At 38.0% G+C, this 115,516-nt stretch overlaps 7 protein-coding genes, 3 long non-coding RNA genes and 1 pseudogene across 24 annotated transcripts; 5 read left to right on the top strand and 6 right to left on the bottom strand.

Moving 5' to 3' along the window:
• Positions 1-2,472: 2,472 nt before the first annotated feature.
• Positions 2,473-14,080, top strand: LOC124301258 (calcium/calmodulin-dependent protein kinase type IV-like). 4 transcript variants are annotated; one of them, XM_046756096.1, is made up of 10 exons: positions 2,473-2,869; positions 8,598-8,764; positions 8,851-8,923; positions 9,700-9,768; positions 10,898-11,053; positions 11,991-12,135; positions 12,297-12,372; positions 12,900-12,999; positions 13,534-13,677; positions 13,754-14,080. In XM_046756096.1, exons 2-10 carry the CDS (start codon positions 8,676-8,678, stop codon positions 13,823-13,825), a joined length of 924 nt encoding a protein of 307 aa, XP_046612052.1. In that variant the 5' UTR covers positions 2,473-2,869; positions 8,598-8,675; the 3' UTR covers positions 13,826-14,080. The 4 variants fall into 4 exon arrangements, with proteins under 4 accessions (XP_046612052.1, XP_046612054.1, XP_046612055.1 ...); XM_046756098.1 differs by lacking the exon at positions 2,473-2,869 and adding an exon at positions 2,998-3,362; XM_046756099.1 differs by lacking the exon at positions 2,473-2,869 and adding an exon at positions 7,670-7,829.
• An 18,285-nt stretch (positions 14,081-32,365) lies between these two features.
• On the bottom strand, positions 32,366-50,021 carry LOC124301257 (lysosomal acid glucosylceramidase-like). 2 transcript variants are annotated; one of them, XM_046756095.1, is made up of 10 exons: positions 49,964-50,021; positions 46,536-46,857; positions 45,476-45,741; positions 44,942-45,373; positions 44,768-44,871; positions 44,391-44,668; positions 44,134-44,233; positions 38,825-38,832; positions 32,435-32,442; positions 32,366-32,375 (listed from the first exon to the last, which is right to left on the bottom strand). In XM_046756095.1, the coding sequence occupies exons 1-7, from the start codon at positions 50,004-50,006 to the stop codon at positions 44,134-44,136; spliced, it is 1,545 nt and encodes a 514-aa protein (XP_046612051.1). In that variant the 5' UTR covers positions 50,007-50,021; the 3' UTR covers positions 32,366-32,375; positions 32,435-32,442; positions 38,825-38,832. The 2 variants fall into 2 exon arrangements, with proteins under 2 accessions (XP_046612051.1, XP_046612049.1); XM_046756093.1 differs by lacking the exons at positions 32,366-32,375; positions 32,435-32,442; positions 38,825-38,832 and having other exon boundaries at positions 44,133-44,233.
• LOC124301077 (trypsin-1-like) lies at positions 32,873-33,947 on the top strand (annotated as a pseudogene).
• LOC124301254 (uncharacterized) lies at positions 35,398-66,707 on the bottom strand. 7 transcript variants are annotated; one of them, XM_046756086.1, is made up of 14 exons: positions 66,576-66,707; positions 65,465-66,452; positions 65,279-65,377; positions 65,087-65,206; positions 64,895-65,014; positions 64,703-64,822; positions 64,511-64,630; positions 64,319-64,438; positions 64,127-64,246; positions 63,935-64,054; positions 63,764-63,862; positions 63,145-63,234; positions 62,896-63,027; positions 62,617-62,807 (listed from the first exon to the last, which is right to left on the bottom strand). In XM_046756086.1, the coding sequence occupies exons 2-14, from the start codon at positions 66,399-66,401 to the stop codon at positions 62,779-62,781; spliced, it is 2,226 nt and encodes a 741-aa protein (XP_046612042.1). In that variant the 5' UTR covers positions 66,402-66,452; positions 66,576-66,707; the 3' UTR covers positions 62,617-62,778. The 7 variants fall into 7 exon arrangements, 5 of the variants coding, with proteins under 5 accessions (XP_046612045.1, XP_046612042.1, XP_046612044.1 ...); XR_006907437.1 differs by lacking the exons at positions 62,617-62,807; positions 62,896-63,027; positions 63,145-63,234; positions 63,764-63,862 and adding exons at positions 35,398-35,443; positions 35,561-35,650; positions 36,188-36,298; positions 36,447-36,512 and having other exon boundaries at positions 64,011-64,054; positions 65,465-66,675; XR_006907438.1 differs by lacking the exons at positions 62,617-62,807; positions 62,896-63,027; positions 63,145-63,234; positions 63,764-63,862; positions 64,127-64,246 and adding exons at positions 35,398-35,443; positions 35,561-35,650; positions 36,188-36,298; positions 36,447-36,512 and having other exon boundaries at positions 64,011-64,054; positions 65,465-66,675.
• On the top strand, positions 48,553-63,012 carry LOC124301259 (uncharacterized). Its single transcript, XR_006907439.1, has 3 exons — positions 48,553-49,385; positions 50,062-50,748; positions 62,878-63,012. It is a non-coding gene; the product is annotated as an uncharacterized LOC124301259 (long non-coding RNA).
• A 175-nt stretch (positions 66,708-66,882) lies between the features above and the next one.
• LOC124301260 (uncharacterized) lies at positions 66,883-68,396 on the top strand. Its single transcript, XR_006907440.1, has 2 exons — positions 66,883-67,293; positions 68,022-68,396. It is a non-coding gene; the product is annotated as an uncharacterized LOC124301260 (long non-coding RNA).
• Positions 68,397-75,306: 6,910 nt separating this feature from the next.
• LOC124301256 (lysosomal acid glucosylceramidase-like) lies at positions 75,307-82,094 on the bottom strand. Of its 2 annotated transcripts, none has more exons than XM_046756091.1 (8): positions 81,960-82,094; positions 81,296-81,432; positions 77,807-78,128; positions 76,747-77,012; positions 76,213-76,644; positions 76,039-76,142; positions 75,662-75,939; positions 75,307-75,545 (listed from the first exon to the last, which is right to left on the bottom strand). In XM_046756091.1, the coding sequence occupies exons 2-8, from the start codon at positions 81,336-81,338 to the stop codon at positions 75,446-75,448; spliced, it is 1,545 nt and encodes a 514-aa protein (XP_046612047.1). In that variant the 5' UTR covers positions 81,339-81,432; positions 81,960-82,094; the 3' UTR covers positions 75,307-75,445. The 2 variants fall into 2 exon arrangements, with proteins under 2 accessions (XP_046612047.1, XP_046612048.1); XM_046756092.1 differs by having other exon boundaries at positions 76,039-76,118.
• A 3,184-nt stretch (positions 82,095-85,278) lies between these two features.
• LOC124300635 (lysosomal acid glucosylceramidase-like) lies at positions 85,279-91,597 on the bottom strand. The gene is made up of 8 exons (XM_046754935.1): positions 91,351-91,597; positions 89,806-89,914; positions 88,081-88,402; positions 87,551-87,813; positions 86,689-87,120; positions 86,504-86,583; positions 85,910-86,187; positions 85,279-85,536 (listed from the first exon to the last, which is right to left on the bottom strand). Exons 2-8 carry the CDS (start codon positions 89,846-89,848, stop codon positions 85,437-85,439), a joined length of 1,518 nt encoding a protein of 505 aa, XP_046610891.1. The 5' UTR covers positions 89,849-89,914; positions 91,351-91,597; the 3' UTR covers positions 85,279-85,436.
• A 3,097-nt stretch (positions 91,598-94,694) lies between these two features.
• Positions 94,695-95,508, top strand: LOC124300636 (uncharacterized). The gene is made up of 2 exons (XR_006907263.1): positions 94,695-94,952; positions 95,306-95,508. It is a non-coding gene; the product is annotated as an uncharacterized LOC124300636 (long non-coding RNA).
• Positions 95,509-98,507: 2,999 nt separating this feature from the next.
• On the bottom strand, positions 98,508-105,172 carry LOC124300610 (lysosomal acid glucosylceramidase-like). Of its 4 annotated transcripts, XM_046754890.1 has the most exons (9): positions 105,108-105,172; positions 104,740-104,787; positions 103,535-103,695; positions 102,930-103,251; positions 102,169-102,431; positions 100,666-101,097; positions 100,477-100,556; positions 99,859-100,136; positions 98,508-99,408 (listed from the first exon to the last, which is right to left on the bottom strand). In XM_046754890.1, exons 3-9 carry the CDS (start codon positions 103,575-103,577, stop codon positions 99,309-99,311), a joined length of 1,518 nt encoding a protein of 505 aa, XP_046610846.1. In that variant the 5' UTR covers positions 103,578-103,695; positions 104,740-104,787; positions 105,108-105,172; the 3' UTR covers positions 98,508-99,308. The 4 variants fall into 4 exon arrangements, with proteins under 4 accessions (XP_046610846.1, XP_046610847.1, XP_046610845.1 ...); XM_046754891.1 differs by lacking the exon at positions 104,740-104,787 and having other exon boundaries at positions 103,535-103,644; positions 105,108-105,170; XM_046754889.1 differs by lacking the exon at positions 104,740-104,787 and having other exon boundaries at positions 105,022-105,166.
• A 5,610-nt stretch (positions 105,173-110,782) lies between these two features.
• Positions 110,783-115,061, bottom strand: LOC124300608 (lysosomal acid glucosylceramidase-like). Its single transcript, XM_046754888.1, has 7 exons — positions 114,822-115,061; positions 114,304-114,628; positions 113,638-113,900; positions 112,974-113,405; positions 112,786-112,865; positions 111,324-111,601; positions 110,783-110,899 (listed from the first exon to the last, which is right to left on the bottom strand). Exons 1-7 carry the CDS (start codon positions 114,862-114,864, stop codon positions 110,800-110,802), a joined length of 1,521 nt encoding a protein of 506 aa, XP_046610844.1. The 5' UTR covers positions 114,865-115,061; the 3' UTR covers positions 110,783-110,799.
• Positions 115,062-115,516: the final 455 nt, after the last annotated feature.

Here is a 115,516-nt window from a genome sequence, read left to right as displayed (position 1 = left end):
CCGAAGTTCGGTTAGTCAAAATCTTAAATTATTGTTAAAATCGACGAAAGGTGTGAATTCCTAACGATGCTAATCGGTTACAACAAACTAGCAAAAGCCATTTGTTGGTTTACAACAAAAATTGGCACACTGAGAGAAATTTCATTTGTTATAGTAACTAGAAAAATTCAATAAGACAGGTATCGATAAAAAAAAAACTGTTTGAATATTGTTGGAATTACGAAAAACGAGGTACGCGTTACCATTTTGCGCTATCGTCGATCCTTTTTTGGTAATTGCAACGCAAAATCGGTTTCTGAGGTTTAATCTACTTTTTTAGTTAAATAAGGCTTTAACGCCAATTTATTGTTGCACAAGCATTGAATTTTCGCAACAGTTACAAGAAAATATAATAACAGTGATCGTAATGAGAAAGAATAGTAACGGATACTAGACTTTCCGGTAACAGCTAGAAAACTAATTTTCATTTTCTACCCAGAAATTTTTTGATTGTGGTAAAAAATAAAAATAGTCAAGAACCGAGCGGTAACCGGAACTAAAAATTTCTGACAGTGAATTCATATTGAAATCACTTCGAGTTTTGACTCTTAGGAAGAATCAAGATTCGTAATTCCACATAACGATAAATCTCAATTTCAATGATTTGGTCATTTTTAAAAGGAACTTTTGGGTCAAAACTAGAATTTTGAATCTAAAACTGCGAGTGGTCAAAATTTTGAACGCTGCAACTCGACTAATCGTAAGGGTCAAAATTCAAAAAATTTGCAGAAGGGATTTGTTGATTTACCCCAACTACTGGGTTTCAAATTAAGATCACCCTTCAAGTTTTGACTCTTTGTCACGATGAAATTCCGTCATCATCTTATAAATCTGGAGTACGGTAGTTTCAAATCTGTACGCGAGAGAAATTGCGACGGATTTGAAACTAGTTTAAAACTGGAATAATCAACGCCAAAAATTACAAATAACGCGAATTGCTATGAGGTTGGTTGGACCAAAGCATGTATTATGTTGGCGCCAGCTTATTAATAGGATCTGTATTTGCATCGGTTGTCATTTGCGAGTTAGTTGATTTGGGCAGGGAGTAAATGAAGTTCGCAAAGACCGAGACGAATGCCGTTACAGTCACTCTAGGCGCTTGCCAAAATTTCGCGAACCTTCAGCGTCAAATGTTTTCCGCACAAATCGCTGCCAAACCGACTCAAACGAAATTGAACTACGAGCATGTGGATGTCTCCCTCAATTTATCGCCTCGCGAACATTTCCTTCGCTAAATTATTTTGGCAACGATCGTCAGAAGTTGTATTACTTGTTGGGAGACCCTGCTAATCGTTATACGTTGTCTTGAAATCGACTTGCGATTGCTTCTCTAATTATTTTACTTCTTAATTCTACAAGCAAGAACTCGGGGGTTCGATTTTTTCATTTTAATATCGTGCGTCGCAAAAAAGATTGTAGGCGAAATTTTTCTTACGATTTCTCAGTTTATAAAAATCGAATCATCGTAAAGCGAAATTTAAATCTTCGATAAACAGTACCGTAAACAAAATGTATACGTATATGTTGAACAATATTTTGGACTCCAAGATACGATATTTTAGAATATAAAAAAGCATGATTATTTCAACACAAATAAACAGTCATTTTTTCGTTTTCAGTGATAAATTTTCACGTTGTTGAGAACAACTTTGATAATTTTCTTGCACAGTGTTCAAAATCAGTCGCAGCGATACTGGTTACAGAAATTCACGTTTTGTTTGTGACAAAAATCTGCAGCAAGACAACTTGCCGATTTACATGAATAATTCATGCTAAAACCCAGTTTAAGTATATCGCGAAGTATGATCACGATCCAAAAATACAGTTCTAGGTACAAAATGAAAATTAGTTTTGTAGCTGTTACCAGAAAGTCTAGTATCCGTGACTATTCTTTTTCATTGTGATCACTGTTACTATATTTTCTTGTAACTGTTGCGAAAATTTAATGCTTGTGCAACAATAAATCGATGTTAAAACCTTATTTAACTAAAAAAGTACGGTAAACCGAACAAAGTGATTTTGCGTTGCCGTTACCAAAAAAGGATCGACAATAGCGCAAAATGGTTAGGCGTACCTCGTTGTTCGTAATTCCAACAATATTCAAACAGTTATTTTTAACGATACCTGTTTTACTGAATTTTTCTAGTTACTAAAACAAATGATATTTTTCTCAGTGTAATCGTCCCACATCACGCGAGGCAAAATCTAAACCATGGCAGACGTCGGATCCGAGTAAAGAAAGATCAAACCTAATGAATGTATACACAAAGTCTGCGTTATACGCATTTAACGCCGTTTCAAAGTCGCGTCGATGAAACGGACAGTTTATTGCAACGATCGTCGTTCAAAGGTTGATCAACGGCGAGTTTAAAGATTTTGCAACCTGCGGCACATGATGTACGAGTGTTTCCCACGGACGTCAGAATCTGTGCGGCTAGTCACGCGTGCACGGTGTTAGAAGTAAGAAGTGCAGGAAAGTTCGAGCTTCGATCGAAGTTCCCGTTCGCCCGAGTATGAAACAATTTCAAAATAGAAAATCCGTTGCTCGATCGCATTACACAGAGAGGGAGAAAAAACTCTCGGACTTAATTACGTATTCGGGTGAAATTTTCCGCGTGGAAGTGATTAATTTCAGTTCATTACACCTCCGGCCTTCGCCGAAGCGATCGAGATAATCAGCCTTCTTCAATGCGGTTTCAACGTCCGCAGTGAGCGAGCGACCTTTCAGCATAAAACATCGCAACGAGCAACGTGGTGACGACGTTACGTTCTCAGTGTTTTGACGGACTGTCCTGCCGATCGCCGGAATTCCGATACTCGTTATTTCTCGGTGAGTTGTGAAGTTAAGTGCAGCCGAATCGAGTACTTTCAAGATTTTGACAAAACGGTCGCCTCTTCGAGTTTTCCAAAATTTTCCCGAATTTTTGGAAACCGGTCAACGATTTCGAGGCATTTCGATCGGCTTCGTACCGCGGATTTTGTCGTCGTTCCTCCTTTTATTCGATCGAAACTCGTCTATTTTCGTTAGGTTTGTTCTATTGCCAAGTCAAGTTGCAGCCAGTCGAGTTTGGCAAATGTCAACGATACCACGTAGCTATTGAAACATTGAAACGCAATAAACGGCGGGCATCGAATTATTATACTTTCTTGATATCTTCGATCCCATAGAGTCAAGTTACGAAATCGGATATGGAAAAGAAACGGAACGAAAACATAAAACCACTATGTCAAACTGGCGATAAGGAGTGATTAGTCAGATTTCATTCACTTCTCAAAGTTCGTTAGTACCGATTGAAGAATATTATCGGAAATTCGACTGGCAGGTGAGATAGATGAATATTGTAATATGTACAAAAAGGAGAAAAAAAAAAAAAAAAAAACAACAACAACAATTGTGCCTAATAGCTAATTATATTTTTGGATACCGCGTGCATTTTGACAAGATAACTAATCGCTTTTAGTTTTGTGCTGGGTAATCATGAGAAGCACGGTTCAAGTGTCTATTTACTTATCTCAAGATCTTGTCAATGAAAATTAACAAAAAGTGTCCAAATTTTTTGACGAGTCAGTCACTGCAATCATACGGCAATTACCTTGTTTGAGGAAAACTTAACTTATGACCTCAAAAACTACAATCTGAAATTGGGGTGAATGTTGAAAGAACTTTTTGAAATCCCGTCGTCAACGGTCAAGTTATTAATCATCGCTGATTAACGTTATTGATCACGTGATAATGAACAAACATCAATTATACAGCACAATAATTCGGTGGTTGTGAGATTTCAAGTTGCAATTATTGATCTGATTTTACTTGTTGAAGTCAGCGATTTTTCCAGAAATAACCTTGTACTAAACCAAAGACAAATTTTGCCACTTTTTGTTTTCGAAACGTTGAAAACCTTACATCCGAATCATTTTTAATGAAATTTGTAGCCAGTTTACTTCCGTAAAATTTGTTTCCATTGGCGAATAACAACACGTGAGTGAACGTTAACGCGACACACGTGAATGACACTTAATAAAAGCAAGCTTCTAGTCAAAAAAAACAATTATTACTTTTACCAGTTGTAATTCAAATTTAAAAAGTAAATATTTATGTGCGACTGGTTACGCTCGCATTCGTTAAATTTGATCAAATCTTGACCGCGGTAACTAAAATAAATTAGACATTTCAAACCAAACACTCGACAATGTCACTGATTTCGACTGATTAATTATCTGAAACATAAAATAAAATCCTTTTTAAAATAAATAGTTACAGCATTACCGGATAATTAGTTTTGGCAAATAGGCAGAGAACCAAAATCCGAGTTTCTTATTTGTCTCATGACCATTACACACGAGTTCTGATTTCTTAATGTCCCTGCAAGACCCGTTACCTCAGCATCAACTCAATTCGATGATCTTGGCCTAATATCGTGTATGTATGTTACGCTATTGTGTGGAACTTACTGACAAATTATTACAACGTTCTAACTTTCACGTAGGTAGTATATCACTTTGCGACTCGATTAACTGCGCATAATCCTCGTCGATCATGATCTATGCGAACCGCAAACTTAACGCTGTAAGTTACGATCGTTTGATATTTGTCTCACACATTTTGGAATCTCTGGGAAGCTTTCGGTTTTTTGTTTCTTGTTTTTTTTTCATTTCACCTCGGAAACAAATTTCTGTCAGAGAATTAATTGGCTGAAGAATTTCGGGTCCAACTAACTTTAAAGACTTTGTTGAAAAAAATTTCCGTTTCCGAAACGTCGAGATTTTTACTACATATTAATCTATTTCTGAAATGCCTTGAAAAATTTGCTCACAATTTTATCCGTCGCTGATTTCTCTTGTGCGGTTCTAAAAATTTCGAACTCACCGAATTTCGTCGGAATAACGTCCAATCTTCAAGAAGCAAAGAAATGCTACAGCCATAATAATTGTTGTAAACTAAAAAAAAAAAAAGAAATGTTACTGTTAAACCAACTATATTACGTATATTAGACCAGTCCAAATAAACGACTATTTTTTTTCTTCAATATCACACTTTCAATAGTTGTAAAAATTATTCAAGGTTACAGTTGACGTCATGTAAGAATACACTTTTTTCGAGATTAATAGCGAAAATTCTAGATTCATCGAAAAATATCGCGGGCTTCCTTCGTCAAGCACTTCGACCATTACAAAATCATGTTATTCAATGAATTTTCAACTTTAGGAAATTCAGTTTCCAATTATTACTATTAATATGTAATTTATGTAATTCTGCTTTAAAAGCACCTTAGAAAAAAAAAAATGAATTTTCTCAAATTGAGAATTAACTGAATGACATAATTTTATAACGATTGAAATGCTTTACAGAAGAAACCCGAAATGTTTTTTGAAAAATCTATAATTTCCGCCATTAATCTCGAAAAAAGTATATTTTTACATGATTTCAACTTCAACCTCGAATAACTTTTGAAAGGGTTGAGTTGTCAAAAAATTATAACAGACCTTTTTTACGGCGCGTTGTATTCCCTGCTAAAGCATGTATCGGAAGTTTATGTAGATTGCCTCGTTACTGAGCTACAGAATTCAGAATGAAACTAAAACTATTTGCGCATGTTAATCAAATGGATAATGAATAATGGCGTCCAGGAATTACTAAGTGTCAAAATAAGGGGCTCAAATTTTTACAGGCGTCTCATTTTCTCTTTCTAGGACTATTAAGAGTGTGACTTTGAAGAAAAATATTCGATTTTTTTGGACTGTTCTAATGAATATGCTATCCTGTCATTATGAATATCATCGCCTGTGTAATTGTATGATAATCTTCGCAATCGTTGTTTTTTTTCCGACTCTCCAAACTTGGTATAGTTAGAAAAAAAAAATTAAAATAGCGTTTTTTTGGCTGAATCGATAATCTACTGGTCGTCTTACTCGTCGCGATCGTATTGTAATTCATACAGCTGCATGCAGGTGGTGCAATTAATTGCAACGGACCTGTTAAACACGAAAAAAAAACAGATGTGTTTATGAGAATTCGATCAAGCCGCCACCTGCATACAAGCTGATGTAACATGCAGGTTGTGCATGGCCTTCGTGAAGTGAGTTTTCCATCATCGCCTCAATTTTACAGGTTAAATTTTAAGTACTTTTTATTGCCCAGTGAAAACCTGCACCGATAACTTTACGACTTTCTCCCAATATTTCTCATTCTTAAATCGTCGTAAGGATTGGAAGAAAAATTATACGTATTCTATCGCACAAGTTGAATCATCAGCTGCATTCAACGTCTGTTATCTTGATGCAAAAACGCGACTGTAGCGAATCGTGGTGCAGGTAATTCTCTAAGCTGAGTCACCAGCTCTTATCGCCGCATATAAACGCACGTAAAGCTTGTTGATACAGACGTTGATCAAAAACTGCGCACTTTGTAAAAACAAGTATGAAGTATGAACTATAAATAATTTATGGAAACTGATACGAGCGAGGTTGAGTGTGCCTGGAACATGGCTGAAGAAGATGCTGCAGTCAGTTTTTACCGACCGAGCAAAATGTCAGTTATTCTCGCTATTATCAGCGACGAAGGATTCCAGGATTCTACGATTCCAATCCCGAAGGATAATATCCTCGAAACTTTTTGTTTCGTGCGAGAGTGACAAGAAAAAATAAATTCGTACGATACGTGGTAATCTAATTACAGAAACGCGTTTCTTAGCATTATTGTTGCGTAGAACGATATTTTTTCCATGGATATTTGTGTTTAGGATCGAACGCATGTAATGGAAGGTGTTTTCTCCCGAATTTTTATCTATCACTTTGTTTTATTACGGTTATTTATTTATTTGGTTCGTTACGAGAAGTCTTATAAATTCATCTTAAGATAAATCGGTGATTTGGTTAAGATGTTTAAGTTTTGTAAATTTCTGAAATTTCCACCTGGTTAAATCCTGGTCTTTAGTTCTCTGGGAGACTTTTCCGTTTCGATAGTCTAAAGTTGCCAAAATCTCCCCGATGAACTTTTACAACAGAGATGGAGCGATTTAAATTGAACAATAAATTCAAATAAACTTTTCCAGTGAACTTGATGATACCAGCGCTACGATAATCGTAAATAACTTTATTTATTATCCCCAAAACGTCTCAATTTCTACGACATATTTTACCGAATGCCTTCTCCTCCCTTTTCACAACAATCCCGTGAAAAAAGAGCGTTGTTGATCAAACTTGAACTTATTTTCCATCAATCAAACGTTTACAAATAACTCTAAATTAATCTAGAACTAATTCACAAGCTTTAAACCAACGAATAAGCTTTTTCTACACACGGAGAACTGCGGTATTTGCGATGTTTTTTGGCCAACAATGCATGCGTACTTTGTATACCTATAATATAGGCTCTGAAGAATAGCCAAAACAAGTGACATTCGACGCGGTCGGTAAGGACTGTTTGTAGCATTCTCTTCAATCGACTTGATAATATATTTCCGTCTCTACCCTCGGCGCGAGGATTCTAAACACGGTGCAAATGCTTACTTGTTTTCAAAGCTGGCCAATTGAAAAACGATCTTTTATAATCCCGTCTACAACCGCGCATTGTCTTTATCCCACACACTCCAGACACTTTGGCTCGAAACTCTGTCCAAACAAGGCTTCCGCCGGTGACATTCACTCACTTGTGGATTATTGTACAACGTATATCGCGTTAGCGTTTCTCAACGCGAGAACATCGATTCACGAGTAATTGAAAATGCATGTATAACATATTATCGAATAAAAATATAGTTAAATTTTTTCTACATTTCGGAGTACGTAAGGTAAGATCGAAGTGAATAGTGCCGAATTTGATTGAATCCATCGTTCTCTCGATGCACAAGGTATTTAAAAGTTGCAAATTTCAATCGATGAAGCGCAATTGCGACCAACTTCAGAAAGATCACGTTGTTACACGTACCTCTGTTCTATCTCTTCCGGCCCATTGCTTCATCAATTTTTATAAATAATACCTTCGTTTCATTTGTAAACGAGTCATTCATGATTCGTTCAAAACAGATTTTCATTAGGCTAATAATGGTTTGACAATAAATCATAAATTTATCAGTTGTAATCTGCCTCATCATGAGACATCGTGGTTTCTTTTTTGTTCAATGTTACAATTTTAAATTCATACAAAGTAATTATTTATAAATAAAATAACTTGTCTATCTGCTAAAATTCAACAAACTATCCATACATGTACAATTGGCACTTGAACAAATAACGCATGATATTGCGACCAGTATTATAGTTATTGAATTAATTTCAGAAAGCTACCAGCTAAAATTTGCAATTAAACATTTTCGAACCTTAAGAAATGCTGTTCCTATCAAATTCACCTTCGACGTACTTTAATTTCACCTTAATTCGAACCCTTTTTTTTCCTACTCTTTACGACAATATTTGTTTGACTTAACGATAATAGCAGTACTTCTTCAATATTTCAACTCGTTTAATCGCAACAATGAATCTAAAATGATTGCCTAAAATTATAGTTAGACATAAATATTTGAAACTAAGGAAATAAAGTATCGTTTTTTCCTATTTAGGACCCGAGACCGGGAAATATATTGTCGGAAAATCGTTGTAGTGCATAATCAAATTCATTTTTTGCTGCACTCGTGACCATGATGGAGGACGAAGACGATTGGCTAACGAGCGATATTTTCAAGGGATCTTTTCAGAACGATTACATACTGGGCGAGATGATAGGAAGGTACACATCGCATGCGAAGTATCGTTAACTTATTACACCGGTAGATGATACCGTATTATAACAAAAAATGTTATTGTTGATTAAAGGGGATCCGTGTCAACAGTCTACACTTGTCTATACAAGGGAAGGAAAAAGTTTGCCTGCAAAATGGTACCCAAGGTGAGAAGAAGTTGCTCAATCATTTCAATTCAGAGTAAAAATTGTAGGTTTCGTTTTTCTGTGGTAAGTATTAGTAGAAAAGAGTGAGTTTATTTTAAGTAGTTGCGATATAGCGAGGATCGTAAAACTAGCAGTTAACCTGACACATAAAATTTACAATCGCCTTCGAATTCACAGTCTTGCATTTTATTCATCAGGCACATGGGTTCGATCAACGGTTCAATTGCTATTTTGACAATATTAGTGTCAACTTCTTGAATCAACAGTCAGTTTATGATATAATTTTCTTGAAATACAATACTCGAAACCGCTGGTGACGGTTGAAAAGCTCACTCGAGCTCACATGACCAACACATCTTGTTTTTCTTAGGAATCCATCTCTCTCTTTCCACCACCTTCCTTTTATCTTGCCCTGTCTTCTTTCCTCCAGACAAAGCTTCCCGATTGAGTTTTATTCGCATTACTTGATCTTGTTCTCAAATTTTAATGCCCTTTTCCCAACGCTTGTCACCATTTTCCAGCTTTTCATCTCTCGGTGACCATCTGATGTATTTGTCCTGTATTTGATCTAAACTCAGCCTCTCCTCCCATCCCCAGATTTTTGCACCACTTCCTCTTCCTCCTCCGGTCTCCATTTCTCCACACTGCATTTTCGTTGGTTCATTAATCTCCACTATTTTTACCTGCAAAAAAGACACTGAAAGGCGATTTGAGCTAAGAAAAAAACCAAAAAATAATACAATCATATTCCTAACAGTACATTTTATGCGTTGCAGGATCGGTTGAACAAATCAGAAGTTCGAAGTACGGTTGAAACGTTGCTGAAACTTCGCCACAACAATATCGTAAGTTTACCAATGAAATTTACAGACATTTTTCGCTGTCACAAACGCTACGAATTCAACAAGTGAAACGAACATGCCTGTATCAATTTATCGATTTCAACGAAGTGAAGGGCAGGTAATTTATTGTAACAACGCCCAGCATCGACTGACAATCAGGTTTCGAATAGCAGTTCTTCGCGCACTCGACGAATAAAATCTGGCACCACGTGACGATAAATCTACCCGATTCGTACTACATTTTTAAAATATCAGTGAACATGTTTATCTCCAGCTGTATGCCAACGTTAAAATATCCACGCTCTAGTTACGTGAGAATAAAAAACTGATACCGCCGGCACAATTTTCCTCCATGGGGAGTTCCAATGCATAGATTACGTATTTTCAGTCTCGAAATAAATGTGTGTTTCGATGACGAGCAGCTTCGATTGAATGAGCCCAGTTTCAACTGACAATAAAATTCAACTCACCATTACTCATTTTTATTCAACAACCTTTTTGGATTTTTAAATTTTCAATACACTCACTGAGAGATATTTTCAGTTCCGGTTATCGCTCAGTCCTAATCTATTTTCATTTTTTACCACAATCCAAAAATATAGTTCTAGGTAGAAAATGAAAATTAGTTTTCTAGCTATTACCAGAAAGTCTAGTATCCGTTACTATTCTTTCGCATCACGATCACTGTTTTTATATTTTCTTGTAACTGGTGCGAAAATTTAATGCTTGTGCAACAATAAATTGATGTTAAAGCCTTATTTGACTAATAAAGTAGAGTAAACCTCAGAAATTGATTTTGCGTCGCAATTACCAAAAAAAGATCGACATAACGATACCGGCTTTACTGAATATTTCTAGTTACTATGACAAATAAAATTTTTCTCAGTGCTCCTGATAACCTGGGGTATGATTTTATAATGAGGCTGTTTTGGATTAGTTGATCGATTTTCACGAATTTTTTTCACTGGACTGAATTAAGTATTTATGAACTTCTTCTTCGTACTTCAATCCGGTTCACCGAGTACTATAAGCCTTTAATTTTTTTTTTTACTACAAAGAATTCCGCGTAGATTACGGAAATGCATACTTATTATCCTAAAATTTGGTAACATATTTATTTTCTGTGAACCAGATCTCGGTAAAGACGGTTTACAACGAAAGACGACACTTGTTCGTGATAACGGATCTGGCATCCGGAGGAGAACTGCTAGAGAGGCTGGCATCAAGAGGAGGACACTCAGAGAGAGACGCTGCTAAAGCTGTTCGAGATGCACTGGCTGCTTTGAATGTTAGTCGTTACTTTACGTTACTATTGACTCAATATACGAAGATTGGTCCAACGAGCTACGAAGGATAAACGCACGTTTCGCAAAAAATTTATATTCATATCTTACGCTAGAGTGAGTTTTCGATTTTATTAGGAAAATTCACGATCTATTCAAATCTAATATTTTTACCTCTTATTAGTATTTACGAGAAACTGATGTGACCGAATTTGTCAAATAGATTTTTGCGCATCAGCCGAATTCAATTTTTGTACTTAGGATTCTATAAGAGAGTCCAAGTGTTGTTATTCGTGGTTAAAAACAAGTTTTTTGCTCATCCTGTTTAACGTATTACATGAACAAACATTTACTTGGATTCGTCGTCAGGCATGAATATGATACGTAATTGCTTGCAGCTATATTATACCGGAGTACCAGACCGGATGATTTTATTGTTGGTGTAGATATTCGTGTTTTTGGCATTTTGACAATCCAATACCATTCGTCAAATCCCATGTAAGCCGAAGTTTGAGGATGTCAAGTCTAAGAAGTGGTTTACAAAAAAAAATTATACAACATAGACTTGAAAAGTCTTACTTGTGCGAATCGAGTCACATATAACTAATAAAGTTCCCGTGACATGGAAGAAAATGATGATATGCTGAATTTTAATTACAGAAACCTCATCGCGTTCGCAACTTCTGGGAAATAAGATTCTTCTCTCATTTGTCGTTTATCGTCGAAAAATTTACATTTCTTGGTCCGGATCTGATTATCAGTAGCTTATGTTCTTGTTGAGACACATTTTTACGTCGACTTTATATTCCATACATCCTTAAGCATCGTTTTTCACCTAGGATATTCGAACAATTCCAAACCTTTAAAGTAATCGTCAGCTGGCTGAATGACTCTTTTCGATGCGACTTGTCATGATTGAGAATAGGCTTTACCACGTTTCAGTATCTCCACGGAATGGGGCTTTGGCATGGGAGTGTTCGTCCCGAGAAATTGATATACTCAACGGAGGATGAAAATTCGCGACTCTTGCTGGTGGATAGAGGGATCACCACAAATTCGTTGAACGGGTACAACGCTCTTTACTGCGGTTCGTACGTCGATGATCAATTTCACTCCGAGTCCAGTAAAAATCTACGCTACTCTGTCTGCGTAGGAAAAAAATAGCAGACGAAATAAGTGAAGTCAATTCAAGAGTCTCCAAAAGTTCTCCAAACCTGTAAAACTACTTGACAGCCATGTTTGTTTTAGCTCCTGAAGTGTTGGTTGGACATGTCGAGAGTACCGCGGCTGACATCTGGAGTCTGGGAGTCGTCATTTACATCATGTGCGTACAACATGTGAATATATTACGTCATATAACCCATGCAGCCGATACACTGAGAAAAATTTCATTTGTTATAGTAACTAGAAAAATTCAGTAAAATAGAGATCGTTGAAAAAACTGTTTGAATATTGTTGGGATTACGAAAAACGAGGTACGCCTAACCATTTTGCGCTATTTTTGTGTTTGAAAAATGGAATAAATTGTGCGAAAAATTTCTAAAAATAAATGTAGCTTTAATTTTTTTACGATCTTATACACAATCGTTGATCACCGTGTTCTTATTGTAGCATATCATGAATATACTTGATGTTGCGAACAATATTAAATTATTCTGAAATTTACTCGTACAATGGAATCTATTTTGCTGGATAGTCCACCAAACTTCTTCGGCACAAGTTTTGCTAATCGTAAGACCAGAGGATTAACTGCACTACGTGTATCACTCTTTGACCTGCCAATTACTATTATTAGCATTTTTTTTTCTGCGACTGAAATGTGATTAATCATTGAAATGTTTTCCTGTTTAGGCTGTGCGGATTTGAACCTTTTCGAGGAACAATGGTAACCTTTTTCCCATCGCCGTATTGGGATGATAAAACTACGGATGCAAAGCTGCTTATAAGAAGGGTAAGTTACAACAATACGTAAATACCTATAACTATGATCTTCTCAAGACGTACGTTATTTAAAGAAAAATACGTCATCCGTACGTTTAACAAGTATTGACACCTGCAATCAATTTCTAATCCGACTTTTCAACTTCATTTATGACAAATATCAGCCGAACATTCGCGTCAATATTATTTGAATAACCAAGAGTTCACATCTCTCGGCAGAAACTGTGCGACTAACAAGAAAAACATTCGTAAAAAATTTTCACATAATGGTGTGCAAGGCATTGCGTACTGAAATATCTATGTGGATTTTATAGTTTGGATCTAGTAGTCACAAAAATAAAAAATAATTTTCTGCACGAAGTTGCGTCAATAATAGTGTCTGTTAGGTAGCATTAAAGTTGAGTTATTCACAATATCACGTAAAATTACGCATTACAATTTTATCTTCTACTTTCCTATTGAAAATGTGAATCGATGAGCGTATCAAAGCGTAAGGAGAACGATAAAGTGGCAATAAAAATGTTATAATAATATTATTTTGCAGCTGATGCAGCAGCGACCGGAGGACAGACCGACAACACGCGATCTACTTTTGGACCCTTGGGTACTTGGTGAAAAATCTAGCGAACTTCCAATGCCAAACACCGCTAAACACCTGCGCGAATTCAACGCCAGGAGAAAATTTAAAGTAGGTTGAGAGCGAATGAAGTCTGCATGTTTAATTACGACGGGCTTTTAACCATTCGTTATTTTTTTCGTTACAGGCTGCGACTCTCGCTGTGAGAGCCACACGTCGAGCTATGACGTTTTCAAATTATCAGGAAGCAGTGATTTAACCATAAACAGTGCCGCCTGTATTTTGCTAACTATTCCTTGTTATATAATAAGCTTTAATCGCTTACAGTTCCTAGAATTGGATGTAAGTTATACGAATATCGAAAATCGCTGTCGCTTTAATTGAACAATTTTACTTTATTACTTACAAATATACGTATATAGTATTACTAAACTTCATTCAAGGAGATGGATGTAAGAACATGTCGAATCTAGTGAGCCATAACTTGAGGCAATAAAACAGGACTTCTATCGCAGGACGCAGTTGCTAGAAGATTTTCATGAATAGAATAGGTACATAAATTGGGTCATGTTCTCCCGTTTCAAAATTTTCATACAATTTTTGTGATTGAAAATAGTACATTATGTAACAAGGGAATAAAGTCGACTTTTATTCCTGCGTTACATAAAGTACTTTATTGCCGACTCAACTCTGGCGGCAATATTTATTTGAAAACTGGGACTTTCAAATTAGGCTCACATTTCTCGCTGATTTGGATTTGCAGGGAACATGATTTGATATCAATGAAAGTGATGGTTGTTCTAGTAGGAAATTGAGGAAAATTTCGTCGTTCTACACGGAAAAAAAAATTCTGTTCGGCGAGCTGTATTCTACAGCTCCAGTAACTATACGCACTCTACGGTCTATCTTGTAGTTACAGCAACTATATATTAGTCAGCTCTGATAGCTGCAAGTTGTTCAGCTCTCACAGCTGAATGGTTTTGCTCTAAGAGCTGTAAGTTGCGCTGTGCTCTGGTGCGTTGACATATTTCATAACCTTCAAATTTCATGAGTATGATTTAAATACAGTTGATAGATAATTGTTTAAATAGTCCATTCAAATATGTAAATGACACTGAATAAATAATGATAATAATGATGAAAAATAATACTAATAGCAATATAATTGTACTATTTAATAATAAGCGATGTGAGCGGAGCCGAAAAATTCTGGTCTAGCTCTTCGAACGAAGCTGTTTAGCTGAGAGAGCTGAACAACGTACAGCTATGACAGCTGACTAACAGTCAGTTATACGAACCATGCAGTGCTCTTCCAATAACAGAACGTTTAGTTCGACGAACTGTTTACAAGTACTTAACTATCTAATATTTAGTTCCACGAGCTGAATTTTTTTTCCGTGTATGGTTTATCTCTCGACGTATTGATCACAGTGACTTTATATATAATTGCAAAATCGGTTTACGTCGCAAATTACGTTGATATAGTTTATGCATGGACTTGTATGTGAGGAAGTCCGAATGAATTAGAATAAGGTTTGACCTCGATCTTCGACGAATTGGCCGTCAATTTATTTCCTACTTCTACTCCACCAAATATATATTGTCTAATTTTTTCCATATTTTCTTACCTACCGCTTAGGAGTAGATAGTTAAGATTTCATCCTCCATAACTCGAAGATTGTGCATTTGGGACAAAGTTGTGAAGGGCGAAAATTGCGTTCTCTTCTGAATTAGTCAGAAATAATATTTTCAAAATTTTCGTGAACTCGTGTGATTATTCTTCACAAAGTTTGCGACGAACGAGCATAACCGACAGTACTTACAACTTTTTTACTGTTGATTGATCGATTTTTCAATTTTAACTTTTTTGAGCGTATTCTTTTTTATTCTTTATTCTTCAATTCTTCGAGAATTGTCGAAAATTTTGGTCACGGCTGTTTTCACTTGTCCAAAAATACCGGGACTTCTGAAGTGGATGGCGATTTTCAAAAGTTTCGAACTTACGTCATTTCCGAAACGGACGTTCTGAAGCACAATTTCGACTACCGAAAATTTCGAGATTGCCAAAAAACCCAACCCGATGCAAGCCTGTGATTCCGGGTATCCGAACAGCCCTATTTTTTACCTTGACGCGTGTTAAAAGGTCGTATAATGGCGCATGCGTTGCCACACCATTAGACACGCGATATGTTGAAGAGTAAAACGAAAAAATTGTGTTATGCAGCCCTGAGCCCAATTCCAAATGTATCTCAGAGTTCGTAATCGAAACTTGTAAAAATTTTTGGATCGATCGGATTTACAGTTTGTATTTTGTCAGATGAAAGTGCTCGAACAACGTAGTTTTTGATAAATCAGGATTCAAGCGAACAGAGAAAATGAAGAAAATGTCACTGTTGTCTCGTGTCACAAACCTGCATCGTCCTTGTGTGGCTGGTTCAATGATGGGATTGTTCTATTCAAATAAATGTGCTGTACTTGCACCAGAATAAGTTGAAACTTGGTACATTTTAATGACACCTAACACTAGATACAAGATGAATTAAAAATAAGAGAATTATCAGGTTCTCGCGAATACAGCGTGTTTCCGAGCGATGACTGAGGAATAAAAAGACAATGGCCCTGATGGGCTGTGGTGTGACAACCGAAAATCATCGTGCCTTTGCGTCCCCTGAAATGATCCAATGGTAGAGTTGAGAACTTGTTGCAAAACATCAGAGAGTTACCGATTGCGACGTGATGCTGGCATCATTCACCTTCCGAGTGATACAGTCTTCGCAATAGTGAGCCCAAGCCAGTACTTACCTGTGTATACTTACTGACTTGTCAGGGATACATGAAATTAAAGACGAGACTAAAAATCTTCCAATATTCGTAGCAGAACAATGATTTAATTGAAGTATAGGCACCTAAGAGAAAAATGTATACATAGGTCGTAAATAATAAAAGATTTGATGTCATAATGATGCAGAGATCAAAAAGTATACATGTATATGTGGTTCATGTACGACGATATTATTGTATATGATACATTCAGGATTAATACGTGATGCATGCTATGTATTTTATAATTTTCCAGGAGACAAACTGGATTATCTACAATATTACGGCTATAATATGGAAAAAGAAGGATTATTCATTTCGAAATGGGATTCTATTCGACGCGCGCTAGATTTATTCCATAACATTAGTATTCGCAATTATTCCAACAACTTTTCATTTGCTCTCTCGATCTTGAATTTTCGTAGGCGTAGAAACTAAACGCTGGTTTAGCTAGTCGCAAGGAGAGTATCTACGTTAGGTGGAGAAGAAGAATTGTTTTTCGAAAATTGTTCAAGGGAAAAAATATTCAGAGTAACTGTAATACATCACGAATGCGCTAATTTTGATCGAGATGAAATTGATGCTCCGTACATGAGACGGTATTTAACGCAGTGTAGTGATTTAGAGACCTGATGAGGTGATAGTGAGAAAAAAAACGAAGCTTCTTGAAACTTCAAGTGTATTTTAGCACACATTTAGAGGGTACGAGCAACATTTTTATCACCCAACTGTCGCAGAACCGCAGCGTTATTAGCTGACCCGTTACCTGTGGAATATATCTTAAGTCAACGGCTGACTATGAAAGGGCCTGGCCGCTTGAGTCTGGAATCGGCAGGAAGGATGAAGTGGGTATTTCTTGTATAAAATGTGAGAACTGAAATCATTACGCATCATATCATACATCGTACATCATACATCGTACATCATACATCATCATACATAGTATTAACGGTCGAAACCAAAGTTTGGATGTCGGATATTCAGAAAGTGACGTCACCAATTCAAAATCAGCTAGCCGAATTCCTCAGTCTGGAAACAACCGCGCAGTAGAGCGGACGGATGAGAGTCGCGCTCCGCAAATTTCGAGCACCGTGTTCTCAACCTCCCGGATCCCGCGCTTCGGGTCCGCTACGTATTTCGAGTACCGGGTTCTCAACCTCCCGGATCCCGCGCTTCGGGTCCGCTACGCGGTGAAACTCGACTTCCAGGATAAGCGCTCCGTGGCTCCTCGTTCATGTTTACAATAAATTATTTCAATTCGTTTTTCGCGCAAGCCCAAATTCAATAGCTGTCAGTACGCTAATAAAATTTCTATAACTTTACAATCTTCTCATAATCTTTCTGGTAGATTATATCGATAAAAAAATTATGTCAAACCTTACACATTATTTTTGATTTGTTCTCATGCTGAAAATATTTATTAGTATTCGGGGTATAACTCGAGGTGGTTGGCGGTGGTCGTTGGGGGTGGTTAGGGGTAGTTGCGGGTAATCAAGGTGATTCAGGAGGAGGGGGACGAGGATTTGTGCTCGCTGAGTTTAACAATTTTATAATATTCGATGGCAATTGTAATTACATTTCATCTAATCTTCTTCAAACGTGTCATCCTTACAATAAATTATTTCAATTCGTTTTTCGCGCAAGCCCAAATTCAGTAGCTGTCAGTACGCTAATAAATTTTCTATAACTTTATAATCTTCTCATAATCTTTCTGGTAGATTATATCGATAAAAAAATTATATCAAACCTTACACATTATTTTTGATTTGTTCTCATGCTGAAAATATTTATTAGTATTCGGGTATAACTCGAGGTGGTTGGCGGTGGTTAAGGGTGGTTGCGGGTAATCAAGGTGATTCAGGACGAGGGGGACGAGGACTTGTGCTCGCTGAGTTTAACAATTTTATAATATTCGATGGCAATTGTAATTACATTTCATCTAATCTTCTTCAAACTTGTCATCTTTACAATAAATTATTTCAATTCGTTTTTCGCGCAAGCCCAAACTCAGTAGCTGTCAGTACGCTAATAAAATTTCTATAACTTTATAATCTTCTCATAATCTTTCTGGTTGACTATATCGATAAAAAAATTATATCAAACCTTACACATGATTTTTGATTTGTTCTCATGCTGAAAATATTTATTAGTATTCGGGGTAAAACTCGAGGTGGTTGGCGGTTTTAGTTGGAGGTAGTTAGGGGTAGTTACGGGAAATCGCGGCGATTCAAGAGGAGGGGGACGAGGATTTGTGCTCGGTGAGTAAAACACTTTTATAATATTTGATGGCAATTATAATTATATTTTATCTAAAATATTTGAAACTAGTCATGTTTACATTGAATTATTTCAATTCATTTTTCGCCCAAGCACATATTCAGTAGCTAGGAATAAGCTTATACAATTTATTATATTATTAATTAATTAACGAATATTCTTATAATATTTAATGGCAATTGTAATTATGTTGCATTCAAAATTTTTCAAACTTGTCATGCTTACAATAAATTATTTCAATTCGTTTTTCGCGCAAGCACAAATTCAGTAGCTATGAATAAGCTTATACAATTTATTATATTATTAATTAATTATTTAATCAATTACTCAATTACATTAATCCTTACACAATATTTTCGATGTGTTCTTATACTGAAAATATTTATTACTATTCAAGGTATAACCTGAGGTGGTTGAAGGTGGTCGGAGGTGGACGAGGAGGACGAGGATTTGTGCTGGGTGAGTAAAACACTTTTATAATATTTGATGGCAATTGTAATTATATTTCATCTGAAATATTACAAACTTGTCACGCTTACAATAAATTATTTCAATTCGTTTTTCGTGCAAGCACATATTCAGTAGCTATGAATAATCTTATACAATTTATTGTATTATTAATTAATCAATTAATATTCTTATATGGCAATTGTAATTATATTTCATCTGAAATATTACAAACTTGTCACGTTTACAATGAATTATTTCAATTCATTTTTCGTGCAAGCACTCATTCAGTAGCTATGAATAATCTTGTACAATTTATTATATTAATAATTAATTAATTAATATTCTTATAATATTTAATGGCAATTGTAATTATATTTCATCTGAAACATTACAAACTTGTCACCTTGAAAATGAATTATTTCAATTCATTTTTCGTGCAAGTACAAATTCAGTAGCTACGAATAAGCTTATACAATTTATTATATTATTAATTAATTATTTAATCAATTACTCAATTATATTAATCCTCACACAATATTTTCGATGTGTTCTTGTACTGAAAATATTTATTACTATTCAAGGTATAACCTGAGGTGGTTGAAGGTGGTCGGAGGTGGACGAGGAGGACGAGGATTTGTGCTGGGTGAGTGAAACACTTTTATAATATTTGATGGCAATTGTAATTATATTTCATCCGAAATATTACAAACTTGTCACGTTTACAATAAATTATTTCAATTCGTTTTTCGTGCAAGCACATATTCAGTAGCTATGAATAATCTTATACAATTTATTATATTAATAATTAATTAATTAATATTCTTATATGGCAATTGTAATTATATTTCATCTGAAATATTACAAACTTGTCACGTTTACAATAAATTATTTCAATTTATCTTTCGTGCAAGCACTCATTCAGTAGCTATGAATAATCTTGTACAATTCATTACATTATTAATTAATTGATTAATTACATTAATCCTTACGCAATATTTTTGATGTGTTCCAATACTAAAAATATTCATTACTATTTCAGGTATTACCCGAGGTGGTCGGAGGTGGACGAGGAGGAGGACGAGCTGGACGAGGAGGAGGACCAGGTGGACGAGAAGGAGGACGAGGCGGCCGAGGAGGAGGCGGGGTGGGTCGTGGGAGAGGACCTCTCCTCTCCTCAGAGGAGGGGAGGGGGAGGGGCAGGGAAGGGGAAGAGGTGGGCGGGGAGGGGGAAGGGAAGGGAAGGGAAGGGAAGGGGAGCGGGGAGGGGGGGGAGGGGGGGGAGGGAGGGAGGGAGGGAGGGAGGGAGGGAGGGAGGAAGGGCGGGCGGGGGGGAGAGATTGGGGGACGGAAGTCGATGCGAGCCCGTTAGAGTTAATAGAGAAGAACACTCCCTAGCCCACACTCCGACCGTTCCGCCCTCCCTCCCTCCCTCCCACCCTCCCTCCCGCCCTCCACCCCTCCCCGCCCCTTCCCTTCCCTTCCCTTCCCCCTCCCCACCCACTTCCCCCCCTTCCCTGCCCCTCCCCCTCCCCTCCGCTGAGGAGAGGAGAGGTCCTCTCCCACGACCCACCCCGCCTCCTCCTCGTCCACCTCGTCCTCCTCCTCGTCCACCTGGTCCTCCTCCTCGTCCAGCTCGTCCTCCTCCTCATCCACCTCCGACCACCTCGGGTAATACCTGGAATAGTAATGAATATTTTTAGTATAGAAACACATCAAAAATATTGTGTAAGGATTGATGTAATTAATCAATTAATTAATAATGTAATGAATTGTACAAGATTATTCATAGCTACTGAATAAGTCATTGCACGAAAGATAAATTGAAATAATTTATTGTAAACGTGACAAGTTTGTAATATTTCAGATAAAATATAATTACAATTGCCATTAAATATTATAAGAATATTAATCAATTAATTAATAATATAATAAATTGTATAAGATTATTCATAGCTACTGAATATGTGCTTGCACGAAAAATGAATTAAAACAATTTATTGGAAACGTGACAAGTTTGTAATATTTCAGATGAAATATAATTACAATTGCCATATAGGAATATTAATTAATTAATTAATAATATAATAAATTGTATAAGCTTATTCGTAGCTACTGAATTTGTGCTTGCACGAAAAATGAATCGAAATAATTTATTGTAAGGGTGACAAGTTTGTAATGTTTCAGATGAAATATAATTACAATTGCCATTAAATATTATAAGAATATTAATTAATTAATTAATAATATAATAAATTGTATAAGATTATTCATAGCTGCTGAATATGTGCTTGCACGAAAAACGAATTGAAATAATTTATTGTAAGCGTGACAAGTTTGTAATATTTCAGATGAAATATAATTACAATTGCCATCAAATATTATAAAAGTGTTTTACTCACCCAGCACAAATCCTCGTCCTCCTCGTCCACCTCCGACCACCTTCAACCACCTCAGGTTATACCTTGAATAGTAATAAATATTTTCAGTATAAGAACACATCGAAAATATTGTGTAAGGATTAATATAATTGAGTAATTGATTAATTAATTAATTAATAATATAATAAATTGTATAAGCTTATTCATAGCTACTGAATTTGTGCTTGCGCGAAAAACGAATTGAAATAATTTATTGTAAGCATGACAAGTTTGAAAAATTTTGAATGCAACATAATTACAATTGCCATTAAATATTATAAGAATATTCGTTAATTAATTAATAATATAATAAATTGTATAAGCTTATTCCTAGCTACTGAATATGTGCTTGGGCGAAAAATGAATTGAAATAATTCAATGTAAACATGACTAGTTTCAAATATTTTAGATAAAATATAATTATAATTGCCATCAAATATTATAAAAGTGTTTTACTCACCGAGCACAAATCCTCGTCCCCCTCCTCTTGAATCGCCGCGATTTCCCGTAACTACCCCTAACTACCTCCAACTAAAACCGCCAACCACCTCGAGTTTTACCCCGAATCCTAATAAATATTTTCAGCATGAGAACAAATCAAAAATCATGTGTAAGGTTTGATATAATTTTTTTATCGATATAGTCAACCAGAAAGATTATGAGAAGATTATAAAGTTATAGAAATTTTATTAGCGTACTGACAGCTACTGAGTTTGGGCTTGCGCGAAAAACGAATTGAAATAATTTATTGTAAAGATGACAAGTTTGAAGAAGATTAGATGAAATGTAATTACAATTGCCATCGAATATTATAAAATTGTTAAACTCAGCGAGCACAAGTCCTCGTCCCCCTCGTCCTGAATCACCTTGATTACCCGCAACCACCCTTAACCACCGCCAACCACCTCGAGTTATACCCGAATACTAATAAATATTTTCAGCATGAGAACAAATCAAAAGTAATGTGTAAGGTTTGATATAATTTTTTTATCGATATAATCTACCAGAAAGATTATGAGAAGATTATAAAGTTATAGAAATTTTATTAGCGTACTGACAGCTACTGAGTTTGGGCTTGCGCGAAAAACGAATTGAAATAATTTATTGTAAACATGAACGAGGAGCCACGGAGCGCTTATCCTGGAAGTCGAGTTTCACCGCGTAGCGGACCCGAAGCGCGGGATCCGGGAGGTTGAGAACCCGGTACTCGAAATACGTAGCGGACCCGAAGCGCGGGATCCGGGAGGTTGAGAACACGGTGCTCGAAATTTGCGGAGCGCGACTCTCATCCGTCCGCTCTACTGCGCGGTTGTTTCCAGACTGAGGAATTCGGCTAGCTGATTTTGAATTGGTGACGTCACTTTCTGAACATCCGACATCCAAACTTTGGTTTCAACCGTTAATACTACGTATGATGATGTATGATGTACGATGTATGATGTACGATGTATGATGTACGATGTATGATGTACGATGTATGATGTACGGTGATATGATATGATGTATAATGATTTTAGGTTTCACATTCCATACAAGAAATACACACTTTATCTCTCCTGCCGATTCCAGACTGAAGCGGCCAGGCCCTTCGATGGTCAGCCGTTGACTGAAGATGTATTCTTCAGTGAACGGGTCGGCTAATAACGCTGCGGTTCTGCGACAGTTGGATGATGAAAAATTTCGCTCGTTTCTTTCAAATGTGTGTAAAAATACACTCCAAGTGTTAAGAAGCGTCGTTCTTTCTCTCCCCATCACCTTTCTAGGTCTTTAAATCACTACGCTGTTTTCGCTGCGTTTTCTGAGTTCCTGAGGGTCCAATAAGTCAGGTACGGGTCATTTGAATCGAATATGAAACAAAAAATTTTCCGCTCAAAAAATGAAGAAAAAGTAAGGCTAACCCCTTTGCATTTTTGGCGAAAATTTTTGCGATTCTGAAATGTGCTGGAATAAATTCTTCCATGCTTTATTCGGACGTGATTTTGCGAGAGCAATCGATAGGGCGCAGTTCCAATACGCCCCGATCGGCGCGTCCAAAGTTACAACCAAAAAACGAAAACCTGTGTTCTCGAAATTTTTCAGCAGGTGCTTTTTCGTTCGCCATTTCTCTCCTGTTGATCTCACGTTCCTTTCGCTGTGTTTTCCTAGTTCCTGAGGGTCCAATTATTCAGGTAAGGGTCATTTGAATCGAATCCGAGACCAAAAATTTTCGGCTTCAAAAATGAAGAAAAAGTAAGGCTAACCCCTTTGCATGTTTTGCGAAAATTTTCGCGATTCTGAAAAGTGCTGGCATTAACTCTTTCCTGCACTATTCCGACGTAATTTTGCGAGAGAAATCGATTGGGCGCAGTCCCAATACGCTGCGATCGACGCATCAAAAGTTACAGCCAAAAAACGAGAACCTGAAATTTCGACATTTTTCATCAGTTGCTTTTTTGCTCGCCGTTTCTCTCCTGTTGATCTTACGCTTTTTTCGCTGCGCTTTCTGGGTTCCTGAGGGTCCAATCAGTCAGGTAAGGGTCATTCAAATCGAATGTGAGACCAAAAATTTTGGGCTCGAAAAATGAAGAAAAAGTAAGTCCAACCCTTTACCATTTGTTACGTGGGGGTGAGAATGTACTCAGCGGTGGTAGTTAATGATTAATTGAATAATCAAGCTTCCACGTAGCCACAATGAACAAAAATCAAATCTCAGATAGACCTACCTTTCGATAAGCCGGTAATTTGTAGGATCGTGTTGGTATAGTCCTGTACAGGTCTGTGACGTTTGTTGAAATGATTGAGGCGAATTTATAGTAATAAAAATGGGAAAAGGTTGTCGTTCAAAATAAATGGTTCGACGTGATTCAACTGGTAAAAGATAAAGTATATTTGGTACGATATGGTAATTGAAATGTGTGGTAACAATGAGTGTTGATAATGACGTAACAATTTATAAAGTGTTTGAATTTATGTAACAATCCACACCGACGGACGAATTTATATTCAAATGCAGAGAAGCTGCAGAATCGCTAAATTTGACCGTTTGCGTATTTGAGCAAATCGTGTGTTATTCTATACTAATGTTATTATTATTAGATACCAAGAACATCTATCCTGAATGATACTTATAACTAGCTGGTCGTGATTATTGTATTGTATCTCTCTTTGTAGATTATCTTAAATTAATTATATTTCCAGTTGTTATTTCTTGTTGGTTAAATCTTGGAAACAATACGTATGACTTAATTGGGGTAGTGAAGCTAGCCACCAACTCTAATCTTACCTTTGACTAGATATTATGATAGTAAATTTTGATTAGACAGGTGAAGACATTAGAATTCGTTCAATGTTGATGATTAGCACTCGGATTGACTCATCTTTAGATGTAATACGGCGAGATTGAGAGCCGTTGGATCGTGTCGGTCTGCGTCAGTAGAATTTCCGGATCAGGGCCTCACCTCGAGATCGGAAGGGTTGATGAGTCCGAACGTTGTTAACTTTGAGCACTTAGTCTTTGTAAATTTAGAATAATACTCTACTATCGAAAGCTATGGTTGAAAATGTCAATTTGATTCACTCGCGGTTTTGATATATATTGAAGGGTGATTCTAACGATTATTATTTCAAGATGATAATGTAACTGGTTATTATTATAAACACTTAACATTACCAGATCCGGATTGAATCTGGGCAGAACTTGGTTATTTTTGATGAAAACCGAATATCATAAAAATGTCTATTTTCGAAATAAATAGATTTAGTAAAGAACAGGAAAGATGATTCAAATTCTTTCACTTCAAATCACAGGATAATATGATTGCTCGAATTTGTCGGATTAGCAAGAGGCTTTAGGCCGGTCAAAACTAAGATTTTCCGAACGCTACTATTGCTCAAGATGGGCTAATACGGGTTGACGTCCACGCACCTCGCGACTTAACAGAAGAAAGACGCGGCTTCTTGGGCCTGAGGGTCCAAGGAGCTGCAGTTGTAATGAGTTACAACGGTAATTAGCCAATGAGGTGCGAAGGCGACCCCCTGGTGCCCGAATCTATATGGTCAGCGCTACTCCACGCTCTTTGACGGTGTTCCGACGATTCTCAATCTCGTCGGTGACATATTAAAAATATGAACAAGAGATATTTACGTACAATATTCACACATTCATTCATACATCCTGATAAGCAATCTATTTTAATTTAGTTCACAATGGATGAATAGTTTATGCTAAATATCAATGATAATTTTGCCTTAAAAAGAGAGGTATTATTAGGCTGAGCTCCGCTGTTACTAGCTCAGCAGTCTCCTATCTCAGTTCTTGGTACCAGTCATAAGAAACAATTTGGAACCTAATACTAGGGATTATTGTCGGTCTCTACGTGACTTTTGCCACGTGGAACTCGCCGTTATTAGAATATGAGATTTTAATGAAATAATATCTGTGCATTGAAGAAATTAAAGAAATGAAATGAAATGGATTTTGAAAAAGGTACGCCAAGGCGGTACCCTACCCTACCCTATACCCTATCCTATACCCTACCCTATACCCTACCCCTCCCCTCTCCTCGTCCCTCCCATCCGCCGCCCCTTCCCGTCCCGCCCTCTTCTTCAGCCTAGTCCTACTCCTGATTCTGTTCCTACTCCTACTCCTGATCCTACTCCTACTTCTGATCCTACTCCTATTACTACTCCTACTCCTATTCCAGATTCTACTTCTACTTCTACTCCTGATTCGGCTCCTACTCCTACCCCTGATTTCACTCCTGATCCTACTCTTACTCCTGATCCTTCTCCTACTCCTACTCCTACTCTATTCAATACTTTAGAATGATATACTCAGAGTGCACGAATACTCGTCATCCTCGTCCACCTTGTTCTCCTTGTCTTCCTGGTCCTCCTCCTCGTCCACCTCCGACCACCTCCAACCACCGCCAATCACCTCCAACAACCACCGATAACCACTTCGGGTTATACCTGGAATAGTAATGAATATTCTCAGTATAAGAACACATCGAAAAAATATTGTGTAAGGATTATTATAATTAATTAAATCATCAATTATATAATAAATTTTATCAGCGCATTTATAGCTACTGATTTGTGCTTGCGCGAAAAATGAATTGAAATAATTTATTGTTAACATGACAAGTTCGAAAAATTTTAAATACAATATAATTACAATTGCCATTAAATATAATCAAAATGTTAAACTCACCGAGCACAAATCCTTGTCTTTCTCGTCCACCTTGTTCTACTCGTCTTCCTCGTCCTCCTCCTCGTCCACATCCGACCACCTCCAACGACCACCGCTAACCCGAGATGGTTACCGGTGGTAATTAATAAATATTTTCAGCATTAGAACACGCAAAAATATTGTGTAAGGATTAATATTATTTTTTTACTGACACATTTTACCAAGAAGATTATGAGAAAATTATACAAAATTATATAAAATTTATTAGCACAATGATAGCTACTGAATTTGGGCTTGCGCGAAAAATTATTTGAAATAATTCATTGTAAACATGACAAGTTTAAAAGATTTTAGGTACGAAATAATTACAATAGCCTTTAAATATTATAAAAATGTTATTCTCACTGTGCAGAAATCCTTGTCTTCCTCGTCCTCCTCCTTCTCCTCCTCGTCCACCTCTTGTCCCTGAAGTTGAGTTTCACTAGGTAGCGGAGCTTGAGCGCAGGAACCACGAGCGCTTGTCCTGGAAGTCGAGTTTCACCAGGTAGCGGACCCGGAGTGCAGGATCCAGGAGGTTGAGAACCCGGTACTCGAAATCTGCGGAGCGCGATTCTCATCCGTCCGCTCTACTGCGCGGTTGTTTCCAGACTGAGAAATTCGGCTAACTGATTACTACAGATCGATGACGTCAAAATAGAAAAAAATTTGGGTGACGTCACTTTCTGAACATCTGAAGATCTAAGCTTTGGTTTCGAAGTTTAATACTATGTATGATGTATGATGATGTATGATGTATGATGATATGATATGACATATAATGACTTTAGTTTTCACATTTCGGACAAGAAATACACACTTCATCTTTCCTGCCGATTCCAGACTCAAGCGACTATATGTATAGGCCCTTCGATGGTCAGCCGTTGACTAAAGATATATTCTTCAGTTAACAGGTCAGCTAATAACGCTGCCGTTCTACGACAGTTGGATGATAAAAATTTTTGCTCGTACCTTTCAAATGCGTGTTAGAATACACTCGAAGTTTTAAGAAGCTTCGTTCTATCTCTCCCTATAACAAAAAAATCGCCGACAATCACCTTTCTACCTTTTCACCGGGATGTATTACAGTTACTCTGAATTTTTTTCCATACGGACACTTTTCGAAAAACAATTCTGCTCCTCTACCCAACGTAGATATCTCACCTGCGACTAATGAAAACAGCGTTTCGATTCTATGCCTACGAAAATTCAAGATCGAGAGAGCAAATGAAACGTTGTTGGAATAATTATGAATATTAATGTTATGGCATACATCGAGCGCGTGTCGTATGGTATCCCATTTCGAAATGAATAATTCTTCTATTTTCATATCATAGCCGATTATTTTAGATAATCTAGTTCCTCTCCTGGAAAATTATAAAATTTATGGTATGCATCACGTATTAATCGTAAATGGATCATATACTTTTTGTTCTCTGCATCACTATTACATCTGAACTATTATTATTTATGATCTATGTATACATTTTTCTCTTAGGTGCCTATACTTCAATTAAATCACTGTTTTGCTACGAATTTTGAAAGAAATTTATTCTCACTATCAATTTCTTGTATCGCCAACAAATCGGTAAGTACACACAGGCTTAGTACTGGCTTGGGCCTACTATTGCGAAGACGATGTTACTCGGAATGTGAATGCAGCTAGTATCATGTCGAAATCGAGAACTCCCTGATATTCTGTAATAAATTCTTAACTCTACCGTTGGAACATCTTAGGGAGCGCAAGCACACGACGATTTCCGGTTGTCACACCAAAGCCCATTAGGGCAGCTGCCTTTATATTCTTCAGTCAACGTAGGAGGTGTTTGGAGGTGGTTGGCGGTGATGGGATGAGGTCGAGGAGGACGAGAAAGACGAGGATGACGGGGGGGGGGGGGGGGCGAGGGAGAGGGGGACGAGGTGGACGAAGAGGACGAAGGTGGTCGGAGGTGGTCGGTGGTGTTCGGAAATGGTAGGAGGTGGTAGGCGGTGGTAGTATGTGGTCGTAGATGGTAGGAGGTGATAGGAGGAGGTTAGTGGCAGTAGGAGGTGGTAGGAGGTGATCGGAGGTGGTCGAGGAGGACGAAGACTACGAGGATGTCGAGGTGGTGGAGGAGGATGAGGAGGAGAGGGACAAGGTGGATGACGAGCACGAAGGTGGTCGGAGGTGATCGGAGGATGTTGACGGTGGTTGGAGGTGGTCGGATGTAGTTGGGGTGGTTGGCGATAGACGCGGTTACGCTTCATCTCACGGGGATGATCGAGCTGATCGCCATTTCTAAGGCGCAGTCGACAAGTAGTCTTACGTACTCACTTTGTACCGACTCAATCTCAAGCTTTGATACCGACACTACTTTGGTTGCTACGAATGTCGGTGCGAGCTCGGTAGGTAGAGTCGATAGAGCAGAACCCCCCCACGCTCCCAGGCCCACCTGGACCCACTTGCCCGCCAAAAACTGGTCACAACAATTCACCCAGGGGTATTAGTCTTTATGTTCTTCAGTCAACGTCCCGAGTAAACGCCACAGTATGATGGGTTGCCTACCTCCAAGGTACACAAATGCCGATAAGATAGGTCTACCTAGTTATGGGTAGGTATCGCGTCTGTAGTCCTCGCGAGCGTTGACTGATGTATAAAGATTCACAGCATTAAGTTATTTTTCGTTTGGGGATAAAAGCAGTTTCACGTGTATCAAACAAGCAACTGACCACGCCGGTAAAACAAGTTCTTCATAACCAACAACTATCGCGTGCGTGCAAAATGTTGGTAACATACCGTCGTCATTGTGAAAATAAAAAGTTGAGAAAATCTCGCACAAGAAATACGTACGCTGAAATTATACAGTCGAAAAATAAATGTCAATCAAATGGACGAACGTATATCGTTTGGTTTCATATCACTTGAATACTGAATACGTGAAATCTTTTATAGGTGACAGTAGCATCTTTAAGATGCTCAATTTATTTTTTTGAAGTTTCTTATCAAGTCAACTTTGACCTGCAAATATTTTGGAAAAATTTTGAATTGCTTTATTTTCAGTTTACATCATTTCAAGAATGTTTCTATGACATTTTGTTCTTTCTGATTTGATGAGCACTTTTAAGATTTCGAATTGAAAAAATTCAATTCCTCAAGTTTTGGAATATCGGAAAAACTATGAAACATTTTTCTGTTAGCTGTTAGCACGTTGATAATATGTAGAAGGCTGAACCTGTTTTCTGAGCTTGAGATGACAAAAGCTTTTTCGCCACGAAGTAGATACGGTATGGCGCCTGTGAAAAGGCAAAGATTTAGAGATCGGCGGGATGAGGTCGAAACCAATAGCAATAGCAACCAGGTCCTGTAATACAATACAGAAATGATATATGTTTTCGGACAGTATAAAACATAAATAATTATCCTGTTTCATATATGAATCGTCTCTTGTCTCTATTACATTAGGGAATTTTCCTCTTGGCAGTCCGTTTTTTTCGTCCCATCGTTAGATTTTATTTTTTCTGCTGTTTCGACAATTCTGTTTTGGAATACGTTTTTCGCGACTTCGTTGCTTGTGTTTGTAATTTTTGTTCAGCTTCGCAATTGCTGTTGCTCGGAGAAGTATCATATAATTCCATCAAGGATGTGTGAAACGTATTGTCAATGTCCATGACGTGTGACGGTTCAAATGACTCCTTTTGAATTGTAATTCGATTAGTCTGGTCAGGCTTTGGGTTTGAGGTGGACTCTGCAATATCCGTCTTTTTGTGCGTCCGCCAAAGATCGTGCCGTCATCCGTGTTATTCTGTGTGAAGATTACGTAAGTCATCTCTGTTTCAGAAATTTCTGCTACGCTAGTCATTGTTTTCCAAGATAATACAGCCATGGCTTCGAACGCGGAAATGCCAGTCTCTTGATTTTGTCGTTTTCGTACTCTCAAAAATTAAACGAGGAAAAAGATGTGTAGATGGAGAAGTCGTACTTTTAACAACCATATATTCTGTAGATTTTCTGACGCGTATGGCTATCTGAATCGAAGTATGGAGTATAATTTTGAACAATTGGTAAAACGTAGTTCAGCTACGTTAAATCGAAAAATTTAAGTATTAATTTCTCCAGCCCTCTGTACAGCTACAGACAAGTACAGAACGAGAGTGTTTTTCTGAATTTCTTACGTTTCAAATAGGCAAGTCCTGTTTCTTTCAACTTCTGTATTTTCATATTTCAATCTACTCGTTCGCGATATCATGATTTTTCTAGAAAGTGGTGGGGAGAAAAAAAATGCAACCTTTTTCTGCATCTAAAACGCCCTTTTCGCGATTCCGAGCTGCTTCCATCAGACTGGCGATGTATTTCAAGATTTTTGATGTTATACTGTCCTACACGCATTGCGAAAACGTGTTGCAAAATGCTTCCGAAAATGCGATGCGTTAATTTATTCGATTGCCCTTATTGCTTTTCTGTAGTTTCCGTTATTATTTATGTTTGCCTTTTTTGATGTGTAATTGGTGATTATTCAACTTTAATAATTCAGTGAATCTTCAGTAAAATTAGTTTTCCGAAAAGCTCACTCCATTTTGAGATATATATACATATATATTTATGTTTCGACCGTGTTACCGGTTCAGTTGCCGTCGAGGGACTGAAAGCTAGAAACGGTGAGGACTAGATTCATAGGCTACGACCGCGACGGTCAAGCCTTTACATGATCTACATCGAACTCTTTTTGTGTCTTAGGCGGGCTTATTCTATTGTTAGACCACTGACGCAAACATAATTATAAAGACTCGTATCTCCGGTGCAATCAGAATTACCTCCTCCAAAAAGGTCTCGTATTTTGCGTCGTCCGCTACAGAATATTCAATGCTGTCCAATGTGGTAGAAATGCAATTCAGACTTTTCTTTTTTTTTTTGCATAAACGGACGCCGTCGAGGGATGCAAAGATTTCCGTTCCAGTTTGTCGGAATGGTCAATGGATGGCCAACTTTGTTGCGGTAGCATTTATTGTCGAATTTGAATTGCCATCTGTTCACAGATATTTCAATCGGTCGGAACACGTTAAGCATAAAATTTGTTGCTTTTTTGCATACATACGCCACATTGTCGGAGGCTGTACCACTTATGCGTATCTTTTCGAGAAATTAATTTCATAACGGAACGATGTCTCGTTCAAAGTTGAGGTGATCGGAATATGGTCTGAGCAAGTTCAGATCTGTAAGACTCTCAAATTCGCAATGTTGGACAGTTTACGATTATTTCCGAGGTAAGATCATCGACGAACACCTCACACTGCCTTTCTAACTAAACTAACTTTCCAACTCTCGCATTGAGTAACAAATAAATTCGGCACTGTACGTAAAGCAAGCTACCGTGTCACTCGGGGCTCTGCAATAAATCAATGAGAACCAGTTTAACCCAACATTTTCCTCATTGGTGTTTACAAAATATTCATCACCTTCGTTTATCGCAGTGCCCACTGAGGATCTCTTCCTTTTTGCATCTATTGGAATAATAATAGATTGCGCGAGTACGATTACATTGATTTTGAACAACGTTATCCTCATATTTCTAAGAATTCGTGTTATGCTTGTTTTTTTCTGCCAATTTCCACGCTGCCAGCAATATTTGGCACGCCTTATGAACCGAACTTCCTTTCCCTCACTTGATCTTCTCCGCCTTAACCCTTTCGGCTCGAGCGGTGACTATAGTCACCCAACGACCGACGCTCGCTCTGTACGAGCGGTGACCATGGTACGGACGCTTGCCGCGACTGCTCGGTCAGCGGGGACGGCGCGACGTAGAATGCGTCCGTACCAAAAGGGTTACATACGCTGATCAACGTTGGAAATCGATACTTGCTTCGTACATCCCGAGACGATCGCACCACCATCCGGATTTTGAAGTGAGACAGAGAATTTCGTACGTGCAATTTCATTATCGAATTTCCACAACCGTCGCCTACGACCAAGAAGCAGAGGTAATCGATCACACAAAGAGTATTAACGTGTCCCCGTTTGTCAGCCGCCCTTCTGATCTCTAATTGCTCATTGTTTATATTGCGTGTACACAATGCTTTCTGTTGCCTGATCATAATTATCATTTGTATTCGATAGGCGAGACCTGGAAGTCCCTGCTTGAAGTGACTTGTATTCAGCAACATGTTCCGGTACTTGGTACTCCTCCTGTCACTCTCATCCATCGCTTACAGCGGTGAGTAGTTGATGAAGCAGATACTGAAGTGGAATCTTCTCGATTCAGTCGTATTATTCTATCTCTTCCGGCTAGCGCATCTGACGTGCTCGCCCAACGTACCTGTCACTGTGAATACGTGACTAAACACCGCTGGTGAAAACTCGGTACTATCGACAAACGGAAATTTTTTTTCCCGATCAATCAGCGAGCTCGATTTTTGAATGTTCATGAAATATTGCGGGATCTCTCTGATGAATGAGTCGATTGATCCCGAAGACTAGAGTGATCGAAGAACTGTACATTTTCAGAATCAACTGCGGGTAAGCGTATTATCGATGGTGTTCCTGCGGAACTCACCGACTTTCCCTAACAGCTGAGCCTGCGCTTGAGAGGCATCCACATATGCGGCGCTGCCCTGATATCTCCGGAATGGGCCGTCACCTCGGCTAATTGCACCACCGGACGGCATATTCAAGACTTGAGTCTCCAGGCTGGAACCGCAAAACTTTCGTCCGGAGGCCAATTCCATGCCATTTCCCAGGTGATCAACCACCCGAAGCTCGACAGCATGTCCATGGACCATGCCATCAGTCTCCTGAAAGTCAGCGTTAATTTCACCAGGGCGAAACCGTAAACAAGGTTGGGCTTCCCGAGCAAGATCAGGAACTCCCAACTGGCACCTACGCCAAAGTTTCCGGATGGGTTTCCCGTTGGGAATGGTACCCCGAAAACACAGATCATTTGTATCAGACTTCCGTGCCGATTCTTTCCAAGGATGACTGTACCGCCGCCTACCCCGGTTCGATCACCGATAACATGATCTGCGCCGGCTACGACGATGAAATTAAAGGACACTGCTACTGTGATGAGGGTGGCCCACTTGTCCGCGATAAAATCCTCTTCGGCATTGTCTCTTGGAGCGACGGTTGCACCCGTCCTAAATTCTATGGAGTTTTCACTCGCGTCGCCGCCTACCGCAACTGGATCAAAAATACGACGAGTTTCTAATCTTACGACCCCCTATAAGCGTACACTGTCCGTGTCTCTGTTGCCGTCATTGCGAAAATTCTCTAATCTTATGTTCCAATTGTACTTTGTTGAGTTTATTGCTAAAATTGTGCAATTTTATTATCCAAGAATTATGTATGGTTGATTATTACACGCAGCAAACAAATTCCATTTATCCATATCCATTTTTCGTCCCGATACTCGTCCTTGGTTGAAACCAAGGTGTTGACCACTTTATGAGACTTTATGAGATTTCTAGATATCCCATTGTCAAACGATATTAAGTTCGTTGTGAAGATTGCGAAAGACTTCGTATATTCTAAGAGATTTCACAAGAACTTACGCAGTGTACCAGGTTTAAAGGGTAATCAACGCCTCGATTATAACAAAATTTATGATTTTTTAACCGTAAATTTTAACCCTACAACTCATGACTTGATTTTTTTTTTTTCAAACGCATGATTAGGGTCCGAACGCGCCCGACGCTTTTTTTGATCATAAAACCGGTCCTATGCAATTGAACAGACTCTCTTGTAAGTGGTTCTTTTTTTTCGTTTTTGCGTAAGGAAGAGGACGATATTCGAGAAATCTAATTTCATTCGCATTAAATTGATGAAAATCCTATTCAACGACTGAAATCTGTGTAGTGTCAGGAGGGCTGAGTGTTGTTCAAAGTTCGCGTGGGTTGCGTTATATCTAACATTTTCGCGATTCCGTTCCGAATCATTGAATCCTATGTGCGTCGACATGAGTTGGTCTTTTCAATTCGATTACTCGATCATCATCAATGAACTAATCATACCATTCGAATGGTCTACCTCCTTTTAAACCGATCTCTTCCTCTCTCATACATTTTCTGCACTAGGAGCAGTGTCACGGAAGTGCATAATCGGTGTGTACGGAGCGTAAAACAGCGAAATAACACCTTGGTTGGGCGTAGAGTAGGTTTCGGTAACCACGCACCGAAGTCGACGCGTTCTTCCCCGTAAAACTGTTTTGAGTTTACAATTTCATGAAAAATAATGGTTGGAGAAAATAATTTAACGCAAATCAGTAAAGCTATTTACAGTTGGGACAATCCTGTAAAAATTATGAAAGAAATAAAAAAGGATGAAAACAATCGTTCGTCGAGTCGGCATGGAATACTTCGTACGTATGCTTGACCGAAAACAAAAGTATAGTTTTATTTGATGTTTCGGAAAATGTTATACATAAGTAATAATCACGAAAAATATGGAAGGCACAAGTCGACGTTTTCGTTCGCGTTTCATATTTGTAGTAATGTTGAGAAATACGTCGACACCTTGGGATGCAAATTAGTATGGACAAGTTGTCATAGTGTGTCCTGTGAATGTAAAAAAATACTCGAGATTCTATTGAAATGACATCATACGAACTATAACTATTATTTCTAGAGAGTGGGGTACTCTTGCCTGAACCACCGCAATTTTTGCACCTATAAATGCGACGACCCCCAGAGAATGACATCGAAGGAGTGCTGCGACGGCCGCAAGTTCTACTGTTGTGATCTGAGATGAGAAGACAAAATACATATTAATTCTCATCATCTTGACTTCTGATCATAATCTCTACTGTTAACATCATAGCTCCAATCATAGTCACTGAAAATGGTCTCAATAATATACCTTCACCGCCACAGGTACTGCATCTAGGAGTGGCTCTCGTTGAAGCCCCGGATGTCACAGAATCGCGCGAGCGTGTTGATCTGTTGTGTTCTGAGGGTTGAAAAATTTTTAAAACACGAAATTTCATACAAAATCAGTAAAACTAGTTGAATTTGCAAGACTTTTTTGAAATTTGAAAATTATGCGTAATCAATATTGAGTATATTTTATAAGGTACGAATAGCAGAGTACAATTTAATTTATTTTTAAATGTATTAAAACACGAGCCGTCATTTGGTTTAAAATTCATTCATTCATCCATTCCACAACTCATTAGTTTCAGTTGTATATTGTTTGAAAATGGTGTATATTGTTAAAATTATAAATGAGTGTGAATAGTAGTCTTTCGTCGAGGGACTATATTCTTGGATTTCTCAGTGTTTTTTGTTGTTCTTTCGTTTTAAATCGTCTATCTTTAAATTTGACTTGACTTGTGTAGTTTATGATAATTAATGTTAAATGTTCTTCTCCGAGGTTTAAATTTATTTTTTTATTATAAGTTCGTCGATTTTCGGTCTGCTAATATTTCATCCGCGTGTGTCGTGCTTATTGCGCGGTTATGTTTGAATCATTATACATTGTTAGTACCTTCTCCTCCAAATAGTCCCGATCCGTGAGATCTCGCAGGAGTGCTGGATGCAGCAGGTTTGGGTGATGAAGTAACTGATCCCAGCTGTGAGTACGTCCGTCCCTCGTGTCCTAGGTGATTAAAACAATTTTTCAATAGGAACATGGAATTTATTTTACTGGCGAGGACTTGTTTCCATTTACAATACCGGTCAAAGGTTCAAGATCAATTTTCGAATTTTCGGAATGATTCTGAATTGTCGGATAGTGATGGTTATACCTTGTTGACCACGTACGCCGCCTTCATGTGATGTTTCGGTGGCTTTATCAGCAGTAGTTTTAACACTTGCTTTCGTTGAGCCTGGTTGAATTTCTAAATACACAGGGTTATGATCAGAATTCGTAGAAATTTTCATAACTTTGAAATCCTTTATCAACTTCCAGTATTGTATTGGACATGCTACCAAGTCAATAACGCTTTCACTAGTTTTACTCGTATGTGTATAGTTACCACTAGAATCACTTTGGAACCTGCCGTTGACAATTACGTATTCTTTTTCTTTTAAGCATCTTATGAGTGCTTTACCACGAGAATTGCATGTTTCATCCGACGATACTCGCTCGGGCCTCATGTTTGGCACATCGCGCAAGTCTTTAGCCTCCAAACAAGACAACAAGCCAATTCTTGCATTAAAATCACCACCGATAAATATAGGTAAAGGTACCCGGAATTTTAATTCGTGAATATCAGACAAAAATTGAGATAATTTATCCGTACGGACATTATGGTTCATCTCAGAGTTCCAGTATACTATAATTAATATAAATTCAGAATCACCACGCTTTACTTTCAGAGCAAGAGTGTCCGTTTCATATTTAATAACATTATACTTGTATTTATTTTTGTTCAGTGCTATCGCCACACCACCTCTCGCACGCCCACTGTTGTGATACTTGATAGCTGGTAACAGCTGGACATTGTATGATTTGAGGCACACAGGTACTTCTGATTGTAATCTACACCAAGTCTCTGTTAGACAGAGTATATCCGGTGTGCTCAATTTCTCTTTGAACTTCGCAACATTGCTGATGCCTGCCACATTCCAATAGATAATGCGAACAGAACCCGGTTCTCGAACCCCAACTTTATTACCGCCATCGCTTAGTTTCTCGGAACTTTCGATGGTTTTCGAAGGTGAAGTTCCCGACGTCGAAGCAGCTGATTCGTTCGATGAAATGGTCCCGTTGTTACTCCCTAAATATTGACAACAAATTCCACGTTAAATTCTAAATTGTATTTCATTGATTGACGTATGTTTGTCGATAGAGATCTGCCAATGAGTATATATGCTGTTTTAGAAATAATTCGATTCATGAATTTACGAATATTACGCGAACGCAATATATTAATAAAATTATTATAATTTTTCACTTCTTCAATTACCTGACGTCTCACGTTTCGCCCCGCCCTTCTTTTTCTTCGTTTGTTTCGCTTGTAATTCTTTGTTCGGTGATGCACCAGGCTTCCCCTTTTTTCCCGCCATTGCGATAAATTATTTCAATAATTCCACTTGAACGGAGTATAAGTCAAAATTCAATACTTATCAGTAATGTACAGTCAATTCCACGACTTGTGCTTCTCTCGATACGTTTGTCAAACGACACACTCTATTTGCAAAAAAACTCGCGTCTTTGCGCAACCGCGATTTGCGGACACATGACGCACACGGTTATTACATCGGCTTTTTATACATTGTCATCTGTCTCTGTTTTTCTAATTAGGGTTATTTGTTTCTTCTCTCTTTGATTTGATAAGCACTGAGTGAAAAAAACCCGACCATAATTACCCCACGACTTTGATTAGTCTTACGCGTAATTGTGACTAACCAGGCGGCGTCACACCGTCAAAATCACAATTACATTGCGCTACCACAGTTTTTGTTCGAAATTGGACTGTTTTTGATTTCATTTTCTAGTCCCCACCCCCTAAAAATTTCCTCCAAACGATCAATCGACTTTGCTTGATTCAAAGCAGGAATTGCAATCAAACTACTTTCGGAAATGGCAGAAAGTTTTGTAACAATGACGACGCATGCATTTATGTGGTTACGCAGATTGTGTTTTTGTTGAAACGCAACTTTCCTTTAATGGTCAACTTCAGGCATCGATTTTTAAACAAAATTATTGTGATACTCAGCATAATTCTGCGCCTAAGATATCGAGTCTCATGCAATTTAATTGGGTGATTAGAACCACCGTGTATGCTTATCACGATCCCTGATTACAAATACATGCGTAGCAGACTCACTAACAGTGAAGGATGTGTTCTCGGTAGCTGCATGACATCATCGATTCCGGAGGAAAATCTCTCCATTACTGACCATCATACGCGACGCATGAAAAAAAAAATGGCACAGGGAGATCCGAACAATAATATGTGTTTCCGAATCAATTTCTTGTGAAACCATTTTATTTCGAAAGATACACCACTGTTTGCATGATAGAAAGATTTTTTTTGCATTCTTGCAAAATTTATCAACCATTCCACACGAATGGCATCAAACAATATGCCTATAAATTCCGGTAGCCTGCGGAAGTTATTTTGCTGTCGCAATAATCGACTCTGCCGATTTTATAGGAAACTACACGATCCAACGATTCCGATCATCATTTGTACTTGCGTTTAAGCAATTAATGAATTTCATCATTTTTCAGATAAAAACAAACTGGAAACAACCCTTGTCATTTTCTTTCAAGTTTCAAGGCTTCACGTATTGGAATTACGTTCTTCTTATTTCCGCAAGTTACATGAAAAGGTTGAACAATAAAAATGATGTTTCATGCAGTAAGACTGACAATTGAGTTGTTACGAATAAAATGTAAATTTTCACACCAAGAGCTTCTTTTTAGGAGTCAAACAAATACATCATTAAAATTGTAGTACTTTCAACGGTAAGTCCAAAAGCCATATTTGGAGTGAAAAAATCTTTCGCGGTTGCGAGTGTTCCGTCGCGCTTTTTATCTGTCCGCTCGCGTTTCCGGTGCCATGGCAGGAAACTGCATGATTTTTATAATAAGGAAAATATGACACATTGGTTGACGTCACTCTTTATATTCGCGTTCCGACATATCCTGGCAATATTTCCACGGCTTGTACTACTTTTTGAAACTCGAATTTCAACATGCATAGCGTTTCGATACGTAATGAGGTCCCACGAAGCGTTCGGTGACTAACAATTTCATTAATTGTTTCCTTCCAAGTCCGAGTTTGGATTCACTTCAAATTCGATAGGTGGCGAGATTTCGATAAAATTAACCGCTCTCTTGAATTTGAACTCAATGGGTCCCAAGCTGCGTTCCCTCGAAGGGCGGAGAAGAAGAAGAATTTTCATCCCACATCAACTTTGGCAATCGGTATGTCCGAAACTGCAGCGTACATCGAAATACGTCAAGTTTATACAACAAGGTCAGACTGTCAAGGTCTCTCGATCCCTGATATGAGACCCTGATTTCGGGCGTAAGTTGGGCCAGGTGAACGATTCTCAGCTGAAATTTTGATGCAGCCGAAATCCGGAACCGCGCATTCCGGGTAACTGTCAGAATATGTAGCGTTGCAGATACGGACCGTTCAATTATTGCCACAGTCCCGGGATGCGCAAAGAATGACTTTCACTGTGAATGATAAGAATGTGACTTCGACAATGTTGCAACACTTTGAATCTGTCAGTGAAGTAAACGGCCTCTTTGTCAATATCTGCGTAGTGTAATCAAAGCTGTTGGAGTAATAGACACTTGCAAGTTTCTAATGGTTTGAGGCAATGCTCGGTTTATATACTCACAATTGATCGAAAGTTTCGGTTAGCTATAATTCACAAATTTTCAAATTTTTTAGTGAAACGGAGAAACAGGACAGTCGAAAGTTGATTTTCTCATTAGTTAATTGTAATAAAAGTGATTTTAGAAGTGATTCCTTTTCGAGTTAGGTACGATAAACATTCAAATAACTTAGAAAACGTATTTTTTTAAATCTGAAAAAAATTCTGAAGCATGGAAATTTTCTAAAATAATTCATATACAAATAACAATAAACACCTAAACTCTTGAAATAAGTAGGTATCTTCAAAAATTCGTAACTCTGAGGCGAATATATGAAATTGAACGGTTCAAAAAGCAAATTAAAACTCTAGAGTGTTCCTTTCGAGAAAAAATATTGCAAAATCATTTTATGAAATTGGAACCCTTACTTTTTACACGAACATATAATTTTTTTTTAGGTGTAAGCGTAGGAGGTTTTGGTAAGAAATATAAACATTATTCGATTTGAAACTATTTATTGAAATTTTATAACTACAAAATCAACGTCGTCTTCGCTCTCATCCTCAAAATAATTCACAGCTTCACGCGAACGACATTCTCGACTCACATCGTCCCCAGAGCGTTTCGCCATTTTTTAATCTCAATCACAACGCATGGTTGTTTAATTTCAATAATATCAGATGAAATGGAACTCTCATCAGTACAAAATAAAGTACGAAATGATAAACTTACCTGAACTATCGCTCTCACGATTTGTCACCATATTACATTGTGGGAAGAACGTCGCAAGAAATCTTCTCTTCACTGCGTGATTTTCGACTTTAACTTGATTCACAAACCTTGTGGTGTTAAGGTCTCGGTAGCATTTCTCGTGCAGCCTGTTTTGATCTGGAATTATATTGCGGGTCGCGCCAACTATCACTATGCGTGATGAGAATGATTCGTTTTATACAACAATTCAATTCAAAATACACGTTTATCAACAATAAGATGTTGGTTGAATCGATTTTCGAGATTTGGTTCTACAATGTTATTATTCACTAGGTTAGTTATACTGAAGTTCGAAGGTTCCGAAGGTGAGTGTTCTACGATTCAGAATGATCCATAATATTCGTAATTTCAAAGTATTCTGAATCGTCCGGAGTCTAAATTGATTCTGCAATCAATTCAGTTCATTCTCTTTCGATGTCCGAAGTCATTCTCTTTTGCATTAGTCTGGTTCGAAAAGGATCTTCGATAGTGGGAGATCTGGAAGAGACTCCTGATTGGTTCTTAGCTACGTCAGTGCAAGCCGATTGGTCTTGAAGATGCTAATCGATGCGGTGCCGACAAGATAGTTAGTTGCAAGAATGCATGGTTGAATTCTCAGAATGATACTTTGTGAACCGCTCTTTTTTTTTTTTATCACGTTGCTCGCGTTTCGTCAGTCAGGGTTCATGAGCCTAAGTTCCGTGAATTTAGATTGTAGACCCACATGGTCTATGTGTGAGTTGGAATTGAAGATATGAAGTAAATTTTATATATATATACTAGCAGCCCATCCCGGCTTCGCACGGGCATATAATAATATTAAGTAATAATATAAATGTTATTTTTCTAGAAACTCACTGTAAACATTGTGTATTTTCTTTTATTATATTATTATATGCCCGTGCGAAGCCGGGATGGGTTGCTAGTGTAGCTTATATGACACGTTCGTAGATTTACCATAGCAGCGCCATCTATTGATTACTTACTCAACCCAGTCGAAAAGTATCGACATCTGTTAGAATCATTTGGAGTTAACAGATAATTGTGACTGTCGAATAATAACAGACAAATAATTAGCAATAAATTAAAATTGCGACTATAATTTGCGATTTAAACTATCCTATCTCTCAAGTTGGATCGAACTGCACATGGTGTGCGTATTTTATTATAATCGGTTAAGTGGTTTAGGAGTCCATTGAGGACAAACATCGTGACACGAGATTTATATATATTAAGATATATATATATATATATATATATATATATATATATATTGCATGGCATTACATGTACGTTAGCTCGCTTGCGAAATGACAGATGGTATTTTGTATGCAGATTGTCGGTGCGAAATCATTGCACACCAAGATGGTATCTGAATCTAGATCGATATGGATCTTAAAGGCTATGGTACGAGCATGGGCGCTGTCTTATGGTGATTGCACGTCGGTAGGTGACGGTACAAAGAGGGTACAGCCATAATTATCGACTGGGACGTAAGAACCTTAAGGAGAAGTTCAAAGAGCATAAGCGAATCTTCACTTCCGATGAACAGGGCGAACCTCGAACGACCTTGGCAGACTTTTGGGAATAACTCTCCTGCTACCGACTCTTGGATTCTGATTGTAGCTACTTTTGGAAACAAGTCTCGGGCTATATTTGCCTCATGCGGGATATTGATCGACTGAACTGAACACGTCTGACTTATGAGTGACGTGTGACCTTTTACATACCCGATGCATTTATAAGTTTATTCAAAGCGTCTAGCGTGCGTTTATTCAACGTTTTGTGCGATGCTGGAATAGCTTAAGTACAAACAAATGCTGGCGGCAAATACAGAGCATTCCATTTTGCGAATAAAGATACTTGCAAGACTGTCTGTGCACGGACATACTCCAATAAACGACGCACCGTAATCCGTGCCGTTCATCAGACGCTTCAAAAATAAGATTCATGTATATTACATATATCAAGATCAGCGCCAAGTTCATTATAAAAAAAAAAAAAAAAATAAACGCCTGGGAACCAATGCACTACCGGCGAAAATATTATCAGATATTCGTTCGCTCTCACGATGAAATTCGACATTTCACAAATTTTATACGCTTATATATTTTAAGAGCTTTCATTTAAGCCCTAAATCAATACGATCGATGCACGGAGAGTCGATACACACATTTCCAAGATCATCGAAATCGTCGGTTCGATCAAGAATTTTCAATGACCATCAATTAATTTACGAATAATTGTACGACATACTTTTGTAACGTATATATAACGTATTGGACAAAAAATAACTCGATCCGAGAAGTTTACGGAGACAGCACAAGAGTTGATCGCCCGCACTCGGTCGATAAAAACGTAATTACGATTCCATTTCGTAAACAAACCGTCAACTGCGTGACACATGATGCGAATGAACGTATGAAGAAAAATACCAGAACCAGCGTTGCGAAGTTTTCAACCGTAACGAATTGATCTGTAAGCATTATTTATATGGATTCTTTCATCTACAATGATATTGCCGCGTAAAAATTACACCAAGTATGGCTTGGCTTTCTGGAATAATGATGCTTTTATGTCAGAATTCTAAGAGCCAAGTTGTTGAAATAATCGGTATAATGAATGGGAAAGCATTTAAACGTGCTCTAAACAGTGTATGAAGTATATTTTACACGGAACAAGAATTTCCTGTCAGATAATCATCAAAAAATTATTCTACTAACGAGTCCAGCGGTCTATTAATTACACTGACATCAAAAAAAAAAAAAAAAAAAAAAAAGTGGTTTGTACTTTTGACCAGACCTACCTATCTTTATGTATTTTGACGCGCTGAATCCGAATCTGAAGTCGGTTTTTCTCGTACACCCTCAAAATTTTGAGTAAATCGCAAAAAATTAGCAGTTTTGGTCAGAAAAAAATATATGGAACTAAAGACCAAGTGTGACTTTTATGTATTTTGGTCCGCTGAATCCAAATCTGAAGTTTATTCAACCATAAGCCTTTTGAAATTTATGTAAATTGCAAAAAAAAAACCTGAAAATTGCGGAAATTAGCAAAAAATTGCAGTTATTGTGATAAAATAAATTCTATAGAGCTAGATTAGTAGATCAATCATGATTTTTATGGCTTTTGGCTGATGGCTTATTCGGCTTATATATCTTTAAAAATCTAACTGAATAGCAAAAAATCTCTGAAAATTTCAAAAAATTGACGTTGTGACGAAAATTATTTTTGAAATCAAAACAAGACATGTATTACGTTATTTGATTCAACAATGTTTTAATATACCTTAGACCCTCTGCTATTGTACCGAATACTGCTATTGCTCATTTTTGCCCGCATTCAAATCGACAAAATTTACGCAATTGCTTAGAAGTGACCAATCGATTAACAGTGTGTGGTCACTTATACACAATGGTATGAATGGATTTCGGTGGTAGCTGTAAGTCGATGTTTCCTCTTTCTTGGTCACGGATAACTGCATGCTGATTTTCAGTGAGTCTAAAACGAAAAATGAGTTGTATTGCCAAAACAGAACATTTGAAAAATATTACGTAGACAATTTATTGTAAACTGTAACGAAAACTGGTCGTAACTGATAATTCACCTGTCTGATGGATACCGATTGAAATCCGATTATAATATATCTTGAACTCACGTATTGTACAGAACTATAACAATCTTATTGTCCGGAGTCTTGAAGGCGACAGCAATTGTAGACCTTCCCTCCTGACTGAGCTTCAATCTGACAGAACCTCGGGGAATGAATTTACTGAAGTGTGCTAAGGCGTAGAACATTGGTTGTTTGTAAAACTCGTCATTCTCAGCATTCACGATGATTGCAGAATCAACAAAGTTGCTCCTCCAATTGGGACCACCATAATGGTTAAGAGCTAAATTCCAGTCCACCCAGCCGGTAACCCAATGTTGCAGATTCTTTAAGATCAACGAATCCATTACAAGCGAGTTGCCGCCATTTCATTCGCAAAAGAATGCTCCCTTTTCGCCACGCGTGTTGAAGGATATTATACTTACGTCCATGATATCCGTAATGTACATTTCCCCTCGTTCCCAGGATCCTAAGATGACTTTGTCGAATTGCCATGGCTTATCTCCTGTACGAATAGACGATATTTTGGCTAACGGATTGTTATAAAAGACCGTTAATATCTAGCATGCGAAATGTCGATTGAAAATGACATAACTAACCAACCGAGGCCTCGGTCATGATCAGAAACTTCTCAGGAAAATGATAATGGGTTCGATCGATCACCCAAGAAGGTACAATACTATCCCAGTACCAATGGAATGCAATACCAGCCGTATAGTTTTTTGCCACCTTGTTGCTAAATATGTCAGAGACGTACCAGGGCAGGCCGAATTTCTGGTCGTCGAAGGCCAAAATTATGGTATCTTTGTGTTCGGATTTGCTCATGGTAGGGCCGAGGTTTTCCGCCACCCATTTGCCCATGCCACTCGGTGTCCACCCCATGCTGTTAATACCAGCCACTGGTATGATACCGTTGGACGGTTCATTGCCTGTCGTCATCGCCCACATTTTGAGCCCATAGCTTTTGTACTCATCCATAAATTTCACAGTGTACTCAGCGTACACCTGGTAGTACTCTTCAAGGAGAAACCCTGCGGAATACAGTTACCAAGTACATACTTGAGTTATAATGCACGATGTCCATCGATACATCCTTGACCCCGAACTGGCAATACTGCAATATGCGTACTCACCGAAACCCGTGAAATCATTATTCGTCTTCATCCAAGGCGGAGCAGTCCACGCAGATGCGAAAAATCTTAGATCGCGATTCATTCTAAGAGCCTCTTTCATCAGTGGAATTTTGTACTTGATATCTTCCTCTGCCAGGCTAAAGTTGTGAAGTTGCGTATCAGCACTCTGGGTGTCGTCGTAAGTATATGCTCGTGTAGAGAAGTCAGACCCACCAATGGGCACACGACCTAGGTTGTATCTACTACCTTCCTCGCCAAAGTACGACCTGAAAATTGCGGGATTTTTTTAAGCTACTCAACTGGTGCCCGTTTAAACGCAAAACACAATGACAGATCTTATTGACTCGATTGAAGAGTCTCTATGAGGAAGCTTCGAGATTGATTTCGTGGAAAGTAAGGTTATCATGTACTGGGACGAGCACAGAAGAATTTAAATGGAATATTCTTTGCGATGATCTACCGACGAATCCAGCCGACACAGATATCCTTTCGTTAAAAATCTCGTTAGTAGGTCATAAGTTTCGCGAGCTTGTTCTTCTTCCGTAATTCGAGAGAGTTGCTGGGAAACCGGTCCACGAGAGTTTAACTTACAACAAAATGCGTGCTACTCGTTAATTTCCATCTGACATATTGCATTATCCGAATATTGAATAACGAATTCATGTCTTCTAAAGAACCCACAGTTATTGAATATTTGAAGCTGGAAACCTGTCAACCATATAATCACCTAAACAATTTAGATCGCAAACGTTAATTTTTCAATATCCAATAAAATCATCAGCCTTGAGATAGGTTTCATCTAAATTCACATTTGAGCAAAATCAGACTTTCGAGATCGGAATTTTCCTCAAGATTCTCATGTCGTCTGAATATTCCTGAGTATATTAACTTTTGTCAATAATACGATGATTTCATCGACGAAAGTTTTCAATTAAAATATATCGCCTAATGGTTACACGATCTGCCATTGTAGAAATATATCAATGAAAAGGGCAAGAGTCAATGACACATAATTATCACTAACGTCCGGTAACTGTTGTGTTTCAAATACAAGAATTACCTAAGTATGTAGTCCGCTGTAGCATTGCTCAATAATTTTATGTTGATGCCAGCCGCGTCGGTAAAAGCACCTCCAAATCCGTGAATAGTTTGAAAAGTGGTGTTAAGATCCAGCCGAAGAGTGACGTCAGCGGTTGCCGATTCGTTGGTGAAAGCACCCTCCGTTGGATCCAATCTCAAGCCGTCTCGGCTCGAGACGTATCGCACGAACGAACCGATTTCCGGAATTTCGAGCTCTGGTGTACTGTCGCAGTAAGTAGCGTTGCACACGCACACTGTTCCCCCATTTCCGAAATCTCGAGGCACGCAGGGAAGAGATTCGGCTGCGAATACGGAAGATTTGAATGGTTAACGTCAGTTCATTAGTTCGGTAGAATGAGCATCAGCCTCTTCATAAAAATCCTAAGGGGTGCGGGTAACAAATCGGAATGGTCAGAATTCCGAACATGAATATATCGAAAACTCACAATCGCGAAGGAACAAAGTGGTAAATCTTCAGTAAGCCAGAAATAATGAAAATAGAATATGAAGGTATCGAAATTTGAAGTTATAGAATTTAGAATACCAAACTGACAAAAATTCCGAAAGGCCATTAGCAGATTGAGGCAAATGCGATTGCTCGCAAACACAAACAAATCACCTTCGGATGGATAACAAAGTAGAATTTTCATTTATTCGAATTTATAAATGCGGAGGATCAAGAATCAGAACGGTTAGAACTCCGAGTAGTAATCTCATAGAAGGCTCGGAATATAGAATTGCGGTATGTCAGAATCGTTAGAATGAAGAATCGCAATATATCAGAAGAATCAATAACTCACATCATATTAGAAGCCCAGAAATATAAGTTTATGATACCAAAAATCGTAATCAATATTTTAATGAGACAAAAAAAAGATAGAAAATAAAAAGAGGCACATCGTTGGCCAGACTCTAAAGGTTGTCCATTTGCATCGCGTTTTTTCCTCTTCAATCAGAATAACTATTGAATAAAGAATTTGTTCGATTCTGTATATAAGACATTTTACAAGTCAAAATAGATTAGTTGGATAGACACGGAATGTGAAATTCTGGTGGTAAGCCATCTATACGGTTACTTTCGGCGTACCAATCTTTCCGAATTGTACCATTCTGAATAATGAGCGTTTCGCATTCTGGATATCTGTTTTCCGCCGTTTCTAGATGATAAAATTCTGACGATTATTTTTATAATATCTGGACATTCGAGAATATGAAACTCACTACAGATTCAGTCTCTGGAATATTGACTCTATACATTATTAAATTCTGCATCTCTGAATTCTTGGATTAACGTTTTCGGATAATAGAGTCCTCTACTTAATACAGTTTAGGTAAACTGCAGCTTTTTGTGGGCACTATTTTGGACTGAAATTTCTGATAGTATTTTTCACTCATATTTATTATTCGAGTTCATTAAATTCGGAATTCTGGCCATTCCGATTTTCGGTTTCTCTGATTTCTCACCCCCACCCATCCTGAGGTGGAGCTGAAAGTGACGTATCGGTTCAAATTATGGACAACCAGTGTATTTTGACGAACAATGAGTTTCTTTTCTCTTCTGTAGATGAAGTTCAGAGCGCAATGTTAAAGCACTGATCAATGACGGTGAAAATATCACTCAATAACAGAATTCGATTGTCATTGTCGTGTATAAAAAATTACACACTGCATTCTTCTTTTTATTGACGCTTGCCGCAAGATTAGCGGTACAGTATTGACTGCGTAATATGCGAACAACGTCAAAATGTTATGAAATTGTTATCTAGGTTGTTATAAATAATCATATCGTATTGTGTGAGCCTCAATGTGGTGACATATTTGTGTGTATTGTATAACACGATCGATTATATAATACAAAAACATATGATTATGTATGACTACATGCAACGTAATTATACACGATGTTATACAGGAGCATGAATTATCGTGTGATGCAGAAATATGTACTCATTTATTTTACGGTAACTGACGAATCCCTCTGCATAGAAAGTGATTTGTATCCAGTAGCAACAGTGCCTTCAAGCTGCATGGTAATGGCAATAATATAGCGAGGATTATAATAACAATAGTACTATCATTATTAGTAAAGTGCTATGTACGAGCAACCACGTACGTGAAGTTCCCGTTTAGGTGATAAGAAACTCTTCTTCAAAGTAAACAAACATAACCACAAACTTCATTTAAGTGAGATAAGTTTCTGTTTTATGAAAAGGTAGAAATATTGTTCCTTGTTCGACGTAATTTGTCGACTTTGCGTCTAGAAGACAATGAAAGTGAACGGAATTAGAACCGAGACGATCCCTGAAGGAAATTGTGTATTCAGATAATTTCTATTCAGTGCATAAGACAGACACGGAAAAGATACAGAAGATCGGAAATTTTTACAGACGTAATTTATCGAATTTGAGGATTATATAACAGGCGATAAAGCAAGTAACTCATCAATTGAATCCCTTGAATATTTTGGGTGTCACATGAGAAAAAATGGTACGTACGTCAGTGATGTAGTACCAACCAAAGCTGCATTGTGTTTCAAGATGAATATATCATTGTATCGTCAGAGATCAGCAGTGATCAAAGTACATGGATCAGAATATGATTAATAAATAAAACTGTCCCTGAAAAAAAAAGTTGAATATAAGTAAATCGTTATTAAAAGTATATGTACGCGACATATATTTCTATTCAAGTGAAAATACATCGTGAAGCTGAATAAAAAGCCGCACGATGTAGATCCACCTCAAAACTCCTGACGTTCAGGACATCCACTTCGTTCTTGTAGATAACTAAAAAAACCAAGTCATCCGCTTTAAACGTTTTCAACGACAAGGTCTGCTGGTTGAAAAATTTTAATGTCTATATCCATCCATCATGCGGCATATCATGAGTTTCAACACTTGCAACAGAATAAAATGCAAAGCCCCAAGTGACTTCAACAAATTCGTTCTTTTTCGTAGCATTGAAGAGGGATAATAGTATTGAATATATTTCGCACTTATTGTAAGAGAAGAATTAAGAAAATCGGTTTGTTATAGCATGGGCACAACAAAAAAAATCTATCATTTGCAACGCGTACTAAGGAAACATTTATTGTACGAACCTGAAGTTTCAATCGTGCAAAATCGATAAAATACTCAACTCATCACTGATACTGATTTTGAATAATAAACAGACTTTGATCAGTATTCATTTCTGAACTTTTGAAAAGCTTACAAAGTTATATTTAACTACGTAATGCAAAAACGTGTTTTATTATCGCAATTTAGTATGGATACATACTTGGTTCCTCTATTAGACATGTTCGATTGAAACGTCACAAGTATAAAGTAATAATTCGAATGAATACTTTTTCAATGACAGAGCATTGCATTTGTCGAAATGACTTAAACATATCCAAGTTAAAAATACCTGCACATATCCACAATATCAGCAGAAGGTAGAATCGTTGCATAATGCAATCTCCAAGTTTCAATCCTTGCTCCGGCTTGATTCTATTTTATTTTCAGCGATGACCCAAGAGCAGAAGTTCCAAATACGTTCTTCCTCTGCTAACGTAGGAATGAGCATAAATTTTCACGGTTCACATTAAGTTGTCACTATGAATAAATAATACGGATCACACAGGCATCTCAGCGATCGCTTAACGACTCTCTTATCAAAGTCAATTCGCCGTTTGTCAGCGTCAGTGGAGGCGAAAGAAATGTCAACAGAAATTCAGCTTCGGACACATGTTTCACAGCAAACCTTGCAGCCAAACAAACTGGTCCGTCCAAACCGCACGACGGTAGCAAGTCGACTGTTTATCGGCTTGCCCGATAATCACTGCTGTCCAGCTGTGGCGACTCTCTCCCATGGCAATTCTATGGCTGGACGGAACCGTGCTAGTTATTCACGAGCCAACAGTTATCACTCTCCTCAAGTGATAATCCCAGATGCCAGGAGAAGATAAAACGTTTGCACAGAATCTCCCCGGTTCTTCATGCGAGAATACGCAAATTCCCACGTGACTGCACCAGTGGCGCAGTTTCACAAAAATTTCTGCCCAATTATTTTAAGTCACGGACCACCGCGTTTATACTGGCCTTTTTGCTTTCAAAGAGATTAATAATGACGAACACTGGTCTTGAAGTTTGCAACCACACGGCATCAAACAGGTCCAAGTCTTAATGAAGTAAACCTACGTGGGCTTCGTCGTGAGTAGTAAATGTGACAGTACAAGAGGAGGATAAATGTTGATGTTCTCTGCTAGACGTACATGCCATGAATATGAAATGTGAGAGAAAGTATGTTGTGGCTAACTTTTACAATGCAAAAAGTACAATAAAACGTCGAACTCATGACGTACACTCGTTATAAGAAGTGAAATCACTCTCCGGTAGAATTAGTAGCGGGTTCCGAATTTTTGCACGAGACACACAATTTTCGCATACCAAGTGATAAGGCTCTTTATTTTAACTGAAGAAATTTGATTTCAGATTATTTCACAGTAGCAAATTGCAAATACTGACCTTACAATTCAAGAGCGTGTCCGCGTTTACGAAAAATGCGACACTTCATACTATTTATGTAGACAGTTATTGGGCATATTTGCAAAATACACGGTCGAATAACTCATTGTGTTTTATGCAGGTAATACGATTATCACAGTAGCACCGTTACTATCTCAAATTGCAGCAGCTGACATCAATACATATCCGCAATGACTATCCATTGTGGGATATAGGAAATTTTTTTTTTTTTTATGTATATCTTATCGTAGTTTCTGTTCAATTGTATTTTGCGCCTCTTCCATCAGAGATCAAATTGTAGTACCCCTCACTTTCCTCGTTTGTCGCCACAAGTTTCAAAGCAAGCTTTTTTCCTTGGTTGCTATGCAACCCATATCCTGTTCCGTTGTTTATTCTCATTCTTTCGCTTTGTGTCAACGTCGTCACACGCGAAATATTAATAAAAACGCAAAAAGTCAAAAAGAAATGGGAAAGAAGAGGAATCACGATCATTCACCGTCAAGGGAAAAGAAAAAGAAGGTCTTCGCTGAGAGACTAAGAGGAATGGTGACAAATATTAACCGAAAAAATAAAAAACGTAAGTGGAGAAGAACTTAATCTGTGCTTACGGGGCGAAAATGACCACCACGAAAATTGACTCTTTCTGAAAGATCAATTACTGACAAAGATTTGTTGGTCTCGACACCTTGTTGCTATGCCAGCGATTTGATTGCTCGGCCGCGTGCCTTTGGTCTGACCGGGGCGCACGCCTTCGTCTGACGAAGGAATGCAACATGCTTTGTTCAGTTTCCTGGGTCTGACCCTAGGAAATGAAATTTTTCCTTTTAATGAAAAATTGAACAATTTAGAGACGATGTAAGGCAAGTATTGGCAATTTGCCCGTTTACCTTTCAGGTTATAGATCGAGTTCGCTACATCGTCGGGATCGCTCTCGAACCCGTCACAGGAGAAACGGCGAACGCAGACGAAGGTCAGATCGTCGCGTCCGGTCTCCTGAAAATCGCTCACGATACGACATCAGTCGATCACGTCGTTCGAGAAGATCTTCGCGTCACACTCGTCGCTCAGAGCGTAGTCGCTCGGATCATTCTCGGCGCTCGGGTCATTCTTGTCACTCAGAGCGGAGTCACTCACGTGAAATTGGCCAGGGCTCACAACAACTTCCGCAGGAGTCGGAGGAAGAGCGAGAGGAATTTCCGATACGGACTCAGGAAAATGACGAGGTGGAAATCGATACCGAGCAGTTACCAGCGGGCGCACTGGGGGCCGAATCAACAGCACCGGTCGACAGGGAACAACACGCGAGCATGACCGCAACGGACAATGAAAACCAGCCTGATCATGAAGTTGACCTTGGAGAGGACGTATTAAACGTTATTGGACCGCGTTTGGAACCGGACCAGAAAAAGGCCCCTGCATTGCACAAGGATATTGTCATTCGTTGGAAAGAGATCTTTAAAAAAGGGATTTCTAACGAGGAAAACAAGGACCTAGTGGAAAAATATGATATTCCCGAAAATTGCGGATTCATAGCTGCCCCAGTGCTAAATTCGGAGGTTATTGCTGCAATACAGGAGAATGTCAAAACAAGAGACAAGCGTATTACGGAAAAACAAGAGCGCATCGCTGCCTGCGTGGCAGCCAACGGAAAAGCTATCTCGATTACTTTAAAATCGGACAGTCCAGATAAACTCGAACGGCTCGAAATTGAGAGCGACATGGGAAGACTCCTGGCTTTTCTCCAGAGGGAGGAATCAGAAATTTGCAAGAGTTTAATCCTCGCAAATCTCAATTCATCCGTCAGAGAAATCTTGACGGGCTCGACAGTCGACGGTTTCCTGTTCGGGGAGAATCTGGAAGAAAAAATAAAGACTGCAAAGACGATTGAGCGTGCATCAAAGGACCTTATCCAACGGGAAAAACCATCAGAATTCAAGGATTCAAAAAACCAGAGGGGCCCGCCGGCGAAGCTACAGTTAATGCGCAAGAGGAATTGGACGTCGAGCGGGCCAAAGAAACCGACGAACGACAAGTTCGGCCCGAGACCGAAGAAAACATATCCTCGAAAGACGCGGTTCCCGGACAGACGCCGTTAATTCCCAACGTACGTAAATCTGCGGGTCGATTACGGTTTTTTCATCGAGCATGGGCAAAAGTATCGGCTGATCGCGGGATTAATGAATGGATTAGAGGGTTAAAAATACCCTTCACATCGCTTCCTGTGCAGGGCCGAATCGGGGAAAAAACAAATTGGTCAAATAACGAGAAATTGGCAATCGAGAGCGAAATCAAAAAGTTATTAGAAAAGGGCGCGATACGGACGGTTACTCCGTCATCCGACCAGTTTTTATCGAATGTTTTTCTGGTGCCAAAATCCGACGGTACGCAACGATTCATTTTGAACTTGAAAATACTTAGTGAATTCATAAAGGCGGAACATTTTAAGATAGAAGATTGGCGCGTGGCGAAGTCGCTAATTGAGCCTAACTGTTTTATGGCATCAAACGATATAAAGGACGCGTATTACCTCGTATCAATCGCCAAGAGTTCTCGAAAGTTTTTACGTTTTCAATACAGCGGTGTATATTACGAATTTAATTGCTTACCGTTCGGTTTAAATGTCGCACCTTTCGTATTTACGAAAATACTCAAACCAGTGGCAGCATATTTAAGAAAACAAGGCTTTAGATCCGTTTTCTATTTAGATGATATTTTGCTTATCGGGAAATCATACAAAGAGTGTGCGAAAAACTTTCAAGCTACGACGGCTATTTTAAAAGAACTCGGGTTCATAATCAATCAGAAAAAATGTTGTAAGATTCCCAAAAAACGATGCAAATATCTAGGGCTTATTTTCGACTCGGAAAAAATGACAATCGAGTTGCCAGAGGAAAAAACCAAAAGATCTCTTGATCTATTGAAGAAATTTAGGAAAATGAAAAAGTGCTCGATTCGTGAGTTTGCATCTTGGATTGGTACTCTCGGCTCGTGCTGTCCAGCAATGAAATATGGCATGATACATATGAGACGGTTCGAAAAAGTCAGATTACACGGCTCTACAAAAAAATTTTTGTTCTTCGTCCTAAAGTTCATTTTATGATTTTCTGGTTAATTATGAACAAAAACGAAAAGAAAATACCTTTTTTTGGTGTAAAGTTTGCTTTTGTAATAGTTACAGTAAAAATACTCATTTTTAATTATTTTTTTTAAATATTAATTCTTTTAAATACGTTAAAAAATACCGCGCGATCAGAGTTGGGTTTTAACGTTCAGACAGTGCTTCTAGATGGCACTCGAGTGATAAACAACGATCAGGTGTTTTGTAGAAGTCCAGAATAACTGAAAATGTTCTCATTAAAAGTACATATGCTGCATGCTCATTTAGATAAATTTAAAAACAACATGGGAGCGTATTCAGAAGAGCAAGGAGAACGTTTTCATCGGGGCATTTTGAGCTTCGAACAACGTTGTCAAGGTCAATAAAATGAAAACATGATCGGAGACTATATTTGGGGTTTATTGAGAGAAAGTACTTACGAACATAAAGGAAAAATCTATTATATTAACGTCCATGATATATCATACAAACAACAGGAATTAACAGGAACTTGGACTATTGATAAACGCAGATCATTGATTCCGCAACGTTTCGACCATTTTATTTGGCCTTCTTCAGGCGTCTATAAACATACATATAAATACAAAATATTTTAAACACAACGCATAATACATATAACAAGATTATACAATTAATAGCAAATAAATTTACCTCAATTTATAAGCGTAAACAATATAAATCTTCTTATACAACTTCATTAGCTCCTCATAAATAATTAACAAAATTCAAAATTTATTAATTAAAAAGAACGCAGCTAACAGAACCGACTTGTACATGTAAATAAACTGTCGACCGCAGTCAACCTCAAAATAAACATAAATGAGGAAACAGTAAGCGAATGAAGCGCCCTTGTTTCCCACATTCACCGCCGCGGGAATTCAAAACAATACTCTAAAACATTTCTACAATATCTGAGTCAAAACAAAAATTAAATACATTAAAATAGTCTAAAGATTCAAAATAAAGTAAAACTAACGTGCGTCACCAAGATAATCGTTATAAACCGATAAAATCTCGTTGTACATTGCACTCAGATTCTGGGTGTCAGTACGCTTGTTTACCGTGTCATTAAGTTTAATCCAAACCATTTCACTAACCGATCTTTTTAACCAGTTATTCTCTAAATCTAAGATCTTCGCTTTGTCAAAATCAAACCTATGACCCGAGTCGAAGTAATGTGCGGCCAGCGCTGTTTTGTTCTCATCCAAGATTTTAACATTCCTACAACTATTCCTTTGTTGGTAAATCCTATTTTTTAAATACTGTTTGGTTTGACCCACATAACAAAGTCCACAAGAGCACGGGATCTTGTACACTACACCTGCTCTTTGATCCTGCTGCACTGGATCCTTTAACTTAGTGTATAATGATTTTATTTTATACACGTTATAATAAGCCAGCTTTACATTAGTACCTGTAAAACAACTATTAATTTTATGTGACAAGCCCGGAACAAAAGGAAACCGGCAGTACTTGATGAAATTCGTAGGACGAACTCCACCAACCCCACCATTTGCTTTATTCTCTTTAAACTTAATGATAGCTGCACGAACAAACGATCTTGGATAACTGTTATTGGTTAACAATATCTCAATTTTTTGATAATTGTCCTCATGATACTCCTCGCTGCTAAGTCTAAACATTCTATCCAGTAAACCATGAATCATTCCCACTTTCTGTGACATTGGGTGGTTGGAACAGAAATTCAAAATTCTTCCTGAACTAGTTGGTTTGGTGTACCAATTAGTCTTCAAATGGTTGTTGGATCTTTCAACCATGATATCTAGGAATGGAATACAACCATTCTGTTCCACTTCCATGGTGAACTGGATATTCTCTTCAAAGCTATTAAACAACTCCAAGACTCTGTTTAATTCCGTCTCAGGGACTGCAGCGATAGTATCATCTACGTACAATTTAATAAATGCAATGTTAAACGGGAGGACCGTAATTATCTGTTGTAACACATAATTCATAACAATATTGGCCAACACCGGACTAGCTGGATTGCCCATACTACAACCTTCAACCTGTCTGTACAACACCCCATTATACGTAAAATAACTGGTTTCAAAACAAAACTCTATAAGTTTAATAAGCAAATATTTAGGAACTTTAACTAAATGTTTGATGTTGTCCCAGGATTCATTAATGACCTTCAATGCTAAATCCTTACGGATATTTGTAAACAACGAGACTACGTCAAGTGATATCAATCTATAATCACTATGTAATTCAACGTCTCTAATAAAATCAACGAATTGAAAAGAATTTAATAAATTAAAACTAAAAGTATCCACAACCGGTGTCAAAATTTCATGTACAACTCGCGACAACTTATAGCTAGGAGATTGTATGCAACTCACTACCGGACGTAACTTGCAAGTTGGTTTGTGCGTTGAATTTCTGTTCCAACCACCCAATGTCACAGAAAGTGGGAATGATTCATGGTTTACTGGATAGAATGTTTAGACTTAGCAGCGAGGAGTATCATGAGGACAATTATCAAAAAATTGAGATATTGTTAACCAATAACAGTTATCCAAGATCGTTTGTTCGTGCAGCTATCATTAAGTTTAAAGAGAATAAAGCAAATGGTGGGGTTGGTGGAGTTCGTCCTACGAATTTCATCAAGTACTGCCGGTTTCCTTTTGTTCCGGGCTTGTCACATAAAATTAATAGTTGTTTTACAGGTACTAATGTAAAGCTGGCTTATTATAACGTGTATAAAATAAAATCATTATACACTAAGTTAAAGGATCCAGTGCAGCAGGATCAAAGAGCAGGTGTAGTGTACAAGATCCCGTGCTCTTGTGGACTTTGTTATGTGGGTCAAACCAAACAGTATTTAAAAAATAGGATTTACCAACAAAGGAATAGTTGTAGGAATGTTAAAATCTTGGCTGAGAACAAAACAGCGCTGGCCGCACATTACTTCGACTCGGGTCATAGGTTTGATTTTGACAAAGCGAAGATCTTAGATTTAGAGAATAACTGGTTAAAAAGATCGGTTAGTGAAATGGTTTGGATTAAACTTAATGACACGGTAAACAAGCGTACTGACACCCAGAATCTGAGTGCAATGTACAACGAGATTTTATCGGTTTATAACGATTATCTTGGTGACGCACGTTAGTTTTACTTTATTTTGAATCTTTAGACTATTTTAATGTATTTAATTTTTGTTTTGACTCAGATATTGTAGAAATGTTTTAGAGTATTGTTTTGAATTCCCGCGGCGGTGAATGTGGGAAACAAGGGCGCTTCATTCGCTTACTGTTTCCTCATTTATGTTTATTTTGAGGTTGACTGCGGTCGACAGTTTATTTACATGTACAAGTCGGTTCTGTTAGCTGCGTTCTTTTTAATTAATAAATTTTGAATTTTGTTAATTATTTATGAGGAGCTAATGAAGTTGTATAAGAAGATTTATATTGTTTACGCTTATAAATTGAGGTAAATTTATTTGCTATTAATTGTATAATCTTGTTATATGTATTATGCGTTGTGTTTAAAATATTTTGTATTTATATGTATGTTTATAGACGCCTGAAGAAGGCCAAATAAAATGGTCGAAACGTTGCGGAATCAATGATCTGCGTTTATCAATAGTCCAAGTTCCTGTTAATTCCTGTTGTTTATAAAGGAAAAAGTAAAAGCGTGCACTTTTAAATTATTTTCTACTTTTTTGTAACTTATTTTGACAGTAAAACTTAATAAAAATAATAAAAATGTTTATTTAAATGGTTTCATCTTTAATTGATAATTAAAACCACAGATTTTGAAAAATATCGTTCAATCGGTCTCCTAAATACAAAAGCAAACTTTTTCATGCTATATATTTTTTTTTCGTCTAATTACGAACTAAAGAATCGAAATCTAATACTTTAAAGTCTGGGTAAAATTTTTTGTTGATCCGTGTTATTATTAGCGCTCGGAGGAAATAATAATAATTATGACGTGACCATGGTGATTCCGGAGGAATTAGAACAAGATATCGATTGGTGGACGGTAAATATAGCCTCAGCCAGTGCCCCGCTGAATGAGCCAGTATTCGATTGCGAGATTTTTACCGACGCTTCGCGTACAGGACGGTGAGCAGCTTGCGAGGGGCGATGAGCAAACGGACACTGGAGCACGTATGATTTAAAGTTCCACATAAATCATCTCGAGTTGGTGGCCGCATTTTTCGGACTTAAATGTTTTTTAAGCCACAAGAAACAATGCAGCGTGCTTCTTCGTATCGACAACACCACCGCGATAGCTTACATAAATCGTATGCGAGACAGCCAGTTCGATAATCTTAGCGATATAACGAAACAAATTTAGGATTGGTGCGAGGTCAGAGATATTTGGATCGTTGCGGGATACATCGCATCGGAAGAAAACATAGAAGCAGATTACGAGTCACGCAAATTACAGCCCGAAACAGAATCCGAACTTGCGGATTATGCGTTTCAAAAAATAGTAAAGGTGTTGGATGAGCCAAGAATTGACCTGTTTGCCTCGCGAACAAATACGAAATGCAAGCATTATATTTCATGACGTCGGGACCCCGAGTCATTCGCGATTGATGCATTTACCGTAGAATTGAATCAATGGTTTTTTTACGCTTTTCCGCCATTCTCAATTATTTCGAGAGTTTTGCGAAAAATTTGCCAGGACCGCGCAGAAGGAATAGTGGTTGTTCCATATTGGGAAAGTCAACCTTGGTGTTTTGTCGGAAATTGACCACCAGGATTAATTCCCGTACTTCCCTTTCATCTTGAAATTAATACTTATAACAATTATTGATATGGGCAAGGTTAGGTATTTTAAATAAATCCACTCGGTTTGGGGGTCAATCAAAGATGGTTTATTGCCCCAGAGGAGGAAAACCTCAGCAGGAACTGAGTAAAAGCCTCCTCGAAATCGTGTACAATGTATGTGAATGAATGTTAGATTTATGAGTGGATGTGTGCACTGGATGTATCTAGAAAGAGAATTGTGACGCTTCGAGTGAAGACACAATAGGGGTGAGCTCAACCGCCTTACAAGATGCTAGCGTGGAAGCTAGTTACACGATAGTTATCAAGGCGATAATCAATTACTCAGTGGGGATACAAGAGAGAGATGGAACGGCCAAGAGGCGCTATTCGAATGGCCGAGAGGCGCTATGTCATGGAGTGACGACGAGTGTCGACCCTCTTATGCCGCAGTGGCGTTGCTCAGTTATGTATCAACACAACCATCGTCACAAATACTACTTAGCGTCAGTTCAAATCAGAGATTCGAATTATAGGCTCACCAAGTTGAAGAGGAGCCAGAGTGCTGTCTGGCTCACGCGTATCAAGCAACTGCTTGTGCCAGCACGTGTTGACCCGGCGTTTCTCCGACTTACGGTACTGCGCATGTCAGGTAGCCATTGTTTTCGAGTTCTGCACAGATTTGAAGGTGTGTGTCACACGTAATCACATGAGTGTATCCCAATACAAGTAACTCTGCCGTGTAGGCACGATACACTTGGTTCCCCTTTTTCTCTTCGTTATTGATTGGTGATCTTGTTTATTTCATACCAAACGTTAATCTGTTGCGTTCTTCCAACAGGGACCCTCACCCGCTGTCGAAGCAACTTACATTGGTTGCCAGCAGGCTATCAGGGAAGCGTTCATCATGAGACAAGCCCCAACGGAGTCAATCGACATTCTTATTGCGTCTTTAACAGATGCAACGATCCGGCAGTATGATTGTGGGTTAAAAAAATGGTGGCGTTTCTGTGCAACCACCAGTCTCGATCCGTTGAGGGGCTCGCCAGTGGACGTTTTATCGTTCCTTACAAGAGAGTTCAAAAACAACGCGTCATATGGGTCGCTCAATTGTTATCGATCAGCGCTTTCACTTATTCTTGGTTCGAGTTTGGGTGAAGACGACAGGATAACACGATTTTTTAAGGGGGTTTCAAAATTAAGGCCTTCTGCGCCACGGTATGATTCGACGTGGGACCCACAAATTGTGTTACGATTACTTTCAAGCTGGGGTTCAAATGAAGAACTTTCGTTAGAGCGACTCTCTATGAAACTAGTAACGCTACTAGCGTTAATGACAGGCCATCGACTGCAAACTTTTTCGTTAATAGATATTCGTAATATCCGAAAAGTCGACGAAAAATCGTACGAGATAAAAATTCCGGACCGAATAAAAACTTCGGCTCCAAATAAAAAGCAACCGGTATTGCGCTCACCGTTTTTCACAGAGGATAGGTCAGTATGTGTAGCGTCAGCTCTCGAAAGTTGCTTGAAAAAAACAAAAGATCTACGTAACGCGATTTTAAGTCTTTTCATTTCTTTCAAAAAACCGCATGAGGCGGTTACGTCTCAGACGTTATCCCGCTGGGTGAAGAAGATTTTGTCCATAAGCGGCGTCAAGATTAATGTTTTTTCCGCGTATAGCACGCGTCACGCCTCCACCTCAGCAGCAAAATGGGCTGGCGTAAGCGTCGATTTAATTCGAAAAGCGGCGGGTTGGACGCAGGAGTCTGCAACCTTCGGTCGATTCTACGACCGAGAGGTTTTGTCAAATGAAGTCCAATTTGCTGAAGGTATTCTCGGTAATAGAGATTAAGGCTTTCCGTTTGTGACCTTATTTGATTTTTAAAATATGCAGGGCGAAAAATTGCATGCGTATTATTGCATTATTGCGTTTTTGGTTTGAAATGTTATGAAAATTTCAAAATGTTTGAAAAATAAATATAACAATTTTCTCAACAGCCGTAACTCGCTTTAAACAGCTACAATTTGATCTCTGAAGGAAGAGGCGCAAAATACAATTAACGATTAAACGAACTTACCTAAGTGAAGTTCAATCGTGATTGTATGAGCGCCTCTTCCGAAGAGATCAATCCCGCCCACCCATTAATCTCGTATGAGATACCCAAAATATATCAGTTACGGCTTAGAAAAAAAAACTTTAAAAAAATGAGAATAAACAACGGAGCAGGATACGGGTTGCATAGCAACCCAGGAAAAAAGCTTGCTTTAAAACTTGTGGCGACAAATGAGGCAAGTGAGGGGTACTACAATTTGATCTCTGAAGGAAGAGGCGCAAAGTACAATCACGATTGAACTTCACTTAGGTAAGTTCGTTTAATCGTTAATTATATACAGTCCGGACTGAGTACGATTAACGCTTGAGGAGTTGCAACGGAAAAACAAAAATTTTTTTTTGAACTTATGAATCTGTTGTTCCTCCGGCATCCTGGATATTCTTATCGGAATCCTGAGGGTACACGGTATAAGATTATTTGAAAATTAAAAATTATGCGAAATAAATATTAAAAATCTTTTATAAACTACGAATAGTAGAGTGAAAATTTTAAGTCATTATAAATATATCCACACATGAGCCGTCATTGGGTTTAAAATTCATTCATTTGTCCATTCCACAATTCATTCATTCCAGGTGTATATTGTTTAAAATAGTGTAAATGGTTAAAACTGGTGGATATTATTGAGATTATAAATAATTGTCAATAACCGTCTTTCGTCAAGGCACTATATTTTTTTATTGCACTTTTATTGTTTCTTCGTTCTATATCGTCTCTTTTTAAATTTGGGCTTGGCTTTTGGAGTGTTTAATTTTTAATTTGATAGGTATGTCCTCGTAGTTATATTTACTTTATTATTTTTAATTGGTCGATAATGGATCGATTACGATTTCTTTTCAGAGAGCAAAACCTCCGCACCTCCTTCCTCCTGGAGAGACGTAGACCAAGCCACCTAATTTTTTCCTTAAATTTGTGACCAGGTGCCCCACTCCCTGGGTCTAACCTAATCCGATCGTGCCGTGTACAATGAGCGGTGATACTTGAATCATTACAGTATTCGAGAAATCTAATTTTATTCGCATTGAATTAATGAAAATCCTATTCAACGACTGAAATCCGTGTAGCGTCAGGAAGGCTGAGTGTAGTTCAAAGTTCGCGTGGGTTGCGTTATATCTAACATTTTCGCGATTCTGTTCCGAATCATTCGATCGTATATGTGCGTCGACATGAGTTGGTCTTTACAATTCGATTACTCGATCATCAGCAATGAACTAATTATACCATTCGGATGGTCTACCTCCTTTTAAACCGATCTCTTCCTCTCTCATACATTTTCTGCACTAGGAGCAGTGTCACGAAAGTGCATAATCGGTGTGTACGGAGCGTAAAACAGCGAAATAACACCTTGGTTGGGCGTAGAGTAGGTTTCGGTAGCCACGCATCGAAGTCGACGCGTTCTTCCCCGTGAAACTGTTTTGAGTTACGAATTTCATGAAAGATGATGGTTGGAGAAAATAATTTAACGCAGATCAGCAGAGTGATTTACAGTTGGGACAATCATGTGAAAATTATAAAAGAAATAAAAAAGGATGAAAACAATTGTTCGTCGAGTCGGCACGGAATACTTCGTATGTACGCTTGACCGAAAACAAAGGCATAGTTTTATTTGATGTTTCGGAAAATGTTATACATAAGTAATAATCACGAAAAATATGGAAGGCACAAGTCGACGTTTTCGTTCACGTTTCATATTTGTAGTAATGTTGAGAAATACGTCGACACTTTGTGATGCAAATTAGTATGGGCATGTTCTCCGATTGTGTCCTGTGAATGAGAAAAAATACTAAAGATTATATTGAAACGACATCATACTAACTATAACTATTATTTCTAGAGAGTGGGGTACTCTTGCCTGAACCACCGCAATTTCCGCACGTATAACTGCGACCACCCCCAGAGTATGACATCGGAGGAGATGGTGTGAACATGTAGTTATAGGACGATGACGAAGTACTGCGACGGCCGCAAGTTCTACTGTTGTGACCTGAGATGAGAAGACAAAATACATATTAATTCTCATCATCTTGACTTCTGATCATAATCTTTACTGCTAACATCATAGCTCCAATATAAGTCACTGAAAATAGTCTCAATAATGTACCTTCACCGCCACAGGTACTGCATCGAGGAGTGGCTCTCGTTGAAGCCCTGTATGTCACAGAATCGTGCGAGCGTGTTGATCTGTTGTGTTCTGAGGGTTGAAAAATTTTGAAAACACGAAATTTCATACAAAATCAGTGAAACTAGTTGAATTTGCAAGACTTTTTGAAATTTGAAAATTATGCGTAATCAATATTGAGTATATTTTATAAGGTACGAATAGCAGAGTACAATTTAATTTATTTTTAAATGTATTAAAACACGAGCCGTCATTTGGTTTAAAATTCATTCATTCATCCACTCCACAACTCATTCGTTTCAGGTGTATATTGTTTAAAAATGGTGTATATTGTTAAAATTATAGTGAATAGTAGTCTTTCGTCGAGGCACTATATTCTTGGATTTCTCAGTGTTTTTTGTTGTTCCTTCGTTTTCAATCGTCTATCTTTAAATTTGACTTGACTTGTGGAGTTTATAATAATTAATGTTAAATGTTCTTCTCCGAGGTTTGAATTTATTTTTTTATTATAAGTTCGTCGAATTTTGGTCTGCTAATATTTCATCCGCGTGTGTCGAGCTCATTGCGTGGTTATATTTGAATCATTATACATTGTTAGTACCTTCTCCTCCAAATAGTTCCGATCCGTAAGATCTCGCAGAAGTGCTGGATGCAGCAGGTTTGGATGATCCATTCATTGGACAGGTCGTTCTGTTGTGTCCTAGATATTGGAAACAATTTGCACGTTGAATTGTACATTATATCTCATTTATCAATATATCTTCGTTTATACCTTCTTCGCGACATATTCCGCACTTATATGATCTCTTGGGACTTTCGGTGGCTCTGAAAGCTTGAATTACCGACTGGGATGCAGTTGATTTATTCATTGGACAGGTCGTACTGTTGTGTCCTAGATATGAGAAAAAATTTTCACGTCAAATCGTGAATTATATCTCATTTATCAATATATCTTCGTTTATACCTTCGTTGCCACATACTCCGCACTGATATGATCTCTTGGGACTTTCGGTGGCTCTAAAAGCTTGAATTACCGACTGGGACGCAGTTGATTTATTCAGTGGACAGGTCGTTCTGTTGTGCCCTAAACATTCGAAAACATTTTCACGTCAAATCGTGAATTTTATCTCATTTATCAATATATCTTCGTTTATACCTTCTTCGCGACATACTCCGCACTTATATGATCTCTTGGGACTTTCGGTGACTTTGGAAGGTTGAATTATCGATTCGGATGCAGCCGGTTTATTCATTGGACAGGTCGTTCTGTTGTGCCCTAGATATTAGAAAAAATTTTCACGTCAAATCGTGAATTATATCTTATTCATCAATATATCTTCGTTTATACCTTCTTCGCGACACACTCCGCACTTATATGATCTCTTGGGACTTTCGGTGACTTTGGAAGGTTGAATTATCGATTCGGATGCAGCCGGTTTATTCATTGGACAGGTCGTTCTGTTGTGCCCTAGATATTAGAAAAAATTTTCACGTCAAATCGTGAATTATATCTTATTTATCAATATATCTTCGTTTATACCTTCTTCGCGACACACTCCGCACTTATATGATCTCTTGGGACTTTCGGTGACTTTGGAAGGTTGAATTATCGATTCGGATGCAGCCGGTTTATTCATTGGACAGGTCGTTCTGTTGTGCCCTAGATATTAGAAAAAATTTTCACGTCAAATCGTGAATTATATCTTATTTATCAATATATCTTCGTTTATACCTTCTTCGCGACACACTCCGCACTTATATGATCTCTTGGGACTTTCGGTGACTTTGGAAGGTTGAATTATCGATTCGGATGCAGCCGGTTTATTCATTGGACAGGTCGTTCTGTTGTGCCCTAGATATTAGAAAAAATTTTCACGTCAAATCGTGAATTATATCTTATTCATCAATATATCTTCGTTTATACCTTCTTCGCGACACACTCCGCACTTATATGATCTCTTGGGACTTTCGGTGACTTTGGAAGGTTGAATTATCGATTCGGATGCAGCCGGTTTATTCATTGGACAGGTCGTTCTGTTGTGCCCTAGATATTAGAAAAAATTTTCACGTAAGATCGTGAATTATATCGTATTTATCAATTTATCTTCGTTTATACCTTCTTCGCGACACACTTCACATTCGCGCGTTTTTTCAAGACTCGGTGTAGGCGGTGGAGTATGAGAATCCATGACTGAGCGTATCGAATCTCTGTTTTCTGGAAATTTCAGTTTCAAAACTTACGAATCTAAGACGAATAAAATACATTCATTCGATTATAATACTTTGTCACTTCTGCAATTACCCAACTCGCACGGAAATTCCTCATGATCGACCTGCTCTTTGGATTGCAACATTTTCCTCCAGATATCAGCCAATTTTTCCAATACATTTCTTGTCTCAGTCTCCGCCTCAGCCTCTGTTTCATTATCTGTCTTATCGTCTCCGAATAACTCGGTATTCGTATTATCAGAGGCCTGTGACGAAATCTCTTGACCCATCATTCCATCTTTTTTTATCTTCTTGTCACCGTTCATGTTATCATATGGTATTTCCGCTGCGTCAGCATCACTTTTTGCTTCATCGTTATGATTTTTATGTGGCTCAATATCAAATATCACAAGTAAAGTATCAATAAGCTTGGAGACCAATTCATTCTGTTGTTTCTTTATTTCAATATTGGATAATTTACCAATGACAGCGATAAAATCATTGACAGTGTTTACGATCTTTTCTTTATCCCGCGAATTTCCAGCATTATTTTTTTTTAATCGCGAGAATAAACCATTGGTGAAGGTAGAGCTCAGTAATTCCTTATAATCCATCAAATTTTTCCCAGATAAATCGTTGATTTTGTTGAAAAAGTCTTCAGCACTATCTTCAATAGCATTTATAATGACATCTTCATCGTTATCTTCACAATCATCTGTTGAAACTTCGCTGTCTTTATCTCTATTATCATAAACATTTTCAAGTTTCAACCAAACTTCGCGCGCAGTTGCGCAATTTTCGAGCAACAGAAGCAGCTCGCTGCTTATATGTAAAATCAATTTTGATTTAGCTATTCCATCTTTTTTCATCCATGACTCACCCACCGCGGATGATTTTTCGTCCTCGTCGACATGATCCCAAAGATCAGATACTCTCAACAAAGCTTCGGCTTTCATTCGCCAACTTCGATAATTGTCTTTCGTTAATACATCGAAACCGATTGCCCCTGAATCGCTTAGTCTGTTTGTCATCGCACGTGTAGTACCCCACTCCTGGGAATCTCCTATAAATATCACAGATGCCGAGCCGAAAGACGAACAAGTCTGAAACTAAGCCTACTATTGCCGTCTCGAATCGATACCGTGAATTTCTCAGCTTCAACTCGACCAAAAGAATGAACTTAATGAAAGCTTATTCCTGCCAGCAGTTTTGTGTTAATACGTTTATTTGCACTTCTCCGAACAAGACAGTAGAACAAGATAGAGCTTTTGCAACGCAACCCGCCAAATATGCAACAGAATCGCGCAAGGTTTGGACTTGTACTGCCGCGCCAATTTACTTCTCCGTATAAAAGTTCCAACGCCGCGCGCCGTCTGTCGTGCATCTCTGAACACTAGAGGTCCCCCTCCCATTCGTGTTTGTGCGTCACTACGCATGCTACATCTATTCCTGTGATGGCCGAGCCTTTTCTGCTACTGTGATGAAGAGATAGTGTCGTTTCTACCGTCCTTTATTTTCGTCTAGATAAGGTGACCAACAGTCGAAACTATTAATATTTTTTATGGAATAATCGGCCTATTCAGGGTACGGATGATCTATGTGCCAAGTGTCCATCAAGTCCATTTGATTCTATCTAATGACGGATAATTATAAATTTAATACACTCCATATTAGTGAATCTATTCCATTCTGACCATTCCGTTAGATATATACTATTAGTTCTAAACTTGGTTCCTGATAAACGTCTTGTGCGCATCCACTTCAAGTGTCTGTTGCAGTTGAGAAAAAGTGACCAGCGTTATTTGATGTCAACAACTGTAAAACCTATTGATCGCACTTCCGCCGTTATCACAGAAAGCTGCATTGAGATGACAGCCACGTACATGGAACGTGATAGCGGTAACTCGGCTGAATAGCATTTGGGTAATTCCGCCTCTGAGCAGCATATCTTAAGTGTAGTTTAATCTTGTATTTTTCAAATCGATTGAAACTCTTCGTTACGTAAAATGAACAGAAAAAAAAGTGCGCCAGTATTTTTTTGCCAGTTCAGAAAAATTTGTTACATCAGTTATAAATTATCGCATTTTACTGTTAAAATAACGGACGGGAAACTTTGCAAATTAATATTTGGGGTCCCCTTACTGTGGAGAGGTGTGCAAAAACGCGTTTTGAAGATAATGAGAGACACATCTCGAAAGAAATTTGCAATTTCTGAAAAATGTAGTTTTGTTATTCTTATGAGTGTTTCAAATTTTGCAGAATGCGTCTTTCGTCATCTTCGAAACACGTTTTTAAACATATTTCTACGTCAGGGGGGACCCGAGATAATAATTCTTAACGCCACACGCGCGCCACTTTTGCAGCAAAATGCAATAATTCGTGGTTAGCGTACAAATTTTTTTTTGATATACGATGAAACGCGATTCCACCTCTTTACATACATTTCACGTAAGAAAAGTTTTAATTGACTCAAAAAATGGAAGTTCATTTCTCGCCAATTTCAGGTGAAATTGCCCATTTATAGTTTCGTGCAATTCTGTATCTCATTATCTGTCAAATTAAGTTAATGCAAAGTAAGAACAACGCGTATTGTTTCATTTCGAATTTTTAACTTCACTTTTCTAAGACGTCTTCTTTTTCAAATGCTGCAGGTTGAAAAAAATCGTTATTGTTGTACGACCATATTTTTCCTCTGCGCTAACGGTACCCGCGATACAAACAACATTGTTCGTCACAGTTAGTGGACAGTACGTAATCAAGGTCGAAGGATAAAACAATTGGCCCAAAACGAATTCGAACGAACGAAAGAAAAAAAGGTGCGCGGTACAAGGTGGGGGAATTATTTTAGGTTCAGCCCTTGGTGGGATGCAGAGGGCGCAGTTTCGTCCTTGATACAATATCAAACTTTTCGAAAAATCGTCATTCTCCTGTGTTTAGTATCACTTGACTTGTAATAATTACGTACACAAATACCAGGCACAAAATCCATGTAAACTTGTGCTATCAAAATTGTAAAATCCTTATAGTATCTCCCAAGAATACAAAAGCAAACTGTGACGGATTTTATATTGTAACGTTCTTAGACGTTCCGAAAATAAATATGGATCCGTGAGTTTGATTATCAAGCGAAAATCAAAGGCGTAAATAAAATTTCGTGACAAAGCTTTAATTGCAAGATATGTGTTTTTCGTTTTAAGTCTGAAACAAGACAGTTTTTACAATAATGTTGGTTGACGCAGCAACCTTATTCTTTTGAAAGACATAAGAGGTTTATAAACGTCTTTTATCTATGATGACTACTAGATCATTAAAGAGTGGGCAAAACGGGTGATTTCACCCTTTGTAACACTACTCCCCCCCCGAGGAAAAGAGTCGACCCGACTCGGGAAAGAAAAAACAATTATAAAAGTAATCTAGCAGTCAGTGCTCAAAGGTGAGTTGGAGCTGTGGCTCTAAAAATTCAAAGACTCCCTCTTTTACTATCTGGCATTTGCCGACAGTCTCTAGGTAAACCACAGAAAACCTTGAGCAGATATTTGAGAGTTAAATAATTTCAAAAATTTATGTGCCTTGTTTTATAAAGGTAAGTGTTGTTAAGTGTTATGTATCTTCATGAATTTGAAGTCATCAGCAACGCCCCAGATCAATGTCGAAGAGAAATCTAATCCTCTTCATGAAGGATTGTCCGAACTAAACATGTCGGGTGAAAACATCGAGGCGGGAACCGAAAATTCCAGGACCAAACAGAATAAAAGCAGATTCCTTTTTGAGAATTCACACAGGAAACAGGGAAATAGATGGGTGACTGATCCAGGACTTCTTTAGAAACAGCACACCCTAGAGTTTTTGGGAGGACAAATGTGAATGATGGTATAACAATTCAAATTCACTAAGTGAATTGGGAGAATACACGAATAAAATAAATTGAATATTTATTCAAAACAAAAGAAACGATCCTATCTGAATCACATTCCTGTATTTCTTCAAAGTAAGGCCACCAGTCATCCTCAGGAATCGGGAAAGGTCGGAAGGAAAAGGCTGTGTCAAATAACCTGAAAAAGTGCTCACAAAAACTGACAATTGAGGTTAATAAAATGTGAAAATCAAGCAATCGCTCATCGATCTCGAAAAATAATCGTGGCTCTATTCACATTATAAAATAAACCAAAGCCTATCCGACACGAAACTCGATTCCAAAGAAGAAGTTTCTAGAAAGAAACAAAACTCTTAGAAAAACAAAAGAGCATTTCAAAACAAACAACTTCTTATATTGAAAACATCAGTTCGTTGTTGTTCTCCGGATGTCAAGGAAGTAAAAAAATCTTTAAAAACTTGATCTGCCGTAGCTTCTGCATTAATAACCAAGACAGGAGCCGATAAATAAGAAAAGGTTTGTTTTACTAGCCAATCTTCATGAACCTCATGAACAGTTCTGAGTAGTTCTAAAGAAATGTACGATTCCTCCTCACGAGAACGGGAACTAACTCGAGCAAAAGAAGTTTCTGGAGAAACTCGCAAATAAACAATCAAATCTACTCTGAGCTCAGACGAGCGAATGAGAAGATCAAAATTTTTCATCAATAAATGAGATTCGAAGTCGCGAAAATTACCTAACCTTCGACGAGCTTCTACGAAACAATTGCTACTGAATATCGATCTTTCCATCACCTTTACAGGTAATGAAGTCGTCTGAAGATGTCTATCTAACATAACCATCTGAGCGAAATGCTGAAATTAATAGCAATAACGATCTGGGTCCTGATACATCAAATCTAAGAGATTGATTCCATCCACGTCTCGATATTATTCAAGAGGTTCTAAAAGTGTACAGACCTGGTGATCTGCTAAAAACCTTTTGGTGAAAGTTGTTTTTCCGCATCCGATATTCCCTTCAATAATGATCGTAAGCGGTCGAGTTTTACTCAAATGAATTCCAAAAGGCAGATTCTTCTCCCAATCGATGACCGACTATAAAGAAGGTCAAGTCGATCACAGTCGTCAAAGGTGTACGTCTGAAGATCTAACCTCGAAGGATGTTCCTGGTCTTGAAGAGACTGTTCCAGGTTGATCTTCTTCAAATGGAGCAAGACGATCCAAGTGTACCACTTTCTGACGCGAATGAGGAGATCTTCGGATTATGTAAACAACATCATTTATCCGGTTAACCACTAAGTAAGGGCCTTCCCAATTTCTTTGTAGTTTTGGACATCGTCCTTTCTGTCTTCCGAGGTTGAAAGAGCCAGACAGAATCTCCAGGATTGAATTTAAAATCTCTGGCTCGAATATCATAACGAGTTTTTAATTTGTCTGAAGCCATAGAAATTCTACTCCTAGCAAAGTGATGAATTTCTTCTAAACGTTGTTGTGATAAGAAGGCATAATCTGTTTGATGCTGTCTTTGCACAGGAACAGGGCCTTTCTCTAAATCTGACGGAAGTCAAAGATTTCTTCCAGTAAGCATGAGGGCCGGCGTATGCTTCGTCGTCTCATGAATCGCAGATCTGTAAGATAAGAGGAAGAAAGGGATCCAGGCGTCCCAGTCTCTCTGATTCTCCTCTACGAAGGACGACAAATACTGTAGCAAGGTTCGATTCAGACGCTCTATCATGCCGTCAGATTGCGGATGCAAAGGAGTCGTACGAGTTTTTCTAACCCCTAAAATCTGAGTAACCTCTTTCATTAAGGTTGACTCTAAATTTCGGCCTTGACTCATTATGAAGTTCTAGAGGAACTCCGTGTCTATAAATAAACTCTTTAACGAATGCCTGTGCTACAGTGGAGGCTTCTTCATTAGCGAGAGGGACCACTTCAGGCCACTTAGTAAAATAATCAGCAATAACTAGAGCATATTTATTTCCAGAATGGGTTATCGGGAGGGGTCCGAGAATGTCCATCGCTATCCTTTCAAATGGAGCTCCCACGTTGTAAATTTAAAGAGAGCTTTGTCCGTTCGCTCGAGGTCCTTTCTTTGCTGTGCAGATTCGACATTTTCGTCACCATTCTTCAACGTCCGTCTGGCAACGAAGCCAAAAGTAGAAGTTGCGAATTCTGCCCAGAGTTTTATTTGAAGCGAAGTGTCCGCCTGTAGGAAAATCATGATAAAGACCAAGAATCTCCGGAACTCGTGTCCTGGGAACCAAAAGTTGCCACCTGATTTCGTTCAAGTCTGCAGATTCCCATTTTCGGTATAAAATTCCATCAATTAAAAGGATAGAGTCCCATTGAACCCAATAAATTGTCAAATCTGGCTCGGCTAAAAATATATCCTGCCGGTCCGGGCGAGTTTCTGCTTCTTTCCAAGACTTCACTTGATTCAAAGTGTCGTCCTCTTGTTGCGATTTTCTCCATTCCTCCAGGTTATTTTCGAGAGAAATATTCCGTATTAAAAGCGAGGGGTCTCGGTTTTCCTCTAATCGTGCATATTGTTTACACTCTGGCATTTCTTCGCAGGGTCTTCGAGAGAGAGCATCGGCGTTTCCATGATGAATTCCTGCTCGATGACGAATGTCAAAATCGTACTGTCCAAGCCTTTCTAACCATCTAGCTACCTGACCTTCGGGAAATGTGACCGAAAATAACCACTTGAGAGAAGCATGATCTGTTCGTATCAAAAATCTCCTACCGTACAGATAATGATGAAAATGTACTACGGTCTTAACAACAGCTAAAAGTTCTCTACGAGTGACACAATAATTCCTCTCAGTTTTACTCAAAACTCTGCTGAAATAACTCATCACTCTCTCCTGACCTACCTGAATTTGTGACAGAACCCCACCTATTCCTGAAAGAGAGGCATCCGTATCTAAAGTAAAAGGAAGTTCGACTTCTGGATAAGCTAAAATCGGCGAAGAAATAAGATTTTCTTTTAATTTCTTGAAAGCTTCTTCGCATTCCAGGGTTCAGTCAAAAAGAATCTTGATTCCGGTCAAGTGATGGAGAGGTTTAGCTATACTAGCGAAACCTTTTACAAATCTTCTGTAATACGTACAAAGGCCTAAAAAGCTTTGAATTTGTTCCTTATTCTTAGGTGTCGGCCAAGAAGAAACCTTCTCGATTTTGGATGGGTCGGTCTTCACACCTTGTGCTGAGACGATATGTCCGAGGAAGCCTACTTCTTTCTGGAACAAATGGAATTTTTCGGGCTCATTTTTAGGCCTGCTCGCTTCAGCCTGGCAAAAACTTGTTTGAGATTTTGAACTTCTTCTTCAAATTTCTTGCCAAAGATGATTATATCGTCTAAATAAACGAGGCATACGAGTATTTTGCCAGTGAGCCCTTGGAGAACAGCCTCCATCATTCGTTCAAAGGTAGCCGGGACATTACTTAAACCAAACGGCATAACCTTGAACTGCCATAATCCTCCTAAGCCCGTAAAAAAAGTTGTTTTTTCTTTATCTAGAGGATCCATTTTGACCTGCCAGTATCCGCTCTGAAGATCTATGGTGATGAACCAAGTTGCACCGGCTATCGGGACGAGTGTCTCGTCGATTCTAGGTAGAGGGTAAGGATCTTTCTTCGTTATATCGTTCAGCTTCCTGTAATCGATACAAAATCGTTTGAATCCGTCCTTTTTGTTAACAAGGACGATTGGTGAGGCCCAGGGACTAGACGATGGTTCAATCACATCGTTCATTAGCATGTCTTCCACAAGCTTCTTCACCTCTTCTCGGGCGTTGAGAGCGAGTCTTCGAGGAGCTTGTTTTATTTGTGAACTCTCTCCGACGTAGATCTTATGCTTGACGGAAGTACATCCGCCCTTATCACCACCATCTTTGGCAAAAGAATCTACAAATTCTAGCAAAAGAGATTAAAACGATTCTAACTGAGCTGGATTCAACGAAATCGAAGATTTCTCAACAAGGCTCTGTAAATGTGAAGGAAAGTGTTGTTGAAAATCATCCTCTGAAAGTTCTATTTCCCGAATTCTAGGACAAGTCCAATAAATTCCATTCCTATTCGTACAAAGAGTTATTTCGCGATTGTTTGAAGCTAGTGAATTTCTTTTGGTCGAGATAACACAGTTATGTGCTGTAAGAAAGTCTATTCCCAAAATACCTTCATCCTCTATATCTGCTATAAAAACCTTATGTGGAGAGTCGATACGCCCAAAAAGGTTAATTTGGACAGTAACCTGTCTTAAAACCGGGGTCGTCTCTCCACTCGCTGTTCGCAGGGATAAAGAGGGAACAATCTGGTCATCGGATTTAAAGAGATCCGATCGAACTACGGTTACTTCCGCGCTGGTGTCTATTACCCAAAGACAATCGACGCCATTTACAGTACCGCGCGCGTAAAGACCAGACTGTCGTAGACTTGTAATCAAAAACTGTTCTCTAAGAGGGCTTTCACTTTTAACAATCTGCGATGATTTTCGCCTGGACAAATCATCCGAAATTAGTTTTTTGGACGAGTTTCTGTTGAAGAGCTCGACTGAGGATTTGCTTCCCTAATTTCTATATGTTTCTTACCCCGATTATAGGAGTTCAGATTCGAACTTTGCATCGGCTCCCCATTAATTTTCTTAATCAGAAAACAATGGTTGGCGTCATGTCCAATTTTTTTAGAAAATATACAAGTTAAGCCGGTTTGATTTGTCATGACCGCGTTTTTAATTTCACGTTTGTTTTTCTGGTCTTGAAAAGAACCACGATTTCTTTGTTTAAAATTATTATGACTATGTTTATTTCTGTAATTTTGAGGCTTTGTCTTTTCCGAGTGCTCTAATCTTCGTCTTTCTGAGGTATTTTTGGACACCTCAATCTGACGAAGCTTGTTTGTCCCAAAATAATTCTTTCGCATAGCCTCCACCTCAAGGGCTTTGGCCGTTGCCTCTCGCAGAGAAATGAGACCCGATGTCCCAATGGCCATTTTGATTTCCGGATCACTAATTGCGATTAAAAAAGCTTGGGCCGCTAATAAGTTACGAGACGGCTCGTGGTCTGGCAAAGCTACACGAGAAAGCCGTTCAATATCCTGGCTAAGTGACGCGAGGTCTTCGTCTCGTCCTTGTCTTCTGGTCTGTAATTGAGCTGTGTATAATTTTGTCAGAAGGTCATTTCCGTATCTTAACTTAAGCGCGGAGCTAAGTTTTTCATAATGGGAAATTTCTTCCTCGGACGATGCTGTTAAAACATTCAAAGCCGGCGTCCGAAGACAAGAGGCAAGGCTGTGGGCCCTCATGGCAGGGTCCCACTGAGTATGTTTTGCTATTGTGCTAAATTGACGCTCATACTCTGCCCATGGAATTTTTCCATCAAAAATTGGCGGTTTTAAAGGACAAAAGGGTTTCTCGTTAATCTGAGAAGCAACCCCAAGAAATCTCGAATTATTTAATTGACTTAAATGAGAATATCGAGGCTGAACCTGAGATAGAGGCTCGGAAAAACCAACCTCATTATCTACTCTTGCTCTACAAATTGGGGATTCATCTACCCTCCTAATAAAAGGCACAGACCTTGAGTCACGAACATTCTGGGATCGTCCTGGATGTTGGACCTCCAGAACAGCGGGAGATTTACTCAGAATTTTGAGGGTGTAACGGCAACACTGACTTCAGATTCGGATTCAGCGCGTCAAATTACATAGAGATAGGTAGGTCCGGTCAAAAGTACAGACCACTTTTTTTTTGTGGGCCGGTGTTATTTTTAGCTTGACGTCAGGAAATTCGTCTAATGCAGAACGGCATGCTTCGTGAGATACATTTCCATTCATTAGTCACCAACATGCAATGCAACGTCCATGAGACATAAGATTAGAGAGCATCAAAATATATTACGGTATCGTAACGGCAAGATTAGCGTATGATTGCAGTGATTTTTTTGTCCGGCTTGTTTCAGTTATTTTCAGATAACTGTTACTTTGCTCGCTGCTTGAAAATGGAACTTATTTTAATCGAAGGTTTGAGGAAACAGAATGAAATTTAAGAACTCATCTTAAAAAATGTTCAACAATGTTGTAATTTACCTTAAACCCTCTGCTATTGTACCGAATACTGCTATTTCTCATTTTTGCCCCCATTCAAATCGTTAAGATTGACGCAATTGTTTAGAAGTGACCAATCGATTACATTGTGTTGTTACTTATACATAATGGTGTGAATGGATTTCGGTGGTAGCTGTAAGTCGATGATTCCTCTTTCTTGGTCACGGATAACTGCATGCTGATTTTCAGTGAGTCTAAAACGAAAAATGAGTTGTATTGCCAAAACAGGACGTTTAAAGAATATTACGTATACAATTTATTTTAAGCTGAATACCGATTAGAATCTGATCATAATATATCTTGAACTCACGTATTGTACAGAACTATAACAATTTTATTGTCCGGAGTCTTGAAGGCGACAGCAATTGTAGAGCTTCCCTCCTGACTGAGCTTCAATCTGACAGAACCTCGTGGAATGAATTTACTGAAGTGGGCTAAGCCGTAGAACATTGGTTGTTTGTAAAACTCGTCATTCTCAGCATTCACGATGATTGCAGAATCAACAAAGTTGCTCCTCCAATTGGGACCACCATGATGGTTAAGAGCTAAATTCCAGTCCACCCAGCCGGTAACCCAATGTTGCAGATTCTTTAAGTTCAACGAATCCATGACAAGCGAGTTGCCGCCATTTCATTCACAACAAAATGCTCCCTTTTCGCCACGCGTGTTTACGGATATTATACTCACGTCCATGATATCCGTAATGTACATTTCCCCTCGTTCCCAGGATCCTAAGGGGACTTTGTTAAATTGCCATGGCTTATCTCCTGTACGAATAGACGGTGTTTCGACTAACGGATTGTTAGAGAAGACCGTTAATATCTAGCATGCAATATGTAGATTGAAAATGACATGACTCACCAACCGAGGCCTCGGTCATGATTAGAAACTTCTCAGGAAAATGATAATGGGTTCGATCGATCACCCAAGAAGGTACAATACTATCCCAGTACCAATGGAATGCAATACCGGCCGTATAGTTTTTTGCCACCTTGTTGCTAAACATATCAGAGACGTACCAGGGCAGGCCGAATTTTTGGTCGTCAAAAGCCAAAATTATCGTATCTTTGTGCTCGGATTTGCTCATGGTAGGGCCGAGGTTTTCCGCCACCCATTTGCCCATGCCACTCGGTGTCCACCCCATGCAGTTAATACTAGACATTGGTATGATACCGAGAGACGGTTCATTGCCTGTCGTCATCGCCCACATTTTGAGCCCATAGCTTTTGTACTCATCCATAAATTTCACAGTGTACTCAGCGTACACCTGGTAGTACTCTTCAAGGAGAAACCCTGCGGGATACAGTTACCAAGTACATACTTGAGTTATAATGCACGGTATCCATCGATACATCGTTTACCCTGAACTGGCAATACTGCAATATGCGTACTCACCGAAACCTGTGTAATCATTATTTGTCTTCATCCAAGGCGGAGCAGTCCACGCAGATGCGAAAAATCTTAGATCACGATTCATTCTAAGAGCCTCTTGCATCAGTGGAATTTTGTACTTGATATCTTCCTCTGCCAGGCTAAAGTTGTGAAGTTGCGTATCAGCACTCTGGGTGTCGTCGTAAGTATATACTCGTGTGGAGAAGTCGGACCCACCAATGGGCACACGACCTAGGTTGTATCTACTACCTTCCTCGCCGAAGTACGATCTGAAAATTGCGGGATTTTTTTAAGCTACTCAACTGGTGCCCGTTTAGACGCAAAACACAATGGCAGATGTTAATGACTCGTTTGAAGAGTCTTTATACGGAAGCTTCGAGATTGATTTCGTGGAAAGTAAGGTTATCATGAACTGGGATGAGCACAGAAGAATTTAAATGTAATATTCTTTGCGATGATCTACCGACGAATACAGCCGACACAGATATCCTTTCGTTAAAAATCTCGTTAGTAGGTCACACGTTTCGCGAGCTTGTTCTTCTTCCTTAATTTGAGAGAGTTGCTGGGAAACTGGTCGACGAGAGTTTAACTTACAACAAAATGCGTGCTACTCGTTAATTTCCATCTGACATGTTGCATTATCCGAATATTGAATAACGAATACATGTCTTCTGAAGAACCCACAGTTATTGAATATTTGAAGCTGGAAACCTGTCAACCATATAATCACCTAAACAATTTATATCGCAAACGTTAATTGTTCAATATCCAATAAAATCATCAGCCTTGAGATCGGTTTCATCTAAATTCACATTTAAGCAAAATCAGACTTTCGAGATCGGAATTTCCCTCAAGATTCTCATGTCGTCTGAATATTCCTGAGTATATTAACTTTTGTCAATAATACGATGATTTCATCGACATAAGTTTTCAAATAAAATATATCGCCTAATGGTTACACGATCTGCCATTGTAGAAGTATATCAATGAAAAGGGCAAGAGTCAAGGTAACATAATTATCACTAACGTCCGGTAACTGTTGTCTTTCAAGTACAAGAATTACCTGAGTATATAGTCCGCTGTAGCGTTGCTCAATAATTTGATGTTGATGCCAGCCGCGTCGGTAAAAGCACCTCCAAATCCGTGAATAGTTTGAAAAGTGGTGTTAAGATCCAGCCGAAGAGTGACGTCAGCGGTTGCCGATTCGTTGGTGAAAGCACCCTCCGTTGGATCCAATCTCAAGCCGTCTCGGCTCGAGACGTATCGCACGAACGAACCGATTTCCGGAATTTCGAGCTCTGGTGTACTGTCGCAGTAAGTAGCGTTGCACACGCACACTGTTCCCCCATTTCCGAAATCTCGAGGCACGCAGGGAAGAGATTCCGCTGCAAATACGGAAGATTTGAATGGTTAACGTCAGTCCATTAGTTCGGTAGAATGAGCATCAGCCTCTTCATAAAAATCCTAAGGGGTGCGGGTAACAAATCGGAATGGTCAGAATTCTGAACATGAATATATCGAAAACTCACAACCGCGAAGGAACAAAGCGGTGAATCTTCAGTAAGCCAGGAATAATGAAAATAGAATATGAAGGTATCGAAATTTGAAGTTATAGAATTTAGAATACCAAACTGACAAATATTCCGAAAGGCCATTAGCAGATTGAGGCAAATGCGATTGCTCGCAAACACAAACAAATCACCTTCGGATGGATAACAAAGTAGAATTTTCATTTATTCGAATTCATAAATGCGGAGGATCAAGAATCAGAACGGTTAGAACTCCGAGTAGTAATCTCATAGAAGGCTCGGAATATAGAATTGCGGTATGTCAGAATCGTTAGAATGAAGAATCGCAATATATCAGAAGAATCAATAACTCACATCATATTAGAAGCCCAGAAATATAAGTTTATGATACCAAAAATCGTAATCAATATTTTAATGAGACAAAAAAAAGATAGAAAATAAAAAGAGGCACATCGTTGGCCAGACTCTAAAGGTTGTCCATTTGCATCGCGTTTTTTCCTCTTCAATCAGAATAACTATTGAATAAAGAATTTGTTCGATTCTGTATATAAGACATTTTACAAGTCAAAATAGATTAGTTGGATAGACACGGAATGTGAAATTCTGGTGGTAAGCCATCTATACGGTTACTTTCGGCGTACCAATCTTTCCGAATTGTACCATTCTGAATAATGAGCGTTCCGCATTCTGGATATGTTTTCCGCCGTTTCTAGATGATAAAATTCTGACGTTTATTTTTATAATATCTGGACATTCGAGAATATGAAACTCACTACAGATTCAGTCTCTGGAATATTGACTCTATACATTATTAAATTCTGCATCTCTTTATTCTTGGATTAACGTTTTCTGAAGTGAGTTCGGATAATAGAGCCCTCTACCAAGTACAGGTTAGGTAAACTGCAGCTTTTTCTGGGCACTATTCGGGACTGAAATTTCTGATAGTATTTGTTGACTCATATTCATCATTCGAGTTTGTTAAATTCGGAATTCTGGCCATTCCGATTTTCCGTTTTTCTGATTTCTCACCCCCACTCATCCTAAGGTGGAGCTGAAAGTAACGTATCGGTTTAAATTATGGACAACCAGTGTATTTTGACGAACAATGAGTTTCTTTTCTCTTCTGGAGATAAAGTTCAGAGCGCAATGTTAAAGCACTGATCAATGACGGTGAAAATATTACTCGATAACAGAATCCGATTGTCATTGTCGCGTATAAAAAATTATTCACTGCATTTCTTTTTTATTGAGGCTTGCCGCAAGATTAATGGTACAATATTGACTGCGTAATACGCAAACAATGTCAAAATGTTATGAAATTTTTCCCAGGTTGTTATAAATAATCATATCGTATTGTGTGAGGGATCGTTATGTGTGAGACTCAATGTGGTGACATATTAGTGTGTATTGTATGACACAATCGATTATGTAATACGAAAACGTACGATTATGTATGACTACATGCAACGTAATCATACACGTACAATTTTATACAGGAGCATGAATTATCGTGTCATGCTAAAATACGTACTCATTTATTTTACGGTAACTAACGAATCCCTCTGCATAGAAAGTGATCTGTTTCCAATAGCAACAGTGCCTTTAAGCTGCATGGTGATGGCATTAATATAGCGAAGACTATGATAACAATACTACTATTATTATTAGTAAAGTGCTATGTACGAGCAACCACGTACGTGAAGTTCCCGTTTAGGTGATAAGAAACTTTTTTTCAAAGTCAACAAACATAACCACAAACTTCATTTAAGTGAGATAAGTTTCTGTTTTATGAAAAGGTAGAAATATTGTTCCTTGATCGACGTAATTTGTCGAGTTTTGCGTCTAGAAGACAATGAAAATGAACGGAATTAGAGTCAAGACGATCCCTGAAGGAAATTGTGTATTCAGATAATTTCTATTCAGTGCATAAGACAGACACGGAAAAGATACAGAAGATCGGAAATTTTTACAGACGTAATTTATCGAATTTGAAGATTACATAACAGGCGATGAAGCAAGTAACTCATCAATAGAATCCCATGAATATTTTGGGTGTCACATGAGAAAAAATGATACGTACGCCAGTGATGTAGTACCAACCAAAGCTGCATTGTATTTCAAGATGAATATATCATTGTATCGTCAGAGATTAGCAGTGATCAAAGTACATGGATCAGAATATTATAAATAAATAAAACTGTCCCTCAAAAGAAAAATTTAATATAAGTAAATCGTTATTAAAAGTATATGTACGCGACATATATTTCTATTCAAGTGAAAATACATTGTGAAGTTGAATAAAAAGCCGCACGATGTAGATCCACCTCAAAACTCCTGACGTTCAGGACATCCACTTCGTTCTTGTAGATAACCAAAAAAACCAAGTCATCCGCTTTAAACTTTTTCAACGACAAGGTCTGCTGGTTGAAAAATTTTGATGTCCATATCCGTCCATCATGCGGCATATCATGAGTTGCAACACTTGCAACAGAATAAAATGCAAAGCCCCAAGTGATTTCAACAAATTTGTTCTTTTTCGTAGCATTGAAGAGGGATAATAGTAGTGAATATATTTCGCACTTATTATAAGAAAAGAATTAAGAAAATCGGTTTGTTATAGCATGGGCACGGTCAATTTTATTTACTCCTTTCACTACAACAAAAAAAAAATCTATTATTTGCTATGCGTACTAAGAAAACATTCATTGTACGAACTAGAAGTTTTAATCGTGCAAAATCGATAAAAAACTCAACTTTTCACTGATACTGATTTTGAATAATAAACAGACTTTGATCAGTATTCATTTCTGAACTTTTGAAAAGCTTACAAAGTTATATTCAACTACGTAATGCAAAAATGTGTTCTATTATCGCAATTTAGTATGGATACATCCTTGGTTCCTCTATTAGACATGTTCGATTTAAACGTCACAAGTATAAAGTATTAATTCGAATGAATACTTTTTCAATGACAGAGCATTGCATTTGTCGAAATGACTTAAACATATTCAAGTTAAAAATACCTGCACATATCCACAATATCAGCAGGAGGTAGAATCGTTGCATAATGCAATCTCCAAGTTTCAATCCTCGCTCTGGCTTGATTCTATTTCATTTTCAGCGATGACCCAAGAGCAGAAGTTCCAAATACGTTCTTCCTCTGCGAACGTATGAATGAGCATAAATTTGCACGGTTCACGCAGTTTCATAAAAATTTCTGCCTAATTATTTTATATCACGGACCACCGCGTTTATACTGGCCTTTTTGCTTTCAAAGAGAATAATAATGACGAACACTGATCTTGAAGTTTGCAACCACACGGCATCAAACAGGTCCAAGTCTTAATGAAGTAAACCTACGTGGGCTTCGTCGTGAGTATTAAATGTGACAGTACAAGAGGAGGATAAATGTTGATGTTCTCTGCTAGACATACATGCCATGAATATGAAATGTGATAGAAAGTATGTTGTGACTAACTTTTACAATGCAAAAAGTATAATAAAACGTCAAACTCATGACGTACACTCGTTATAAGAAGTGAAATCACTCTCCGGTAGAATTAGTAGCGGGTTCCGAATTTTTGCACGAGACACACAATTTTTGCATATCAAGTGATTAGGCTCTTTATTTTAACTGAATAAATGCGACTTCAGATTATTTCACAGTAGTAAATTGCAAATACTGACCTTACAATTCACGATCGTGTCCGCGTTTACGAAAAATGCGACACTTCATACTATTTATGTAGACAGTAATTGGGCATATTTGCAAAATACAAGGTCGAATAACTCATTGTGTTTTATGCAGGTAATACGATTATTACAGTCAACAAATTGCAGCAGCTTACTTCAATACATATTCGCAATGACTATCCATTGTGGGATATAGGACGTTTTTTTTTTTTTTTTTTATATATATCTTATCGTAGTTTCTGTTCAATTAAACTTTGTGCGGAGTCACGTTGCATTTCTATCCATACTTGTGCATAATTATGCACACGGAGGGAAAGAAATTCTTGAACCAAAAAAATAGATTCTTTTGGAGTCCATACGCTTGAATCTATTATCCCCTATTTGATCCAAACACGATGACTACAATTCATCAATTTCGATTCGGTTAGATTGTCAAAATGATTTAGTCAAGCGAATACCTTGATTCGACAAAAGCCTTGCTCGTCACAATCGAGCGAACCTTTTGATGTGTTTCCAAAATTCAGTCAGTTAAATATCATTTCATTTGAAGTTTGTGTATTGTTCCTCTGAATGACATGTTCGTTGACAGAAACAATTATGTACTTTGATTAAAATAATTGTACATGAATGTGGCAAACAAAAAATTTACATCAATTGAATGCCATACACTGTTGATCTAACCAGAGCTTGTTTGGCGTAACTGGTTGAATCAGTTGCACTCATTTTTCACGAGCTAAAATATACACCACATGCTTTGAGTGAAGTAGAGAAAACATTAGTATGCTAGTATTATAAACGGCCGCTAGGCGGCAAACTTTCTCGTTACGGAAGTAGCTTCAAAGATAGTTATAAAACTGGTTAGTCGGTTGGGTTGTCAGATACGGACAACGTGACATAAAAGTGTCATCAAACCTATTTCGAACGTAAAAAGCGTAATATCAAGTTTCGAGATATCAATATTCATATTGATTACGACTGAACAAAAACTATTGACACATATTAAATTTATACTGCCACAAATATAATAATAAATTTTCAAGCATGACGCATCAAACAACTCGTAAATCCATCACAAATTTAAGGCAACAGTATTATAAATGATGTCATTTAAAAAATACGTTTTTTGCGCTTAAACAACTCTTAATCTCCAGTCATTGCAAAATTTTTTTGTAACAACAAGATTCAGTATCTGTGATCAACATTCATTTTTTGACGCAACAAGACATGATTTTTATTCATTCCAATCACACATTTTCTTGATACAAATTTCACATTATTGCAAGGAACTCGCGCCGTATTACCTTGAATAAATCGACAGTCGGCATTAGCATTTAGAGGCTTGATTCAATTCTACATTAAGTTGCAATAAATATTTCGTATGACAGAAGTATTTTATTGAATTAGATAAGTATTGGGTTTACAACATTTGACTAGAGCATTTAGTTGAATCAAACAAATACCACTTGACTTCAATAACCCTTCCCCTCAGTGTACTTATACCAACGTCATCGATTATAAGTTTTGATATTTTTCTCATAACAGAGATACCGCTACGTTTTTTTCGCAAAATTTCCTCGCTTTCTGGCATCTGGAAGTGACGGAAAAGGAGTTTCCGACAGAAAGCACGGCAAAGAAGGGCCTTATTCCCAGTTTTGAAATAACATTCAAACAAAGCAAAGAAGTAGAGCCGAATTAGAAAACGAGAGTCTTGCATGAGGATCTGAAAACATCGTTCGATCATGTCAGCTTTTCATGCATGTGGTTGTGAATGTAAATCGTTCTTGCAGTGTGAATTGAAACAAAGAATACGAGTCGAAGGTTTTTCTCTGAGTATTTCAGATAGAAGCCTACTCATAGTGACAAAGCTTTGCAATAGAATTTCGAAAATTGTGACTAGAACTGACGACGAGAATTCTGACCTCCGAGTTGATTTCGCACTTTCTTGTTGTACATTACAACAACGATCTCGTTTTTCGGTATCTTAAAGACTACAGCCTTTACCGATTTCCCGCTGCTAGTGAGTCCCACTCTTTCTAAAGCTGGTGTAATGAACTTGCTGAAGAGCGCGATGACGTGATACATTGGCTGCTTGTCAAATTCTTCGGCCTGCGGGTTCACGATAATCGAGGCACTCCGACAGTTTTATCTCCAATTGGAACCACCGTATTTATCTACAGCAAGATTCCGGTCCACCCAGCCAGTCATCAAGTTTTTCAAATTCTATAATGTTAAAGGCTTTCTAATACGAGCTATCCCTTTCTTCACTTGAACGTATTACTACGGTATTTTATGAGAAAGTGAACAGCGGTAGTACCACCAGCTTTTTTTAACGACTATTGATATCATATCCCAGATAAAATTCATTTGCTTATCACAAAAGGACAAATTCAACCCGGAATGTGAATCAATCAGTCCTAGAAATGAGTACTCTGATACCGTGAATCAGGTGCAGTGCAAATTACTGCGCGTGTCCAGAAGTATCCTCATTGAACCCCAAGGTGAAATGACCTACAATGTCATGGCAATATACGTATTCCAATAATGTTAAATACGTAGGTTTCTCCGAAGTTCCAAGACCCCAACTAAATAGTTGCAGTGAGTTTCTGTGATGCCCCTGCACCCAAAATACCATCATGTTGTATGCAACAAATCCTCAGCAATTATTGTGCATATTTACATTAGCTTGGATACAATGCGTATGAAGCTGAACATTCGTTACCCACGTTAAACTCCGTCATGATGAGAAACTTGTCGAGATACTGTCGCTGGATCTCGCCCAGAACTTTCGCGGGAATGGTCATATCCGGTTGCCAGTGGATTGCAATACCAGCCGTAGAATTCTTCGCCAATTCGGTCTGGAACATTTTATCAACGAATGGGTCGAGACGTGTTTTTTTTTATCGTCATAGGTAAGGATCAAAGTTTTTTCATGCGTCGATTTGTGGATGATTGAACCAAGGTTTGCAGCCCACTTCCCAAAGTCACTTGATTGTATGTCTTATCGCTGTCGCATTGCATATTAACTCGTGACTGATGAAATGAAGAGGTAGCAGCCTGCGTGAGTAGAATAATTTTGTTAAAATTATTTGAAAGGTAACTCTTCTTTCGTGTAAAATATGCTTCATACATTTTTCACACGTACGATTAAGAGCACGAGTAATCGAACGTAAACTTCGATTTCATATTAAGATCTAGTTGTAATTACATCATTGGTCTAAACGAAGTTCAGTTCATCATGTACTTGATATCGGGGGTAAACTTCTGTAGATTTTTACTTATTTATTTTATTCATTTTTTTTTTTTTTTTCATTATTTTTACATTACAGTGATTACTTATTTTTCCAATACTAATTTTTCAGATAATAATTTTAAAGTTGTACGCATACGAGTCTATATTATTTTATTGAAGGTATATTTGAGGGTTACGCCAATTTTTGTACACCAATAGTGCTCAGTAAATCAAAATGAGCATTACTTGTACATAATTGTGTGAATCGATTTTGCTGGCAGCTGTAAGCGAATCTGCCCTCTCTCTTTGTCAGAAATGATCACATTCTGCTGTGCACTGCAACTGGAAGTGAAAAAAACGTATTCGCCAACAGAAACCACTGGAAACAACGATTTTATTCCGAGTTTCAAAATCATATTCAAACATAGTAAAAAAGTTCAAGTAGCACGAAGAAACTAGAGTTTCGGATGAGGATCCGAAAACATCGTTATTTGACGTCAGCTTTTCATGCATGTGGATGTAAATTTTATGTAATTGGTTCTTGTAGCGTGAATTGAAACAAAGAATACCATTTGAAGGTTTTCCTCTACAAGTCTTTTAGGTAGAACCCTAGTCATAGTTTGCGAAGATTTTTTATCGCAGCAATTTCAATTTCGCTAACATTGATTAGAACTGGCGAGGAGAACTTTGAGCTCTGAGTTGGTTTTGCACTTACTTGTTGTACATTACAACGACGATCTCGTTTTTCGGTGTCTTGAAGGCTGCAGCCTTTACCAATTCTTTTCCGCCGGTGAGTCCCACTCTGACTGAACCTGGTGTGATGAACTTGCTGAAGTGCGCGATGGCGTAATACATTGGCTGCTTGTAAAATTCATCGGCCTCCGAGTTCACGATAATCGAGGCACCCACAAAGTTTTGTCTCCAATCGGGACCACCGTATTCATCTACAGCAAGACTCCAGTCCACCCAGCCAATTACCCAGTTTTTGAAATTCTGTAATATTAACGGCTTCTCATTACGAGTTATCCGTTTTTTTCACTTGGACATGTTATTACGGTATTTTATGAGAAAATCAAAAGCGGCGGTACCACCTGCGTTTATTAAGGACTGGCGATTTCATATCCCAGGTAAAACTGATTGGCTCAGCACAAAAGGACAAATTTTACCAGGAATATGAAACAATCAGTCCTACAAATGAGCACTCGAATATCGTAAATCAGGTGCAGCGCAAATTACGGAGCGTGTTCAGAAGCATCGTCATTGATCTCCAAGGTAAAATGACCTGTACATGTCACGGAAGTATACTTACTTGAATAATGTCCAACACGTAGGATTCTCCATAGCTCCAAGATCCCAAGAAACTAATAACATTGCCCCGCTGTGAAGTCTCTGTATCCAAAACACTTTTATGTCATATGCAATAAATCCTTAGCAATGATTGTGTATATCCACAGTTATTTGGGTATAACGTGTACGAAACTCGAAATCACTCACCCGTGGAGAACTCGGTCATAATGAGAAACTTTTCGGGATAACGCCGCATGATTTCGTCAAGTACGCTCGTGGGAACTACCGTATCCGCGTATCCGTGTATTGCAAGACCAGCCGTGTAATTCCTCGCCAATTCGTTCTCAAACATTTTATCGACAAACGGGTCGAGAATTGTTCTTTCATCGTCATAGGTAAGAATCAAAGTTCTTTTATGCTTCGATTTGCGAATAGTTGGACCAAAATTATTCGCAACCCATTTGCCGAGATCACTCGGTAGCCATCCCATACTGCCATAATGAGATAGGTTTAGCGTACCGATGTAAGGTTCGTTGCCCGTTGATATAGCCCACATTTTCAGTCCATAGTCCTCGTACTTGTTCAAATATTTTACAAGATAGTCAGCGTATACCTGGTAGTACTTTTCTTCTAGAAATCCTGTGGAGCACATATACTGCATATATCAAGTCAGTAAGGAATGCAGCAAAATCGACTTGGAATGCAGTAAAATCGCACAACTCTATCAATGGATCTAGAGTTTACGGATTGGAACTCATTTCGACTGATTATTCGTACAATGGAAATGAGTTTCGCGTTGTGGAGCAGTTGTGTATATTGTTACGAAGCGGAAAATTGAGAGAGGAGAAGGATTCATTTTGTGACGAAGCTCTCGTTTTAAAGTCTCGAGATAGACTGTTTTTACAATAATGTAGGTTGACGCAGCAACCTTATTCTTTTGAAAGACATAAGAGGATTATAAACGTCTTTTATCTATGAGGACTACTAGATCATTAGAAAGGGGACAAAACGGGTGATTTCACCCTTTGTAACAATATGATAAACGATGGCGATGCTATACAACACATACCGTAACCTGTGTAATTGTGATTCGTCCTCATCCATGGTGGCGCAGTCCATGCTGCTGACAAAAATTTAATTTCAGGATTCATTTCCTGGGCTTTTTTCATCAATGGAATTCTGTAGAGTAAGTCTTCAACTGCTAAGCTAAATTTTTCCAGTCCCACATCACCAGAGTGATCGTCGTAGGTGTATGGCCTAACAGACGAATCAGTTGAGCCGATCGGTACACGGGCGAAATAATAATTACTACCTGCGGTAGTGAAGTACGATCTGAAAATTTGTAATATCAAAATTCACGGTACGGACAACACTGGATATGTTGAATATAGCGCTGCTCTGACCTACTATACACTTCATGTAATAACTGTTTAAAATATATAGATTTAATAGAGAGTAAGAAATTTTTACATGAATGGGAATGTTTTATGTTATTGGCACATTTTGGTCTTTTCGTAAACCATGAAGAAATTAATGATATTAAGGGAAAAGTGTCTCCAATAATTTCGATCTTGTGTGTTATTATATGTGATGTCAAACCTCATTAAATTCTCTTGAGTATCAGAACTGAGCGTTTTTATATTCAATATCGCCGCATCGCTAAAAGCGCCTCCAAAGCCCTCGATACTTTGATACGTGGTGTCAGGATCTATTTGGAAACTATTGAGATCGGCAGTCCATTCCTTGACAAAATCACCCTGCGTTTTTTCGAGTCTCAGGCCGTCTTGACTCGATGTGTATCGAAGATAAGAACCATTCCCAGTGAGATTGGAAATCTGCGTATTGTCGCAATACGTAGCATTGCATACACAGACTATTCTGTCGTTTCCGAAATTGCGACGTACACAAGGAAAAGTTTTCGCTAAAAATTTCAATATCGCACCTTGAGTGACTGCTTTTTTGAGTGCAGCGCCTACACAATGGACACACGATAGTATATGATACGTCAAATATACGTAAGGGTGGTTTAATTCGAGTATAAGTACAAATTATAAACGTCCGAAAATCAACGTTGCACAAACTGGTAGGTATTATCCAGCAGCGATAAACGTTTAGACTACATTGTCAGAACTCCATAGGTTTATTATACGTTTAAAAATGAATATCTTGATAACTTATGAGAAGAAATTACAACATTCGTAAATCTCGCTGTCGAAAAAGCGTTGAATAACCGTATATGTCGCAGTTGTATCGATTTGCAGCCTTCTACCGTTTGCTTTCGAACATGATTATCGTTTTATGAACTCTGATGTTCAACGTTGAAAGTAGTCGCTGCAACAACGTATATCATTAGTTCATAATACGTTTTTTGTTCACCTGATACGTGTCATTTCCAAACGTTAATTCTGCATCCTACCATCATGTAAGTAGGTATGTATGTCCGTTTCTGTGACGTATGGAAGCATAACATATAGTTGCTCTGAAAATTATATGGTAACTTCCGCTTTAACGATTCAGTGAAATGTACGCTACTTTATCTTACAGTGAAAAATGTGGACTTTACTCCTGTGAATCTGATCAAATTGTGCGTGTCTAAACTTTATACAAAATACTTAAAAGCATCAGATTACAGCAATGCCCAAAGAATTACCATGTTAAGTTTCGAATAAGTAATCAAATTTTCAATTTCAGACAATTACACTATAAATTTACTGACTATCTAACGATTTACTAAATTTGGAAGGTAAACGCTCTTGTAAATTTATTTAAAATTGTATTGTGAGTGCAAATTCTGAAATCATAATCTCGTTGATGACTTTTTGATGACTGCATTATTTGTCATGCCTGTGATAGTCTTGACGTTCATGTGATACGTATAAGACACGTATCCCATGTATAATACATTAACAACCGGGTTACTTTTACACGTGAATCGGAGCGACGTACTTAAAACGTATAAATACGACTGATATTATACTCACACAAATATACGTCTCAAAATCTTTCGACAATACCTATCACAACCGGTTAATAAACGTAAAAAATAACGACATGTGGGGGACATCCTGAAAAGCGTTATCCGTGCTTCATGAACGTTTTATAAACTTGTGGTTTTATACTCTTTCTCAACGTTTATCATACTACCGTGTGTTTGTTGGGTATTTAAAAATTTTTATCAGACAGTATAATTAGGTATCTAAAAATCAATCGTGTCCAGCAATTTTTGCACCAGGGCATTTATTCATTTACCAATCACAGTTCAAACGCGTTGTACAGAAAACGTTGAATAATTGAGCAATTTGATTAATCGAGTTCAGTACTTACTTGTATATACACACACGACTAGTAACAAAATGCAACGCCACATGATTTTCCAATCTACTCTTCACGAGTTTGATATGTAGTTTGATTCGACTGCCTTTCAACAACCAACCTGAAATGAGCAATTTATAAGTATTTCATCACTAAAAAGGAATTTACGTTGAAGAGTTTCCAAGATCTCGATGAACTCTGTAAAAAAGTCCTCGAGATTATATGGCTAGGTATGTCTATAATACTTCTGCCACAAAAAGCATTCGAAAATATTCACGGGTATACCTGCAACGGGCTACTAATTCGAAATTAATATACAATTTCGAATAATAAATATCAAATGTTAATATTCGATGATAGGAAACCTTTTCAAAAGTGAAAATTCTTTTATTGTTAGTAGAGAATTTTCAATGTGAAGATTTCGTGACCCTTGAATTTTCTTAAATATGTGGAAGGATTCGTCGGAGAGGGTGGAACTTTCATGAGGTCCGTTTCTTTGCTTGAAAAAAAGAGACCTCGCTGAATATTCAGAATTCTTATCAAGAAAATATACGAAAATACGAAACGACCTGCTAATTACTTGATGATCTTTTCTTTCACAATACAAATGCCTTAGTCTTTTTTGGAAATTTTTTTGGAAATTTTACAAGGATACCTACCCTACTAACTTACGCAGTGACAAATCTTCACCAATTATCGTCTACTCCATTTTTGCTCTGCAACTAGTTTGGATATTTACTAGCGATGGAACATATCCATAATGGTTTCTTTGACACCGTCAAAATGCAAACCGTAATTGATAATAAAGGCAAGTGACAAAGGTACACGAATGTGGATTTTTTTCAATGAGACCAACTAATTATACAGTTTGTGTCGCGTTCTACATCAACTATGCTTTTTACGCATGGTCCAAATTAATAAATGACTTGAAGTTGCAGTTTTAAGATTGGTTCATACGAAGAATATAGTCGATTATATACAGTCCGGACTGAGTACGATTAACGCTTGAGGAGTTGCAACGGAAAAACAAACATTTTTTTTGAATTTACGAATCTCTTGTTCCTCCGGCGTCCTGGATATTCTTATCGGAATCCTGAGGGTACAGGGTGAGTGGACAGAAGATCTGACAAATTAATTCTGGGACGAATTAATTTTGAGCTCTAAAGATCGGAGGAAAAGAAAATGTCTAGTTTTATTCGCTAAATTTTGTTAAGTTCTGAAAAACCGATAGATTTAATCAACTTGGACCTCACTGTCGCATTGTCATGTGAGTGACATTGACATTACATAGACCTCAGTTGCTGCGGTCAACGCTTTGAGTGATTTAGCTGTTAAACGAAAACACCATTGTGTATTTCCTCAACCGTTGGTCTTACATTTTTTTTTTTTTCTTAATCTTAGGATCAACTTGATGGAAAATACGTTCTACAAATTGATTCTGAGACAAAAGGGTTTTTGCTCGAAATATCGCGATAAAGTAAGGTTCATCTTATAATCAGACATGCAATAGAGCTTCCAAACAAGAATGACTACGCAATACTCCATTCGTAAACTCACCACACAAATGCACCACAATGCTGACTAAAGGAATAAAGGTCATATGCTCAACGCAATGGAACGAAGAAGAGTTCGGGGAATGGCACTGAAATTGTTTGAATCACACCTCACAAACCAATCGCAGAGAGCTGAAGTCTACGATTTAAATAGTACACCGAAACTCGTTAACTATGGAAGTTCAGAAGGCACGATACTATTTGCAAAACTCTTTACAAAGTACTTCGATAACGTGCTGAGAAACAACATCCATTTCGAAATTATTTTCATGCAACTGACAGTCATGAGATTAACGTAACTCATGGCAAGAAACGTAAACAGCCGGACTGTTTATACACATAATACCATTTGAACATCTGAATAAACGGCTACCCACTTACCAATAATCCACATGAAATAACATTGATGCTTTGCAGGCCAACGTAGCGAGAGGGACGAGAAAACGTTCGATTCCCCGTAGCAGTCACATAATCATTGTTAATACCATTTCATCGATTTTAACACATCGTCATCGACATTTGATCTCCTTAGTGAATAATGACGTGTGGTTGAATACTAAAAAAAAAACGAAGACACGCAGTCAACTTAACCGTAAATTTTTCAATCTTTTGCATCGCTGAGTCGTCACGTTCATGACATCAAAAAACGTGGTTGACAACATCTTGAAATTTTCAATAAAGATATCGAAAATAATCCGATGTCATCGACCGCCAATAACACCTGTTTGATCACACAACGGAGCTGTTGCTAAAAATGAAACAAAGGGCTGAGTGATTTTTAATTTATTTCTATCTTTTAAACGAATCTCGTTATTATAAAAAACAATTCTATATTCTGACACGTGTTAATTCCTGCAGCCTACCAAATTTGAATTATGATTATGTGATACTTGATTAACTGCAACGATATTCCATGGCACATTTTACCGTTAATAATTGGGTGAATGAATGTATGAGTGTATGATTTTAATTGTAATGACATAGATGATTAAATGCGCATGTATCTATATGATACATGGAAGTAAAAAAGTGAAATTCAATGAACATGATTTAAAGATTTTTATCGTTGTTTATATTTTATTTATTTAGTTCAATGTCATATTCATCATCGTTCTTGTTTTTGTAAACCTGTCCATTTCATTTTAATCATAGACTCAAATTCTTAACCTTCGTCTCGTTTACATTTGGCTCTACCTCGTTCGTTTACATATTGTAACGTGGCATTTTTGATGCCCGTTACAAGGGGCTCCTTGAACCCTGGGCGAAACCAAAATTTAGGGATTTCCGAGATTAAGTCACGAAGTCTTTGCAAAAGAGCGCCAGGACCAGAGTCACGCTTCCGAAACTACGAGAGGGGACACTTTAGCGAACAGCGTAAGATATTTCAGGTTTTTTTGTTTTTTTTATTTTTCGAGCTACGACGGGATCAGGCAGGAAGTCGGCACCAAATTCGAGGAAATTGCGGAGTGGCGGACTAGCGACGATTGCGAAGGAAGGATGTCGAGGCTGCGGAAGGGGAGCCAACGCAGATCCCCGCATCGCGGGATTCCCGCTGGTGGCTGGCGCGCCGCAGCTTCTCCCCCTTCACGTCGCCAACAATTGACCGGCGAACTTGCGACGGACCGACTAGCGACGAGGGAGCCCCACGCTCACCACCAAGACGCCATGGAGATGCGCAGAGGACGAGATTGCGATCTAGCGTTAAGTTCTGCTCCGCGATGCTATTAAAGGTGCGCGTCGAGTTGCGCAATCGCCCAAATCGACGACGGGTCGATTACTGCGTATTCTTGTGAGTGTGACGTCACGTATGGGATGGCGTATCGAGATCCGTGTGCGGCAGGTCGTAGGTTTTTGAAACCACTCCAGTTCTGGCGGTCATGATAGGTAGTCACTTTTTGGGGAGTTTCGCGAAGCAATGGAGCCGCCCAAAAATCGCGAGGGTGATGGAGAGGGTGTTGCGAGGATGTGGAAGGTAAGCGCTACTATATTATTATAGCGCCGAGTCACGGATAGCCGTTTTGGATTTGCGTTGTAGAAAAGTACTCAAAATTCTTTTGCCGATTCTTTTGCATGATAACCGTAGCCTGAGTGCGCGTAATGGAGTAGAGTGAATTTTGAGTCCTTGAGAAAGTAGAGTAGTCACGGGGTTTAGTCGAGTCTCTCTCGTTTTTGAAACTAATTACAGCCGAATTCCGCTGTACCGGGTCGAGCCGCGTTATCGGGTTTTTCAGTGTCATCTCTCGAGTAGGTCGCGAAGTGCCGAATTTGAGTGCTCGAATTAGCGAATAACTTCTTCGATGATTTTAAGAAGGTTTGATTTCGGATGAATGCGATAGCCTTTAGTTGAGGTTACGATTAGTTGCGCTTGCGCTTAGTTCCTTACCCTTTTAATTAAAATGATATTAATTGAGTTGCATTACCTTAAGATTGTATTCAGTTGAGGTTACGTTCAGTTGCGCTTGCGCTTAGTTAAGTTTTCGTTTATTCAAGATAGTGTTTAGTTGAGTTGAGGTTACGTATAGTCAAAATTGCCGTGCGTTGAGTAGCGGTTGAGACGAGAAGTCCGTATATTGGGTTTTAGTTACGTCTGAAGTATGGTGGCGTTTAAGGATTTGTTTAGTCGAAATAAGTAGGAAATAAGCTTTAGGTTAAGTTGTCACATTTAAATTTAGGGCAGCTCGCGGTAGCGTCAGCCCGACGGCGCACCGTCGAGAAAGTAGTTTTAGTTTCGGTTTCGAGCAATTATTGTTAATGAGAAAAAATTGCGAATTTGCGAATTGAAAGTAGCGTAGGGAGATTTTGAAACTGTTGAGTGAAATTTTAGTTAGGGAGCCGCGAGCTCAGTACAGTAAGGAATAGCGTAGGTTACGTGTAATTTTCTGTTCGTTTTGGAATCGCGACAATCGACTTTTGAATTATTTTTTTTGTTTTTGTATCACCGGTATTGTGAAATATAAGATTTTATTTTACTTCTTTTGTTAAGTAGCGTGTGGTTTTCGAGTGTCTCTCTCTCTCTCCAAGAATTACCCCTCCCCACTCCGCGGTACTTAGCTACCGAGCATATTTCCGCGAGGTATAGCATTAATGATTTCGAGGCGTGTTAAGGGGTTAGGTGGGTTTCAAAATTTCAAAAAATCGAATTTTTTTTTTTTTTGCTTATCTTATAATTGAATATGTTGAGAATATTCCTTTAAAATTTCAAAACGATCCGAGTCATATTCTAAGAGATATAGCCTTTGGATGTTTCACCCATCAGGCTATAACCGAGCGTGACGCAGGTATATGGAGGCAGATATATCGAGGCAGCTGCTTAGATATTGTTCGTTTATTTTTGGGATGCGAATACTAGGCTTAGGACTTGCCGGATGTAAAAAATTCTGTGGTTTGATGGATATAAGTTCCTCATTCTTGAATGCATCAACGTACAATTTTTATGTTGATAAAATACATGAGTGCGTCATAACTGTTGCCGAATCAATTTTGTTGTCTGCTGCAAATCAAGAAAAAAAATTAACGTGTGATGAAAATAATGTTGAAGATACGACAGATGTTACCGTGTCAGGTGATGGCACGTGGAAAAAACATGGGTTTGCATCATTATACGGTGTAAGTACGATTATTTACATGTTTTTTGAATATAAATCTTCAATCGCGTTTTTCTCGAAACTACATTTTTGAAATCGGTAGTCACGATTTCTCGAAAACTTATGAACCGATCTCTTTCAAATTTTGCACACTTCTTCAAAATAACATTATCTCGTACTTGAACGAAGGAATTTTTTTTTTTTCTATTCCAAGTAATTTTTCAAGGCCATGAAGGGTGCAAATTTTACTCAAAATAAGGGTTTTTTGTTTTCAACGCCGCCAAAAATGTAATTTTTTTTTTTTTTTTTTTTCCTTCGTCCAAGTACGAGTTTTAAACATCTACTAACAGAAAATTTTTGGTTTTTGCATTTCAGATGAATCTGTCATGAGTTATCCTGACTACGCCGAGAGAACTTTTTTTTGAGGGGTCACAGCAGACGACGTGTCCACGCCTTAATTTTCAATATTTTTCAATGAAAATTTCACAAACTACTTATAAAATATGTATCTTTTATGTGTTAAATTGATGGAATGAAATATTCTGTTGATTAAGTAAAAAAAAATTCATAAAAATGTACCTATTTTGAGCTTTTGAAACCCACCTAACCCCTTAATCACGCCGGACGCCCAACAACATTTCGCGATATTGTTTTTAGATCCAGGTTACATCGTGCACGCCAAATTATTGTGCACGCGGTAAGTTCTCGGTCATTTTCTCCGAGTGATCGAAGTATGGGAAAAATTCACGTCACAATATATATATATATATATATATATATATAAACTATATGCTCTACCTTCTAAACCTCCTACTTTAATGTGTATATACGGCACATGAACCAAAACAGATTCAAATACAGGTGATGAGAGAAAATAATGACACTGTAATCAGGCGGCTAGGTGGTCTAGTGGAGTAACTCTCCGGTAAAGCATCTCTAGACACCAGGTTCGATTCCTGGCTCCGTCGTTAATTTTTCAAGTCACCTGAAATATTTGAATTTGCAATTTTTCTAAATACATATATATCTGATTTCTTACCTCCGCCCGCGCTCGACTAGTGATGCGGAACCCGTAGCTTTTAGATTGTGGCCACCTTGCCGAGCTTTATTATTCATGGTTTTAAGGTGGCAGCTAGGTAGCAGAACTAATCAACATTAGTTGATGTTGTGTGTATTTCTTGTGCTTGAGTGTGAGACATAAACACAGGTACTAATGGAAGGATCTTGCTTTTTCGTGCCCTTCCACGATCGCGTTTGTCACCAGCATTACTTCTAACGCGATACGACGATACGCATAGCACTCTAAAGACTATTCTGTGATCCATGTAATTAAAGTATATTTTGTGTTATCGTTTCACACTTAAGGACGTGTCCAACATTTCTTTCTCAATCCTTCTCCTCTCGCTTGATTGGGGCTACTATTTCCTAGCGCGTCAGTGAGGTTTCTTTGAGGTCGCGACAAGTCTGCCATATCAAGCTGCTTTGTCGGTTCCACCTAGATATTAACAATTTTTCCGACTCAGTCGGTACTTGGATAAAAGCAAACCGACCCTAAGCTTTTCCAATTACAAATGATAATACAGTATAAATAAGAGATGAAAAAACTCATACATTGATGAAAATCCAGAAAAACAAATCACTAGTAATCACAAGCGATGTGACATATTCGCGTCGAGGTCGATTTGGAATTTTAGTCAAGCATTCTAAGAACCATTGAAAGTACGTGAAGTAATTGTGAATAGTTTAACATCTACATTAGTTTGTGATCACGTAGGAGAAGGCGATAAAGCTGGCGTGTTCAATTTGTGATTAACAAAGTCACGTTGCTGAAACGTGCAAGGTGTTTCCGCTTCAATAAACGTGTTTCGTAATGAAATCCAAATATGTAGTTTCAAACGCATCACGTTCTCTCGCCGGAAATTGCTTATGTTCTGTTCCGCAAATCTATGCTTATATACCTGCATCAGTAGAGTATCGAATCTATCATACAACAGAATATTGCGATCCAATAGTTCTTACATGACGACACTATCGTGTGTGGTCCTACAGCATCAAAATACTGCTTAAAACGAGACAATTTGACTTTTATGTGCCCGCATTCCAGTATCAATTTCTTGATAGCTTCAGCCACTTTGTCTGATTAACGCAAATTAAAATGAGGAAATTGATTTACAGGAGTTGTGCAAGGTTTCTAGTCATTGTCATAGTCATAGTAGCACACTTGAGCTTTTTTCAGTACCGGTTGTTCCATGTCTGTCAGGATGCAATGAGCTCCTTCTTTCTCGAGTCACTGCGTGCTATCAAAGTCACTGTGTGTCGATTGTGACGAAAACACCCTACTCACAACCGTGTGGTAAATACACAAAGGCACATAGAGGCACAAATGGGTCTATTTGTGTGCCACATTTGGGATCCACGGCTCGCCGTACGAAGCTTGGTCTCACCTTTCCTCATCTTTATTGACTGCTAGGTCGGGTATGATTCTAGCCCCGAACCAAACTAGGATATTACTCGGTCAGCTAACTGCGACACATGGCCAAGTGTCATGTGTTCGTGACTGGATACACAGCTTACCGAACGAGGAGTTTATGATAATCTGAAGGCAGTGCGGCGGAGGAACAATAAAGGAATGGTAAGTTCTTGACACCGGGTGATATGCACTGTGATTGTTTGACCTTTATTTAATCACCTTAGGCGACGCAGGATATTCCAACTACGATAGGTTCGGCTTATTGTTCTAAACCTTGCTTGCACGCTGCACTTTCTTTCACTCGACCCGATCATAAGTATTTTAAATGTAAAATAATTATACTTGAATTCGGCTCAAAGGGCCAATTTGTTCCCGGCCAAAGTTTATGGCTGCTAGACTTCGTGAAATTTATATTTCAAAATTCTAAGGGTAATAGCGTATGTCACACGTGCAGATGCGCGATATCTGACTTGTGAGCGAGCAGCATTTGCCTTTGCGGCTCTCGTTGCAGAGAACAGGAATTTTCGACGCCGCGCCGGGACGATTTGGCAAGGTGGCGACAGAATATTTTTTCATGAAACATTTTCCCACCAGTATATTTTTGAAGCAGGTCGGAGGACTGGTTCTACATGAATCAGTCCGACAAATGAAAAGTTATAAAAGTTCGTTTCACGTGCGAAAAGAGCATCGCTTAGAAGTTGTGATTTTTCAAAAATTCCAACATACGGATGGTTACTATTGCAGCCCAAAGGTTGGAATGAGCTCAGCCTCCGTATGACATGAGCATTGGATCATGCCAGAATGTTTTCGCAATTATCTAATCGATTGCTTCGCTTCGCTGTGGCGCTTCATCGCTTAACGCACAATATACTATTATTTTCTAACACCTATACGGCACAGGTGGAAAATCTGTAACATTGGGAATTGGCTATCCCATAATCAACCCACCGAATCTGATTGAATACAATTTTTCAAATTCATCCGTCGGAAATTTATCGCACGCGTATAGCAAAGTTTGCATTAAATAACGAGATCATTTAGTACGATTATATGTTCCTCACAAGCTATAATTTTTCAATTTATCACTGCTTCATTTTTATTCCTTCAAATCATCTTTATTCCTGATACATAATTTTCATGCTTGCGTTATCGCTGTACATGAATTTTGAATAACTTGACGTAATAATAATTCTACCATAGAAAAGATGATAAAAATGAGTAGCGAAATACAAGTACATTAATAATAATAATAATAATAATAATAATAATAATAATAATAATAGTGATAAAAGTAGTAATTGAAGAAACTATGTGCATACCACGTGAATTGTGTAATTATGAGCTTCGGTTCTAACAGTTTTCAAAGTAATTATTTATATAAATTGTGCAAGAAAAGAGCAATTTTTTTCAAAACCTGATAAGAAAATCCAATGTTCAGAGCTTACAGTAATGTAAAACGACGTAAGCGCATGCGCATAACCGAATTGCTCGAAAATTTGTACACTAGGGTTTTCTTTGGCGCACTCGCATTGCTGAACGTCTCGATTTTACGCGCTTCCAGTGACATTGTTTTTGCTTCTCACATCGAACTTACTTTCACGAGTGTTGGGAAAATTTACGTGTGTCACCCGTGCGTAACTACGGTGTAACTACGAAGCTCGCCTTGTATTGACTTCTGTTGAGTTCACATGAGTACTCGTGCTATTGCAACGCTTGACTTTGCGGCTCACGATGCAAACTTCAAACCCATTTGGAATCACTTACTTTCCACACCTGCATCACAATATGCTACTGTTTACATAATCATCCGGCTTATGAGATTCCGTAATATGATTTCCACGTATTTCTTACGGGTTACTGTAATATGTTTATACGATGATGCGCATATTCAATCAATTACACCGTGCCCTAATAGTATATGAGGGTGTGAATAGATTTCGGTGGTAACTTTAACGAGATCTGTCCTCTTCTTGAATCGTAAATAGTCACATTCTGGTCTGTGAGGTATCTGAAATGAATAAGAATATTTTCGGAAACACCATTTTTGCATAAAGAGGCAACAAATTGTTTCCCGGAAGTACCCAGAAGACGAAGAAAAGTCCAAAGTTACTATTCTTGGCATTGCACTTACCATCAGACAATTTAATGGAATGAACAGAGTGGTATAACAAACTAAGGCTTCTCATTGAGGTCAAACAATTTGGTTCAATGGACTGGTTTTTTGTTTATGAACGATTGAATTTTATCAATATTATTGCTGAAATGACTCGAATAAAAATGGAATTCAGAAGTTCAAGTACTCTGTTAATACGTGTTTTGGGTAAAATCTTATAGTTACGGTTTGCGTCAACTCTCGATCTCAGGTATTTCGATTCCGTAAATTGTTTCTATTTAGTCGAAACTAGTGAAGAAAATACCTCACCAATTAACGAATTCACTAATTAATTTTTACACTTACGTGTTATACATCACAACGACCGTCTCGTTTTTCAGTGTTTTGAAAGCCACAGCCTTGACGGATGTCATGCCGTGGGTAAGTCCTATTCTTATCGAACCTGGTGGAATGAACTTGCTAAAGTGCGCGATGGCGTAATACTTTGGCTGCTTGTAAAATTCGTCGCTTTCTGGATTTACGATAACCGCAGCATCTCCGAAGATTCCTCTCCAATTGGGTTTGCCATATATATTCAGAGCAAGATTCCAGTCCACCCAGCCAGTTACCCAGTTTTGTAAATTCTGTAATAATAATGCCTTTTCATGACCAAGTACCCGTAGCTTAACATAAACATGCTTCTACAACATTCTGAGTTTATGTTAAACAAGATAGTACCATCAGCTTTTACTAAGGATGATATTTTCAACGACCAATTGTAAGTAAGACTTGTGTGTTTCATCCGAATCGTAAAACAATCGATCCTAACAATGAGCGTTAATACAACGTTAGCGATGATCGCGTGAATCAGCACCGTCTTCGAGCCTTGAGATGAAATGTTCGGAATTATCTCGATGACAATATTCTGATTTTATTCGGTACTGTACGGCGAATGGACAAGAATTAAGTAATATAGCTACGTACTTGAATGATGTCCAATATGTATTCTTCTCCGCGATCCCAAGATCCCAAAGCAAGAATTCCAGTTTCTGCATCTGGACTTCCTATATCAAAAATACATTGACGCCATGCAATTAATTGTTATCATCCATTAGGTGCATCCATAATCTAGGTATGTGGCACGTAACGCATACGAATCTTGATATCACCTACCATTCGAATACTCAGTAAGGATCAGAAACTTTTCAGGATAGTCTTCATGGACGCCGTCAAGTACGTTTGCGGGAATGCTTGTGTCTGTGTATCCATGAATAGCAATACCGGCTATATACTTTCTAGCTAACCCATTCGAAAATGTTTCATTGACGTATGAGACCAAACCTGATGTTGCGTCGTCATAGCCAATAATCAGAGTTTTGCTGTGCTTCGATTTGCAGATGGTTGGACCAAGGTTATTCGCTACCCATGTGCCGACATCTCTCGGTAGCCATCCCATACTGTTGTAATAAGTGATGCTTAGCATACCGTAAAAGGGTTCGTTGCCTGCCGAAATAGCCCACATTTTCAATCCGTGATCCTCGTATTTGTTCAAAAATTCTTCATGATATCTAGCGTATACCTGGTAGTATTCTTTTCGTAGAAATCCTGCAAATTAAATATACATATAAAGCTGTACAGTAGTTGAATTGAGAACACAGCGAGATGACATCAAACCCCAATAAATCTGACAATTCATATTAGACCCATTCGTTGTGGATTAGAATTGAAAATCCAGTGACTCTCTCTGATCGAGGTACAGCCAAAAAATATCCTGGCAGCCCCCTAATTATAAAGCAGATACTGACGAAAATGAGCAAAAATATTCTTCAACATACGAGTCCATTGTATCTAAATAATAGGGACCATCTAATGGCGGAGGTTTACGATTCTTGTACGTCTGTATGTAGCCATCCGATAGTGAAGGTTTATTATTTAGTCATGTATGTCTGTGGGTAATCATCCGACAGTAGAAATTCACAGTTGATTATCATTGTAACAACCATCTCTTAGTACGTATGTATGAGTATAACGATCCGGAAGAGTGGTTTCACTATTATCAGTCTTCGTGTAACTATCCGAGAACGAAAGTTTATTGCTAATCTTTATAATTTGCCAACAGTGAAAGTGACGTTATTCCACACGCTCTCCTATTTCAAACACCTTTAAAATTATACTAGATCCTAAACACCCAATATCCTTACTCCTACCATATAAATTCCTAACAATCCGGATAATTTGCTGAAAAAACAAATATGTGGCTTGAGAGTCACAACTATTCGAATCCACAAGGAATGGGTCGTCAATTTCTAGGCTCAAAGTTTACGAATCAGAACGAATTCAAAGAAATCCTTTAAGACTGGAAATGAATTTCATGTGGACCAAGATATGATATACAATGGTTGGATGTACAATCTCTATCGTAACCTGTATAACTGTTATTCGGTGAATAAGGCAAAGAAATTGCAGTTTGATTTGAAGCTCTATCAACAAAAGCTCGGAGCTAAGAAAGTAGTGGACCAAAATCTAACTTCACTCTAAGCCTATGTGATCTAAAATATTTCAAGTCGTGAAGCTTACAGATTAGGAAAAATTTTAACGACTTACATTCGTAAAACGTAAGGAAATTTTGCACGAAGCAAGATATAATACAGACTGATGGTAGTGTATAATACTGACCATAACCCGTGTAATTATTATCCGTTCTCATCCATGGTGGAGCACTCCATGCTGCCGCGAAAAATTTAATTTCTGGATTCAGTTCCACAGCTTTTTTCATCAGTGGAATTTTGTAAAGTAAGTCTTCGTCTGCTAGACTGAATTTTTCCAGTTGCATGTCACCTTCATAGTCATCGTAGGTATATGGCCTCGTAGAGAAGTCACTTGAGCCAATCGGTACACGACCGAAATGATAATTACTACCTTCCTCAGTGAAGTACGTTCTGGAAAATCGTAATCACACAATATCGAAACAGCCACATACGTGTTGCGGAAGCTGAATATGAAGCTTCTTCGATTTACTATTCCCTTGGTGAGCAGGTTAGAAACAGTGAGAAAATTGATGTGAGAATGATTTTTGGAATCTTGTCAATGTGATATCAGGTAATCTGAATTTTAGTAATTTTTTTTTTTTTTTGAAGCCGTAGGTACATATGTGTGGGTATTAGAAAACCATTGGTGATTACCGGTTGTGATCAGTGGCCACATTGGGAATAATTATACAGTATTGGAACCATCGAGTGAGTATTTGAGATTTTGCCCATCGGATCTGCTCTTTTCAGACATATTCATAATTTAAATGATTAATAAAAAGAATCTTGTATATGAGAAATTTCGGCTCGGTAGAAATATGGTACGTAATATTCCAGTCTTTTGTAATGATTGTAAGAAATCGAACTGAGATAATAATTTTTTACGTCCTATTACAGTCAGTGTCTTACCTCATTAAATTTTCTTGAGCATCTGGGCTCAGCGTTTTTATATTCATGGTCGCTGCATCGGTAAAAGCACCTCCAAAGCCATGAATTGGTTGAAAAGTAGTGTCAAAGTCTAGTTGAAAACTGTTGGAATCAGCAGGCAATTCCTTGTTAAAAACGCCATCTATCGTGGAAAATCTCAGGCCGTCTTTACTTGATGTGTAATGCATGTAGAAACCAATGTCTGGAACCTCGGTTACCGGAGTGCTGTCGCAATAAGTAGCATTGCATACACAGACTGTTCCATTGTTTCCAAAATCGCGAGGTATACATGGAGCACTTAGAGCTGAAAATTTAATTAACGCATGATATGTGGGTGCTTTTTGGCATACGGATTATGGGAATGGAAGACTTAAGCCCAGTTCTGCTGAAAATTTTTTCAAACTAGGGGTGAATTCTGTAAGTGAACATTCAGGGCATAAAGTATAATTCTATGGAAATCTATGACATTGAACGATTGTTCGACAGAAGCGTTTTTTTTTTTACTTGACAAGCCAATCACAAGTTAAACGGTGTTTTCCTGCACAAAGAACAATTAAGCTATTTCACATATACTGTTTGGAGTTTACCTGTGTATATCCATGTGAATAGTAAGAAGACGCAACGTCGCATGATTCTTCACTCCACACTTTGCAAACTTTGACTGACAGTTTGATTTGACTGCTTCTCAGCAACGAGCCTAGCATAAAAAACTTGTAAGCCTTTGAACACTGGGGGTAATGAATTCACTCTAAAAATGATCTTTTGTTCACAATAAATATATTTCTGGTGATATACATGACCGCTAATATTTCTAAGGCGTGGAGATTGTTGATTTTGGTGAAAATTGTTTCTTAATATTTAGACGCTTGGGTCCAATACTCAAATAAAGATGTGTAATATAGATGTGAATTATGCCGTCGGATATCTTGACAATAAGTAAGAATTAAGTACTGCAGTCTTCCCTCTGAATAGGGTCGCTGGAAAGCAGTGAAGGGAATGACTCTTGAAAATTAATTTTTCCACCAATAGCTCGAGCACGTCTCGACTCAGCCACTGGCTTCACCTCTGAATAGGACCGCGTATTATTCGCGTGAAATACGGAATGGACAGTTCACATCGAGCAAGCGAGAACGACGTCACAGTTGAATGATTTTGAGAGTCACGAAATGCAGGTTCCGAATAATAATTCTACGGACTTATGTCATTGCACGCTTTCCATAATCCATATATTATCAGAGTCCTGGTGACTACGAATAAAAGACGATCTATTTTGTATTGAACTCACGAAAAGAGTTGAATCAATTCAATGTTACTTGTATTTTCGTGTACTCATAAAAAGTGACTTGTGTTTAAGGAAAGTTATACAAAATTACTTGCATTCCATGGTGTGCATGGGAAGTTCCAACGTCAGGGTTTTCGCAAATATTTGTCAGTAAACAAATTTAAGATATGATTGTGAATACATGTATATGAGTACGAGAATATGTTGTAAAATATGTGAAAATGACATGACGAATTATAGCGATTCGCAACGTTGATGGTCGATCTGAGCGTGCAACAGAAACGTTGACATATTGAAAGCAAAACTTCTTACGAAAACTAACGACTTCTTCTCCTCACTGATACATACGTTTCATAATTGCAACGGGTAGCATTTTTAAATATTGTCTAGTGATGATGTCAGAACAAAAAAAAAATATAACGACAGAATCTAGTTTCATCGGAACATTTGATATTTAAAAATATCAAATGCTGACTAAACAAGGTAATATATCTTGCGGTATTTACTAACGATAATGCTTTTCGAAGAATAATATTCTTGTCGAACACACAATTTTCACTAAAAATGCAGAATCTCCGTTTAGTTTGTGTTTTCAAAAGAAAAATCGTTATATATTTAGAAATCTGTCTGAAAAATAATATGCGCGTAGAATTATTTCACAGACATTATATCAGATTTGGTGATAAGTTGCTTGTCATTTTATTTTCATCTATCATTAGAAAATGGAATTATGACTTTTATTTTGACTTTTTTTTACTTTATCACATCAACGCGAATGTCATTTTTACCAACCTGTGCGGTGATGGATCGTTAATAATTTCGTTACGTGTTATTAACTTATTAATTTTTCGACAATTGTTTCAAACATCTTTAATTACTCAACCATTGACCAGTTCCATTTGCTTGAGGCGGGAGAACAAAACTTCCAATTGGTACAAAAAGCAAGCGACAAAGGAGTTCGGAGTGACTGATTTTTTCTAATGCGGAAACTATATATAAGCATTTACAACCGCCCAAATTAAAACTGCTGCTCACGCATGATTGACGTCGTCTTCAATTAGTGTTCATACTTCACTGAGTTTCACAGTCCTTACCCTTCCTTGGTTCTGCTCTACGTCAATCGTAAAGAAAAAATATCGTATCATCACGAAATACCTGCAATGTATTAAGAACAGAGAATCTTGGAAAGACTAATGAACTTGGTTTCACGATACTTACTTAGAATATTCAATTGCGAATTATAGAAAGGTTGTTGAACTGTGTTCATGCTTAGAATATTCAACCTACTTCTACGATTCTCATTATTTGAAAAATTCCTGAAAATTTGTTTTCACCAAAATTGTCTTCCAGCATGCTAAAGATTTTTGGCTGGATCACTGGTTTCTAAATTACAGTCTTTATTGTACAAAGATGATGATGAAAAAAATAATCAACCACCTAAATTTTCAGAAAGCAAACCGCCAATACACCATCGCCACAAGGGACGCTAAACGCATAATTTCAACGACTATAATATGAGAGTAACGAACAAGATTTATTTCGCAACCAAGTGTCGAATTCGTTCCAAATAACATGATACATTGATCCCACAATCTCGTAATCATCATTACTTGCGGTGTCTCCAAATTGCACGTGAATACAGCTGGATTCTATTTCAAATATCTGAAAAAATGCTTCATTCAAAACAACAAACGTCAAATAGTGGAAATATCGTTATTTTGCAGGAAGTGTATACCAAAAACAAGTAGTAACGTTCATCTTAACTGGTGAAATTGGTAGAACAAATTGTTGACGAAACTGAAGGATTGATTACATGCGGAGTAGTTAAAAAAAGTCTCCAATTGTATAAAGTAGGTACTAATTCAGTTACTCGGATTTGTTGCACTTCACTATTGCTTTGTTGGATTTTTCATTCGAGTATTGATTATAACCACTATCGATGTATCGTATTCCGTGTGATATCTCAACAATTTTTCGTGCTTTCCCCATAACCTCGCCAAAAGCATGGCTCTCGCATCAGTGTCTCAGGTTCGTACGATGTATTGCATTTTTCGCACATTCACAAGTGAACCGTACTCTGTTAAGGAACGAATATCGGTTGGCTATTATTCATTCAATAAAGCCTAAATTCCACACAACAATTTAACGCTCGTACTAAGACAGAGTACCTAAACACGATTTCCCTGAAATAAACGCTGAGTTTTCCTCTCTTGGTTGAATTAGTATTGAGAGGAAATGATCAGGTGTCATAAAAATGCGCCACTTACCTTTCGTTGATCGTGATGATTCGGGCTATGGTCGGCTCTGCGTACTCGACGGTGACTGGATATGATATAAATTGACACTATTTACGCACGATTGCTTTGGTTGCAGCAATTAAATTATTTTCCCTCGCCGGGCGAATGAAATGTTTACTAATAATTGTTTACTAGCATTTCGGAATCGATGCTACACTTTCAAACTGTTACCTACAATAAGGTTTGGTGAAAGGGTTTTCAACAGAAAGAAGGACAATTTACCATGGCCAAATAGGACGCTGGTGGACCAATGATGATACACGTGATGTTGCCAAAAAATGGTAGGTAAAATTCACCAATTAATGCAAGATAGGAGGCCGGTTAATATACTGAAATGGGTACGGACATAGTTTAATGGATTTGCTAATTTGATTTTGAATTTTTTTTTTTAATATTGAAACATTATTAGAAGTTTGTTCATCATGTGTTAAATCAAGTATGCGACATTCTTTTGGTACGAAAAAAAAAATCTGAGAAGATTTATAAAAATGATATTTTCGGTAAAGGCCATTAGCTCCGGAATATACATTTTTCCTGTCATAGATATGGATAGATAATTAATGATTTATTCAATACAGGTAGAATTAAAGGATGCTAAGTTATGGGGAAAAAAAATCCGTCAAATTTTTTGAGGGGGACTGTCGTACCCCGGAATTGTAATTTTTGTTTTTCAAATTATGCTAAAATAATGATGGATTTTTTCGGGATGAATCAAAACTTCTTGTACCTGGTGCTCAAAGTTAAAAAAAAAATAATTAGCGACAAAAGGTGTCCATCGTGCCCCCGTCTCCCCTAATTAGTTTAACTCACAAAGTATATTTAAGTTTATTCAAATTCAGTTGAATCAAAATCATAATTATTGAATATTAGTGCGAAAATGATGGTATTAAAATAAGACGAGTCGTACAGAATTTCTTTAGAGTTATTTTACGTGTCTGGGTTCTAGGAGCTTTTTTGAACTGCTCTGTTTGGATGATAGTTCTGAACCGACTGCTTACAAGGTCTTCGATGAACTACCTTTTTCTGAACAATGCAACGCTTTCTAGAGTTCATCCTTTAGCGAGCAATTTTCTAACGTAATTTCTAGTTGGTTTCTTCCATTTTTATGGAAGTTGGACCAATACGGAAGACTTACATATGCCGATACAATATTTTTGGCCTTCTTATTCGCTCTGAACTACCCCTGCCCTTCGCAGGGTCAAGTGTAGTGGATTAGTCACGCCCACTCCGACCTCTTTCACGAGTGCGGGTAAGAATTTCCGTACTTGCATTACGTGTGCAAAGATAACCCATTTTAGCCTTGGGTAGTCAATGCCCAAACAGACACCACTTGAAGGATAAAAGGTTCTTACGCTGCACATACAAGCCAGTACCATGAGGTAATCTTCGAGCATCTGGTTTGTCCTAACAAACTGTTGATTGATAGTTAACAGTTTTTGTTTGAGTTTCGACAAAACAAATGGCAAAGACCATAAAAAGCATTGTAAAGATGCTTTGACCGTAGGCTTGCGATGTTGAGAGGATACCACTCGTTCTCTGGTGTGGTTTTTCTGGTACCATCGTTTCGGTGTAACACGCGCAAGACGATATAGTTCATTCCACTATAACTCTCATTTGTATGAGACCAAAGATTTCATACGATTACAATTCGCAGCTGATTCCAATAACCGAATATGAATCAATGAATCCCGTTTTTGAACCTTTTAGATTGATAGGTATTGAAAGGAATTCAACTTGAAATGATTGAAATTTTCTTCATCGGTTGCAAATCGAAAAGTTCAGAAAAGAAATGATTCACCGATTCATCTTCGGTTGTTCGGATTAGCTGCGAATAGTAATCTTCAGAATCATAAGAAATCTTTGGTATCATAGAAGTGAGAGTTATAGTGGAATGAACTATATCGTTTTGCACCTAACAGTCTTATTGTTGCGTTACGTTGGAAGTGCCATACCATGCGTCGCCATGCGGAGCCGCGGATCGCCGCGGATCGCCGCGGCATGCCGCGGCATGCCGCGGCAGGCTGAGTGGATCCGCGCTGTACCGCAACGATGGGCGTTGCCTCTAAGTATGTTTGAGCACAGACTACCGTTAATATTGTTTAACTATAAGATTGACACAAACAAGAATTACCGTTTTCCAAAACAGTTAGGAGATAAAAGTCATGCAATGCATACGGAGATTTGGAGAAAAATATAAGAACGACTCAGACTGATATTATAAAGGTTGTAATATGTAAAAAAAAATTACATCAATCTATGAAATAAAATCGAGATGGTGCTCGATAGGTCTAATATTCTGTGGCGTAAGGTATCGAGGATGTTAGAACGCACTTCAAATTGAAAACAAGTACTAATATACATTATCAATTTCTAGCGATATTACACGTAGAACTGGTAGTAGGGCATTTTGTGCACTCTAACCCGTGCGCAAAATCAATTTCTGCGCACGCTGTTCCGAAAACGTCGTGTAAGAGACGTGCAAATAGACAATAGCCGACTTGGTGAGATTACAGCACTTCTTCTCATGTCGCAACCCATACTCGTACAGGTATAGACTATTTCTTGCACTTGTCACACAACGTGCTATTGTACCTCTAACCAGAAAATCTATTAAATGTTCCTTTTTTGTCTACCGTAACTTATGGTCGCGATAATTTAATGATGGTTCTATGATAAATTAAGGTGACTGGGAGGGAGACAGATGTCCCGACAGGAACTTGCAGCGCAACTTTAGTTTCGACGTGTTTGAGCTTTCATCCCTGACAGGTGGCGCTGGAGATACTTTAGAGGGCAGGATAGCAAAGCTGTGGTACCAGTTTCGCAGTTGCGACTTCGTTGACACTAGTATTTTGACATTCTCGTATCAAGGACAGAGCCCAAAGGCTCATTCACAGGTATCAGGGAAGCAATTCTTGCCATCGAAGATAGATGCGGTGTCGGTGAGCTCACAGCTCACGTACCTGGATCAGCCTGAAGCAATAATCTCCCAATGGTCTCAGCTGAGTTGGATTCTTTATTCGTACCTCTTTTGGACCGGTTACCGATGCACAGAAACCTCAGAAACTGAGGACAAGGAGTGCCAACTGCTGGAAGTAGCAATGGCCACTAAGCTAAAAATGATCGATGCATGGATTAATCGAGTCCAAAAATATAATCGAACATGACTCGATTGATTCGAGAAAAATTCATCGATTGTTTAGTATTTTTTTTAAAACGGTGCGTATGACACCAAAATTTTGTAAATTTTAATATGTAGTCTGAATAGCGGAAAAGTTTTTTTAATGATTTGTTGTTTCGTTCCAAATATTTTTCAATGTCAGGTGAAAATATTTATCTTTCACTTGTTATATCAAATAGATACTTGGTAAGTAAGACAATGATAATAATTAATACTTCAATCATATAAACTGATATTGTATTGCATCGTTATTGGGAGTAAAAAACAAGAATCAATTGTGATGAAAAATAATCGATTATACTCGATTAATGAGGAACATATGATTCGATTTAATCGAAAATCGATTATTTTTGGTCATTCTTAGCTGGAAAAGCGACAAGACTACTCCTGTCAGAGCGCTCAAAGTACCTGCTAGTGAAAAAATTCTCGACGGTGGTGTTGGTCCCACGTGAGATTACGTGGGTGCTTAATACTTACAGACAGTGGAGGCACAATATTACAAAAAAAAACAGTCTATTTTCATTTCAAAGACTTGAATTACTGGTTTTACATTTAACTTTTACGAAACGATCAACCCCGTCAACGACGGTATTCAAATCAATAAGGCTTATGTTTCTGGAAGACAGCGAGAGTCACGTGTGTGACACTTTTGCCACGTCATAACATAAATATGACGTAAAAAAATACAACAAAATAAGTTCAAATTATGAAACGTATAATGCAGTAGGTGTAATATGTGTATCATTTTTCAGAGCACATATTTCAATTATATTTGTTTTACAGCAGTAATATATTTTTGTATAGGTAATATATTTTTTGCTACATATCTGACAACTAAACGTCTTGTGTGTCATGAAATACATCTTCTAGTATATAAGTGTTACTAATTTTTAACTAGAGATTGTGCACGTAAAGTACGAAGATATTATTACACTACCAACGTGAGGCACAATTGAATGTTTTACGTAATTACGGGTTTGAACAAGTTACATGGTGAAGAAGAAATTCGTATAGGTAATCATCCTAACGATACTATCTGACAGTTATTGCTACGAAAATCATTTTTGGGGCCATTTTAATTTCTTCCAATGCGCATTATTTGTATAGAATGGTGTGAATTGATTTTGGTGGCAACTGTAAACGGACCTGTCCTCTCCTTGGATCATAGATAGTCACGCTTTGGTCTGCTATACCTCTGAAATTGGAAGAGTTGTATTTAAAAACAAGGATTTCGTATTTAAGAGATGAGAAATTACATTTGCAAAGTGCTCACAGAAAATACAAAGAGAAATGTCTCATTTACTGGTCTTGGTATCGTATTAAAAATATGTAGCACAGAAGAAACACTAAGGTGTTCTCATCAAGACCCAGAAACATTGTTCAATGATATCAGTTTTTCTTGAATATAAAAGCTAATTCGATTGGTTGTTCATACGACGTTCGTTGAAATGAAGAATATGAGTTCAAAATTTTCGCAAAGATGTCTCTCACGTAAAATCCTAGTCACAGTTCGCAACAACTTTTAGTGGTACTTAACTTCAGTTTCACAAGCTGTGTCTGTCTGTTTCCTTGAAACTTGCAAAGAGGATTCTCAGCTTACAGTTAATTCTTCTACTCACTTGTTATACATCACAACAATGATCTCGTTTTTCGGTGTCTTGAAAGCTACAGCCTCTACTGGTTTCTTTCCGTGAACAAATCCCACCCTCACAGAACCTGGTGGAATAAACTTGCTGAAGTGCGTAATGGCGTAATACGTTGGCTGCTTGTAAAATTCGTCAGCTTCCGAGTTCACAATAATCGGGGCATTCGCAAAGTTTTGTCTCCAATTTGGTCCGCCATATTTGTCAAGAGCGAGATTCCAGTCCACCCAACCAGTTACCCAGTTTTTCAAATTCTGCAAGATTCAAGTGTTCTCATGACGAACAATTCATTCCTTTTCCAGAAAATAATATGTTCATAGTATTCTTGGAGGAAGTAAAATAAGTCTCTACATCTGCTTGCAGTACGAAGCACAGGTTATTTTATCATCCAGGTGAAATTTATTCACTCAGAGCAAGTGCGAGAGTTAACTTGGACTGTAAAATAATCTTTCCTAATAATCAGTGATAAGTAAAGTATATCGTATCATACGGGTCAGCTTTGTGTGGTAAAAATTTCAATTTGGCTGAAATCCGGATGTGTAATATACACTGTAATATAAAAATACGCTAATTTCGAGGTCTCTATGCCTTACTGCTTACGAGAAACACGTTGATTAATTTTATCAAGAAGTAGGCGTTTCGAATGATATCCTAAAATTTTCAGGATTAGTTTAAAGCGGGATTATGATTGTATTGGTATAGTTAATGATTTTAAGAAAAAATTATACACAGAATCAATGGTTTGTTCTTTTTCCGTGAAAAACTGACATTCTGGAGGAAGTCCGAAAATATTTCTATTAGTTCAAAAATCGAGCCATCATTAACGGTGAATCGATATAAATATTAAAGGGGTCTTGAATTTTCTGATTATATTTTATACCCCTGGAATCTTGATACCGAGTTGATGGTGATGTAATATCTTTATTCTACTTAAATAACTGTAAGCTACACTTTAAGATCTCTTGTTTCGCACACGATTGAAGAGCGATTCTTTTTCGGGTCTTCGCATACTCAAGACTCAAAATTACAACTAAAAAAAACTTTTGGTATTTTCTGAAGATTGGCCATTGAATGTATTTCATGTTCAGAAATCGCGAACCTTGTCACACGGAGGTCAGATAAGTTGAATTTTTTTTCCAACGACAGCCAGTGATAACATTTCAAAGACCACGGTCTATTTTGAAAGCAAGATTAAATTTATCAACGTATGTATTTCTCGTAAATACAAACTTTCACACCACCGTGTGTACTATACCATATTAGAATTTTGGCCAAGTCAAAATTTTACCTCTAAAAACGAGCTTAAAAACCTGGCCGTAAATTCACGAATCAGCCCATATATTGATGAGCGTGTTCAGAGTCTTCACGAAGGAAACATACTGATTTCATACCGTACTGGGCGTTGAACAGACAAATACTCAATGATATTTTTACATACTTCAATTATGTTCAATATGTATATTTCTGCCAGTTGCCAAGATGCCGAAGCAACGAGTCCAGTGTCTTTTTGTGGATTCCCTGCAATAATCAAAACGCCATCACGTCGTTCTACAAATCGTTACAAATATGTGTACATATTCGTGATATACAAAGTACGTAAGACGTATAAATCGTCACATCACTTACCCGCGGAAAACTCGGTCATGATGAGAAACTTTCCTGGATACTTTTGACGGATTTCGCCTAATACGCTTGCGGAAAACGTGGCGTCCTCGTACGCGTGGATAGCAATACCGGCTGTATAATTCGTTGCTAATTTGTTTTTAAAAATATCATTGAGGAACGGATCCAGGCGCGATCTTGAGTCGTCGTAAGCAAGAATCACAGTTTTGTTATGCTTTGATTTGCTGATAGTCGGTCCAAGATTGTTCGCTATCCACTTGCCGAGGTTTTTTGGTAACCAAACCATACTTCCATAGTTAGATAAGCTTTGGGTACCAATATAGGGTTCGTTACCCGTTGACATAGCCCACATTTCCAGCCCATGGTCTCCGTACTTGTTCAAGAATTCCACTAGATAGTCGGCGTATACCTGATAGTATTTTCTTTTCAAAAATCCTACCAAGTAACGAAATTTCTGGGTTAAAGTTAAAATTTTTTCGTTAAAAACCCCGAACAAATAAAGTAGTCAAATCAGATCGATTTCCGCAATTACTACGTACGATATTTGAAATTTGAAAACTTAAAGTTTACAGACCGTAACGATATTCATTAAACTGTTCATCGAATGAAAAAGAATTTTGTAGTAAACGTGATATGATCCAAAATGGCGGTACTCCACAATACTCACCGTAACCTGTGTAATTGTGATTTGTTCTCATCCAGGGTGGAGCAGTCCATGCTGCCGCAAAAAATTTAACTTCCGGATTAATTTCTAAAGCTTTCTTCATCAATGGAATTTTGTAGAGTAAGTCTTCGTTTGCTAGACTGAAATTTTTCAGTAGCACATCACCTTCGTGATCATCGTACGTGTATGGCCTTTTAGAAAAGTCAGTTCCGCCAATTGGTACACGTCCTAAATTGTAATTACTACCTTCCTTGCTGAAGTATGTCCTAAAAAATCGCTACCACATAATACAAAGGCGAATATTATTATAGCTTAATATTAAGTTTTTCTGACCTACTGTACACATGTTTTCAGTCAAAAATAAGAAGGGATAACGTCCACGTGAGAACGGTTTTTGAACACTTGATGGTGTGGACCATGAGGTGATCAACTGGCAATAATGTCGATTCACACAAGTACACTACTGTATTGTTAGCTGTTAGGTATTCAATCTTACGTTGTTGTTAATCGAAAGTGATAACACTCTAACCATAAGCAACAATTCAGTTATCGAGCAAACAATAATCTAAACAAAAAAGGGGTACGTGCGATTCCAGATTTGCCATGCTAATTTCAAAGATTCAAAATTGGTCCATCATCTCTTCGGTTCTATTACAATAAACGCCGCACCTTAATAAATTTTCCTGAGCCCCAGGGCTCAATGTTCTTATGTTGAAGCTCGCTGCGTCAGTAAACGCGCCTCCGAAGCCATGAATTGGTTGGAAGGTAGTACCGAGGTCTAGTTGAAAACCATCTGCATCAGCAAGACTGCATTCTTTCCTGAAAACGCCACGCGTTTCGTCAAGCCTCAAGCCGTTTTCACTTGATGAGTAACGGATGTAGAAACCAATGTCTAGAACCTCGGATACGGGAGTGCTGTCGCAATAAGTAGCGTTGCATACACAGACTGTTCCGTTGTTTCCAAAATCGCGATGTACACAAGGAATACTTCGCGCTGTAAATTTAAACGTTGGATGATAGGTGACGACTTTTCTCAAAACAGTGTAAATCATGCACAATTATACGATATCGTTGATTGATATCCATGTTAGACCGGCTCATTCATTCATCATCTAATTTTATTTTTAACATTACTTTCATATAAATAAAAGATTTGCGCGATTCGATGAATTGGATTTAAAATTTACCTGTGTATATGCACGTGATCAGTAAGAAGATGCAACGCAGCATGATCTCGCACTTCACTCGGTACGAAATTGGACTGATTGTTTCATTTGCCTGCTTTTCAGCAACGTCACTGTGATACAAAACTTACGATTCTCTGATAAATGAGTGCGATAAAATTACTCGAAAAATTGTTTTATGTTCGAAACACTCATGTTTCGATGCTTTATACGCGTGAGAACAAAACTTCTCATTGAACCGAGGTGACAGAGCTCAGAATGACCGATTTTTTACAATATTTCCACTATATATATGCATTCACCACCATCCAAATCACAAATGCTGTTCACGCAGAATGACGTCATCTTCATTTGGTTTTCGTAGTTCGCCGAGACGCGAAGCCACTACTCTCGGATTTATTGGGGAAAAAAAATCGGACAACCACATAAAATGTGCATGTATCGTCGAAGACAATCTCAAACCTGCGACGTTATGAGTAGTGAATTCTGTAAAGGCTGATGAACTGTGTTTCACGATACTTGGAATATTCAAGAGTGAATTACAGAAAGGCTCCGGAACTGTGTTTGAAGATACTTCAAATGTTTGACTACTCACGTACATTATTATCGCTATGCCAAAAATCCGGGAAAGTCGCCCCGATAGAATATGTTTGTTACTAAAATCATATACGGTTTTTGAAAAGGTTTCTCAGTGCGAT

This window comes from Neodiprion virginianus, chromosome 3 (assembly GCF_021901495.1).
Source record: "Neodiprion virginianus isolate iyNeoVirg1 chromosome 3, iyNeoVirg1.1, whole genome shotgun sequence".
Lineage (NCBI taxonomy): Eukaryota > Metazoa > Arthropoda > Insecta > Hymenoptera > Diprionidae > Neodiprion > Neodiprion virginianus.
Note: the sequence above shows the minus strand (reverse complement) of the source record. Positions and strands in the feature narration are given on the sequence as shown.

Excerpts from the sequence above, each read along its gene's own strand:
- LOC124300635 (XM_046754935.1), bottom strand. The coding sequence starts at position 89,848 with ATGTGGCGTTGCATTTTGTTACTAGTCGTGTGTGTATATACAA. Across the intron at positions 86,584-86,688 it reads TATGACCGAGTTCTCCACGG|AGACTTCACAGCGGGGCAAT; the intron begins GTGAGTGATTTC and ends TTTTGGATACAG. Across the intron at positions 85,537-85,909 it reads GTCGTTGTAATGTACAACAA|TTGCAGTGCACAGCAGAATG; the intron begins GTAAGTGCAAAA and ends TTTCACTTCCAG.
- LOC124301254 (XM_046756086.1), bottom strand. The coding sequence starts at position 66,401 with ATGACAAACAGACTAAGCGATTCAGGGGCAATCGGTTTCGATGTATTA. Across the intron at positions 64,439-64,510 it reads CGGAGTGTGTCGCGAAGAAG|GGCACAACAGAACGACCTGT; the intron begins GTATAAACGAAG and ends TCTAATATCTAG. Across the intron at positions 63,863-63,934 it reads CGGAATATGTCGCGAAGAAG|GACACAACAGAACGACCTGT; the intron begins GTATAAACGAAG and ends TCCAATATCTAG.
- LOC124300608 (XM_046754888.1), bottom strand. The coding sequence starts at position 114,864 with ATGCTGCGTTGCATCTTCTTACTGATCACGTGCATATACACAG. Across the intron at positions 113,406-113,637 it reads TCACAATTACACAGGTTACG|GATTTTTGAAAAGAAAATAC; the intron begins GTGAGTATTGTG and ends GTTACTTGGTAG. Across the intron at positions 112,866-112,973 it reads CATGACCGAGTTTTCCGCGG|GGAATCCACAAAAAGACACT; the intron begins GTAAGTGATGTG and ends TGATTATTGCAG.
- LOC124301256 (XM_046756091.1), bottom strand. The coding sequence starts at position 81,338 with ATGCAACGATTCTACCTCCTGCTGATATTGTGGATATGTGCAG. Across the intron at positions 78,129-81,295 it reads GATATTGTGGATATGTGCAG|CGGAATCTCTTCCCTGCGTG; the intron begins GTATTTTTAACT and ends CCGTATTTGCAG. Across the intron at positions 76,645-76,746 it reads TAATGATTACACAGGTTTCG|GGTTTCTCCTTGAAGAGTAC; the intron begins GTGAGTACGCAT and ends TGTATCCCGCAG.
- LOC124301257 (XM_046756095.1), bottom strand. The coding sequence starts at position 50,006 with ATGCAACGATTCTACCTTCTGCTGATATTGTGGATATGTGCAG. Across the intron at positions 45,374-45,475 it reads TAATGATTTCACGGGTTTCG|GGTTTCTCCTTGAAGAGTAC; the intron begins GTGAGTACGCAT and ends TGTATTCCGCAG. Across the intron at positions 44,669-44,767 it reads ACATTACGGATATCATGGAC|AATCTGCAACATTGGGTTAC; the intron begins GTAAGTATAATA and ends TTGATCTTAAAG.
- LOC124301258 (XM_046756096.1), top strand. The coding sequence starts at position 8,676 with ATGATGGAGGACGAAGACGATTGGCTAACGAGCGATATTTTCAAGGGA. Across the intron at positions 11,054-11,990 it reads ATGCACTGGCTGCTTTGAAT|TATCTCCACGGAATGGGGCT; the intron begins GTTAGTCGTTAC and ends ACCACGTTTCAG. Across the intron at positions 12,373-12,899 it reads GGAGTCGTCATTTACATCAT|GCTGTGCGGATTTGAACCTT; the intron begins GTGCGTACAACA and ends TTTCCTGTTTAG.
- LOC124300610 (XM_046754890.1), bottom strand. The coding sequence starts at position 103,577 with ATGCGACGTTGCGTCTTCTTACTATTCACATGGATATACACAG. Across the intron at positions 102,432-102,929 it reads GCTCAAGAAAATTTAATGAG|AACGTACTTCACTGAGGAAG; the intron begins GTAAGACACTGA and ends ACGATTTTCCAG. Across the intron at positions 100,137-100,476 it reads ACATATTGGACATCATTCAA|AATTTACAAAACTGGGTAAC; the intron begins GTACGTAGCTAT and ends TTATTATTACAG.